This window comes from Drosophila subpulchrella, chromosome X, assembly GCF_014743375.2.
Source record: "Drosophila subpulchrella strain 33 F10 #4 breed RU33 chromosome X, RU_Dsub_v1.1 Primary Assembly, whole genome shotgun sequence".
In the NCBI taxonomy this organism is placed as follows: Eukaryota; Metazoa; Arthropoda; class Insecta; order Diptera; family Drosophilidae; genus Drosophila; species Drosophila subpulchrella.
In genome coordinates, this window is record NC_050613.1 from 16,883,393 (window position 1) to 17,027,571 (window position 144,179).

Here is a 144,179-nt window from a genome sequence, read left to right on the forward strand (position 1 = left end):
CTTTTATAAAAGATTTGTATAATACTTTTTATAATATCATAGTAACATTCATATTTTGTATCTCAGATAGGCTTATAAAATTTTACAAAATAGTCCCAAGAAGAAAAATACTGATTTTATACAAATTTATATACGTTTGAAAATGTTTTTAAACCAAACTAAATCATCGTAAGGTACATATAGGTCTGTATTCCAATCTGCCTTATTTGGGGTCTTAAAAATCTTATAAATATTCATACTATATAAACATGTATGCCTTATAAGAAAACGACTTCTTAGAAATTATTACATACTATATAAACATATATACCTTATAAGGAAATAATATATTTATTAAATAATTTACTTAAGGAATATATATTATATTTCCAATTGCATTTATACATATGTAGTTTTGTTGGTTGGATCATGTTTTAGGATCATACTGTTAAAGTAGAATTCCAATTCTGTCCCGTTCCAATTCGTTAGGATGGCAATCTTTTTGAAGTAATGAAAATTGTTAAGCCTACATCAATGCATTAGACTAGTGATCTTTTTTTTCTCTGGACCTGAGCTTGCCTGCAAATGGATTCCAGGGAAGGTCGTGCACCGCAAAAGTGCCGCCGACCGATCTCCTCCACAACCTCATCCGCACATAATCATCATCATCGACATCCACATGCAGCGAAAAAAAAAGAAAAGCAAAAAAGAAGGCACCGAGCAAGTGTAGGCGTAATTGTTTTATGTTGATCGCTTCGCTACCCAAACTTTTTTGTACACGATTGACTGGGTGACTGGATGTGATGAGATGTGACGATGTGGATATGATATGATCTATGGTGAAACTGGATCTGTTTTCGGCCGTCTTTTGTGTAACTGCACTTGAGCCATCAAGCTCATTTACCCATCGCTTCCATTTTCGTTTTTTTTTTTGTGAACGCCAAGTAAATGCAAGAACATTTTCAATTTTATGCTAATTAGCTTGAATTTGTTTCGGCTCAAAGGCTAAAACCCAATGCTGAATAATGGCCAAGGATAGAGCGCATTCAGTGGCAGACTAAACGCCTTCTTACACAGAAAAAAAGAAATCGATATCTAAATAATATAATATTTTTTATATTCTTTATATATTAAACAATGAACCTTCTCAGCAAAAGATTCAAATGAAACAAAATGATATAATATTAATTTTATTTTTACATCCTCAATAAACTTTCTTATAAAGTATCAGAATCTCAGGAACTTTAAGTTCATAACATAAATAAATAGGTAAGTAAAAATGGATCCATCATGAAACGTGTTGTATATATTACTTGGCCAAACAAGAAATAAGGGGCCACTTAGGAAATCAACAATAATAACTCTGGATGAAGATAAGCCCCAGCAACCCCTTGCTCACATCTCTTTACCCTTTTGTCTTTTCGATGACTGGTGACTGGTGAAAAACTCTGGACCACCCCAGGCCCATAAGTCGCCCATGCCCACCATCCATCTATTCGCAACCTGACCCTCCGCTCTTATCGCTGTAATTCCAGTGGCGTACATCGAATTAAATGCTTATATGAACAAAAAGGTTCTGGCTCAATCTGCAGCAATGTCAAAGACTTCTGTAAGTTGTCAGAATGCAGAAGTTACAAAAAAAAATATCGAACTTTTAATGCTCTATTTATAGAAGGTGCTTATAGCGAGTGAAGCTGTACTATACAGTGTTCTTAAGGAGTTCTACTTTATATATTATTGACCAATTACACAAGATTATATTGAAATATTTTTAAAATATTGTGTTTCCGAGTTGAGTTGTCTATATTGTTTTTATACGATTTTTAAAATAATATTGGACTGATAACAAATTATTAAAAAATTCGGAAATTGCATAATTACCAAAAACAGAAATTAATTATATAATTTATTAACCATGTTAAATACAATACCCTATCCCAAAATGTTTTTTAGTACTGTGTTTTTATAAAGATAAGATCTTACAAAAATCCCAGGAAGCCTTTTTGTAATTTATTGTCTCAAAATTATTACCTTGTACCTAAAAAATAAATATTTTTTATATTCTTTTGGCAAATATATGTATTTTTATCCGTTTTCCATGATAGTGTTAGGTTTCTTCTTTTTTGTCCGCATTTTAAACTAAAAGTAGGTTTTAAATTCCAAATTTTCCAACTTTTCTCAGTCTTAAATCCTGTTTAGAAAGTGTATTGACCATCAAATATGAATAGCAAAAATGTAATACATCAACCGTTTGGTTGGGCGGTCGCACGGAACAGAGGGTTTTGGAAAATGCCAGGACAATGAAAGGAGCAAGAAAAGGGACTTGGGTCAGGTGTGTGAGCCTTAGCGGTTAAAATCGCATTGACGTGTGTGCCAAAAGAGCGTAAAACCTCAAACACGTTGTTAAACTTTTATGCGTTACAGTTGAACCGGAAACGGAAATCTAATAGACCAAAGCATGCATAAGTGATGAAGCGAGAAAAAGTGGCCCGAAGACCCCACGAAAAGGAAAACCAAAACCCTTTTCAATGCTGCCCAAAATCTTATCAGCGGCCAAAAGTTTTGCACGTCACGTTGTTAGGGATTTTCATTTTTATTTTATTTCTTTTTTTTTCATCATTTTGGCTTGCGCCTTTTTAAGCTTGACCTCTGAGGGAGAGACAGAGACAGAGAGAGAGACGTCTTTTGGGCAAAACTTTGCCACAACCTTTGTTCACTACCCATTTCCAGCAAAAGGATGTGAAGATAGCCGGAGGTTGGAGGTTGGAGTACTTTGGAATGGGGTGGATGTTGCGTGGCATGGCCTTGATATTGTGAACACATGTTACGGGGTAGATTACCTTGTCAATCGCTTCGTTGAACGATTACTTTTCGAATGTTTGGCAACTAAAAGCCAGGCTGAAAAAAACCAACAAAAAAATAAGGTTAAGATTGCTAAAGCCATCCGGCTTTGGCAATAGATTCACGACTTCCTTCCTGTTCCAACACGAAATATAAAATAAATTGCATATCCCCAGCATATCACCACCTCGAGGATCGAATCGCATCGCAACGGATCGCTTGACCAGACCCAAAAACCCAAAAAAAACGAAGATCCAGCGATGACATTGTTTTATTTCTCATTTCACAGGCAATACAATAAAACCACCTTAGTGTGCCCGCACCGACGGTAAATGGTTTGGTTTCCCTCGGTTCGGCTGGGTTTGCCTGCCAAATCTGCATCATTGCTTCCAGTTGCACCCCGCGGTGCAAACATTGGCGCCCGAGAATCCAATTCAGGCCTTTTTCCTCGGCCCTTCCTGCCAAGGTGTAAAATCGATCCCCTACCGCAGGATTGGATAACTTTGGTCTCGAATTTATTTCAATATTATGTGAGGGAAACTGTTCAAATTGTTTCATTAATAAAATATTAATAAAATATGGTAACATCTCTGAGGATTTTGAACCTCTTGAAAGTTGTACTAAGAGTATGCTTTAATATTTTTCATAACATTTTCCTTGGCTTACATTTTACCATTGCATACTTTTTGACAGTGTTTTCAAAAGTGATTTGAAACCTCTACAGTTTCCCCACCATATAATTGGATTTTTATGATCTTGTATTTATTTTAATATTATGTAAGCAAAGCTGTTCAATTTGTTTCCGTTTTGGTTTGTAGTAAAGAGATAAAATAGTAGTAAAGTGTAAAAAAAATCTCTAAGGAGTTTAAATCTCTTTGAAATGATTCCAAAAGTATGCTTTAATATTTATCACAATAGTTTCCATACTCAAATTATATCGTTGCATACTTTTCGACAGTGATTACAGAATTCTTGGTATATTTACTATACACAAAATAGACACCATGCTAGAAACTAGTTCTGTGGAATCTCTTATGTATGCTATCGAGTTATCATGTTATATCGTTGCATACTTTTTCAGAAGTATTTTCTAATCTCTAAAGATTTCCCACGATTAAACCCATTGAAGCTCATTCAGTTAGGCGACCAGGCGGAACCAGCTTTTGGCGACGGAGGCCGAAGGACCCGGGTCATTTGACTCGCTCTTATACCATTTAAATGAATGTGACGACAGGATGCCAATGATCGTGGTCGGCCGGTGCTGCTCGGTGCCATTTATTTTCGAGCAAGTCAATTATAAATTATGATTACACTGATCACAACGTTTATGGCATGTGGATGTGACATTACATTCACATCGCGTTCGCGATCTCGATCGAAATCTTTATTCCCCTCGACCATTTGAGCCTTCGAGCCGGATTCCCAGTTAGTATTTCACTAGATATATATATGGTATATGTGTGGATGGGACATACAGGGGTGTAAAGTCCGCTTTACATAGCCCATTAAGTATCGCCGAGTTAGCCGGTCACAACATTTTCGTCGTTAATAATTTAAAACTCGGACTGTTTGGGGCTGTTGTTGGGTTTTGTGGGCTGCATTTCATTCTGGCCGTCAAGTGGCCGTAACGATTTTAGACGATTGACAGCTAAGAAGCGGGTGTCCACACACCGTCTTTTTGCCCTTTGTATCAATGCCGACAGGTCCGCAGCTGTTGTTGTTACCGCCGTTGTATCTGTCTCTGCTGCTAGCCAGTTATGTTTGTCATATTTTATGGGCCGGTTACGTCTGGCAGTGAGCTCACTGCTGCGACCCACGTCCAATGTTCAGTGTCCAGTGTCCAGTTTGCAGTTTTCAGTTTGCAGTCGGCAGTACCCATTGTCCCGGTCGAAGCCCCCGAAGATTCTCTTCCTGTGGCCACCGGCCAGCCACAAAAACCGAAGTCCGCCCCCTGGTCGAGTGATATATATGACAACGGATTTTGTTTTAGTGGCATGGGTGACAATCCCTTTAGAAACCTTAATTTATTCACGCATGTTGGCGAAATGTGCCCCTTACACGCAATTCGAGAAGAGCGGCTAGTCAATGCAAGACATCTTTCCACAAACAAGGACAGCGATGAAGTTTAAGAGAAAGACAACAATAAGGCGGTTCGTTCTCAGGGGGTCTCATTATATTTTGTTATGTACAAAACCGTCGTAAATAAAAAATTTTCACAATATTAAGATAAGTGCTATAATATTCATGTTACCTTAACTTGTAACTAGGTCCACACAGAAGGCTTTCTTTTAAAAATAATTGAAAAGTTTAGTTTTATAGATTATTTTTCTTTTATTGCCGACATGGCGGATGAGTAATATTATATAGTTATTCTTTTTTCATATATCTTTTTAATGGTTTTTATTTTATTTTTCATTTGACAATGCAAATAATTAAATGCATTCTGTAATATTGACTGATTGGTCGTGCTATGGACTCTAAAACTTTTCTTTTGGGTCACCTTTCAAAGCTTTGTGTTCCAAAAATGCCGGTTTGGGTCACCTTTTTACAAGTCATCACTAAAATGGGAAATTTTAATGAAAATTTTTAAAGAACTGCACCACAAAAATATTAAGGTATGTAACTTTGAAATAGGAACCCAGTTGGTCAAATTATGGGCCTTAGAAAATTTGTTTGGGGTCACCAAGGCTTGGAAAAGTGCTTGGAAATATATAAAAAGAAAAATGTTGAACTGTAGCTAGTTTCTTTTCTTGTTTTTAGTTAAATACTACTTATGCATTTATAGTACTAGTACCTTTATTAACGATATGTTCACTTTTAAGTCAACTCCTTATCTAACCCCTGCCGACCTCTTTGGCGAGGGTGTGTGAGGCATTCGCTTGGCCTAATTGACTGCATTATTTATGAGATGAGTCCAAGACATGGGATCCTTGAACTGGATGTCCGTCCGGAACCGGACAGTGGACAACTCGAAAAGGGGTTGACATATGGTGTGCCACTCGTAGTGCTCAATCACTGGTGGGGGTGGTCAGTGCACGAAGATTGCAGATTGGGTGTCCAGACCGAAGTCCAAGATGTGGGTGCTGGGATAACACTATTTCTTCTTTTTTTAGCATTAAATATTCAAGAAGTCAATTTACCATAACGAAATGTTTCTGCAATCCTTTGGGTCTACACTTGGAAAGAATAAGAATAGAACATTTCTATACCAAATAGATTTTGAAATGAATTTAATTTAAATGTAATATAAAAAGCCATGTATCATAGAACATTTCTATACCAAATAGATTTTGAAATGAATTTAATTTAAATGTAATATAAAAAGCCATAAATGTATTTTTAAAAATTATATTTTAGTTTGGGCTCTGAGAATTATAAGAAATTTCTTTTTTTTCTTCAAGTGTAAAAGACTGCCATTGAGAACATAGAACATATCATATATCATAACATATCACATATCATAGAACATTTCTATACCAAATAGATTTTGAAATGAATTTAATTTAAATGTAATATAAAAAGCCATAAATGTATTTTTAAAAATTATATTTTAGTTTGGGCTCTGAGAATTATAAGAAATTTCTTTTTTTCTTCAAGTGTAAAAGACTGCCATTGAGACTTGGCGATTGATTTGCGAGACATCAGACATAGTGAGGTCATTAATTAAATAAGACGATTTGTATTCTTGTTAACAACAAAATCCTTTGTCAATGGCCCAGAATATCTATACAATGTACTATAACAGGGCCGCAAGGGTCCTGAGATTCAGATTCAGATTCGGATCAAAGACACTCGCACATTTGTGATATACAGCACTCTTCGCGCCGCGTGAATCTCATCCTGGAGGGGGGAAAGGTAAAAAATAAATTACTTTAAACGGTTCCGAATAGCAAATTGCTGATTGTCATTTCAAAAGCCACACATATCAGTGTCAATGACTGGGGGACCTGGACCTGGACGCCTGGAAACCTGGCACTCTGGGACTCTGCGACTCTGGGATTGGGGATTGAGATTGGGATTGGGAGAGTTGGGACTCGGGAAGTCTGCAGATTATGGTCTTCTTGGGTCCCCGAAGATTGGGAAACCGGACGCTCTGTGTGTGTGACTGAGCGAACTTTAAATGACGAATGACCACAGCAAAACGCAGAGTGAATCGGGATCACAAGATGTGAGGCCAGAACGGCAATAATACGATCTTGGGACCAAGACGAAGATGAAGACGACGATTCGCGGGAATTGAGATTGGGATGAATTTTTATAATTGAGCTGAGCAGATTTTTTAATCCCTTTCTTTGCTCTTCTGCTAGTTTCGTTACGGGAAAGGGGCAAACGGGGTAAAGTAGAGTTCGCTTAGGGTTCCTTTATCGGGTCAAGATATGGGAAATTGGATATCATTTTAAAGGATTATTAAGTTATGATATTGTTTCTTTAAAATGATATGGTTAAATCATTGTTTTTCGATTATGCTTTGTAAAGAACTAAAGAGTTCCTAACTTACCTTGGTTCCTAACTATCCTAACTCTCCAAAACTTAGATATATTTTATGTTCTATTCCCTTTTCTTTATATCCCACTCGATCTTGGCTTGTGATGGACTAAAACTATTCCAGTGGGTACAGTAAACTACCGCCATTGTTCTGAATTATTGACATCTGGTCCCATGCCATCAATCTCGCAGAAGATTATAAGGACTTTTGGTGTTGTTGCTGCTGCTGCTGCTGCCGTTGCAGTTTGCTTCTTTTTTCGTATTTTTTATTATTATTATTTTTTTTTTTTTTTGCTTCTGAGCCAACCTTCTATCACACAGGTACACTGCATTCGTGGAGCTGTTGAGCTCCAACTTTAGCCCCGGCCAAAGGCAATTTCACCGTCTGACCATCGATCCCTTCTGTTCAAGCCGCATGCGGTGCAATATACTATGCCATACCATACCATACGATCCTATACCATACTATACCAATATGAAGAAAGAAGTTCGGTTGACGATGCTGCCAACGTCAATCGCTGGACTTCAGTTCAGTTGGAGGTTCGGATCTTGGGATGTTGGATGTTGGGGCGGTGGAGAACTGCCATCGTATCGAGAGCGTGTAGCAAAATTCGTGCCGTGACCGCCCCTTTCAATTCTGTATTATCAGATTAGCTTTTTTTTGTGTTTTTTTTTTTTTGTTTTTTTGTTCATAAGCCATTTGTTGTTGCAGTAGTTTTAGTAGTAGTAGTAGTAGTACGAGTAGTAGTTGGTGCTGCAGCCGTAATGCTATTGACCGCCAGCATTAAATTACGATTGGGAGTCGTGGCAGCCGGCCACAAGATGCCCATGATGCCGATGATGACACTGCTCGTTTACGAGAACCCTGGTCTGGTATGGGTTGGGGTCTTTGAATGTGAATTAGAGCCGGGTTAACGTTCACTCCACGACAGGTGCACTTAAAAAAGCACTGAGGCCGGCCGGGCCGCGAAAAAGTAAAGAAAGAAAATCAAATCGGTATCTCGGGAAGCGAAACTTATGACCAAGGCTGAACTAACTCCCGCGATCAATCAAAAAAAAGAAAGAGACTTGTTCATTACTATGGAGTTCAGTAGTTGGGCGAACGACCTTTGAAGAATTTTAATTTCAATTGGAACTTTAGTGAAAATCTGTTTCACTAGTACAAAAGGTCTTAATAATATTACTATATCTTGTCGGGTTTCATTTTTGTAGTTAAGATGGCGTACTTACTTATATCTTTGTAAATACTCATAATCCTTTAAAGTTAACTTGAATAAAAATACCAAACAATGTACTTATACTTTTATGTATCATTCATATCATATGATAATATGATAATATCATGACCATATGATAATATGGTTGAATCCCATATACTATATCATGACCATATAAGAATATGGTTAAATTCTATATATGTTTTGTATCATGACCATATGAGAATTTATATCATGATCATATTATAAAATGGTTAAATGTATGGTATAAGTATGGTCTTGATAATATGGTTAGATTCTTCATAACAGTATAAGTACATGGCTTGGTATTCCTTTTTTAATTGTGATAATAAGCTTAAAAATTATAATAGTATAAGTAAATCGTTTACCTCTAACTATATCTATTTTAAAACCTATACTTTTTAAGAAACATAATAGGTAGATTTTATTTCAATTTTTATTTAAACTGTCTTGTAAGTGAGTTTTTAAATAGGAATATTATTTTTGTGTAACCTAATATAAAGTATTTTTATAAAGACATTTTATAAAATGCAATGGCAATCTTTACTTAATGATATGTTGCCTAAAATGCATAATGGTAGGATATAAGGTTCTAAAAAATGATGCGTATGGAAAGGGGATTGGGCAAAGTTCGAAAAGGCCGAGGAGCATTTAAGGGAACACATTGCCGTGCCCCATGTCTGTGGGCTGTTGTTTTCTGCGTGTTTGCTTCGGGCTTAACGATAACATTGTGGCAATTTTATTTACCCACAATCTGTTGTTTTTCCTCGTGGAACTTGAGACCGGGGCGCCACCAGCCAGGAGCCAGGCACTGGGAGTCGGAGATGGAGATGGAGGTGGAATACAGTCAGTGGCACAGACACAGGGACCCAAACCAAGTCCGAGTCCGAGTTCGAGTTGGAGTCCCTAGGACGTGTACGAGTCGAGTCCTGGCAAACAGGAAGGAAGAGAGCGGATTTCAGCGGAAGGAAACACTAAAATGTTACTTTAAATAAATTGCACCACACCGGAGGCTCGGTTCGGTTGGGCTCTGCTATTTTCTAGACACCAAACGAAGGACAGGTCACTGGATACAGGGCTGCATATATGGCCATAGGGCTATATGACTACTATATGGCTGTGCCGATGGCGATGGTGTTGCTACCATAGCTGGTAGATACATTATACTGGGGTTGGCCGGGTGTGACATGGCCAACCACACATGGATACATGGATACGGATGGCACCCATATACATATTTTATATATGGTATGTGTAGCTACATATCCTATATACATATGGCCAGGCCATATAAGATACCGGGAGAGCACACACCTTACAAAAACCCGGCCTGCATGTGCAGTATCTACTGGCGCACTGCATTCATTTATTTGGACACTACGCCCTCGCAGTCGGGGCAGCAAAATTTACGAGCTTCCCTTAATCGATCTAAAATTAAACGGCTTGCTGGAAAATCAACCCTTTTGTGGCAAAAAAAAACAAAAAGCAACCAACTTCCACCTTCATGCATTATAGCTATCTGCAATCCTAATTGTTATCAACAATTTGCAATTTCTCTTCCGCAAAAACTATCCTTTTAAAGCGTTCAAGTTCATCGGATTTGTCTTTACCCATAAAATATGGCTACCTTTGTTATATGTACTTGCTTTAATAGTATACTACAACATTATTTTATATCTATCATCTAAAAAATTTATGTATATATGTATTTACACAAAAAAGAATCTTTATATATGTTTGAAAACGTAAGGAAGAAAGTCACCAAACTGCTAAGATGTATCTGTATCTTGGTTTCTTAAAATTATATATTAAACTATTATTTGATTTAAGTGTATTACTTAAATAGACTACATATATTTAGATAAATGTATTATTTAAGTAATATTCCACATGGGTTCTACTTTAAACCGAAATACCATCCCAAACTTTTAAAATTATGCCTAGAACACAACAGTTTGTAAGGAACCTGTGAAAATGTTATGTTTAAACATAATGTTAAACAAAAACCAAGTTAAAGATCTCCCTGATCATTGGTAAATTGAAAAGGGACATATTCTGGATTGTCATGGGGTGACAATATAATTAGATGACACACACATGGGTGTAATAAAGATTTCTGTTGAGTGCATCTGTATCCAAATCCTTGTTTTAGAGAATAAGATCCAATTTGACTTTTCCACCCATAATTATCATACAATCCACCGTGTTACGAGCTCCTGGAAAAATTTAAAACACCCTTTTCCCAATTAAACAAACAGAGATTTAAGAATTTTCAGATATTTTATTGCAAACATATATAGCTTAAATATGAGTTGAAGGTATTTGTCTGGTTACTGTTTCAGAACTAACTAACCGACTACATAATTACTTTAGGATTTGTTTGTAATAAAAAAAAAACAACAGAACGTATTTTTTTTATATCGATTTTGGATAATGAGGACTTTCAATGAGTGACCCTACCTAGGTTCGGCAAACGGCAATCTGTAATCAAATCTGGTTCGTTTCCTCATATAAAGCGTTTCGTCGTTGTTGACTCATTCTAATTGCATTCCCATTGCCATCGTCATATCATATACAACACACTTAATATTTCAGTTACAATAAAAAAAAAAAAAACGTTACTCACGCTGCTTAGTGGCTATTTATTTAACTTACATAATCGAGTATCACTAACAATATGTATCGTTATTTATTTATTTAGTACTTGTTATTTCTTTGCCATTTATAAATTCTCTACAACACGACGCTTGTACACAAAACATCAGTTTTCCATAAGTACAATTAAAAAAAAAGGGACTCATTAATATATATATATATATATATAAATAAATATGTATATATATATATTGTGTGTATATTTATGTATAGAAAAAAAAATGCTAGTTGATCCATCTAAATATTTTTTATTTTTAGCATTAGCCTAAGTGAAAGTATTCCTTCGTATTATGAGCGGCAGACGATCCTCGATCTTCGCGATCTCCGATCCTCGATGTGAGCATGAGCAATGCATATGCATCTGGTATAGATATATTAGATAGATTTCGATATAGATATAGATACACATATATATCCCAATCCGTATCTCGGCATATCTGAGCATGGGGGCCCTCGGCTCTTAGTGATAGAATGCCAAAGCCTTGGCATAGTACGAGGTACATGGTCATGATATGCGATCGGGACTTTGCCGCTGGCCCGCCTCCTCGGCGCCGGCCACCTCGCCGGGATGTCCTCCATCCCCCCGTACGCAGTGATCCGGTGATCTGGACTGGGATCGGGATTGGGATCTCTTCGTCAGCGATGGGGGCAGCAGCGGCAGCGGCGGCGTGATCGAGTGCTGTGAATTTGAGTCGGAGGAAGTGCGTCGGCAGAAGGGACTTAGTCCGCCCAGGCCAACGGCTGGATTCCCACCCCCACCACCAGCACCACCGGCTCCAGCGGCGGCGGCCAGCATGTGGGGCGTCAGCTGGGGGAATCGCGGCATCCTTGGCAGTCCGGCAAACATGCCGCCTCCATGGCCGAGCAGCAGGCGGGGATTGGGTGCTGGTGGCGGTGGTTGGTGTTGCGGTGCAGATCCATCGCCGCTGACCAGCGGATAGGCGAAACGATGCTGCAGTGCCTCGAAACAGAGCGGTACATTCAGTCCATGGGCATGGGCACCGGCACAGAGGCGTGCCAGGATCTCCGCCTGGATGCTGCCCACCGCCGCGGGATTCACGCCACCGGCTGAGCCAACGATGTGCGGAAAGCCACCCTTGTTGTTATTCAAATTGAGACTCATCAGTTCGAGCAGCGGATCCGTGGGCATGACGACCGGAGCATGGAGCAGCCCGTGATCATCGTCGCTGGTCGACAGCAACTTGCGATGCAAATTGAGATTCGAACTGTGACGATCGCGACTCCTTTTCGAGGGAAAGGCCGCATTGCAGCCATCGATGTTGCATTTGTGGTGCAGCTTGAGGTGGACACTCTGGTGGTGCGTTTTGAGATGAAAGTGATTTTGGAATATCTCGCCGCAGGCGGTGCACTTGAGAGGATTCTCCTTGTCGATGGGCACCTCGGGCACCTCCGTTTCGGGCTCCACTTCCGGTTCTGGTTCCACTTCCGGTTCCGGTTCGGTTTCCGTTTCCGCATCCGGTTGCAAGCCATTGCCATTGCCGCTCTCCTCGCGCCGCAAACTATTCCTATTACTTTTATTATTATTATTATTGTGATTGGCAGTCTTGTCGCTGGACTCCTCCGCCAAGGACTCATCATCGCCATCGCCGCCGCCACCCATCAGCTCCTGTTTGATGCGCACATAGCGATTCTCGTCCGCCTCGTAGTTGATCTCCTCCAGGGGCTCCAGCTTGATGGCGGCCGCTGCCCGCGAAAGGTCCAGTGTGGTGTCCACCGGTGGATCCTTTTCCCTGCCGGCTGGCCTTTCACCCCTTTCCCGCTTCAGTTCCGTTTCCCTTTCCGGCTCCTGATCCTGCTCCTGTTCCTGCTCCTGATCCTGCTCCGTCTTGATGCAGAGACCCACCGGCCTGAGATCACCGTAGGGCGTGAGGGGTGGTGATGGTATCGACTTGGTGGACTCGCCCACCTCGGTTTCTTTGGCGGATGCGGGTGCCGCCTGCGCTGGCAGACGCACCTTCTTTATGGACAAATCGGCGGCCACATCGTAGTCGATCGAATTCTCACCGGAATTCTCATCCGATTGCACCGGACATCGCACTGGATTTTGGCTCTTGCGTTTCCGTTTATTGGCCGCCATTTGGGCGAGGACATGGGCGTGGGCATGGGCATGGGCGTGGGCATGGGCGTGGCCATGGGCATGGGCGTGCGCATGGGCGTGGGCGTGCGAGTGGGCGTGGGCATAGGTGTGGCACTCCTCAAGGCCGGACTGGACGACCTTGCCCGGACTGGATTGCTCTTTGGTTTGACTCAGGCTGGAAACCGCCGACGTGGAGCGCTCGTCGCTCTCGTCGTTTTCATTATCGTTATCGTGCTCGTGCTCGTGCTCGTTATCGTGATCGTTATCGTTGTCGTGGTCCAGCGGAATGCTGTCCAGCTCATCGCCAACCACCACGATGCCATCGGGATCGTCCTCATCCTCGTCCTCGTCGCCGTCAGCCTCGTCGTCGTCATCGTCGCCGGCCATGTGGATGCCAACCTGCAATGAGCAATCGAAAATATTATTTTTAAACATGTTTATAAGGTTTTTATTTATAGTATTACTTCTATATTTTTTAAATATTCTGAAAATATTATAAATGCATTTAATTTAAGACGTGATATTCTATAAAGCATTATTCGGAAAATATCCTTTACATTCATTAGTCTTTATAATAGGTTTTAGACCTAAGAAAATGTATAAACAATTTATAATATAAAATCTACTTTTAGTTTTATATACAAAAAATAAAATAGTCTATAGTGTCTTAAAACCCAAAGACAAATGTAAGCCATATAGCCAGCAGGTCGGATGAGTAATATTTATCTGCATCTAAAATATATTGTACTTTGGAACTGATAGGGTTTTGTTATATGACCACTGAAAATATCTTATTGATCCTACCTTTACGAATAAAAAAAACCTCTATGCAATAGAGGATCTTTTATTTAGTAAGGCTACCATGTAAGTACTAAAAAAGTATAAGGTTTAATTAGGGAATTAAAATCGTATTCTGATATTATATCCGCCCTTTAAAACGATTTATCATCAAATAGAACATCATATTGTATACATTTTGATAGATGAGTTAAATGTTACATAGGATTTTATACTTCTTTTCATTAATATAAGTATATGGTTTATTTATGTAGACAAAAAAAAATTATTTTCTGATATTAAGATCATGTTATTTTGACATTATAATATCAAGAGGGAAAAGAGCATAAGGTTTAATTAGTAAAAATAGATCCTTACTGATATTATGATCTTGATATCTTATAATATCCCCATTGAAATGATTAAAAGGATTACTAAGGAAAAAGTTTTGATGTTACGATTTTGTTATTTTGACAATCATTAAAAATGGTAAAAACGTTGATTGGTAAACCCACCTCGAGGATCTCGTCGTCGTCCTCGTCCTCCGTGTGCTCGTTCTCCAGCGTCAGTTTGCGACGCTGCCCCTCGAATCGTCCGGCATCCAAGTAGGATCTCTGCAGGTAGTCCTGGCCATGCTTCATCTCCAGGGCTCCTCCGACTCCCGATCCCGCTCCCCCGCCCCCACCCGCTCCGCCACCCATCGCATGGTGCCTCAGATCTGGCGGCGGCGTCAGCAGCGGGAAGCTGCCGAAGGGCGCCAATCCCGCCATGAGACCATTGGGCGCCTGCAGCAGGAGCGGATGCGGTTGCGCACTGCGTCCATCGTGCGGCGATATTTTGCGTCGCAGGTGCGGCGAATGGAGCTTGGGATTCGGATTGGCGCTATGGCGATTCCTCGATCGCCTCGAGCTGAACATCATGCTGCATCCATCCACCGTGCACTTGTGCATCTCTCGCAGATGCACCGCCGAAAAGTGAATCTTGAGGGCGCCCTTGTCGCAGAAGGTCTTCAGGCAGACATTGCACTGCACCCGCTTCTTGCCCGTCACGGGATTGATGAACTGGGTGCCCAGATTGGCGGGCATGGAGCCCCATTGCCGCTTGCCACCAGATGAGCCTCCTCCGGATGATCCACCTCCTCCTCCACCTCCACCCCCTCCTGGGGAGTGGGCCTTCCTGCTGGCCCGCATATTGGAGGACAGGGCCAGCCGGGTCATCCTCTGCGAACTAACGCCCGAATTGGAGCAAGACCCCGAAGCGGAACCCTTGTCGCTGCCCCTCTGCTGCTTGCCCGCCGACTCCTCCACCGATCCCGAGCCAGATCCCGAACCGGAACCCGATCCCGAGCCCGAACTAGAGCCTCCTTGATGCGGATACTGTTGAGCCGGCGGCGGTGAGCGGGAATCCGGTGGCGGCGGAGGCGGTGGCGGCGGCAGGTGATAGGCCATGGCCATTGCATTGAAGAACTGGTTACTCCGGTGCAGGTGGTGCTGGTGCTGCTGCTGCTGCTGCTGACTGTGGTGATGATGGTGGCCGAATTCCGTGGGACTGGGCGGCAGAGGCAGTGGACCACCAAAGGCGCCCAGGGCCGCCGCCGAGCTGATCTTTCGAAAGTCAAAGGGTTGCATATTCTGCAGATCACTCAGGGGATTCATGGGATTATCGGTTTTTGTTCCAGATCCGGAACCACCTCCACCTCCGCCTCCACCACCTCCTCCTCCACTACTGCTATTACTATTCCTACTTGCCGCCGCCGCCGATATCTTCTGTTGCAATTGATTCTGAAAATGCAGCTGGGCATGGGCCAGCTGGGAAAAGTGGGCGCTCATCGATTGTGCCGGCGATTGTGATTGCGAGCGGGACGGCGAATGCTGGCCGCCGGCGTTGGCATTCAGGGTGAGTGGGTGGCGCAGCGGTAGCGCCAGCGGCAGGTGCGGATGTGGATGCGGATGGGCGTGCGGATGTGGATGGTGTGTCGTTAGGGGCAGCGGCGGCAGGGGCGGCGAACTGCGGCGGCTGGGGGTCATCACCATCGAAGCGGACTCGGGGTTCAGGTGCAGTTCCCCAGGTTGAAGTTGATGATGATGATGCTGCTGCTGCTGCTGGTGGTGGTGGTGGTGGGTTGGGTGGTGCTGCTGCCGCTCATGACCTTGCAGGGGGTGGCGATAGGAGGCGGCGACGGTGGTGGGCAGGTGGTACAATAAAGACGATGGACTAATCGAACCACCGGCGGCCAAACGGTGAACTTCAGAGGATGACCGACTGCTCGATTGCAGTTGAGGATGCGGATGCGGTTGCGGTTGCGGATGCGGATGAAAGTGCGGATGCTTCTCGTGGCCAATATTCATCAAGCGGCGGCTTAGGAACAACAGTTAATCTGTAGACTTCTGACGATACATTAGACTAGATGCGGCATTTAGGTTTCCAGGTGATGTGCAAAAGATTCGCTGCAAGAAAATGACAATAAAAGATATAATATTATAAGTATTTGTGGTTCTTATACCTAGTAATGAAGTTTAGTGAATAACATGGTCAACAATTGATAAATAAAAACGAAGATGAAGATTAAAGTCTTACAATGATCATCAACCTATCATTATCATAATTGCAGTATTGTGAAAAAGAACAGAATGGAATATTTGGTATATTATATTAAAGAATATGATTTGTTTTGATGATTTTTGTTTTCTATTTTAATGATGTTATCTATTGTTCCTGGTATTTATTTTATAAAAAAATAAGGAACGTACCGCATCTTAAATTCTTGTTAATATTATTTATTCTCCTACTTAAAAGGTTCCCATGGCATCGTGCCAAACTGTTACAAATTTACGCATATATTTGTACCCCTTCAGTACCTGGTATAATTTGAATTAATTTCGCTCGACTTTGTTGACCGGTGACCGGGTGTGTGTGGCATTTAAGCGATCTGGGGAGCAGTGCGTCTCGGCCACATATCTTCGCCCATCTCAAACATTGTCGAGGAGTTTCCACCGAAACCGCCTAACGAAGTGGCCCTCGGACCTCCCAGACACACATCATCCACAACCACACCATACCCATACCCATACCAAATACACTCGTGCATCCACGAGTACAGATGATTATTGAAAATAAAAATAAGAATAATGATGTGACAAATTCTGAGTGGTCACTTCACGTCTTCAGAGGAGAGTCGGCGAGCAGAAGAGAAGGGAGGTGAGGTGAAGAGGCGAAGAAGAGCAGAGGGACACTTGTAGACACACATACACTCGTTTTGTGGAGAGCCCGGCGTGACATGACAATGTGATAGTGTGTGCAGAAGACGCTCTTCGCGCTGTCGTCTACGGCCACTTCAAGTCCCCATGTCACATTCTTCTGTGCCGCACAAGAGCCAGTCAAGATCTCGCATCTTGGCTCTTCGATACAATGCGATACGATCCAATACGAGCGGTTCCGACCCGACTAGATCCGAATTCGACTCGACTTTAAATTCAATTCCAAATCCAAGTTCCGAAATCGTAATGAAAATTTAATTCAAATCGATAGGGCTCTGGATCGTGATATTCAACTCCACTTCCATCGAGATGAAGATGAAGATCGAGGCCGCGAGATCGCGATCATTACCCGTGACCTCTTGATGATCCCATGTGATGAGTGCCATTCCGCTTTAATTTACCACCTATAATATCATATATCCTAGATTTATTGCAATATGGAAAGCATTCTTATAACTAGGGAGTTAATCTTCTGGTTACTTTTCAAGTTGTTCCCAATTCTTAAACAAAAAAAAACTAGAAATAGTACTAAAAATTAGAACAATAAAAAAGAAACACCAACTAAGGGTATGACCAAAGGAAATATGATAATGATATATTTATGAAAGTGACATTTAAATGATCCTTTCTTAAAAAGTATTCTAAAATGTAGAATAAGAGAAATACCAAATAAAGTTAAGACCCAGACTATAAGACCAAAAGAATACATGCTGAATGATTAATGTACGGAAGTAGCTTCCTTATGCCGATTGTGTGTGTATCAAAAATTGCAATCATGGAAACATTCGCTCCTATTATTTTTTTCCCTCGCCAGCCTTTGGACTGTGCCATTTGGCATTGGGTGAGTTTGCATGATATATGTCATCTTGGCAAGTAATTTAAATGGTATACAAATTGTTTTTTAATTGCCACCTGTTGGGGCCGCTGTTGTAATGACATTTATTAAGATTACGTTTCTGTTCTGAGCTCGGTTCGTTCTGTTCTGTTCTGTTCTGTTCAGATCTGAATAAGGAACTGTCGTCTAGAACCGGAGATGCACGACGCGACAGTCTCGTCAACGGCAGATTTTAATTGCTTTCGGCTGATATTTAATTTTTTTCTTACTTATTTTGCCTCGTGTATTTGTGATTTGACACGTTCCGAATATCACAGATCGCAGCTCTCAGTTCTGACCAAACCAGTTTTCCCTCGGCATCATATGTGTGTGTATCTGAACCCATCTGCTCTTGGGCACTGATTGCATAAAAGTGACAGTTTGCAGCGAGTATTATTGGAGCTTTGTTGTCTGCCTATAATTAGGGTTCCATAGTCCATACCCGCTGGACCGCTTTACAAACTTTTCCGATTGCGGAATGCTTATTTGGAACAATGTTGGGAATATTTGAATTTAGCCAAAGTTTCAAATAATTGAGTGGCTTTCATGTCTGCATATCTGTAAATAAACTCAAACAATTTTCTTCACCTTTTTTTATAAATTCAGTCAGTTGGTCAAAAATCCATCCATAATTAAGTATGACCATAATCACAGATAGGCAGCTTTTAATATAACATTTTACAGATTTACACGTACTTTATAAATATACATTTTCTAAGAACTAAATTAAAAGACTGATTCCCTAAATAAATAAAATCAGTTGATCTAAAATCAAACAAGGGTAATGTGACCATATTATCAAAAAAAAGGTAACACTGGTATTTTTGCATACTTTTACATTCCTTATGAATACATATATTTTTTTTAAAACTAAATTTCAAGCTTGAAAATGATAAATAGTCAGAGCTCTTTAATTCACATTTTATGGAAACGCTTGCATGTTTTATGATTTATGTATACGCATACTCCAGGTTCAGGCGAATCCTTCACCAATATCTCAGTTCTCTAAAAAGCACTGGTCATTTATTTCATCCTTAGCCTCAATCGATGAGGCCGTTGGGCAATTTGTATCCGAAAGTTCCATCGGCAGACAGAATCAGACGAGAATCTGTCCGAGATGAGAACGAACTCCTTTTAATTTCGTATTTCACATGAAACTCATTTTCGTCTCATAACAAAATTGCCGCTAAGTTGTGAGTTGTGAGCTGTGAGCTGTGTATCCCCAATTCCCAACCGAACAAAGGAGGAGAAAAATGGCATTCCAGACACCAATCATGATTATTATTATTGGCTTTATCGCATAGAATCGGCGGCAGCCGTCATAAGGCGCATTTTCTTAACGCATTTCCAAAAGTCATAAAGCAGCATAAATCGGCGGTCATAAATGCGTGTTAAAGTCGAACAACAGCATTTTTGTGAGATGTCAACCATTAAACGCGAGAAAGCCGAGCCGATCCAAGGCGATCCAAGTCAAAGCCGATCGTTCTCACAGATCTCACACACAATAACCCACAAGATCCCATAAAAGAGCCCCGCCACCCCGTTCTCAAGTCTCGACTATTTTGTAAAAATTTATTTATGAAACACATTAAAAGTGTCAACACGGCTTGCCGCACATGAGATATGTTTGGCAAGTTGCCTCTCTGTCAAAGCCGATGTTAAAATGTTAAAGCCGAGCCGAACCAAACCAAGTCAGCCCCCTTGGTATTTTTTTTTATTTTTTATTTTTCCAGGTCTCCAGTAGTCCCGAACCATGGCACCACTTCAGTTCTGATTATGAACGCCTCTGAATCGCCCCGACTGCTGCCGAACAGGGCTTAACAAAGTGATTCCAACAGAAAACCTACTACTTCTCTGTTCTCGATTACCTCCCCCCCCCCCCCAATTTTTTTTCTTTTTCGTTAATATGCAAATCCCTTGTGGGATCGGCGGTAAAACCACAGAGGAGAGAGCGCCAACATCGAGCGGTGTTCAATGGCAGGACACGAACACGAACACGAACATGGACTCGGAATCCAAATCGAAATCGTATCGGAATCGGAATTGGACCCAAATCAGGGAAAGGGTCTGCAAATGGGACTTGGACCGGGATTGGGCGACAAATGCAGCATCCGTGCAGAGAAAATATTTTTTCCAATGAAAAATGATTATCTAATCACTTAATAATAATAATAAAATTAGTATCAACTTTATTGATGTTTTTAAAATAATTGAGAAATACTAGGTTTTACCAAACACGTTTATATTACTTAAATATGTCCTGTTATTGGTTTTGTTTTTGATCAAGCAGGGAAACTTTAAACTGCCCCGAATATCCGTGTTTCCAAAATCTATGTCATAAAAACTTACTGCAATTCAAGTTATCTAAAAAAGTTAGCTATCATGTTTATACCATTTTTACAAAAAAACACTTGTGATTTAAAAAAACCTATAAAAATAGGTAATAAATACTAATTAAGCTTTTCTTTATTTTGAATGTATAGAATTGACAGTCATATTATATTATGTCATATCTTTAAAAATATTTTCGTTTGTCTATTAAAAAATGCACTAAGTGCTAGTACTTTGACCACAGCTGTTAATATATAGTAATATATACTTCATATACTAATTATACAAAGCAGGTAACTTTTCTATTCTACTTCATACCTTTTAAAACACATCCCTTTATTATTTATAGTATAAACAAACTATTTTTAATAAAGTCAAAGAGCTTGTTTACAAGCAGGTGAGAAACTTAAGATACACTTAAAGAAAAAACCGTGTTTTTAAAAAGAAAATCAGGTCTTGGCATGAATGAAGGATAGATGTGTTATAGATCCAGTAAAATTAGTAGTACTACTACACAGATAAAAAATTTTTGTGATTCAGAAATTAATTTTTAGTTAAATTTGATTTCAAAATAAAGGGGCTATTCTTTTGTTTCTAAGTTCGGTGTATGTAATTCAATGTTAATCTCGAATGATTTGAATTTGGAAACCCCCTTTTCGCTCCGTGTAGGCTCTGGCGCTACTTGGGACCTCGGCCGACTGTCGCAGCCGATCAGACGTGATGTTTGGGTCGGGCCGCATAGCAGGGGTCCGCTCTGGATGCTCCTCGACCCGATTAAGCCTGCCAGAATGGTCGTAATCCGGGGCTTAGACTGTGTTTTAAGTGGATAGGTCGGTTAGCCCTCAAGCGCAAACACGAAGCCGCATCAACATCATCGGCTGGAAAGTGTGATGTTGGGGCTACTGGATCTATGGGTTTTTTTCGTCTGTATAGCATCTGATCTTGTGCATTTATGAAATGGGAGCGTTTGAGTGGAAGGAATCGGTGGTTTGGGAGCATCAAAGAAGTCTGTGTTATTTATGATGAAAGCGTTTCTATTGTTGACAAACATTAGACTAGTTTATAGGGACAATAAAGTTTGTCTAAGATTGTTATTTTGTAAATGGCTAATGCTTTATACATATTTTGTAATATTTTAAGTGAATTTAATTTTAAAAAATTGTTAAACACTTTTTGTTGGTATATAGTTTTTAAAACTAATTCGAACTAATTTCGAAATATGTATTTTATCCCCCGACTATTTTCTATTTTAAGAAATATAAGGAATGTTCAGACTAACTGGCAAGTCCATTGTAAATCAACTCTTCTTGCTAAATATTTTTTCCAGCAATGGAGTATTTCTTAAGCTCTCTTATCGCTTAAAAAGATCGTCCAAGGGACACTAGCGATGTGCCCGTTTTTTTCTGTTTATTTACTTATCGGTTTTTGGGGCGTCACCAAGATGATGTCCAAACTGCGGACCAGCCAACTTGGCACAGGCCATTCAAGCCATCTTCCATAGGCTTGGCCATGGCATTTTTGGCCAAAAGAGAGCCTCCACCGAATGTGCACCGAACTGATCTCGAGTAAACCACAAAAGCCATTCTTGTTTGTTGCCGGGAGCAAAATCAACGATTGATTGAAGGAAAAGGAAAGGCAGGGAGACTGAAAAACTAAGGCCACAAATTGATGATAAAAACCGACTCGGCTGAAAAACCGAGGCGGCGGCTTTGTTCATCTGCTACAAGCATCGCATTTAATGAGATTTATATCAGTTTTTAATAGCTTTGTGACTCTATTGTGCTTGGCCGTATCGAAAGAAAATCTGGAGTCATCTTGCCGGGGCGATAGATAGATAGATAGAGATATACAAATTAGTTTGCCGAGAAGACATTGTCGAAATAATGGCCTAAAAGTGACCGGTATGAGGAAGTCGATGAAAGCTAACTATATATACATCATATCATATCTAAAATACTTACGTCTTTCTGAGGCCGTGAACTGACTTCCTGAAGTGTTTTTTTTTATAGATATATTTATAAGTCTTGGCTTGGTATATGCAGAGTATATAGTTCCACGGCAGAGCTATGAAAAATAAAGAAGAAGAGGAAGGCGAAGAAAAGCGAGTTAGTTAGCTATAGTCTGTCTGGCCGATCACGATCTAACAACAAGTTTTGATGATTTGTGCCAACACCCGTCCGTCAAAATGTCAAATTCTTGGGCACACATCAACAATTCGACACATTTCACACATCGATGCCAAAAACCAAATCTCTCAGCCCCCCAAAAAGATCCATTCGGTATTGCCGCAATGCCGAAGTCAACGTTATTTGTATTTTTCAAATTGTGTTAATTTAAATCAAATGACAAAATATAATAAACGACCATAAAATTTAATCCGAGTCTTTTCTAAAAAGGTACGAAAAATGTGCCAAGTGCTGAGGCACACAAAAAAATCGTCACATTGGGGAGTCGAATAATGTAGCCACTTTTGTAATTTGTTTTGAATTTCAACTAAAAAGCTGAATATTTTTAATATAAAAGTTCTAAGAAGCAAGAATAAGCTATGAATGGATCGATGGAAATCGCAAACCAAACAAAGGTTATCTTAAAAAAATACTAAATAAAAGACTAAAAAATACCCCAAAAAACATTTTATTTTTAAAATACCAATGATTTTAAATTTTGTATTTAAATGCACCCCAAATTTCTGTGGAAGCTAAGGCTAATAAAAACTTAAACTGATCTTGTTTAAATACCATACAAAATAGATCAAACCTAACCAGAAAAGGTAGAAAATGTGTCATCACTGAGGTAGAGTGTTTGACACAAAAGCGAAAAATGAAAACCAATTAAACAAGCTAATCATTTTATTGTCATTAGCACCGGGGCAGCAACAACACTTACAAAATGAAAAGAAGAAGTCAAATTTAAACGGCTTATTAGCAGTACCATTTAGGTGTTATCGTCAGTTATGGCCATTGTGTGTTTGTAAAGAGAAACCGAGGCCTATGGGTGTGTAAAGTATGTAAATACCCTAAAAATTAAAAAAAAATTTGTTTCTCTTAAAAATGTTTCACTAGACTATCATGAGATTACATCTTTTATATAAATGATATATCAAATCATTCCAATTTCATTGACAATTTTACAGAGTATTTTGTGAACCCACATACCATCCAGAGTTTGTTTTATTTACCTATCGTGTGGGTTCAAGTCTTGGACAGTTAACAGTTTTAACCGTGCAAACATTGGGGCAACTCATTAGCGGAATTATCAGCTTCGTACACGTATTATACTTGTGACAGCGGCGCATGTCAACCAGGCAAATCAACAGGCATCAAATGTATAACGTGGAAGTCTGATAACAGCGCAGTATTACATCATCCACGTTTAAAAATAAGTACTTACTGAATTGCCTATATCAATCAGTAACATTTTACATTCCGTTCCCATCTTTTAGTTTTTAAAGCCAATTTACAATCCCTTATTTGAGGTTTATAAAGAACACGCGGGGATCCGCTGAAGTATTGATTGATTAATGAACTGGTATTTCAACTGAATATTTCATGTGTCCGGTGTGCATTTTTTCCCCTTCTTGGTGGCTTCATCCTTGACCAGAGCGCAAAAGTCCCGGTCTTGATCCTTCCGCCCAGCACGACTATTGCTGCCCCGTTGACATTGTAATTGAATCAATAATAAAATCAAAATGTACGACGATGACAATGACACTTGGATTTCGACTCCAACTTCAACTCGGATTTTTCGATTCCAATTCCGAATCGGTCTGCGTCTCCGTCTGGACACAAAATCCCCTGCCCCGTCCGTATGTCTGTCCCTGAATCCCCATGTCCGTGTTCGTTTCGCTGTCCGTGTCATCGTGTCATCATTTCAGCATTTCAGCACAAGGAACGGCAACGTCACCATCGCCGACTCTTGAGAGCCGGACCCCCATTTCGAATTCCACTGGGCATGGGGTGTAGGCATCGAACTTGGTTTACGATTCGGCCGGGTCAGATCTACTCCACATATGTGTGTGCACCGAGAAAAATATAACCCATATTTTTGTAATTAATTAATATTTAGATTTCGTATTTTTACTTATCAGCTTAATCCATTTTTAAATTGATGAAGTTCTTTTATACTATCTAAATTTTTGATTGATTTTTTTTAAGGGCTCCTTTAAAAAACTCCAAAATCTGGTATTTTACAAAACGCTTTAGGTTAAATACCAAAAAATACCAAAACGTTAAGAAAAGAATTGAAATCGTGCAAATCACTAACACTTCCTGCATTTTAAAACGTTATTTAAGGATTGTTTCCACTATCGAAGACCTCGTCAAAATTTGATTTATTTTTATAAATAATACTAGATATACTAAAATCTTATGAGAATATAGATATTGTGAAGATATTCAACACCCATTTGTCGGTCATGAAAATGTTGTCAACCGAATACTGAAAACAAAATTGAGCCCTATCTATAAAATGGTCTATCAACTCGGAACTAGAAAATGGCTAGTAATTTTGTGATATGGCTGTTGTTTCCACCGTGAACGTCAATGCCCAATCAATGACTTCGACTGGCTGTCTGACTAGCAGACTTTCCTCGCCGAGTGCATGCTTGTGTCTTTCCTTTTAGAATTTGTTATAATGTGTACGAGAGTATATACATATTTCATTTTTGAACTGTCTCCCTGACAGCCCACGAACGTTTTGAGTGACGTACAAAACGATGTCGTGTTGTCGTGCCGCGGATTCGACTTGGCGTTCGACCAGGTTGACTTTTTGTCGTTTCTCCTCCGCTTTTGGCGTATATGTTTATATGGTGTATAGTATAGTATATATGGTATATGTCTCAGTCTCATTCTCAGTCGCAGTCCCAGTCGGACGGACATGGCAATGGTGACTTTGACTTGAATGCGCCAAGCGAGCGATTTCTCGAGTGGGACGTCAAATCAGCTGAACTTTTCATTAAGGCCTTTTGAAATTCGGCATTAACCCTTTGGTGAACCGTCCCTGTCACCCTGTCTTTATAGCTGGTGTCGTTGTTGGCGTGCAAGTGATCAGGGAACCCATTAGCAGTTGATCCATCGCGAAAACTGAAGACGACGTTCGGCAAAAAAAAAGGAAACGACTTGACTTTATCAGCGACTTGACAACCCCCCTTAAATAATAATAATCCTTGCTCTGTGTCAACTGCAATATGCCTATAATGATAAGTATTTAAAAATGGATGGGCTTTCGCTTATAGCTCTTATGACATGTCATCAAAATACTGAATCTACACAGAATTGGACTTACACATTTAAAAGCTTAAAACTCATTTTCATGGCTATGTCGTATTTTAATTTAGTTTATTTCAAGCGTCTTGACTATGCACCGTGTTTCATTAAGGGTTCAGGGTTTTTTTTTTAAGTAAATTACAAAAATTTAGAAAAAATACTCAAAAATTTTCGGTATTTATTGTGAGCACGCTTTTTATGTATTTTTAGATATACCATATTTTAAACAGTGAGTACAGTTGAGCAATGTTTTGCATTCATCAATATTGGTTATGTGTGATTTAAACCACTTCTCAAAGCTTGTCAAAGGTGAAAATACTTTCCAGTTACAAAAAATGATAGTATTTTTTTTTTTAGCTTTTTTATGTCTTCTAACTCTTTTGTCAACACTGGCCCCGAGGCTCACAGGGAAAACGACGAGGACCAGGGTCTGGAAGTGGGACTGCAATTGGGGACCTGGCATTGGCCTGTGCGCATTTGGATTTTTTCTGTATTTTTTTTTTTTTTTTTGAAAGGCAGCCGTCATGGCGGTGTCAGTAGTTTTGCCGGCCGGGCGAGCGACCAGGCCTCATACTGGCAGACAGTCAGTCAGCCAGTCAGTCAAGTCAGCGATTCACAAAGGAAACACTTGAGAAGTGAACATGTTAACGGGAGAAATAGTTCGTCGCCTCCTCCAATCCAAAACCGAGGCCGCAAAGGAGCCGGTGGAGTATGGTATGGTATGGTATGTGCCATATAATACATATACATATATGAGATGGTGGTGCTTTTATAATGCTGCAGGTGAGGAAGAAGGTGCATTGTGTCGCCCGAACCCGAACTTCAAAACCCAAACCCAAACCGAAACCCAAAAACACTTGCGAGAGTCACTCGAGAGCTGTCAATCCGATGGTAGAAAAAAAACGCCTGCGAATAAGGTAAATACAAATGGGCGGCAGACGGCAAAAAACAAGCCGAAAAAGTCAAGGGTAGCGTGAAGTCGAGTGGAGTCCTCAGTTCGCAGTTCTCAGTCCCCCAATCTCCGAATCCCATTCGCAGTTCCCCAGTCTGCAGTTCGCAGTTTCGATCCGAAGCTGGATCTGGACACACTCGTAGCTGGATCGCAGCGTTATTAGCTCTCGTACCAGTTTTCATCCAGGGGCGTTCCGCTCGGAGGGCATTAAATGATTATCTGGCTCTGTCATGCCACTGAGATCGGTCTCGAAAATTATGCGAATTTCATACTTTAGGGGGCATGTTCTCCTTGTTTCTGTCTGGTCTGTCTCTTGTGTTTATGTTACTTCTCGTCTTCGCGTTAGCATTCATCTTCTGCTGTGTTCTGTGTCCTATGTCCTTTTCGTTTTTAGTTCTTCGACTTCTCCATCTGATATCGATATTATTACTGGTCGAAATGTAACCGAATCGAACTGAAACCGAGCCGATTTGATTAAGAGAGCCCAATATTCGACAGCAGGTGTAAACGAAGAACCGTCATCGATTCGTTCGTTTCGATATCCGATGGGGGGGAGAGTTCACTGTAGACCCTGTAGACACTCGGTCATTCAAAATGGCCAAGAAAAATGGTCTCAACATTTACGATTGATGAGCTTAAATCTTCTCAGCTTATCAATCGTAAATTTTAATATCGCTTTCCTTGGTCATTTTTGTATCTCAAGATTTATGGAGTCTTACTGATATCCACACTTGAAATTTTTTTTTTTTTTGAGAATGACGTTTTATTAGAAATCTAGTAAGTCTCAAAGCTATCATTTAAAAAATTTTATTATCATTTAAAGGAAAAACTCGAATTAAATTAGTAAAACAATTTTTAAACTAAAATTCTTTTTTTTTTTTTTTTTTTTTACCTTTTAAAGTTTTTTTTTTACTTTTAGGGAACCTTAACTTGAAATCATTTTAAATATATAAAATATATCTGCCAGAATAGGAGGATTTTCGCCAGTGCATTCTATAACGCTGGCCGACGGGTTCGCGTTTAATGTACGACTCTTAGATTCGGGGAACTGTTTATAGATTTGCATACAAAGATGGCTGGTTGGCTGGATGGCCAAGGCGGAAATATCCGGGCGAGGAGTGATTGGCTCCTTGGCAAACGAATGGCAGCTGAAAGGTTTCCTAGGGAGCAGCTGCTGGTCGAGGATGCATATGATCTTTGGGCCGGGGCGAGCACTTTTATCGGGCGAAAGATCGTGGCAACCAGACACTAGCGGCAGTATCAAAACGAAAAGCCCTGCAGTGTCCGGCGATAGGATGCGAAAATAAGATGGCAACAAATTGCCATATGGCCATGGCAATGGGTGTCTGTAATCGTCATATTGGGTAATATTCGATCGTAAAAGTATCACCGACCATGTTTTCCAGAATGAGAATGAACGAGGCCTCCACCGCCAAAAGGTTTGGTGGCTGAAAGCCAAGACGCCACCGCCGCCAAGAAGAACGGCAATATAATAAGAACAGGAACAGAGGGCTGTGAACCGAAAACAGCAGGAAGGTATCTCCGACCATGACCATTCCATTCCATACCATACCATTCTCCTCTCGAAACTCCAAGCTCCGAACTCCAGAGGAGACCTCATAGGGTGCCAACTGAAATGGCCAGACGACTGAAACGCAAAATCAGTCGCAATCCCAGGGCTCACCTGCCTGCCAGATCGATGCTGTGCATTTCCATTTGCATTTCCACTTCCCCCGACTCTTGAGCTCTAATCCATTCAGATCCAGCCGCATCAACCTTGTCGTCTATCTCGACACCTAGTCCAGGTAAAATATTCGTCGTTTGGGCCATTAAACTTTGATGTCGAGCTTCCTCGTTAAGAAATACCCATTATATATAAACGTTAATCAATACGGTGATAAGCTGGTTAAAAAGTGTCAGAATCAATTGGAAATTCACGGACAGTCGTGGACGTATTAATTTTAATATTAAATAATGGAAACTAGATAATGAAAATTGCCATTTTCGGTTTCCCTTTGATTTCATAATATTGTAAACATATCAAAGTTCTACGGGACATACCAAGATAAGTTAATAAAGATAATAATGTATTATCAGCACAGCAAAAAGGATTAAAAAAATCCCAAATAAAGCTAATGAACCTTAAAGACAATGTGTTCCATTTTTGAGAACACCGCTATCTTGAATTCCTCCTTTTTAGAACAAAGTATCAGTATAATACTTATGGGTCCAAGGATTCTACCCATTGGAGTCCCCAACTTCTTAACTCAACAAGCGTCGAAGAACTTGAACTCAGGTGCTCTGAAGCACGTGTGAAAGATATTAATAAGATTATATATACGTACATATTGTGTCTTGTTTTTATTTCTTTTATATGGCAATAAATTTATTGTCCTTTGTATTCCCATGGTTCATTGCCAGCTAGCAAAGATGAGAGCGAGATGCCGATGCCGATGTCCCTGTTCCAAGACTGAGTCCAAAACCAAGTGTCCATCTGCATTCCCAATTCCCATGGCCTTTACCTTTCCCGCTCCTGCTGACAGGTTGGCTTATTGAGCTTGAGACAAGATAAGTGCTTTTGTCTCCCCCCCTTTTGATGCCTGCTGATCTACGGCTCTGCACGCGGACGCGAATGTGAGCGCGGACATCCACATTCACATTCGCGTTCGCATCATACATCCACATCACACATTCACATCCACATCACACATCCACATCCACAATCGCATCCAAGGAAATGACGGGTTCAGTTCTCACTGGCACATTTTATGATGGCCCGAGATTGCCATACTTTCTAGATTTGCCTCCGTTGAGTGATTGAATTGGATGGGTTAGGCCCGACCGACTCTATATGGAGTGCATACATGCATACGATACATACCACTATGGCAGGTGTCTCGTCTAACTGTTTGATTTCGCGTTTGCCATTGTTTTTCTTGCTCGTTTTGTTTTTATAATCCCCATTTTTTTTTGGCATTATCAAGCCGCAGTCATGGACCCATCGCATCACATTGCTTCGCCATTGTGCAACGGCGGTAACTGGTTTTTTTCGTCCATCCAGCCATCCAACCATCCAGCCATCCAACCATCCGTCCATCTGTACAGCCGCCCAGGCCATCCATCCAGCCATCCATCCATCCATCGGTTCAGTCCAGCCTTCCCCTTCGCTTTATCTTTTAGCGAGAATTGCCAATCATTCGCAGCCGCAATAAAATTACATGAGTAAAATGTGTCCGCGAGCATTCGTGGTACTTGATCGTTTTTTCAAGAGTGCGGTAATCGGTTTCAATTTCATCTTTATAGTGTTATGAAACCCAGGGTTCGCGCACAGCTTTTCAGTCGCCACCTTCTCAACGGTCGACTCAACTCAACTCACCTCACCTCACCGAAAACTCGACTCAAATCGACTCGACAAAAGGAAGAGTGGTTGTGGTTCAGGTTCAGTTTTGTTCGGTTCGGTTTGGTTCGGGTTAGGTGCTCGGTGCTGGGTGCCCGGTGGGTGGACACTGGCATTGGGTGGATTGGTACCCGTCCTTTAATCGGTACCATCTCAGCACACTGTACGGAATTCGGTATCAAGTTGTGGATCGCATGGAATGCGATGGGCCGAAATTATTAAAAGATTATGGTAAACATAGGGGAATGGCTTAAGAAAATATTTTTATCAAATTTTTTGGTTGGAAATCTCAATAAAACTTGACAAGGATGTTGACCTTTAAGGTAGTGTTATGTGTACGCCTTGATTTGGATAAACTTGGATTGATAAAATATTTTTGGCCAAAATCCTAATCCTTTTCCCGCCCTAAAAAATCAGTCTTTTGGCTGGCATAATGCCATTTTTGACCAAAATCTGAATCTCGCATTTTTCACAAAAATGTTAACCCTATTTTTGGCCATAAAAATTCATTTTTTTGGCAGCCAAAATAAAAACAAAAGTCAGAACTAGGAATGTCATACCTCGTTGAGCTCGTTGTTTAATTTCCAATAAATTGGCATTCAAACCTGGAAATTTTTTATTTTTGTAATTTTTCGCAAAAATAGATGATGTACCCCCTTATGAAAAATGCGAAAATTGGTCTAAAAATAAACTTTCCCCAAAGTGATAGGGATCGTTAGCATATCTAGCAAGCTGCTCAAAACAGTCGGTCTTTTAGGTGTACGCCTTGATTTGGCTAAACTACGATTGAAAAACCGTAAACAAATTTCGCATTTTTGACAAAAATCTCAGTTTTGCATTTTTCACCAAAATTGTAACCCTATTTTTGGAATAAAAATTCAGTTTTTTGGCTGCCAAAATAAAAATAAAAGTCAGAATAAGGAATGCCATACCTCGTTGAGCTCGTTGTTTAATTTCCAATCGATTGACATTCAAACCTGAAAATTTTATATTTTTGCCATTTTTCGCAAAAATAGATGATGTAACCCCTTACAAAAAATGCGAAAATTGGTCAAAAAATAAATTTTCCTTAAAGTGATAGGGATCGTTAGCATATCTAGCAAGCTGCTCAAAACAGTCGATCTTTTGGCTGTAGGCCTTGATTTGGCTAAACTGCGATTGAAAAACCGTAAACAAATTTCGCATTTTTGACAAAAATCTGAGTTTTACATTTTTCACAAAAGTGTTAATCCTATTTTTTGCCATAAAAAATCAGTTTTTTGGCTGCCAGAATAAAAATAAAAGTCAGAATGAGGAATGTCATACCTCGTTGAGCTCGTTGTTGAATTTCCAATCGATTGACATTCAAACTTGAAAATTTTATATTTTTGCCATTTTTCGCAAAAATATATGGGGTTACACCTTACAAAAAATGAAAAAATTGGTCAAAAAATAAATTTTTTCTTAAAGTGATAGGGATCGTAAGCATATTTAGCAAGCTACTCAAAACAGTCGCTCTTTAAGCTCTACGTCTTGATTTGACTAAACTGCGATGGAAAAACCGCAAAAAGATAGAACATTTTTGTGTTAAAATTTCAATCTCGGTTTTCGCCCTAGAAAGTCAGTTTTTCTGCAAATATACGGAAAATAAAGGTCATAACGTGGATTGTTATACCTTGCCGAGCTCGTTGTTTAATTTTCTATCTTTTGGCATTCAAACCTGAAAATATTTGATTTTTGCAATTTTTCGCAAAAAATATGAAAAATTCGAAAATTGGCCAAAAAATAAATCTCCCAGAAAGTGACAGGGATAGTTAGCATAGGAAGCAAGCTATTCAAAACAGTCGGCCTTTTAGCTGTACTACTTGAAATGACTAAGCTGCGATTGAAAAACCGCTAAAACCTCTTTTTGAAATATGTGAAAATTCGTAAAAAAAAACATTTTCCGAAAAGTGATGGGTATTGTTATCGTTATCTTTAGCTAACACTAACTACGAAAGTACTAATAAGATTCACTGTATTTTTGAAGTGTACTCCACCCGCTTCTCCACATTCATTTGACCATTCTGGCCGTCCATGCCGCTGGGCTCTGCTCTATTGCTCCTCCATTTATTTAAGATGGCTGGAGCTGAAGCTGAAGCTGGAACTGGAGTTGGGAGTCTGGAGTCTGGAGTCTGGCGTAGAGAGAGCTGGGATCCCGGCCTGCGACTTGGACTTGGACTTGGAGTTGAGCCTGTAAAAAGCAATTCACTGTAATTGCTTTGTGACTTATGGCCCGGCCCAACTTGCGCGTTCATCGCTTTACCGATTGCTAGTCGGCAGGTAGCTGCCGACTCCACTCAAAGGCCCCACCTCCTCCGCCTCGAAGATTTCCACCTCCATTTCCACTTCCACATCCTCCACAGTCACCTTCTCCGCATCCACATCCACGTCCACATCCACGTCGACATCCACATCCACATCCACCTCCGCCAAACTCCTTTTCTTCTCCACCGTGTGTGTTGTCCCTATTTTTGCGGTCTTGGTCTTGGAGTTGGAGAATCTGCGTAGCCTGGCAAAAGTGGTAGTGGCGACTTGACCTTGTCATGCCATTAAATAAAATCAAACAGAAACTGAACTTGGCCCGATGTTCCCGCCAGTTTGCCAGCTTCGCCAGTGTGTCCGCCCTCTCCTTCCGGCGACCCTTTTGGTTACCAGGTAACGCCCTCTTCTCTTCTCGGGGAATCGCTAATCCCACAGTTCCATCTACTCCATCGTCGTCGTCGTCGTCGTCTTCGTCGTTTTGGTCTTGGTTTGGTCTTGGCACATAACGAGTTGCTATATTTTGATGGATTTGCCTGGTCGAGGTGTAAATATTAAACAACGTCCAGTGCGAAAACGTACAGTATCCACCGACCGATGTCAAGAATGCACCGCATGCACCTCCGCCTTCTTCTCTTCTCTGCACCTCTCTTCTGGGGGCCTCTCTTCGCTAACTGGTTACTGCGCCGCACTCTCTGCAGTTGTTAAACTTGATGACTGATGCTCATTGAATCTAATGCAAACGAAATCCGCCTCGAATCGCACTTCTCTGTGCAGAAAGTCAGCATATATTGTGCAGTTCAGTTTGAAGAATCACGTGATATTATCTTTACATTTTTATATTTTTTATATTTTTATATTTTTATATTTTATTTATTTATAAATTACTAACAACTAGTTACCAACTTTTTTCTAGCCATGGGACTTGAACTTGTAAGCCTTCAGCTTGTCGGGCTTCCTATTTCATATGTAATTCATTTGTAATCTTTGAATAGATTGGCTAAGTCTAAGGTATCTAACAGATACATATTTATAATTTAGGATAGAAATATTTGATATTTCGGATTTCACCAAAGAATACTAACTATTTAGTTGTTTAAGAACATCTTAACATGTGTTGATAAAATTAGTCACCCATTAGATTTATAAATTTGATTGGCTGATTAACATTCTCCTACCGTCTAATTTTATAAATTTGTATACTGATTGCAGAGGCTTTTTAAGTCATTTTAGTCATGCAATAAATCCTATAAAGATATACCTTCTTGATCGGCATAAAAAGCCGATGTGTCCGTTTTTTTGTACGTATGATGGCGTCGTTGGTTAAGTTTGTTTAAAAGTCTGGCCACGCCCCATTTGGATGGTCCGATCGTTCCTATGACAGCCATATATTATATATGTATAATTAAGAAATCGGCCTTTTTTCTGTCGCTGTCTCTTCTTCTCAGGCGACACTGCACAGTGGGCAAAATAAGTGATTTTGCGGAAGAAAATTCAAATTTTGTATACGTTAAGATTAGATTGAATTTTAATTAGAATGTTTTTAAGGTTTTCCCAAAATAAATGTTGTTACCGTTTTAAAACCGTTTGCAAAACTTTTTTTAACCCAATATCGAATGGCAATTAACAAATTTAACTGCAAAAAGTGGGATAATATAGTTGAGAATGGCCTTTTAATGGAAAGTAAAGAACAGGTGCTTTGTCTTACCGTTATTATGGCTCATTTAACGATCGTATAAAAATAGTAGTGGAATTTGTATCCTGATTTCGGAGCGGAATCGGGTTGAGAACCCTGGCTAATCAACATATCAGCGAGTATTGCGTATATCTCTTGTCCCACGCGGTGTGGCAATTGCCAGAAGATAATGGCGCAAAGTGCCCGCCACGGGATGAAGAATATCGGTTGGAATATTGGCAATACAAAAAAGAAAAAAGAAAAAGGGAAAGGGACTGCAAGAATAGGAATATCGGGATGCGAAAGGAAAAAAAAATATATAAAAAACCAACCGACTGCGGATCACGGGCCAAAGTTGGGATCAGCTAATACGCTTTGCTTGGACTCGGCTTGTCATTAGCTCACAGCTGCCAGCGTGAGTTCAATTACAGGCTGGGTCCAGACCTCGAAAGCTGAGTCGGACTGGACTGGTTGTGCAGGTCGGCAGGAAATCGCATGCCATTACAAATTGTCCACATCAATAAATGGAGGCGAACGAGTGGGCACAGTGGGGCAAACAGGTCTGAAGTAGGGGCCAAAAATGTATGTAGATCAAATCAACCATTACTTATAAAACGTTTTATACGTTCGCTTTAATATCTATATCTAAGGAGCTTTTGAAACGCTGTGCTTATCTTATAAAAATAATATTTTTAAGAAAGTAATCATTTATTCTTACGTAATTCAATCTAGATCCTTAGTAATTTCTGGGTCACCAGGCCGTAAGTAACGGAATGTTTATTCAGTTAAACAAAATAATTCATATCATTTTTAAAAATGTAATACCTATTTTGCCCCACTGTTCACTGTACTTGTATTATAAACCGATGTCACCAGGTTCTCACTAAGCCAGAGTTGCCACCAAAGAGCGGACAGAGTTCGCTTCACTTTGACTATAAAATAAAAAAAGATATAATGCCCCGACTATAAATATACCAGCTTTAGTTACGGTCTTAAACAACAAAACCATGCTAGTAATGTGGGTTAAACAACTAAAAACAAAATATTCTCTTTCACTGAAATTCTCCTCCTCGCGGGAGCTAAGAAAAATGAGTTAATCTATGTAAATACCAAACTTAAAAATGCAAATCCCCAAACGTAAAATATATTTTAGCTTGTCATAACAAATAATTAAAATCAATTAGGCTAATATTTCGATGAGCTGACATTTTGTTTTGTTTCTTGGGGATTATCTCGTCTTAATTTGGGGAAAGCCTATACTTAAATCCCTTTTTTGTTGGCTCTTTCTCTTTCCATTTTTTTCCCAAGTGCAGACCTTGCCCCGAGGGAGTACTTTGGGTTGAGGAAAGGTGGCTGAGTGGGGAAATAGCCGGAGCAATCGAAAATCTTTGAATGCCGCCCGCCAGCCCATGGCATTCATCAGTATGGCTCGTTAACAGCGAGTCTCCACTTTGTTCCCAAGTCACAAACTTATCTTTGATTTGCCATATGCACAGAGAGAAAACTATATGTTAATACTTTATACTTCTGGAGTAAATAAAAATAAGAAAACTTGCCAATGGAAGGCATTTCCGAGCCTTTATGGCTAATAAAATATTATAAAGTATAACTTAGGAACTATTTTACTACAAATATTATTCTGAAGTTCCCGCTTCTTTCCGCTTTAAAAAAATAAATTTTAAAATATCCATCAGATCTCCGAAAAATGTTAAATCAAATAATTTTTGAGGACGGCTGCTCCTCAGAGTATGCTATATTTTCCTACCCAAAACAAACCACGAATGGCGGCTATATTTCCATAAATATCTCGTTTAAAGAAAACTAAAAGAAGCTAGAAAGGTGACTATACCTTCATATAACTCATTCGATTTAAATAATAATATCAGGGCCAACAATATAATGTGTGTGTGAAAAATAATGCTTACTTTTACGGCATTTGCCTTCATGGAAACTGTTTGGCATGCGTGATAATTTGAATATAAAAGCATATTAAAAACGCGGTGCAACCAAGTTGAGACCATAATTTCTCAAGCTTCTCAAATGCATGATTAATTCATTGCGCGGCAGCCAGATTTTCCCAGAGAATTGTCAACTGGGGAGTTGTGGAGTTGAGAGTTGTGGAAATGGAGTTTTCAGTTGCACATGGGAGACAGTTAAAGCGGCGGCGGGACAATGATTGTTTTTCGAGAGCAATTAAACGCCGAGCACAGCCCGCCGAGGTTTACTATGTGAAAAGAAGCCATTAAGGTCGCGCATGTCACAAATTAGCCGAAATTAAAAACATTTAATCTTTCGTGCCCAGGCAAAGTGAAGACGACAGAAGATCGAGACGCAGCCGACATCAGCCGAGAAAAACCCACAAAAAGCTACAAAGCACAACAACTCAGCAGAATAGACACAAAGCAGCAGCCAGCCGACAAACAAAAGCACACCCACCGCCACATCGATAGAGCCCCATTTGTAGGACTTATAAAGAGGAAACCAGAGCACAGAAAAAACTTTTTTGTATCTTCAATATTATGGTCGATAGCAATAGGCTATAAGTTCAGGTCTAATGATAATACTTTATATTGAAAACGTAAAAGTTTGTAAATTTTTTTGTAAAACATTTTTTTTTTACCAACATTCCCACAAGTTTTAACATTTTCAATACCAACTAATACTTTTATATACATTTCTAATTATAAAATGAAAAATCATTTCTTCTGTTACGTTCTATTGAACTTTTTGTGTCTAAAACAGCAGTTTTGTAGGATACTTGTGGGTCTTGGACAACAAATTTAAAATAAAATTAAAGAACTTAGATGTGGTAAATTTCTTTTCATATTTCAATTATCGTTTGATATCAAATTGTTTAAATACAAATAAGACGACTAATTTAAACTTTTTTTTTTTTATAATTACTGCCTAAAATACCTATTCAAACCACCGCATCTGTGCTTTTTGGCCACTCACGCCACTCAGTTGCTACAAATAGATTGACTTTTACGAGGGACAGAGATAGAGGAAAGAAGCCCTGGCGAGATAAGTTAAGGCCATCGTGTAGATTCCCAAGTATTCTGTTGGATCACTGCTCAGATGGCGATATCAATGCCTGACAGACAAGCCACCTGATGGTAATTGAATTGCGAACCGCTCCCCTGCCGCTCGCCAAAAAGCAAAAAAAAAAAAACACAAAATAAATGAAAACAAAGGTGCCAGAACACGATGCAATGGATCTTAATCAGAGAAAAGCAAAGCCTTGATTTGGATGTCAATTCCATGTACGAAAACTAATCACCAAAGTCTCATTTCCGACATGAACGCGATGGCGAGAGAGGTATAATTGTTGGTTAATAAAGACACCCGGTACAAGGATAGATTAGTTGCAATGTATGTACGAGGTAGGGGGCATATTTCCGACCCTATAAAGTACCGTTGCAAGTCGTAATGGCCAGGATGGAGGGTCCTTTGTACAGTTAGAAGGGTTTATTGTACTCGTGCAGGAGTATGAAAAATGTACAAGAAACCGTTTCCTGCCCCTGTAGAGTGTATAAATTCTTGATCCAGATATGGGATCGTAAAACATAGGTTCTTTAAAAACTCATATTTAAAAGAGCTCTACATTTAAATGCTAATAATGTGACGCAGTGGCAGTCACGAATTTATAAACGCACACGTTTACTTATATAAATATTTCCTTCGTTTCAAGAAAAATCAAATTGCTCCATTGTCTGCGGGTTCCGATCACAGTGGCAGGCCAATCTCGAGGCCGTGAAAGATCTGTGAGATCTGAAAGATCTGAGATCTCTGACCAGCCAGCCAGTCGGCAAGGTCGACCATGCTTAATTATTAATACACATTAGGCTATGTAATGGCTTAATCGAAAAGCGGGAAAGGAAAATACGACAAAAATCGATTAGACCGCAAATTATGATCAAGTATTTTTTTGGTATTTTACCATAGTTTCTTTTTTTCATTTCAAAATTTAAATATTGTATATTGTTGCCAGGGGGCTTATAGTTTAGAAAAAAGTTATATATTAATATTATATTTGTTTTATTTAAAAAGGTAATAAATAGATCTCAAAATGAATAAATGTATATTTTTAGTTAAGATAGGTTTGGACTAAATGGATATAATACTGTTCCTTACTCAAATACATATATCAAAAGTTGCATCTGGTGGATAAATCAATATCTGACTGATTTCGCATCATTCTTGCATCCTGGTAATAACATAAATATTTTGCCACTTCGTCGCGTATGTTTGTATATATGATATGGTATGTTCTTTAGGGCGCCGCAATGCCATCCAACAATGCCCTTTAATCGGGCTTATTTCCGAGTTCGTTATGGTAATGAAAATTGGACAATAAGTGGCCGTACGGACGAATACAAAACTGAAAGAGAGGATATCTTGCAGCAAAACAACAAGCAAGAAGCCGAAAACAACTTGGACAGTGGAAAATTCAATTTGGTACCCAGCAGCAGCAGAAGCAAAATAAGAAAAATAAAAAAAATCTATATAGAGGTACCAAAAATAAAGCAAGAAAACACTGCAAAAGCGAGTGCAATAAATTGTTACATTCGCGGCACGACGCGCACCTGACACATAAGCTCCAAGTTGTCGTCTTCATCTGCGCCTTTTGCCGCAGACCCCAAAGAGAACTCGACCTGGAGGAGTTCAAGATATATATATGCACATATATATACCATACGCCCGACCCCAAAGAGATCCCAGATCGGAGACCCAAGAGACCCGAGAACGGAGAACGGAGCACCGAGACCCAAAGCGATTACGATCTGGCCAAAACTGTTGCCAAGTCGATCGAGCACTTCGAGCGGAAGATTGAACATCTGGTGGCTTGCTGTGAGGTAGCGGAGGTGGCGGCCTATTGGATCACAGTGGGCTGTGTTTCAGATCCCAAAAGGTGTTATATCCGATTTTTTGGTGCCATATGTTTTTTTTAAACTACGACCTGTTCCAAAACTGAGAAAACCGTTCTTGTAATATAATTATTAAATATACTATACCAACCAAAAAACTAAAAGATGTCCTTTTTGGTATTATACTTATGATAGATCTAAGAACAAATGCCTTGTGAAGAAAATTTGTGCTTTAAGGAGGTGGTCTAAAAATTTGATTATTGCCTATTAACCCTCTACAAAATTTGTCGTAAATCGCATTTAAAGCTTAATTTAAATTACTGTGGTACTTTAAAAATAAAACATTTTTTGTAGTATATTTTCTAAGTATTTTTTGGTAGTATTTAAAAAAAGTATTTTTTGTAGTATTTAAGTGTTATTTTATAGTATTTTAAAAAGTTGATAGTACGATCATAATTGAGGTATGTCAACCATTTTTTTCTATATAATATCATTTTATATGTTTTTTATTTTTCCCCCAATAAACGAATTCTGACTTATTGATCAGTTGTGTATTATATCGATTCGTAACCACTGTTCGGCGGTGGCTGCTCTGCAATTATACGCCATGGCTGGCGGGGGTGGTGGCACAAGATGGAATGGAATGGGATGAGATGAGATGGTCAACGGATTCAGCGGATTATACGAGCCGGCGCTGGGCAGCAACAATTACGATGACGAGGTCGGACTTGGAAGTGGATGTGTGGCTGTGGCTGTGGCTGTGGCCGTGGATATGGATATATGGCTATATGGATATGTGGATGTGAGAACAATGTCCCATGTCCTCCATTATTGCATCTGCACATTCGTGTGTTTTGCTGTTGCCGCTGCCGCTGCCTTTGCAATCTTATTTTATGCCACCGCGGGCATACATACATCGTGTTTTCGAAGGAGGGGAGCGCAAATCGGGCTAAATTATTACTGTCCTGGAGAGTCAAGGAGTGACTGAGATCGCCTCGCCGGATCTACGTATGTCGGCTCCACTTTCCATTTTGTGCCAATGCTAGTTGGATTTTCCACCTCATTTTTAACTTGACTTCACTTTGGCAAAATGTGCTAATTAGAAACTAAAGATCCAAAGGTACATACATATGTTAACCATCTGATCGACTGACTGAAGACATAGCGACATAGGAAAGAAACCATATAATTCCATAACAAATATGCTGGAATTATTGGTATACCAAATTACTTAACGATATACCAAATTGGAACTGTCATCAAGAACAATATACCGAATACGACACTTTGGCAGTTTTGGTCAGTATTTTGTTAGATTACAGAAAAACTCTTTTCATAATTATATAGTGGTATAATGAATTTGGCCTTTAAGGTATCAACTTAACCGAGAATGAATCTTATACTTAGCTTATTGACACTCAGTTGCACTGTAGGCAAGTGTCAGAGGGTCTTTAGCACTGTTTACCTTGCGGTTGGATCGGATCGGACTTTGGATGGGGCTTTCGGATCGGCCTTTCGGAGCTGGAGGCATCGAAGCATTGGCCTCCGTCTCAGCTCTCCACTCTCCACTCCTAACTCTCCACTCTTGACTCTCAACTGGCGCCCATTGTGGACGCCTGAGCGACAATCTTTGCCGTCAGCCAAGCATGATGATCCCAGGTGTTGGCTGCAGTTCCAGTCTGTCATTTGGTCTTTGTCTCTTAACCACCTTCCCCAGTAAGACACTCGGAAAAAATATGGATTGAAATACACGGGTTAGCTAAATGTTCTGACTATACAAAGAATCTAGCGCTACTTTGGCAAAAGGGGTTCTTTAGATATTATGTTCCTCCAAAAGCTAGGACTTGAAAGTTAATTTCTTCATTGTTAATTAGTAACACAACTTGTTTGTTTCTTTTAAATATTTTAGTTTTCTTAGTCTTTAGTACTCTTGAAGGTATTTTATTATCTTCTTGATATAGGGCCTATTTAAATGTAAGTCTCGAGGACTTTTAGTATTTATATTCTTTAAAAACACTACAAAATACCAGATATTCGTTGTGATATAAGAAAACCTAGATAATCCGTTTATAGCGATGGTGTAGCGATTATATTTATGAATTATATTACCAGAACAAGAAACAAGAACTTCAACATTCAACGGATTTCCCTACAAAAATGTAAATTTAAAAACAATGTCCTAACATTTTTACTCAATTGCGGTTGCAGTGAAAACATGCGAAATATGTGGTAGGGGATCTAGAGGTCTGGGTGTAGGGGCCGTTGTAAATAAAGCTGGAAAAGTCAACTGCCGTTCTATTGCTAATTATAAGCATGGTGTAAATTTACAATGCTTGTGTTTACAGCTCACGAACAACCGATTATATGACTATATAGTTATGGCCTCCGCTGTGACGCGCCCACATACATCTATACATAGTTATATATCTATATATCCATAACGTATACCTATATATATTTGACAAAGGTTGAGTTAAACAAGAAGACAAAAGGCAAATGTCGGAACTGTTGTCAGGTATATTCCATTCCCATTCACACTGGCATTCGAATTCACTTGCTACCGTTCTGAATCTCTTGTGTCTTCATTTGTCATTTTCGAATGGAAGAACCCCAGATATAATATATCCACATTTCACTTATTGTTCATCACTTCTGCGAATAGGAAATCAATGTTTAGGCAAAAACCTCCACCAAATACAAACGTACACGTGCTCGGAACACACAGACATAATACTATTTTATATGCGCGGAACCGACCTTGAGATTGAATAAAAAAGAGAATTAATAAAACCAAAATGACCTGTTTAATTCATGAGAAAATCCAGATGGAAGATATGGCTGGGAAAAAAGTGGGGAGTGCTCGTTGGAGGGAAAATCAAGGCTGAATGAAAGAGCTTTGAAAAGCACTAGAAAAGATGGGCGCATGAGGAAATTCACGTTCATCGCCATTTAAAGAATTTGCATTTTTTTGATTTTTAGAGTGGATAAGAGAAGGGATAATTTTTTAAATTATTCCTTTGACATAAATCACTAACCTTAATTATCTTTCTTACTGAAGGAATTTTGATAGGACCACAAATACTGTTGAGGACAGTTGTAGTTCTAGAAAAAGCTAAAAGATTGCTTGCAAATGTATCTTAAAGGGATTATAACATCCATAAAAACAAATCAAGGATCTATCATACATCAGTTTTTCCTGATAACTGTTCGAAAATGTCTTTTCCTATTAAATCACGATGACACAATGACAAATGATTTATGTAAATATAGCACAATGCAAAAGCGCATGCATTGCCATAAGAAAAATGTTTACATTATGCCATACACTGATCCTGACAATCAGGTTTACCGGCAACAAGAAATTAACAATATGCAGTCTCACTTACAAATAGGCTAATTAAATCGCACTTGATCAAAATAAAGATACTGGAAAGTTGACAGGAAACACGGAACCGGTACATATGTATGTATGTTTGTAAATATCTGTGTATGATCATAATAAAGATGAAAGTGCAAGTCGTTTGGGAGCTTAATCAGCATAGCCTTAGGCCAAGAACCACATTGAAAGAATGCTATCTATTTTAATATCGGATTCTGTACAAAATTATGGGGATATAATACATATCGTTTTAGTTTATTTATTTGAGTTATCAACATACATGTGGTATATATATTTTATTTAGCACTAATGTGTTATTTTTGAACTTGTTATTAAAAGGGCAAGACGATCCTAAGGAAAACCACATAGTAACTGATCCTATTTGTCGCCTACTTTTATTTTGCTTCGAGAAGTTAATTTGTAAGACTTAACAAAATTTAGAACCTTATAAATTTAAATATCATTTTTCTTCAGCACTACAAAATTGTTATTGATCATTATTTACTTATAGATTAACTACTAAGAACTTCCTATGAACTGACTTTATTTTTGGTTTTTGTAAATGGTTTTATTGCCATACTTTAAACATATTACGTATACGATATGTAGGCCCTCATCATAATGTTCCATCTGTTTTTTTATATAGCATCCCATTTATCTAGGTAAGAAATCGAGCAAAAGAGAGCTACCTATATTTATTCACAAACTACAGTTGTCACCCATAAATGGTTTAGAGAAATATGTTTTTTGCATAGTATCTCATAGTATATCAAGTTGAACCTCAACTTATTGTTTTAACTACTACTCAAAAGTTCCCAACGACTGTAATCTTTAACTGGAAATTGAAACATTTTCCAATAATGGTATGAAAAGACATAACTAAAAAAATAATCAAATCCAGTAGATCAGTACCAAAATTCTAAGGAATATCTTTTGTATCCTTGAGCTTAATTTGATGGTATTTCATGAGAAAAAGGTACTTAAGTTTTCCAAATAATTGACTAATTTTTGGGGGATTTCCCCGATTTTCCTTGGCTAAGCTCACCTGTATATTTTGTGTTGGTGTGCGTTGTTGTTGCTGGTGTCGGTGCGTTGTCGTTGTTGTTGTTGCTGCAGTTGTTGCAGTTGCTTTAGTGCATTGTTGTAGTTGTAGATGCTGTTTTAGTTGCTCACACACACACACAGGCACACACTAGTACACACGCACACACATGCAAGCCCACGTGCGTGTGCACGAGATTTATTTGTTGTTCTCGAAATAATCTCTCTCTTCGTTTGTTGTTACTTTTTTTTTATTAAATTTTATTTTTAGTTTTTATTTTAAATATTTTTTTATTGTATTATTAAAATACGTCTTCGTTTTCTTCCTGCTTGTTCATATTGATGGGCTAAAAATAAGTGGACATTAGACATATGAAATGAAATCCCGGCACTGAGTTTTGGTATTGGCTGTGGTTTTTGTTTAAATCGAGGGTTTTGGGTTTCTGGTTTGGGGCTATGTTCTTTGTGTGATCCTAACTTTATTTTCCTCTATAGATTGTACGTCTCTCTTTTTTTGTTTTCTTTTCGCCGTGCGAAGCAGTGCCGCCGCCGCTTTTGAGAACGGTTATAAAATCGCGCGACACCGAGCGAAAATTGGCGCTGCTTTTTGGGGACGTCGTCGCGTCGCTGCTTTTTGCGACTTGCTGCGACTTGCGACCCGATGTGTCGCCATTTTTCGCTGGCCAAAAACTTTTCATGCACTTTGCACTCTCTCGCCCTCTCGCTCTCTCGCTCGCTCGCACCCGCACGCGCCCATGCACATGCAGTCCAATCTCTCTCTCGCTATCTCGCTCGCACTCGCCGCAGACTCGCTGCGACACAAACAAACCAGCAGGCACACACACATACATGCAGAGGGATAGAGGGACACCCACACACACACACACAGAGACACCCGCGCGCACGACGACGACGACACACAATCAAAAACCCATTCGGCTACTCGCCCACGCCCCACCGCACTCTCTCGTTCTAATAAAAGAGACATCCCCCCACCCCCCTGCCATTCGTTTGCCTTTCGACCAATGACACTCGACGACAATATTAGCGAGCACACACATACACTCACGCTACGCACTCGCACACACGCAGGCAAAAAACGAGTCACAAAAAACGAAATGTCGACGTCGACGCCGACAGCGCTGCGGGCAGAGATGCTGGGGACACAAAAAAAAAGAAGAAATATGTGTATCAAAGAGAAGAGAAAAAGGAGCTGGAACTGAGTGAGTGAGTGTGTGTGTGTGTATGTAATCCAATCCAAGAAGTGGGCGTGGGTGGGTGGGCTAAAAAACGAACGCAAAACGCACGGCAAAAAGCAAGGAAGCCAATCCAAAAGACGCAGCGACAAGCGACAAAACGGCAAGCGACAAACGACAAACGACAGACGACGACGACGTCGGGCGACACTTTGCAGCGGGTGCGAAAGAGATGGCGATTGGAATGGCATGCGGAAGAAGGGGGGAGGAGGAGGTGAGGAGGAAGAGGCAGCAGAGAACCGAAGGGAAAAAAGAAGTAAATAAATAGGAGGCACACGAAGCAGGACATTCGCCGTTATCCTGGAACACCCCCTCCCCCGTCCCCCACCCCATCCACTACTTTTTTTCTTTTCTCACACCCACACAAATGTCCTGCGAGGGGCGGAGCACCAATACCAATACCAATTCACTTGAATCCTTTTTTGTTCTCTTATTTTTCGGTTTCCTTGTTTTTTTTTCTTTTCTTTTTTTTTTTTTTGCACAGTAAAAACAGTAATGGTAACAATAAAAAAAAATACAAAACTGAAAATGTATGAAACTAACGGTTTTAGCGACGGCAAAACACCGATATTTTTTTCTCTCTTCTTCTTTGCTGGCCGTTTCGTTTGCTTGAATATTATTTTTTTTTGGTTATATATTCTTTTTGGAAAACATCAACCGATATGTTTTTATATATTTTTTTGTTCGAAAACCGTTTCGAGCCGATTCGTTGCGATTCCCGATTCGATTACCGATTGCGGTGTGTGCGGTGCGATGCGATGCGGCAGCGGCAAGTCGACTTCACTGTTTGAAATCACGGAGCCGCCGCTTTTGCTGCTTTTGCCGCTTGGCGCTCCGCTCACCGAGAAAACAACAACAACAAACCAAACGAAACGAAACGAACAAAAAAAAAAGCAACTGGAAAACCAGAAAGAAAAAAAACAATAACAACAACACAACTCGGGGAGCCAAACAAAGCACGCACACACACGCAGCGGCTCTATTTACATGTGAATTCTCTGGACACTCGCACACACAGTTAAAGCACCCCATTGCACACGCACACACACACACACACTCAGACACAGCCCGACTGTCCATTCGTTTGTATTGCCAGCTCTGTCGCACTCAGGCGGAGAGACCAGCAAAGCAAGCAGTTTGAAAGCAGTGCCAGACTTAAGAGTGCACAGAGTACCAAAGAGAGCCTATTTCGATGCTCTTTCGCTCGCTAAGAGCGAGTCCTTCTGGTCGATATCGTTATTTTAGTTTTTTCCTCCCTATCATTCGGGTATAATTATCTATCAATAGAAATTATTGATGGGCACTTGGTGTTTTTCCAGGCGAAATGGTAATTTATTCAAAATATATTTTCGCTTAGAGTCCAGTATAATTGGAACAACATAGCCATAAACTAAGTGTTGTGAGTACTTAGGATCTCAATTAGGTTAGAGGTTGAAAAAGGCAGAAATGAATGTAAATGGTAATATTCATTTTTGAGTTTAAAATTTTGATGGTTTATTTTTTTTACAATATTTTTGGTAATTTTAATTTAACGGTATTTTGTTTATCAATAGGTAATACATTTTTGTAACGCATTTAAAAAAAACTTTTTCAACAAATGTTCTAAAATGTTGGCTCTTCTTTTTGTAAGTTTCTTAATAAGAGTCTTTTCCAGAACAGCTTTATAAAAAAAATGAGCAACAATAGACCTTTCCAAAAGTAAAATTATCCAATAAAATAAATGGACAAACATCAAAACTAAATTTTAAAAAAATTAAGAAATGTACACAATATTTTTTTTAAGTTTCGATACGATAAGTAAAGGGCTTTACAAAGGCAGTTTAATGTCACCTTTCTGCCACTAAAAGGAATCATTGAAAATGACTAATAAAGTTCGTACAGATTGTTAGAAAAACATTAAGTTTAGGTTTAAACAAATTGGCATTTGATTGGTCAAGTTATGGACTCTTGAAGAGCATTTTTGGGTCACCAAAAAAACGAATAATTAATGAAAATGGCTTGAAAGTTAAGTTATGATCAATTTTATAGCAGATAAGTGATAGGATTTTTGATTTATGTCACTTGAAATAGTTTTCGGATTGCATACAATAATCATCAACTTAAGATCTTCTTCTGAATTCCAAAACCATTATAAAGTTTTTTATGTAGAAACGAGGAATTTTATCTACTTTAAGTTTTCTAAATGAATTTAATTTAATTTATTGGATACTTGAATCTGTGAGCTTTTATATGTGTTAAATGATCACAATGAATTCTCAATTTCGATTATTTTATGAGTGGAATCGTTATTAATCGGTATTTTTTGCTTGCAATTTAAATGCCTGATGCCCTGTGAATATTTAAGGCCAAATTACCCAACAATGTGGGTTTATGTACGACTATGAATAGCAGAAAAGCGTTTTTATGTCCGCCTCAAAGGTTTCGCAACTGCAATCCCGAAAACCCAAGACTCTGGAGAGTTTTTCGCCCAGGGAATTGGGATGCAGAAACCAAATGTCAATTGCATACAAATGGGATAAATTTATGGCCCCATATATATGTATGGGTGTATCTATGTGGATATATAGATACATACGTATTCTTGGATTTGTAGACACATTTTGTTTATTGGATGCGAAAGTAAATACGCTGGTGTGCATGGCCATGTAGAAGTTGCACATGGATAAGCAATACATATGTATTTGTCTGTGTGGGGAGAGGGGGGATGGGGGGCAGGGAGGGGGTCAAGTCCTTAACCGAAAAGGACCTGCCCCACGTCCATAGCGCTCTCCCTTTCCCCCGCACAGGCACCCAATCCGAAGTCCGAAGAGAGCGGCGATCTCGATGCGGAGGGGGGGTTTTTCGGCTTCCACAGGACTCCGTGTGACACATGAAAATGTGTCGCCAGGACCTTCCCTCTCTCTCGCTCCCTCTCTCTCTCTGGCTCCCTCTCTCTCTCGCTTCCCTCTCCCTCTCTCTCCCTGGCCAGGTGCACCTACTCCCCGCTTTATTGGTCGAAAGCGGAATGGATGGCTGCGCATGGCAAAGAGAGAAAGTCTATCGCTCTCTCTGTCGCACAGGGGTATCTTTCGCCTTTCGCCGTCGGCTAAGCAGTGCACCACCCATCATCACCCAACACCTAACGAAAAAATACCCCTCCCCCCCATTTCGTAGGGTACTCACTGCCCAGAGGGTAGGGTATCCAAAGGGGTCCATCATAATCACCATCTATGCTAATCTCAGGTCACCAAGGTCGACGCTTACTAAATATTTTTTTTACTTATAAAAATACTTTAATACTTCTTATAAACCAACTACCAAAATTAATGTTACCCTGATATATGATACCAATTAAATTATGCAAACATATCTTGTAGGACTTAAAGAGACACCTACACAGAAAAAAACATTTGGTGAAATTTACCTATGTAATAGTTAATTTGGAACAACCCATGGAAGTATGTCAAAATACATACTATTTTTTATAGTATTTAACTATTTTTTACAAGTAGTGTACCATTTTGGTAGTTTTATCTTTCAGTTCCTTTATGGAAAGAACCCATTTTTAGCAATGAAGCACATACTTTCCTATAGAACTATATAAGCTTCAACCATTTGATACCAGCCTCTAAAGGCTGAAAAATGAACCTTAAAATAAAAAAATAACTTAAAATATTAATGTAAAAGGTTATATAAGTAAAAAAAAAAGAATTTTCCCATATAATAGCCTATTAAAGATATAGTAATTTATAAAATTTGTAATGATACCTTTGTTTTGAAACCGATAAGTTAGTTGATATATCATTTAAGAGATCCTTTCTTTCAATGAATATACATCTTATACTATGCAAAGTTGGCTCCCTTGTCTTAAATCAAATTAAAACCTATTTTTAAAGTATAAGTTACACGTCATTTTTCTGAGTGCAGGCTAAATCGCCAACTGTCGATGGGTGAGATAATCCTGGGTCCTCGGTATTGACAAGTGTGTCCAGCAAACTCAGAAATGCTCCTCCACTTTGACCAGATCCAGTGATTTCGACTGCGCGAAGGGCCGAGTTCCAAGCAAAAGCTGCGAAATTACATGTCTTGGTATCTAAACGCACATTAACCATCGCTCTTCCAGCTCCGCAGACACTTTTTGTGGGACCAGATCCACGGCGACTGGGCATTTTCCTGCCGCCTGCCCCTTCGCGTTGTGCCTACTTTTCTTATTTAATTTCGATCGATCACTTAGGGAGGACGAATAATAAAAAATAGCATGAACATGCCGCGGGCCAAAAAGCGTAGTTCTTTTCCTGCAGATAACACAGATGCACATACATATATAGCCTCATTCAAGGCAGCTCCAAAAAGTTCTTAGGCACTTGGAAAAATAGTGTAAGTTACTAGAAAAAATAATGATATCATATGCTATTAAAATGTATTAAGCAGCTCTCTTAAAATGGAAAAGTTAGATTTTTGGGGTGATGTCGGTTTTACCCCACTCTATTTTAAAATCAAAAAAATTGTAAAGCCATCAAGAATTTTAGTATAACTAGTAGTATTTAGTATCTTCTTTTTAGTAGAGAACGTTTCTAGCCACTCTTGAAATTCCCATTTGCATTGTGAAAAATCTCAGCGGAGATTACATTGGATTTGTGACGGTCATGCGTGGCATTTGAACTTGTGCAATCCAAAGCTGCCCCATATGTGGCACTCAGTACTCAACACTCAACTCCCGATACTCAATACTCGATTCGGATTCCACTGATGCCGTTCATTGGCCAGGCCTGTAGAAATCAATTAAGCCAAGTTCTCACGATCGGCAATGACTTAGTTGGGGCCCCAAGCTGGGGTTTAGCAGATGTGCACTTCGGTGTGTTAATGGAGATTTCACCTGGTGACTGGATAAGGTGGGACGTGGTGCTTTTAAGGATTGCTCTGCACCTATAATTTCCTATGATTACGTACTATACGATTCACAAATAACTCTTCTATTTACAAAAAAATGTTGTCATTATAGAAAGTATTCCCAAATTATGCTCTTTCTACAAATAATATTTCTAAGTTGTAAAAATCATTTTTAAGAAACTAAGATATCATTGGAAAGGATTTTATCACATTTTATTATTATCCTTAAGAATATATATTGCAAACTTATATATATTCAATTCACTAGTATTTCTTGTCTTAAAAAAACATTAAAAATATTATTTAGAAGTAATATTGCGGTGTTGTGCTATTATCATTATTCTAGGTATCATAGTAAACGATTTCAATACATTTTTCTATTATCTTAAAATAATAAATGGGAAAATGATATATAAGTACACCCCATGTTCTACAAGACTTTTAATACAATACAAAGTAATGGAATAATATGGCACACCATTGTAAAAACTAGATCCTGCATTATAAAAAGGTTATATTTATAGTTTTCTAGAAACTAAGATATTATTTAAAGCGATTATAACCCATTTTACTATTATCTCAAAATTATATATTGAAAAATAGAATACTATGGGTGCATACCCATATGATATCATACTTTTATTACAACACAGTTACAAGATAAGGTGACATACCCATGCAAAAGCTGCATCCTGCTTTATAAAAGGGTTCTCACAGGGTTGATATATGTTACAAGAGCGTTGCCCAACTGCTCATGAGCTTCGAGATCCCATTATACCAACTGCGGTGGGTGGTTGAGTTGGTGGAGTTATCGAGGGGCACTTGGCCAGGTGCAAGCTACTTAGGGACCAATCGATCGGCCAACTCCGAGTGCCTTTATCGGCCAGCTCATCGCGAGGGAGAGGGTTTCGTTCGGTTCAGTTCAGTTCAGTTCGGTTCGGTTGGGATCGGATAGGATCGCTTCTTGGGGGAGGATCAGGTGGGTACTGGGACTTGGACTTGCGACTGGAACTGGAACTGGAGGTTCCATGCAGCTGATGACCCGCGGCGATTCGAATTTCCGTCTGGACCAGCTTCGATTGCATCTGCGCCTGGGACCTCTGTGTGTAGTAAGCCAAATCCCAATAAACTGGGCCCGAATGATGGTACCAAAGGTATGGGATGTGTGAGGATGGCGGAGAAGAGTGTGGAAAGTGTGTGGTAATGGGCACTTTGAGTCAAGTGGCCGATGAGGATTGACTTAGGGCCAGGGCGACAAATGACAAAAATCCCGCACCTAGCTGTCATCTTTGGGACCGGGATCAGAATTAGTTTTGGAATCAAGGGTGTCGGCAGCAACAGCAGCAGCAGCAGGTTCTCAAAACTAAAAAAAAAAACCGATCTCCTGCACACATGTCTGCCCTTCACACAATGGGGGATTAGAGCGTAAAACGTTTACGAAACGGCATTCTCTGAAATTCGGCAATCTCATTGTTTTGCCAGCCTCGGTGGCGCATCCTTTTATTTTAGATGTGTGTTTCGTACCCTTAAGCTCCTTACCCTACCCATATTTTACCCATTTTACCCATCTTTTCTCAGGTCAGCGAGTCAAGTGCGCAATTCACCGAGGTGACAACGCTAAAAATCGGAACATAAATACAAATAAATCAAAAAACTGTTGACTCTACCAGGCCTACGAGTCTGCCTGGCCTGTCCCATTTGAACTCGGCTCACTCCAACCTTATAACTCCCTAACTGACTCGCTTTTCTCTTTTTATCTATTGTAATTGCATTCGAGTTGAGTTCGTATCTCTCGGCTCAATTGTGTTAAGTATGTCGGCAATTGGCAAATTTACGAGAATGTTGATTGGGAATTCTGCAGTAAACACTGAACGCACTTCCGTTTTGTACTACACTGTGAAGTTACTATATCAAGGAACTTAAAAGTTCTTGAAGGAATAAATATATTATACAATACAATAATAATATATTATACAATTATATGGTATATAAAATGCTAACACCATTTTTAGACATTCTATATAAAGATGTATCCATGATTTAAATAATAGATTAGGTATTTATGTTATTGTATCTCTTTGGTGAGTGTACTTTTTTTCTCAGTGAGTTTGAAACTTAATTACGGATAGATAACATGAAATTGCTCGATAGTAATTTAAAAAAAAAATATAGAATGCCAAGTGGGACGAATACAGTATACCCATTAATTTGCCTACCCCAAGGCGCGAGTGAAAACTTCCTTGTAAAATCAAGAAATACCTTAAAAAAATAGTCATGCTTTGAAAATACGATACACGTAAGTAGATATATCATATACATAGAGCTTACATTCCATAAATTCCGATATATTCAGACAGTTTGCATGTTCAATCGAAATAATCTAGCTCTTGTACTTCCAAAGACATCCGCTCATTCGTTGTTTCCGATCAAGAATGCAATATACCCTTATGCTTAACAAATAACGAGTGTAATTAACAGAAGATAAATTAATTGACGGCACGACCACTCTAATTGTGCTTAATGTGGAACCGATATAGTCAAGGCGATGGGCGCAATTTTGATAAGCGATTAAACGATTACCCATTAGTCGCGACTTTACGCTTTGTCCTTGGACCTCCACCGAATCGCCCGAAAGCCAACCTTCATTAGCGGTTCGGGTGTGTCACATCACATGACGCTATTGCGACGAGTTTTAACCCTCGATCGCGATCCGTGCCATATGGGCCCGTCCATGTGCATGCACTTTCCACAACCCCCATCTACTTTCCTCAATTTCTCGGTCCTTGAGGGTCAGTTGGGCTGGCCTACCAGACTTGCCCTTGCCCAACCACAACTGCTGACCGCACACAGCCAAACAGAGGTGGCCACTTTAATTACCAAAAAGAAAGCAGCCGAAAAATATCCAGATCATTGGGAATTTATAGGAAATTAGGTATTATAAGTCTAGTTTCCAGAAGAGGTATCCTAAGTTCTTAAGAAGGAACTAAGATCTTATTTTTGCAAGTATGTAGGAATCTTTATGAATTCAAAGTTTTGAAACAAATCCGACAAGTTGTTAGACTTAATTGTAAAACTGCTTTAAGTTATAAAAGAAACCCGTTTTTTTTATATTAACACTTATTAAGTCGGCGAAAAAAAAATTAGTCCACTCACCTTTTTGATAAGTCAAACATGAGGATATTTTTTGACATTATGACATTTTTAAATTATTAAAAATAGCTTTTAACATCGTAATCCAATTCTTGAGTGAGTAAAAAAAATTGCTTAAATAAAAAACTAACTTACGTGCGAAAAATAAATTTAAATGTAGTTCATGTTAAAAATATTACAAAATTTCATTCCACTAAAATAAAAATAATAAATATACATTTAGATTGTTTAAGAAACATTAATTTATATTATTTTGATACAACCTATATGATACAAGGACCAAAAAAAAGCCAAGTTGGCATCTCCGAAAGGGATCCGCAAGCCGGACTCCTAAAGCGAAGCTCAATGAATGCAATATTTGTCATGGTCATTATGAGTTATAAACGATATTTTGATCCCTAATCACTTTTCCACCGCAGGCAAACACTGGAACACAAAGACAGAAAGAGAAAGACGAGGAGAAAGGGAGAGAGGAAGAGAGGAGAGGAGACACACACGCAACACGGAGACACTCTCAAGCTGTCAACGCATTCGTTTCACGTGTTACCAAATGTCTGTGTTGGGAACCCGGTTCGGTATTCCGTATTCCGGGCTCTACAATACCAATATTCTGGGGTCCTTTATCCGAACCCTCGAGAACCCATCCTTCCAGCCTTCCTGCCGCGACAGTAGGACAGATTGTCTTTTTGTCTTTCATGTTTTTTTTTTTCTTGTTTTTCATCGTTGTTGTCGTCGCCGGCGGTGGAATTAAAGGAACAATTGTTGTAGCAAGGGCAATTATAGATTATCACCTTGATGCCATCCCGCTCACTCCCGCACATTGGGAATCGGTGAATCGGGGATTCCTTACCAACTTGGCCGACGAAAAAGAACCATAAAGATGACACCACATTGTTTTATCTTTATCGCATAATTGCGGTCAATTCTCTTTCGATCTCCGCGCCGTGTGCCTCTTGACTTGGATTTCGGCATTGGCTTTGATCATTCGCCGTGGCCACATAAGAACATTCACCCAGAGCCACGGCTCTCGATCGGATCGCCCGAGATCGCTTGGGATCGGTTGGGATTCGGCGGTCGGGGGAGGGCACTACAGCCATGGCTATATGGTATATTATGGTATATATAGTTTGGTATAGTGGTACCCCCACATTAGAACGACCGTCAGGGGCGGGGAGCCAGGCCGCAGAACACACATTTATCTTCATGTCAAAAATTAACGCTGTTGAAAATCGCCCGGACTTGAACAATACGCCTTTCTATTTCGTTTCGCTCAGAGTCCCAGAGTCACCGAGTTCGGAGTTTGGAGTTTGGAGTTTACAGTTCGTAGTCTTATTTCGCGTCTCCCGGTGTTCTCAGGCCCATAGACCATTTCCCATTTCCATTTCTACTTCCATTTCCATTTCCATTCCCTGCCCCAAGGTCTATTTTCATGAAGGGCGGAACGAGACTGGGCGGACCCATCCCGCAGTTCCAAATGGTCCACTCGCGTCACCTTTTTTGGGTACCTCATTTGACCTCCAGACTTATGGGTATTAAAGTATATTTAAAACAAAAAAAAGGGGTTACCTAATATAAGCGAAATTAATCAGGAAATTAGAAAAAGCATTAAATGACATTGTATTCCATTTTTAAAGATCCTATAATGGTTTAAGTGATGTGCAACTATCTTGAAAACCTGTGAAATGATACGATCTGAAATAAACTTTGGAAAAATACCTTAGAAAAATATAGAACGAATATAATAGATAAGAATTAGGATTTTGCAGTTATCAAAAAGGCAATGTCTTTTATTATTATAAATCCCATTATGATCATGATATCAAAATATACATATATCTTGAAAATCCCAAGTTTAACTGTCTTAGTTATTTTCCTTATATGGCATAATTCCTTTTTTATGATCTAGTTTCTTTTCTTAACTTCACATAAACCTCTTCTTTAAGCCCACATATTCCAAAGGAATGATAGCTAATTTACCAAGGTAAGAAGTAAATCGATTTTGTGTTAGTCATCCATTCGGCATGACAGTTTTCATGGTGGAGCAACTTAAGTTAATTAACGAATCAGCAGATCTGTGATGGGCCTGCAGAACCGACCGTGCTGGGAGTCAAATTCACACTCGCCATCGCCACAAACTTTCCCATTGGCCTGTTAAAAGCTGAAGTTTCAGCCAGAACTCGATTCGGAATCTAAAAACTGGGACTCTAGGACTGTGGAATCGGGAGTTGGGAGTTGGCAGTTGGCAGTTGGATGGACCCGGCCTAGAGACACACCATCGCAAATTGTTTACAATTCGAAAATTGTTTGTTGACTCTTATCGGCGAGTGCATCTTAACGAACACGCAACACCTGAGCAACCTGGCCGTGTTTTTTTTTTGTATTTGATTTTTTCTTCTTTCATTTGGCTCCATTCATCGTGCCCAAATGTCATGCGATGGCCGAGGACCCTGACCGCTAATTACAGCCTCTTGTGCGGGGAATCGTCTCACGTGATGCTGATGGGGATGGCAATGGGGCGGGGGAATCGGGATCGAATGCTATAGATCACCGATCCCGCAATAGGTGGCCCATCGACTCAACTACACCCAAAGAAAAGTCTTCAAGTGTTTTGGGTAATTACTTAAAAAAAGGAAATCATATGATACAACAAATATCATAAATCATAGAAAAGATTCTCTGAAATATTCCATAAATCAGAAAAACTGGTTGTATAAAACGTTTCATAAGTCTTAGAAAAGTTCTAAAAAAAAAGACCTAAAGCTTTTTTTCGGTGTATGGTCACACTGTTGCGAAGTTGTTGATATCGGTCACACTGTGGCTGATCCTCAGTAGTTGGCTGTGGATTTTAGCTCCAAGCCCGAGGCGACCTTATTAGAAGTCATTAAAAAAGGCCACCCACCAAAGAAAAAGCCTGCTTTCATTTGCAGTTTGACAAACTTTTCAGCTAATTGGTGCGTGTGGAATGATCATTAAAAGTGACCGTACACCAAATGGAGTTAGAAAAGCATTTGTTTTCAATTTTTTTTTAAATCATTTTGTTATCACTTGTGTTCGGAATTGTTGTCTAGAATTATGGGTTAATCAATCGGGTTTTCTGTAATGTCTTATAATAAACCCAAGAAAATATTTCAAAAGTGCTAAAGAAGTGCAACATGCAACATGTGAGAGGGATGTGACCTTAGGTATTCCATATACGGTAGATACCATGCCTTCAAATAACCCTAATGCGAGCTGCCAAGTGGATAAGTAGTTAGCCAAGAACCTCGGAGACAAAGAAACCCCCGGGTTTTCCAGACTAAATACCTCGAAGACTGAAGTCTGAAGTCTGTGCCTGTGGTGGCAATGTTCCGCTGTCATGCGAAAGCATTTCGTCTAGGTCGCTGTGCGTTGACATTCGTCGTGCCCAGTGGAACATCAGCCATCAACCATCAGGTGAACACCGCGGCCCTGTCGCATAATATGATAATATGATAATATGCAATCGCCCCAGGTAGAGACAACAAAGGGATCTGTATCTGTCCGGGACAGATACAACGGCAAAGTCGAAGGCGAAGGCGGTGGCGTTTGCGTGTCGAGCGACATCATTTGCATAACAATGCTGCAGATAGAGACGATTCAAATTTTTGGTCTCCCAGAGCAATTTTCACGACGATACTGCGATACTGTCGACTGTGACCGCGACTCCCTGCGGCACCTGTTCGTACATATTAGTAGCCAGTATTAGCACTCACACCTGTAGCCCCGGCAGACCCATCGTACACTGAGAAAATTCCATTAGGACTTAGTCAGAATTTTTCCACTTAAACTAATTCATTTATGAAACTTGGAATAAATAGAAATATTAATTTCATATTTGTATTTCGCGAAATACGGCCGTCTAAAAATAAAATACCGTAATTTTCCGTTCATCTTTCGATTTTTAATGTCGTGAACCTCTTTTATATCAATTTAAATATGTTCGTATTTAAATTTAAATATGTTTCTGCTTAAAATTATATATGTTTCGTATTTAAATTTTAATCTAAATATGTTTAATATTTAAACTACGATTTAATTTATAATTTAATTTGATTTATATTTAAACTAAAATTTAAATATGTGTTTTATATATAAACTTCAATTTAAATGTTTCATATTTAGACTTCAATTTAAATATTTTCATACTTAAATTTCACTTTAAATTAGTTCATACTTAAATTCCAATTTGAATATGTTTCAAATCAATGTGATTCCACTTACAACAACCTTTGAAAGAGTATAAAAATCAATGCCAATGAGTAAAATACAATGCTCAATAATAATATTGGAGAAGGTTTGGGGGACCTTTTCTAGGATCCTTCCTTATCATGAATTTTTTGCTTCATAGCAAAAAAAAGAGGAGCAAAATTAATAACAGCTGTTTTCGGTTCCCGATTCTTATAGAACCAGTCCCTCTTGATCTCGATATGTGGGCCGTGGGCCCTCGACGCGAATCGCCTCGACTCGGCTGCGTTGCGTCGCCAATGCGGAACGGACCGAGGGCCGAGTCGAACCCAAAGTCGGGAATCGCAATTGGAGGGCCGATCAGCGGGCCAGATTGGCCCAAACCACACGACACACCAGCCTAGCCAACCAGTTGTTAAATAATTTATGCGCCACCTTCACCATCGCCGACAACGTCACCTCCTCCACGGTGCACTGCGGGAAATGACTGATTAACTCAAGAAAAGCTGTAAAACTCAAAATCAAAGAGATAAATCTAAAAAAAATTAAGCGGACAGTATTAAAATACCACAGAAAATTAAATATTCTAAGCGTTAAAATGAAAAATGAGTTTTAGGAACTGCTTTTCCTGAAAAATCAATCGGATGAGATTATCCGTGATAAAAGCTTTTTATAACCATAATATGACAGTCCTTCGGTCAGTTCAATATCATGCAACACTACTTTGAAGTGCTCTAAAAGTATTAAAAATACAAAAATACCGAAAAATCTATGGCATTTACTGCAAATAATTTTCCCAGTGTTTTGGCGACTCTGAATGCTTTAAGACGCAACTGCGCCGCTCTATAGGGAGAATTATTTGCGTTCGCCTCCTTGCGTTTACTAATTAAGCGAGAGAAATATTCAAAACCTTTTCCATTGTTTCAGCGATTTTCAAGTTCAATTTACATAACATTCCTAACCGCCGTCGCCCCATAGCATTCAACTTTTTCATTTTAAATTAAGATCGGTTGCCCCACAGACTGCAACTTTAACTATATATATAGTTTTTTTTTTTTCATTTTTCCATTTTCCACTTTTCCAGATGCGAGTAATAACGTCGCAGCCATGAATTGATAATCGGATGGCAATGCAAGAGGGCTCAAGGGCATTGCGAAAAGGCGGGAAAGGTCACTGCTACTTGGTGGACCCATCATCAGAGGAGGGAAATGTGTCATATCAGCCCCCTAGGGTAACGATCTCACCCATGGGAACTGAGGAGATTGATCTTATACTGTCACAACATGGGAATTGGATGCTCTTAATTTTTATTAATTAAACTGATCATATACTATCAAAACTTGAGATGTACGCACTCTTAATTTTGATCAATTACAAAAAATGTGAACATTTAAATACCTTACTAAAGAAAATAACCTATAAATCTTTAGAATTTTTGTATTAATAAAAAATAAACTTAACATACGAACTTAAAAATCCTAACTGTTACCCAACATTAAAATTTCCTCATTGCCTTTGGATGATATGTGCCTTTTGTTAGGGCCCTGTTATATTTTATTTCACTTTTTTCCGAACATAGCGTGTATCCTGTTTAGCAAACAATTGGCAGATAGACAGGCTGCAGTTCAATCAAGGAAGCAACTGTCTCGATTCCCAAAAAACATGAAAGTGAAGTGAGGAGCGAGCACTGAAGACCCTGTTCTGAATAAGACCGATGAACCGGAGCGACCAGACAATGCATCGCCAGACGGCCTACTCATAAATGATAATAATTTCTGTAAATAAATATTGTGCAATCATCGCATCGCTTCGCTCCATGGCCATCATCAGGAGCAACCCCTGACCCCTAACCCCTGGTTGCCGTTATTATTATGCTGTCATAATTCCAAATAGAAATCCCAATCCTCGCCCGCGATCCCTTAATCAAGCAGAAGGAGCAGCCCCTAATGACGAGCACAATGTCGAAGACGCGAACAAGCGCCATCTGTTTTCTGGTTCCTTGGGTATGTAGGTATCGAGACCAGGATGGCATCGAATGGATGGATGGATGGTTGGATGGTTGGATGGCCCACTCGGAGACCCGAGACAGAATGGAGTTCGAGTTCGAGTACTCGGCGGATTATTTGTATTGTACCTAAGCGATTCTTCATTGTTGCCATGCCCAGTGGCCTCCCTCATTGTTTAGGCACTTACGCAATCCTGACTGAGGACATGATATGGTATGTACAAATGTGCTTCATCGATATCCGAGTAAATAGAAAATAGAAGAAAGTAAATAGTTTTCATAAGGGGAAGATGCATAGGTAAAAAGATATAATTTAAAATTTAAATTATAGACCCTCGATGGTTTACTGCAACGGCTTAAAGTATTAGAAATACAAGTTGTTCTTATATGCAGATGTATGGAATAGAATTATAAACTTAAAATACCATTACAATGGTTGATTTCATTATAAGCCAATAGATTTATAGCTAAGAATTAAAAAAAAAAATTTAATTACTAAATATTTTTTTTCACTTTCAAGTTGATAGTAACCTATTTTCATATTAAATTAACAAAGCTGAAAAACTCAAATTTTAGCAGACATTGTAGCCATTTTTATAGTTCTTTGAAGCATTTTTCGATATAAACGACCATTTAAACGACTTGAAAAATAATCAAATTTCGTTAATCTCCCTTTATAGCTCGCTCAATGCTCCTACTTCATTTGGATTATATTTTATTTCTCTGTCATTCCTTACCTAATGTGATATCGATTTGAAACATTGTATTCAACAAGAAATACAAATTCCAGAAAGAGTAAATATAGCACAATCTGGTTTCTTAAACATGATTATATTCTTTTCAAGATACATTAGCAATAAGATCTGTTCACCACATAGCTTCATAAGAAATCTAACAGTCCAATTGGTATGGTATAATGTAAACCTGTAATCTGGACAAACACATTCATTAGCCAACCACCTCGATATACATCCTTAACGATGTTCAGCGAGCTGGAAGGCCAATTACTCATGATCCAAGAAGTCGGAGATCTAAGAAGTGGAAAAGAACAGTACACTGACCAGAGATCGGTGCTTATATCCAGTATAGTAGGCTCTATATATCTGCGAGCAAGTGTGGCATGACAAAGACATCGCCGGCCATTGCTACCGACATGCCAATGATAGTGCAATGCATACAAGATCATATGTATATCTATATATATACCCATATATATATGGGTATCCCATCCCAACGTATCTAATTAAGTCGAAATTTATGCGCGTGTTCAGTGAGGACGATGAAACAAACGGCAACTGCAGAGTTAAAGACGTTAGTTTTTCTTTCTCTTCTGCTGTATTTTATTTTTATTTTTCTTCTTTTTTTTAGTTTTTTCCTCGCTTAGCTGCTGCTGTTGAAGCTTTAATTGCGACTGGGCAGAGTAATAACTGCGACTGCGAAATCGCAGTGGCCACTGCTGAGTGACAGGGGCGCCGTTGTGAGGGGGTGTTCAACAGGGAGGGGGTGCGGATATGGTGGTGGTAGGGGGCTAGGCCTTCTGCAGCCGACAACTACGTATGAAAATGGATGGGGTTGTGGCACAGGCCACGGCTCAAACTATGAAAATTGTCTAAAATGTCATGTTGAGGTTTCATGAGGTTTGTGCTTGCAGACAGGTCCTTAAAGGGGATATCCTGGTATTTTATTTATTTCAACCATTAAATAGAGCTAAGGACTCAGTAAAAAAATGAAGTGAAATCATTTTGACAACTAAACTTTCATCTATTAACATTCAAAACGTGGAATTTTATTTTATTTTTGACTTTTTCCATGAAAGTAATCGGGATCGTTAGCATAGGAAGAGTCGGTCTTTTAGCTGTACGCCTTGATTTGGCTAAACTACGATTGAAAAACCGTAAACAAATTTCACATTTTGGACAAAAATCTCAGTTTTTAAATTTTCACAAAAATGCCAACCCTATTTTTTGACATAAAAACTCAGTTTTTTGGCTGCCAAAATAAAAATAAAAGTCAGAACCAGGATTGTCATACCTCGTTGAGCTCGTTGTTTAATTTCCAATCGATTAGCGTTCAAACCTGGACATTTTTTATTTTTGCCATTTTTCGCAAAAATAGATGATGTACCCCCTTATGAAAAAGGCGAAAATTGGTCAAAAAATAAATTTTCCTCAAAGTGATAGGGATCGTTAGCATATCTAGCAAGCTGCTCATAATAGTCGGTCTTTTAGCTTTACGCCTTGATTTGGCTTAACTACGATTAAAAAACCGAAAAAATATCGCATTTTTGACAAAAATCTGAATCTCGCTTTTTCCCAAAAATTCCAACCCTATTTTTTTGACATAAAAATTCAGTTTTTTGGCTGCCCAAAAAAAAATAAAAGTCAGAACTAGGAATGTCATACCTCGTTGAGCTCGTTGTTTAATTTCCAATCGATTGACATTTAAACCTGGAAATTTTAGATTTTTGACAGTTTTCGCAAAAATAGATGATGTACCCCCTTATGAAAAATGCGAAAATGGGTCAAAAATAAATTTTCCTTAAAGTGATAGGGATCGTTATCATATCTAGCAAGATGCTCAAAACAGTCGGTCCTTTAGCTTTACGCCTTGATTTGGCTAAATTTCGATGGAAAGCTTCAAAAGAAAAGAGTATTTTTTACCTAAATCTGAATCGAACTTATTCGCTCTAATCTTCTTTCCAATTAAATTTTGGAACTATAAATTGATTAGGTTAGTTTATTCATGGATCCCCAATTGAACGAAAAGTCGAGTATCTCCATAAAATAACTGAGGGTAAACCGTTTAAGGGGTTATATATACTTGTAAAAGATAAATCTTGATAATTTAATGTAGGTTTATTTAGATATCCATGTAAATAGTGGATAGACTTTAAATTAGATTTAATTTGGACCTTTAATCTAGTTAAGGGACAGAAGATACCCAAATATTTTGGCATTTACTGAAGATAGTTAAGAATATAAACAGCCTCGGTCAATCACTTAAAATTGGCTCCTCCCTTCATTCGTTTTCCGAGTGTATCTGTGGCAAGACCAAGCGGCCAAGGCACACAATCTCTCGGCATTATAAATCCAGTTAATATATTATATTTAAACCGTTCGTTATGATCTTAGCGCGTTCGCTTTTGCAACGCCCTGATTGCTTCGCTATTAATGCAACGGCCAGCGAGCAGGTGGAGCCATTGAGTTCACAATATGGGGCTTTGGCTTTGGTTTTCATTTTAGTAGTAGTTTTGGTTTTCAGCTATATGGCCATATCTCAGGTTTCAGCCCAAGAACCGCTCGCACCTCGTATATCGGCACCGAATCGGAGTCGCACTTAGTCACGCTCAAGTGCATCGCAGCTAACAGCTCGCTGCCTTTCTGATTATAGGACGAATGTGTTTGCTTTTTGTTTTCTGCTGTTTATTTTTTGTTTTTCCAGCTGCCCCTGCCCCGACTCATATGCATCTACCCTTGCAATCGCAAGAAACTTTAATTTGAAATTAGGGAAATTCTTGTTAAATAAATATCTAAATAAATGCTGCTTTAAGTATTGTAATATATAATGTAATTTTAAAACAAAGAAATCTGTATAATAGTTAAGAATTGAATTGAATATAGAGTCTAAGGACGTTATAAAACCAACGAAAATATTTATAGGGTACCTAGTATTATTTTCCATACTAGGTGTTTTAGTATATACCAGAGCAATATATTAATGAGTTTGAGTAATAATAAAATACCAAAAGAAGCTATAATCTTGCGAGCTTAATAAAAGTACAAATCTAATGTCCTAAAAACATTAGAAGGCTTTTTCTGTGACCTCACCAGAACTTGATAATTGTTATACACTTCCTTAGGTTGGGAAGTTTTTTTGCGGACACATGATACTTGCAAGTTCGACACAAAAAAAAGGCTATAATAAAAAGATCAACAAATAGCTGGACCTCAATTCCGCACTTGTTGTTTTACTTCTGTTGGTTTTATGGACCCCCCTTTTTAGTCAGTTGTAATCCTTGTGGCCGGCGCAATCATGGCAATCATCTCACATGTTGGGCAAAGTCCGCGCGGCACTTGACTGGGACTCGAAATGGAATCGGAATCGGTACCGGAATTGCCCTAGGAAGGGCAACCCCAGCACCAGCAACAGCACCCCATCACTCCAACATCCCAGCCCAGAACAACCCAACTTCAGTCGAGGAAGCCGCAGGCAGTGCCATCGGAATTGACAATGGTAATTGAAACGCGGACGGTGAGTGCTCTCGGGAAACTCGCTTATCGTAATAAACCACTTAGGGCCCAAGTATTTCAATGTGCTGTTAGTTTGGACCCCAAGTTTTGGGCTTGAAAATCCATAGATCCAGAGTTTCGAAAGTGTGCTCTCTCTTTTTGCTTTTTAATCGCATCGGGATGAAACAAATGCGAGTATTATTATATTGGAACGGAAGTAGCCGATTCGAAATTAGAGCCCCACGCCCCACAGATGTTGTTTGCTGGACTTTTGGTTTGGGGATGGGAATGGGGATGGGGATTTTCGTGGCGGATTTCTTAAGGATGGAATGGGGCTAATGAGTCACTTGGAGTGTCGCACGTGCGTCTACTTTGGCTCTTGATTGCCGGAATACTTAAAGACCTCGACGACCTCCTGAAGCCCTCCCCATTTTTCTCTATTAGGCGAAACATTAAGTAAATGACCATTCAAGAGCTGAATTTTTAGGTGGGTTGCACTGATAAGAATGATTCCGTTGGTATTTAGTGGTATTCCAAGGCAGATTCCAATTGCATTTCAACGGAATGTCGAACACTTATCCCCTCTTCGGTTTCAATTTTTCTGGGAGCCGTTCCAAATAAATAATGTTCAATGTTACACGGGTTCGACTCTGGACATCTCGTCATCATCTCAAAAGGAAGAAGCCCCATCTCAAAGTTACTAAATATAAGGCCAATCCAAAATCAATGACGTGCGTGTAAATGAATTTATGGGGGTGGGGGTTAATTTATGAGAGTTACAAGCCTCAAAGGCATGATGAATCCTTTGCGGAACTAGGAAATTGGCTTGTAAAGCCGTTTCATATTTAAAACGTAACGTTTACTTTATAACACAATTAAAAAAATTTATAATTTATTTTTCTTTCTCGACGACCATTGAGTTCATTTTAATTTTAACACTTGACATCTCTAAACACAAATTAAATAATTGCAGTGCAATATCTGCGAGGCTTGCAGATTTAAAGTAGCTTCGTCTTATAGCTTCCCCTTCCCTCGAAGATTTGGTGTGCAGATTTTTATTGGTTTTCTTGTTAAATGAGCTACAATCCGCATTTCCCACTTTATCCTACACAGCAACTTAAATTGACTACATATTTATGATTAGACTGCAACATAAATATATATTTGTAAAGGATTTATAGTATGCACTGAAATTAATATTATCATATATCATTTACACGATCTTGGTAATGCAGTAATATTTTATAATACATAAATCTCTGTTGGATTTGATTTATCAAATTATATTTCTGCGTGTAGGTCTGCGGTGTCCCTACTTTTATAGTTGGTGCTCCCCTGCCCAAGCTCATTCAATGACATTCGCAGACATTAGCAAATCAATGGCAGAATGCACTCGCTCCCATAAACATGGAGGGTAAATTGATTTTAGGAATTTTCGCGCGTGCATTTGTTTTTCCCTTCATGCGTTAAGTGAACAACTGCGCTTAATGATCAGCCGGCGAGGAGCAACAGGAATACCATATACCATATACCATGCTATACCATACCATTTCGACTTCTGGTTGCCTGCAATTATGACTATTTGCATAGCACATTGCATTCATGGCTCAACTCGGACCAAGTCAACTCAACTTGGCGTCGAAATCATTGTCTTTGGATTTGTAACGTTCTGTTTATTTTGCACCGCACCGTGGTTGTACTTGAATGGAAAATGTGGAAAGTCTATAATTAAATATGTAGGTAGTATGCAAATGCGGGTTGAACGCCAAAAACTAACCTCGTTTTTAACTTATGGCTTTAAAAATTCAATTATTTTTTTAAACCTTTAAAAAACTATTTTGTAACCTAAAAATATGTGTTGGGAGAAATAAAAACAAATATTTATAAAGATATACTTGACTAGTATATTTTTAAAAATCCTTGAAGCTTACTTAAGCAAAAAGTACAACCATACAAGTTTCTTAGCCTAAGATTACACTTAAACTTTAGTTAGGAACTGATGACCTAGACACTATTTGTTTTTCTCAGTGTATTCTGCACTACGCTTAGTAGCTATGCAGCTGGTTCAAGCAGCCCAGCAAGGGCCTTATGGGCTGGGTTTATAAATACACATATTCACACTTTCACGTTCGAATTGAGCTAATTGAAACGTATCTTCATTAACTGCATCGGCAAAGACCTCCGGCCATCTGGCGGTATTGCCACCAGCAGCAGGCGCAGGTTATGGCCTGCATTCAACAAAAAAAAATATATAAAAAAAATCCAGTCAGTGCCATGGTCGTGGGTCGTGGTAATGCCCCCTTCGCGATTTTTCCTCCCGGCCAAGACAAACACTCGTAAGTTTACTCGCACTTGTACTTCTTATTTGTGGCAGGTTGCCAACGAGGAACGGGGCACAATGAACGAGGAACTCGAAATCTAAATGGCACTACCCAAAGTCAAATAAAAAGGTAATATATATTTTACCAATTCAAAGTATTGACCAAATTTAAATTATTTTAAGCATATCAAGTTACTAATGTAAATTTGTATGCCTCCTTAGGACTTCCAGCTAAATATTTGTTAATACAAAATTGTTATGTAGCGTGATAATATCTCAACATTAAACAGATGGGAAAATTAGTTGAGCTGAACTGATGACAGTTATTTGCGGCGAGCAACCACAACAGGGAATGATAATACGGAACTCAAGACCTTGATGTCAAGTATACCACATTCTTTGTTATTTCCTTGTATTTTTAATTAATTAATTTGGACATTGTAAATGTTAAAAAAAAGATGTTAGTATTTCCACAGATTTGGATGAGCTTTCTGCATCCTTTTCGGCAGGGTCTCAACGGCCCTTGCCCACAGGTACGAGTTTGTATTGTAGCGTTTTGTTAAATCATTTTCATGAATACCCTATGCACTATATACACTTTGGGGGGCGTGGGAGGCTGGAGAACTGAATACCCAGCCGTCGAGGTCAAATATCCGAGTGTCCGAAGCCAGAGTTCACGTTTGTTTCATGTTTGTTTTTAACGCAATGGCGACGACGGTTTTGATGTTAGGCCGCTTGTAGTCAAATTGGTTTGCCTTTGTTTGGTCCACATAATGGTCTGGGCAAGGGCAAAACAGAAAAAAAAAAACACAAAAATTCGAAATAAAAAAAAAACTCAAGCGGAGCAAAATGGAAAAGGGGAAAAAATTCACAAATTACTCTCATTTCGTTAAAAGGGCACAAAGGCTTCAGCAACGGCGGCGGCGGCGGCAGCAATAATAAAACGACATAATCATCGTCGCCGTCATCTTATCCGTGGTTAAAAAATTAATAATTTAAATTTATGGAAAAAGGAAAGAGAATGAAGCGACGAAGTCATCGCCAAAACAACTTCAAAGCTGTAGTCTATTATAAGGCAACATGACTCAAAACGGACACGACGAGGTCTGTCGGTTTCGTCGCAGATTGGATGTGTCCGTGGCACAGTGGGAGATTTGGCCAGTCTTGCTCGGTAAAAGTCTATTTTAATTGTTGTTTTCAAGGTGCGTATTTGGTAAGAAAAATCTGAAAGAAACATATATGCTTGAACGTAATATCTAAAGGGAAAAGTAAAAGCATTGATCCATAAACTTAATAGTCAGTTTGTTGGGGTCACCTTCGGCATTTTAAATTTTGCGATGTGAAAAAATTAATTTTAATCTATATTTTTGGAGAGTTAAGTGGCAAACTTTTAAAGGTATGGCTCTAGGAAATCATGATCCGATTGATCAAGTTATATGCTCTGGAAGTAAAGTTTGGGGTCACCTTTTTGAATAGTTAAGGTGAATTGAAAAATTGTCAATAGAATTTGGAGAGAACTTGCCCACAAACTAATAAAAGTATTATTCATCCAATTCGGGATCCGATGATCAAGGTATTTTCACCTGAAGTGCAGTTTTGGGTCACCATCAGTATAAGTAACGTAAAAAGAAAATTTGTATTACCAATTGTAAGAGAATTCCATGACAAACTTAAAGAGGTATGAAATTTAGAAATCGAGATCCGATTGACCAAGTTTTACAATCTAGAATCGGAGCTTAGGGTCACCTTTATACCTCTATCCCAATCCGACCACAACCACTGTGCAGTGGTACCTAATAAATAAGAGGAACACTGATTGCAAACCTCGGATGTAGCATTCCCAGGCTCCCACATTGGAACCTTCCTATTTGCGATTAGATACGACTCTTCAAGTGGGCTTTCGAGTCGTGGTCCCATGGGCTTATCAACGGGTTCGGGAAACTTAATGACAAAGTCACACGCTTTGATTTCGCATTAAAACATTCGAGAGGAACAAAAACTGGTGAAGGTGAAGGGAAAGGAAAAAAGCCAAAGGGAAAGGGGAATACAAATTAAAGAAAATGATTAATTGGTTTCGACGAATCAACGTAGGGCTACCAGCAATACCAATTTGCTCTGGTTTCATTTTGGCCATCCTTATCGGAACTCGGGTTCACATGAGCCTGTCTCCCGAATGGCCAGTTATGAAGGCTTAAGACAGCATACATAATGGGAAATTGGGGGAACCTCTAGACTAATTTTCAGAAGAACATCACAATAAATTAACAAATAAAAGTCGGCCTTCCAAATGGATTTGTCCATACGTGTGTATCCTTATGTACAATCAAATAAAGGCAAATTTTTGTTGGCCAGAGGAACCTGGAACCTGGAACCTTGTCTCCATGTCTCCATCGGTCCTCGTCCCAGTTTCAGTTTCATTTTCAGACCCTCTGTTTTTTTTTCTTTTTTGGGAACCCACTTGATTATTCCTGCAATAATACGAATGTGGCCGAGCAGAGGAAACAATCTGGCCAACATTTACTGTCGCCGACGTCTCGAGTTGGTCTCCTCCTCCTGCCAAAGCGCTGCTTTTTCAGCCTGTCGTATGCGGTATTATTCCCCGGTTTTAGGGACTCCATTAAAATAAGTGCCTAATTTCATTTATCCTCGCTGGTTCGCTGGTTGGTTGCCTGGTTGATTGACTGTCTGGCTGGCTGGCTGGCTTGCTGTCAAGTTATAAGTTACAAAAATCGCCAAAATGGATGCCTTTGACGTTAAATCCGGGCGCAAAAAAAAAAAAAGAAAACAGAAAAAAATGTGGATCGACAAAAAGAACGGGGCAACATCCGTTCCATTCCGTTCCTTTCGGTCCTTTCTTGGTCACGAAAAGATATCAAAGGGGACCAAAACTTAAGCCTGGTGCCCAGAGCCTTCGGGCTCATAGAATGAATCTTAATGAATTTCGATTCGAAATATGCAGGAGTCGGCCGGTGGGTGTTACCTTCTGGCAGTAAAGTCAAAAAGTGGCATCTTTTAGAACCCCAGACACATATCGTATATGATGTGGACACAGTTTTTAAAGCCCTCTCCTCGCCATTTACTCGTTCGCTCGTCCAATCTGTGGGCCTTTGTTGTCCTTCTTATTGTTATGGCTTGGGCTCTTTTTTTTTTTATTCTTAATTTTTTTTAAGGCTCTCCAGTCTCGTAAGCGCCGCCGCCGATCGTTCCTCACATTCACACGGATCAAACAAAGACACCAACGGACTGAGAGGACCCGAATACACGAATATATGAGCCAAGCACGCAAATTGCGACTGGGAATGGGTATGAGAATGTCTGCTAACCATGGCCGGGTCACGCCGTCTTTTTTGGCAACAAACTTTAGCAAAATCGTCCACTGCACGCACTCGGGTTACCAAAAAAAAAAAACAAAAAAAAAGCAAACAAAAAACACCGAAAAAACAATCAAATTAGAGGCAGCAACTCCGCGAACATTGTATCGGTTGGTCAGTCTATCGGAGGAAGGAAATTAAAAGGGGTTGGGAACTCGAGACTGCATCGATGGCATTTAAAGTCAAATTCATTTTTTTACGCCTTAAAAAGGGCAACCAGGGGAGAAACTAGAATGAAAATGGTTTAAACTGTCTTGGGAGAAAAGGAATGGGAATACTACGGTTAGAAAAATTAAAAAACTCGGAGGGGTAGATTGAGAACTTTTGTTTATAGAGAGAATAGCAAGGAAAAAAGATGACAAATATTATAAAAATTGTTAGAACTGTCTTGAGAAAAATTTTAAAACAAGTAGGGCCTATTTCTTAAATGGTAAATTAAATAAAACAAGTGTTTATTATAAAAAAAAATTTGGTTAATACCATAAGAGAAACTATAAATACCTGAAAATCATTTAAGATTATTATAACTAGTTCTTATTGTTTTAGTATTTATTAACACACACATTTACAATGTCAACATTTTTCCAAAAAGTTCCTAGAAAGTGATGTAATTCCTACCCCACACTTTCAAAAATACTTTGTGATATAGAAGAGGACCAGACTGTTAAAAATCTAGAGGCACGCGCGATGTTGCAAGCCTTCTTTTGTATATATCTTCAAATTAATGTGACTTGCCATATGAAGGTACAAAAATCTTTTTTCGGTCGTATGTACGAGTACAATTTGAAGTGTTAATGGCTCGTGAGTCAACGTATTCCTTGAATCAATAAACATACAAAAAACAAAAAAAGCAAAACAACAGAAAAGATTAGAACAAGAAAAAGAAATCATTTGCGTTTTATATAAACGAGCTACCGAAGCGATTTGTAACGATACATTCCGAGCAGAATGTCTACATTTGGTCGCAAGTACCGACGACTACCAAAAATATCTTTAAGTGTCTTGTATTTGTTTACTTCCAGCTAAATGTTTACCCAAGATCGAAATAAAAAATGTGTAGTAGGCATTAAAGTTTTGGACCGCTATTTTTCACGTGGCATATCCCCATCGCCACACTATGTATCTCCACTAACTCGAAGACAAGTGGAATGGGATTGGAAATGGGCGTAGAGTTGGAGGGAAGTGAGACGATTAGATAAATTTGAGGAGATTCTGGCAAACGGGCACTGAGAACAGAACTCAAAAGGAAGAACCTGGCCAGATTGGCATTTACTGCTGCCACTCGCACTCACCCGATCAATCCCTGCCTATAAACAAAGTCCAACACTCGGCTAAAAATACAAATGATGCTGCCGAAATGTACACATCTTAGCATTGGCCACTTTCAACTTTGCTCATTTTTTACATTTGCACATCTCAAGAATAGTTTTTGGAATGTGCAGTTCTTCAAAAAATCATCACGACATTGAGAAAGTGCCAACCTGAAAGATAACTTCAGATATAAAAAGGATTTTCAATCCATTTTCCCTGATTATTTGTCTAGTACATTTCCACTCATTGGTTTTGAAAGCTCATTTAAAATGTTTAAGAGATCTCTGGTGGCACCCAAATACCATTTTCGGTTGGTTATTGTTTATTTATTTCGCAACAGTCAAAACCGAAAGAGAGATGATATTCTTTGTCAGGTGATAAACTGATCAATTTGTTAATACAAGGTATCCATAGAGCCTTAAGATATTGAATCTGATTTTCATTATGTTTTTAGCATGAATTTTGGATGTTATGTATCTTTTTACCTCGTTACTCATTAGGTGAAAGGTATATTGTACTCGTAAAAACTATATTTGATCTATAAAGTATATACATTATTATCCATTAAGATCCAATGGATATGCACCACAAATTTCGTATAATTTTTAAGGAGCTTTACCAAAATGTAATATATTACGCCTGAGAGTAGGCAACACTTTCTGTAACAGTGGGTATCTTAAAGTTGAAATAGTATAATCGATCTATAAAGTATATACATTATTATCCATTGTGATCCAATAGATCTTCACTATAAGTATCCTATAATTCTTAAGGGGTTTTCACCAAAGTGTAATGTATTACTCCTGATTGTAGGCAACACTTTTTGTAACAGTGGGTATCTCAAAGTCGGGAAACCTTTATATCTTGTTTTTCCCTCAAAATCGGAACAGTATTTTTTTAAATATTCGTAGGGTGTGGGGGTGGGCTAAAGAAAAATATAAACATATTGGAATAGATAGAACTGCGTATTCTTTTGCCGGGCAGAACGAATGCGAGTACGTTCGAGTATAATAAAATTTCATCGGCAATGGCTTGAGGTGAATCCACGCCGAAGAAGGGATATGGCGGATCGTTATGTACATATTTCCAGATCTTTTTCGTTTTTTTTTCGTTGGGGCGGGGGTGGTGTTGAGACTATTAGGTAGAGACCGCTATTTGCGGCATTTGGTTTGGCCAGGGCGTTTTGTTTGCTTATTCATAATTGTTATTAGAGCACATTTTTCATCGTAATTTCTTTCACGCGAAATAGTAAAAAATAAAGACATCTAAAAAGTTTCCCCGTTGTGCGCCTTTGTTGATATTGTTTTTGTAGCTGTTTTTCTCCTGGTGCCGCTGATGATGTTTTGCCCGACTTGAGTGTGCGGCATTTGACTCCAAAGGCCTATTAGTGCGCCTTGTTCGCCTTTGTGCCTCAACGCTCCTATGATTTTATATTTTATACATGTACTATACGGTCTTTATAGCCAATCCATGCCCATGCCCATGCCCATGCCCCACCGACCTCGACCATTTATAATTTTTGCTTTTAATTCATTAATGACTTTTGTAAGTGTATCCCTCGCAATTAGTCACCCTGCCCAGTCGCACATATGCCAACAATCTCTGCGGTCCACCCGTTCACAAATATACCTACCCATATATATATATATGTATAGATTTTACATATATCCCCACCTAGTCGAATCGAACAGTCCATTCCGATACATATATATCCATGCAGCTGCCCCGTGTGCAATTGCCTCGGAACAACAAAAGACAGAAGAAGCACAATACCTAATTGTTAAGTATCAACAAAGTATAAATCTAAGATGCAAAGCAAAGCAAACCAAACCGAAAACCAAACGAAGACGATTTAATTATATGAAATCCACGCATATCCAAAATTGCCTGCCTCGGAATAAAAACAAAATAGACAAAACACATTCAATCCAAAATGTATACAAAAAGTAAGATATTACCATTAATATAGGGCAGCGCGCCGACAGAGACCAAGTGCGAATGATGTGCAACAGATGGCCCCGCCGAATTCGGAATTCTCTCGGCCCGTGTTGGCGACGTTCATGATTTCATGCACCGAAAAAAAATTTTTTTAGATGTATTTAGGTAACTTTTTTCTACACTAGAACCTCCCCAAGCGAAAATAATGATAACTATATCTCTAAAACGTAATAAATCCTTTAAAACATAACTAAAATCTCTGAAACATTGAAAAATCTCCACAATATTATGAATTTTCTAATAAATCATTAATATATTACATTGTGAAATCTCTAGAATATTATAAAATGTCTAAGATATCCTGAAACCTCTAAAACCCTTTGTTATAAGAAAGTCAGTATTTTAATACCACTGCTGTCTAAATCTCTACCTTTGCTGGTGGCAATAAAAAAAAAAGTTCAATCTGTTACTAAAGCTTAGAGGTTTAGGCTTAAAAGGGGTAAATAAAATATAATAATTTCGTTGATTCAACCTCATCACATACTTAAATAAGACATTTTAGTCCACATTTTAGTATTTATGTTAGTATTTTTGTGGTATTTCTTTTGAATCACTAAATACACTCGGTGTTGGAAGAGTACTTCAGACTAAGTGATTAAACTTGGTTTATCTACAACTATCAGTTCTTATTTTCAGTGCAGAACAGCAGAAGATGGCGTTGATCAGTGGTTTGAGAAAAGTCCGGGAGCTTTCACCGTTCGCATGCATCACTTCACCACTCCACCGCCCCAGAAAATATCCCCATTTCCCCATAGCCACATCCAGATCGCATAGTATCTGTATCTGAATGCGAATGTTTGGATCTGGATGCTGATTCTCAAACAGAAGAACGTCGGCGATGTAGAACCGAAACTACAGAGGCATCAGCAGATCAGAAGATCAGCAGGGGAGTGGAACTCGAATCGGTCGGTGAGCACTTAGACACTTGAGTTGTCCAAAGATCTATATGTGTGTATGGGATCTATAAGAAAAGGGGTGGCGCGGGGAGTTGGGCGCACGTGAGTGTGTACGAAATGGATCAGGACTGTTTCATCTTGAAATGTTCGAAGCCACAGCAGGTTGTCTTCAGGCCAGAATCGGATGCAGATATAAACATTCCCACTCCCATTCCAAAGTACATACATTTTCCAATTGCCCTTCTGTTCCCTCACCACCTATGATTTTCGGGTACACTGAGGGAAAAGTGTTGGATGTAAGATCTTCATTAAGGATATATGTAAACGTATCCTAATATACTTTATACATATTAAGCTATATCTATTTTAAGTAAAATGGCTAAGGAGGCATTAAAAAATAGTAGCCAAGACCTTTAAAAATTTAATTTTCTTGTCCTGCCCTTTGCGTAATATCTACAAATTTCCCGTGACTCTCACAAATGCGGGCCTAATCAGCTGTGAAAATGCCGGAGACGGTAACATCTTGCGGATCCCTTGAGTGCCAGACGACTGGCTTCTTTTGCCCAGACGGGGTCATAAAAAGGTGGGAAGGTTGATAAATTGAATTGATTGATCGCGCTAGAAAGCGGTATGAATAACAGCAGTAACAAGCGGTAATCACAAAATAGTTTCCACTGATTTTGAGTTATGGGAAATTTTGAATATTCCGAAACGAAATTACGTCTCAAATATCATTAACCGTGCGATGGTCATTCCAATATGCTCCCAAGCCAGTATGCTAACACTTAATCAAGTGGTCGAACGATGCACAGTGGGTAAAAACTGTCAAAACAATAATTTTAATACAATAAATAAACAAAAAACTTCCCTACATTTTAAAATTAAATAATTACTATTATATGCATATATACATATTTTCAAATTTTAACACATTTGATAAATAAGTTTTTGTTGCCTAGTTAAAAGGGCATTTTTTAAAGTTCATGAAGGTTAACATAATGTGTTAAATATATCTTGTTCTGATATATCTTTTATAGATATAATATTTTTTTTTAATATTTACATTCCAAATAAACCTCAGTGGCCCCACAGTGCAATGTAGGAAGAGACGTCTGGAAAAAAGCCGGGTTCTCCCAGAGCTGAATTTTCGAGGGCCATTAAATGTAATGACATCAAGAAAGGAAGCTAACTGCTTAAAGCTTAATAAAAAACGAATTAGTCAATACAAATCTACGTAAATACTTTGAGTACCAACTTATTAAGCCCAAAACTATTGATGTATCTTTTAAAAATAGCAACTATTTCTAAAACTAAATTAAAATGCCCCATGTCTGGTAAGATAAAAAATACTAAAGTCATTTTTTAAGGTTAATAAAAATAAAATATTATTTATAAAATAAACTACATGTTTATTTACCAACGACAGATCGAATCGAAACCCTTTAACTGTGGCCAAATTCTACCTGACAAGCCTGTTGATATATCAAGCGGACACAATCGACATTTGACAAAAAGCCTTTGCGGTCGCAGCTGAGTCTTAATCACCTTGTAATAGCCGGTAAGTGCATGACTTCCCAAATCTTTATCTCGATTTCCTACACTCCCATACCAAACTATCCCATCCCATACCAAACCATACCATCGGCGACCTGCGTTTTTATATATTTTCAACCAATTCACTGTGACTCTGGGTTTTTAATTATTTTGTCACTAGCTTATCGGCGGGGCCATCGACAAATCTTGACAAAGACATGACATGGAACAATTTGTTCCGAGCGCCGTGCGATTGTGACAAATTATTGACAACAGTATCAGCGGCTGGAGAACGAAGGCGCCACCGAGCGACCAAATCAGTTATCCAGCCATCCCATCCCATCCCATCCCATCCAATCGAATCCAATCCAACCGAGCATCCAGTCAAATAGCCACCGACCAAGCCCGATTCTTGAGGTATAAGCCATCAATCTCAATCTGATAATGATGCCGCTGAAGCGCCAGAGTGCCCGATTGTCGGGCTAAAAAGAAAACATTCAGACACACACTCTGGGCTGAAATCAAAGTCACTCACTCACACACACTCGCTGGGATCTGGGATTCGAGATCTAAGTGTTCTATAAGGAGTGATTCCCAAGTCGTCTCGTCTGGGATATCGTCTCCTAGGATGGAACCAGTGATGCCAATTTGTTGACCAACATAGGTTAGTTCTGAAGTTGCGGTTATGTGTTCTATAGGATGCAGTTCCTACTTTTAAGATGGAACCAAAGATAATAGATTACTGACTAATATAAGTAGATTTAAGGGTTTTGATTATAAATACTTTAATTTCTGTAGTACTAATATGATGATACTTTAGGTAATGGCAAAATTGAAACATGTCTTAGAGGTGTTACCCCAAAAAATAGTCAGTATCGTCGGGAAAATATCCATATTTTCAGAACTGTTTGCGACAGCTACTGCGGCAGAACACACACTATACAGGGGCGGGCGATTCTTTACATAATTATTACGTTTTCCTTTATGCGGGGAAAAAGTGCTCGTTCATACATAGAATAAATGGACGGAGTCGCAGTCGGCGACGGAGACGAAGTTCTGGGATTCCAGACACAATGCCAGTGGCCAACAGAGGTTCATGCACTACGCTCTACGCTCTACGACCAGTCCCAAAGTCCCAAAGAGTGTGCGCCAAAAGTAGAAAGTAAATGCCGATGACTATGGACTAATCTTAAAAATGACGGGAAAATGTCAGTCACTATCACAGATCAAGCGTAGAAAAAATCATTAATTTAAATTGTGACCATCTACTCGACATCGACATCGCCATCGACATAGCACAGCCATCGACCACGGCCCAGAACATCGGCAATGGCAACAACTTGGCCAACAAACCGACCAACCGACCAACCAACCAACCAACCGACCAACCAATCGACCAACCACAACTACAAAGGCCAAGAGACGGGGCCACTGAAGACCGTCGATTGCCATATTGTCGAAATCAAATTGACCGACGAGGCTGGTTTTTGGGGGCTGTGACTGAGTCTCAGTGACTGAAACTGGGACTGGCACTGGGATTTTGTCCGATACGGTGGGTCTTTTTTCGCCTCTTTTTATTTTGGAGAAAGGCGAAAGTGTGTGCGAGTGTGAATGTGATTGGCACGGAGTGGTCAGCGTGTCCCATGCTGTGTCTTAGTTATAACCAAATCCACCAAATCGATGAAAAATCATTTACGCAAGTATATTTTAGTCATATACTATCTGCTATGGCTAGAAGGCTATTGTGAAAGTTTTAACATAATAGCTTCACAAAAATCAGATGGTGAGGCTTTTTGACAGAGTTATACGGACAAAGTTATACGGACAGAATTATACACATGGGCAGATATATTTACTGATATGTATAGACTGATATACTGATGAATATTATAATAGATGTCCGTACAATAAAGAGACCAAATATTACGAACGATATACAGTCAGTTATAAGGACAAATTTAAGGACAGATATCCGGACAAGTATAAGGACAAACTAAAGGACAGATAAACGGAAAGCTATGAGGACAAATAAGGTCAAATTTAAGGATAGAGAAAATAAGATAAGTAAGGACATATTTTAGGACAGACATACGGACAGTCATAAGGACAAATCTAAGAACATATATACGGACAAACGGACAAGATTAGATATATCGACTCGCCTAGTTATGTTGGTCAAGAATAAATGATTTTAGTCTTTTTCTTGATTTCCAAAGAGTCTCCTCTGTCATAATTGCCTTGAAAATTGTTGATCCTGTTGGATTGTGTCCAAGACTTACCTCGGTCTTATAAGGCGAGTTCCCCTGCAGGGTGATCAACTGGGCTGGGGACACCCCCCGTTTTCTAGTATCATTAAGGCGAGCGTTAAAATCAGTCAGGTATACGACAACGCCGAAAACTTTGCATAGTTCGTCGGGGGAGGGGTGATGGAGTTTAGATGAGATGGTATGGGGGCACAACTTGTACAACACACAGGGCACACAAGTTCGAGAAAAGATTGCGTGGTATGGGTATGAGTTATTGTTCGTGGTGCTTCGGTAATCTGGAGGACTGTGGCGATAAAACATCAAAACAAAATTCCGAAAGAAACGATTAATCTTTTGGTCATTTTCATTTGATTGACGGATGGGAAGTAAATACAAGAATGAGATGGAAATATAAATGAAATATGCGAGATTTCAAGTGAGCCATAGTAAGACATATTGGAATGGTTTTGGATTGGATTGGATTGGATGGGGTCGGCGTAGACCGGCAAGACGAATTATACTGGAGGAGCCCAGTAACTAGCACAGATGATCAAAGGAGGTTACGCGTCTGCCTCGGCGAGAAACAAATGCATTTTGGGCGATGCTCAATAGTAGTTACCTGATCTTTGGGACAACCGCAGCCGCAGTTTCTAGGTTGATTATCGTGTGTATCGAGTGTATGCGAGTATACATGTGTGGATTCCACGTAATCCAACCCAAAGCGAACGAAACTAAAACAAATTCAAGCCAAAGAGAAAAGGAAAAGGGAACGCCTACCGCGGAAGCAGACGTTTGACTGCCCGAAACCGGCAATTATCAAAATATGTGCATTAATAATGCGTAGGGGAATGAATCAGCTGCCGCCGAGGTGATCTTAGGTGAGGTAAGATGAGGTGAGGTGACGACCCCGGGAGAGACACCGAACTATCACTCCGGATCGGGGTGGACGACGTCACCGCTATCGCCGACGGATACGCCCAATGCAGATATCCATCCGAAAGGGGACACTACAAAAAAATTGATGTTAAATGATGGTTATAGCTTTGTTTTGATTTATTGTGTCTTTAATGGGTAATTTTTTTATTTTAAATATATACCTTTAAATACTATAGGTACAAAGTAGTAATATATACTACACTAATTCTGCTAAAAAAGTAAATTAATAATAAAACCACTAAGGGAGAACATTTAAAGCTATATTAGATTAGATTCATTTTGTGGGATTTATAAAGTAGAGTATAGGAAATAAAAACTTTCTTTTTTTAAGAATGCATCCAGAACGCTTCTGGAATGCTTCTAGAATGCTTTCTTAATAGCTATTAAATAACCGATTCAAAAAAAATGTTTTTTTTTATTTTCTTTGTGAAATAACTTGAAAGTTAAAGCACAACTTGGTCCCCATTTTTCACAGTGAAGAGAGGCCCTTAGGGCCAACTATGCCTGTGTCTTTTCCTTCTTCTCCGCCTTCAAGTTCCACGGTCACGGCCATGGCCGCGAAAACGGCTGCGGAAGGCATTTCAATCTAAAGACTCTGCCCGCTGTGAATGCGCTAATTAAAAATGTCCTTCGACAGGGACTCACCGCAAGTATTCGTGGGCGTGGTCAAAGGTTGCAAAAAAAAAGTAAAAAATAATAAACGAGAACAATAAAAAATCATTTTGTTTTTGCCAAAGCCTGCGAGGGTTCCACACTGAAGCCAAATAAAAAGGGGATGCATTTCAATTTCAAAAGTTCCTTTGCAGTGTTTGCAATAGCACTCTGACATAAAAAACAACACAGTTCAATTCACTTTGCATCCGATCGAATGGAAATTGGTTTGGTTATATAGGTTTTTTTCTCTGTAGAGAAGTTGGCTTACATTTCTGTTAAGAATACTTACGTTAGGTATTAAACTAAAACTTAATTTACTTGATTGCTCAGAATTTTTAATTTGCTGAATAGAAAATGGTTTCAAATCTTACAAAATTTACTTACAACATATTTTTTCAAGTCCCAAACTTTGGTTGATTTTTAATCCTTTACGCAAGGCAGAAGAGATTTGTTGGCCAAAATTGGTTTGACTTTCAGTACGAGTAATCAAGGTCCTCAGTAATATTTTCTTTGCATACCATTGTACTCTGCTAGTTTCAATCAAATAGTTTTTGCTCCTCGAAAAACTCCATTTTCGTTCGTCATTTTCGGTCTCTGAACCCAATTTCGGACAAGATACAATACTATTAGTCATCGAGTACATAATCGAGTGCCTTCGAATCGAATGCTAAGGTCCCCTGTCAATTAAAGTTTTTACTCATTTGGAGGCAGACCACAACCCCCACTGGGGCGTCTGTTTCGCTGTGGTTAGATCATTTACTCGTCCAGTCTTCGGTCATCGACGGATGACAGCCCCCAAAATCAAACTAAAAATCCAAATCGAAATCAAAGGAAAACGAATTTAATATGAAAGCAGCGAGTCATGCGGGCCGAAGCTTCGGAGCTCTCCGTTTGATAATGTGGTAATGATGTAAATGATTAATTTCTTGAATAATTCGAAAAATCACGAAAACGTAATGAGAACAAATTATGTGGCGTCGTCTGAGGAGTCTTGTAGATGTTCTTCTGAGTGGGTCTTGTCGCTTTTCGAGAGCCTTTCCAATTTTTGTACATTGTTTTTTTTTGGTCAAAGTTGCCCAGTTCTGGTCGGTCTGTTGGGCTTATTAAGAATATAAATTTCTAGAATTACTTAAGACATTGTATTTACGGACCGTGACCGGGTATGCACCTGCCAATAATTTATACCAGTCACAATGGGTGACAAAAGTTGCGGTGGCAAGTGCAAAGTCGCCTGAGATCGAGTTTAAGGTCATTATCCATCCAAAAGACCCTGCGAAGAGAGAAGCCCCCGAGTGTCTTTCGAGGGGTTGACAACATGGGCCTTAGAGCTCCTGATTATGTATTCATGCATACGTTAATATGCCTCGCTGAAAATACCAAATACTCGTAGCGCACCCCCCCCCCCCCCCCCCCCACACCCCAAGACGACGAGCCGTATAAGTAGTGGGCTTATGTTTATGCGCCGATCCCGAGCGTGTGGTTCGAATTAAAGTCGTTGGACGCTCCCGTTGCCGTTTAGCTGGAAATGTTGCGGCGTAAAACGAATGCGCGAACTACTGCGGCATGAAATTAAATCCAACTTGGTACCGAACTATAGGAGACGACGACCAAGACGACGCTATCTTGCATATCCAAGTGGTATGCTATGCTATGGTATGGTATGGTATGGTATAGTGCAGTGCAGATCCAGCAGATATTCAACAGATGCACATGCATGTGTTGTGTCCGAGAAGCCGAAACCGAACGAAACCAAACCAAACCGTACCGAAACCGAAACAAAGAAAACTTTTCTCTCCAGTGCCGCACAGTTGTCCAACCGTGCCATCATGGTGATGGGTGATGGCGATGTGGATGTGGCTGTGGATGGCCATGTGGATGTCCATGTGTCCATGTGTCCATGTGCATAGAGAGGGCACTTGTTCACTGCCCCAGAAACGAACGGAACGCAATCGCGAACGCAAGCCAAAACGCTGGCAAACCAACGCTAAAACGCTGTAACGCTGAAACGATCCAACGATGATCGCCACATTTTCTTCATTTTTCGCTCGTCTTTCTGTATGTATTTTTTTTATTTTTTTTGTATCTTCTCGTGACCGCCCTCCACTACCACTCTCTGCCGTCTTTTCCTTATTAATGAGCATCGTGAAAAGTGCGACCAAATGTGACGTTTAAATATTCATGAATCACCAACTATATCGCACAGCCAGTTCCAGTTTCTTCACTCGGTGCCCTGGGTTTCGGTCTCCGGCGCGGGTCCAGTTTATCTACCCAACGACTTCCGTCGTCCGGACTTTAGTTTACATATTAGACCAAATTGCTGAAAGCGTTTTTGTCTCCCCGGTTTTCTCAATTAACTGCTCGACTATATTGTCTCAGATAAGCTAATGAGGCACAGGGGATTCCCAGGGGGGTTTTAGGGTTAAGGTAGGGTTCAGAAACTTTGGTATAACAAAAAAAATATTCCGAAACTTGGAGAATACTTTTTGATGAAGCCATTATCACACACAAAGAAAATCAGCGAGCAGTGACATCTTATCTTATAATTTATGAATGATTTTAAGAAAATATTATAATGATTATATTATAGTTCAGAGAAGTTCAGTAACTATGGTATAACTATAAGAATATTCCAAAACTTGGGGAGTATATTTGATCATACGCATACCAAACCAACGAATAGTGATAACTTATCTTATAATATATTACTATTATTATTATACTCAGGGAAGTTCGGAAGCGTTGGTAAGCCAACAAAATATTCAGAAGCTTGAAGAATATATTTGATCACAAGCATCTTATCTTATGATATAAGAATGCTTATAAGAAAATATTAAAACAATTATATTATAATAAAACATCTGCCCTACATCCATTAGCAAATAAAATTCCCCCATTTATCAGCAATCTAGAACGATTAAAACTTTTCAAGAGAAGAGTTAAATGTTCTAGATATTCTGCAATTGACAGATTCATTCTCGGAGCCAGGGGCTTGACATTTTGATCGCTATCGTATATGCAAAACAAACAGGCCTTTGATTGCATTGCACATTATGCACCCCGGCCATACATATATACACATGTGCGTATAAAGTCGGTATCATAATGCCCCGTGGATGTGGATGGGAATGGAGATGGGGATGGGGATGGGGATGTGAATGTGTTGCAGAGGCAGGGCTAATGACGGCGGATTCCGAAAGCGCCCAAATTAAACCATCATAATTTGAGTAATGATTGAAAACCCTAGGGTATTTTGCGCATATACTTACGTACACACACTCACTTACTTACCTTGTAGCGAATTTTTTAACCGAGTCCTCCGGTTGCCTGGTTTAATTTGCATATGTAAATGTGCTTTCTGCGTTGTCCCCACTTGCAGTGCCTTTGAAGTCGCAGTTCCTGTCCCGGTCCTCTGCTCGACTTTTTCCCTAAATGAATTTCGCAATTTGCATCGCCCAAGTGTTAAATAAGTCGTTTATTGCGCATTAAAAGACAGCCAATTTCCACTAAATTATATTTGCGCATATATATAAAAGTTAGCCAGGAGCCGGTTGGCTAACGAGATGATGATGGATCATGTGCCGCGAAAGTAAACAATATTTAGCATCGCTTAAGGAGGACAAATGACAGACCCTAGGCGCTACATCTATCCATCTGTCTGTAAGAAGTCTAGCCTTTGGGAATAAGACGGAATAGGTTGCACCTCAATTATTCTACATTTTAAGATTTTTAAGATAACATATCAGTTAAGTAATAGGGTGGTATAAGCTTTTAAACTTTAATATATTCCTAACCTTTAGCTTGACCTATAATATTTATTTGGATTGGAATATACATGTTTAATAGGGTGGAAGGGGTTGCACCTTAGTTTTAAGTATATGTTTTCTTGATCTTAAGGTTATTAAGATAAAATCTTAGCCATGTAATAGTGGGTTATAATGATAGTTATAGGTAATATTCCTAATCTTTATTTTCGAACTTTTGTATATTTAATGATAGTTAGTATAGTACATGTTTTGCTACATTTTTTTACATTACTAAGATATAATCTTAAGCAAAGAACAGAGTAATATATATTTTATGATAGTTATAGGTTACATTCTTATCATTCTGGATATAGGGGGTTGCAATGTTCCATATTCCTAGATAGTATATTAACTAAAGGACCCTAAAATCATTCAGAACTACCTTAAATCGATTTATCCTTTCCTTCCTATGTGTTAGCTTAGTTATAAAGTCGCTTGATTTTAATAAAAATCGTACTTGATTTCAAAGATCACGCCAATATCTGTTGGCCAACACCCTTTCCTTTCCTGAGGTTGCCAACTCCGATTGCGTTAACCCATTCGATTGTATTCGCCGGCATGTCGCCATCGCCATCACCATCGCCATCGCGATATTGCATCAAAGTCGCTGTAATATACTGATACTGACGTCTGTTGGCGATTTTCTGGCGATCCACTTGAGTTGCAGTGGGGCAAACTCCCCTGAGTTTGGGTTTTTTTCTTTGCCGGACACTCTGCGGTTGCTCAAGCGTTGGCTTCTGACTTTCAGACTTTCGGACTCTGTGACTATCCAACTATCTGACTATCCGACTTTGCGACTCCCAAGGCAGCAAGTTAAATATATGAGGGGGTGTGCAACGCACAATTAATGCTTTTGGGATATGTATCCAACAGATTGGACACCCACATGAGCTGACAAAATTCGGAATACTCGAAATACACACATATAGTTTTCGGGGGGATCCATTCGAATAGTTGCGAATTTTGCTGCGCGTTGCGGAATTAATCATGGCAGTGATTCAGCTCGGTTCTGTCAAACGCAAATGTCACATTGATGAATGATTATCGTAATTAAGCGGATAACGACGCCGGGGACTTAACAAGGTCTCAGGATATTGACTTCCCTGGAACGGTGACATGTGAACCCCCCGCCTTCGGCATCTTCAATCAAAGGTCACAGACTCTGGTGGCAACTCTTAAAGCTTCCAAGTCATAGTGCTACCCCCCAACTCCATCTAGACATCTCTTGTCTGAATTAATCTGGGGTTTTCCTGCATACAAATGAGAGCAGAACGGGCCGGACATTGATGTGTCTAAAGTCGGAGTACCATTTGCCCCGGTGGAATTTTGTGTTTTGTGTGCCATTTTTGGGTAACCAGCAAAGCCATCTGCAAATTAAATTGTAAATTTTCAATGCTCCTGGGACAAATTTCAATCTTTTATGTGTGTGCTACACGTCTGCGGCGAAAAAGCAGCCAGCGCGGAGGTTTCGAAATATGGCAGGCACACGATACGACAGCCCCAGTCTTCCGACTTTCGACTTTCAGTGGGTGGGATGCATCCATCGCAGCCATCCTATCCGTCGTATATGCATTGTCTCCGCAGATCTGGCCGGGGACTCACTAACGGCATCTGGCGGAGTCGCATTCCCGTCCGGATCCGAAACTATACACAAATTAGTACACGGAGAAAAACAAATCGGATATTCTCGGGTAGAATTTATATCATTTTGATACTTTTAGTAGATCTATTAACCCTCTTTTGGTACTATAACCTTTTAAATAGGTACATACCGTTTATATTAGGTTTAACTGGATATTTACATTTATCATATCTTAACTACTTATTAAAAGAAATGTCTATTGAAACCGCAGATAAATAGGATTTGATATAGAAATCTTAAAAAAATCTAAATATTTTGAAGAATAGTGCTAAGATTGAGTTGGTACTATAGATTTTCTTTTGAAGAGGGATCAAAATGTTTTAAATATTATAATTTTGAAGTTTTCGGACTTTAAAAGGCTAGTTTTCCTCATGAAAATGGTATGGGGTCTATAAGGTTTTCCTTGATTTCTACATTTTTCTTTTGATATCATTTAATATATCAATGATATAATTTGAAGAGATAGTTATTATGCCATTTTGATATTGCTATTATGGACTTAATATTTTCTATACATTAAATAGATAAATGATATCTTAATTTCTCATTAATTTCGCTCAGTGTAGACATCTGTGCACGACGCCCTGGGTGCATTAGTGGCGGCAACGGAGACGAAGACGAGCCAGGCGGATATGCTCAGAATCAGAAGCTGATGGTGGCCCTATCCCTACAGCTCCTATAGCTCCTCTACCTATCCCCTAGCCCTTTCCCCGCGGAAATATGCTCTGCATTTTGGGGATCTAATGGGCTGGGGCCGGGGTATATGTGGGGGTTATATGGGATATATATGGGGGTCTTTCGACAAATGCCATGCAACCAACGGGCGCCAATGGCAAACAGCAACAGCATCTCAGCATCAGAACATCTCGTTCAGACACACAGATGGAGGGGCATAGAAGAGTTGTAAATGTTTATGGTAGTGTCTTGACATTTGACAGTTTGTTTATTTTATTTCGTCACATTTTTGTGATGATTTGTAGGCGGTTTAGCGCCAATTACTCCACCAAACTTTTACAATGCAGACTGCGGACGGGAGTCTTTAAAAATAACATATTGGCGCCAATTACCAAATGGCCGAGCATGAATGTTCTCAAGTGTCAGCGGGTAATATTTCTACCTTTTCCAAAATTATTACTATTTTTAAAAAAAACTATAATAATCTTGATGTTTATCTGGAAAAATCTATCTTATAAAAAATAGTCTATCAACCGAAAAATAAAACAGATAATGGTACTTTATCCTCAAAGGGTGTCTAAATATTTCCAAAATATATAAACCCACTTAAAAAAATGGTATATATATTTTATTTATTTTTTAAAATAGCTGGTATATATAAACATATCTGCTTTACCTATTACTAACTCAATTTGTAATGTCTTTAGAGAGGGTAAATATATGATAAGCTAGACCTTTATTACCCCCTTGCAAAGGTAATTCAAGTTTATTGGCAGTGTAGAGAAATTGTTGACATTCAGTGAGAAACAAAAGCGTCGCTCAATTGTTGTCTTGGCCGGCCTGTCAAGCCGTCTTAATGGGAATTCCATTGGAGAAGTTGCCATTTTGCTTAATCCACCTTAATGTGGATATATATCGTGTTTGGGGTGCACTTGATCGTGTCAATTTAACTGTCAAACGCGTAGTCGTTTAACTTCTGTGACAGAAACGCGATTACTAACGTTCCATTGTCATCTGGAATCTGGAGTGGGGCCTGGCCATTCGGGCCATTCGATTCGATTCAATTCAAGACAAAAATCGTTTCGGTTGACATGGCCAAAATACCTCCACGGCATGTTCAAGGCTAATTCTGTCACCTGTCAGCACTGTCTAGAGTCGTTTTCGGGTAAAATGGTATATGGTATATGGTATAGGGGCTTATGGTATATGTTATATGGTAGATGTGTGTGGCGATTCTTTAAATTGTCACCGTTGGAAGACTTTGACGGACCCGGCCCGAACGCAATTGTCTCGACTTTTGAGTGGCAGTGTGGAATGCCGTCCGAAGTGCTCGACTCTCAGAGTTCAACAGAAAAAAGTGTGCTTTTGTTGGGTAATTTTGGTTTTCCTATACGGCCAACTACAAATAAAACTGTTGATGAGTGGGAAATCCATGAAAATAACTGAAGAGGAATTAAAACAAGAGTGGTGATGTTACAGAGCTTAAAGATCTTCATTTAATTTAAAAGATTGGAGTCTCTATAAGTTACATTGTTATAAAAAAAAGAAGATCATATCATGTCATATTATATATATCTTATTATCAGTTCCCTTATAAAATGACTTATTTAATAACCATAATAGATATAATATTATGACTTCTCTATATTTTACTTATAAAGGTAATGTATAAAAGTACTTAGAGTGTATATACTTCAGCATATATGCATAGCTACTTGCGGTCCACCCTATTCCTTAAGTCCTGAAAGTGTGCAACCCTCATACTTTCTTTCTTCTTCCTTTCTTTTTCTTTTTAAAGCCAAATGAAATTTATGATAACGATTCGACCGGCATTTATTTCAATTTAAGAACCATAAAATATCTAGTGCCCACCACTAGCTTCGAATCCGGCATACACTTTAACGATCAATCGCGTTTATTTGGCAGCTGCTCACGGAATTTAAAATGGGACGATGGTGTATTTTTTGTGAGTAATATGCGGCCGGGCAGCCTTGGCAATCTGTGGTCAGTCCGACAATCCAATAAGATAAAAAGCCACTTGGAGGAGGACCTGGTTTTGGTCCTTCGGGCCAAGGGCCAATGGCCAACTATGCAGAAACCGAGCTTAACGTTCCGTCCGAGATTACGACACCCGTGGGAGCAGCCAATAATTTCAAATCAGACACACACACCCACCCTCTACCGCACACGGACTCATAAACACGTAAGGCCACGCACATCCCCAACCCCCCATCTATATATATTTTTTTCTCCTTTCTAGATCTCATGAATCAAATGGCACACATCGGGCATCCTTGAATTGGGGACCCCTTGTTCGCATCCGGAAGGATTCTGAATTCTATATTTTATTTAGTCACGTAACGGCGCTGGGCAGCTTTTTGGAGGAGTCCTCTATAATGCATTCCGGCATGTGGGAGATTTTTCAATTGAAATTGAAACCGGTTTATCAAAAGTTTTCATTCAGCATATTTATACGTTATTCCATTTCGTGTTCACCACGTATCGCATCCATTTCAATGTATCGATTATCGTGGGGCTGGGGCTGTCCATCCTCCCACCAAAAGTCGTTAAAAACATAGGGTTTTTTTAATGCCTGTGTATGTATTGTGGGTTCCTAGATAGTATCACTGACTTCACACTCAAAAATCAATTCAAAATGGGTATTTTTCTAAAAACTATTCCAAAATCGAATGAGAAAATTTCTTAGCATAAACTAAGCTGTTTTAATAATGCAGCTTTTTTCTGATTTTAAAATGTAAATGGACTACTAAAACCCAGAACATTAAGATTCATTTTTAAATTGCTGTCATGAATTTTGCTATTCAACGTATTTATCTATTTGTAAATAAAGTTAAACCTTTTAAATTGATATTTTGAAAAATATATTTATTTTATAAGAGATCGCATATATCTTTTCGACTTATAATTTTTTTTATATTCCTATTTTTCAAGCAAATGAGGTATAAGAAGTTTAAAGCTAATTAATCTTTAATTCTTTATAAATTAAAAGAAGTTTTTAACTTTTCGGTCTTGAATTCTTTATAAATCTTACATATAATAATATTTTTATCAATCCCTTAAGCGTTTGATTATGCTTTAAATGAGCTGCCAAAGATGAAACATTTCAAAGGCAATCCTTATCCCTCGAAAAAGTCCTGTTTTTTCAAGTGAGGCTCCATCAAGATGATTCAAATGGAGCTGCAAAGCGCTTCTTGAACTTCTTCCGTCCAATGAGGTCTTTAAAATTGCGACTTGCCAAAAGCAAGTGAACTCAAGTTTGGGTTCGCATCCGTTCATTGTTGCCATACATGGCCAAAATCCACAGCCTCATCCACATCCACATCCGCATCGAGTGGGCGGTGGTCTCAGTATCCCAGTATCCAAGTATCCAAGTATCTGGAGGTAACGAGTCATATATTGTCTTGGCCCTCTTGGCCTTCTGTGGCCTTTTGCGGCTGCCTCCGTTTTGTCGTTACACCTTTTCCCCGAAGCGAAATAAAATAAAATATTTCAAATGACCACGTCTTGGCTATTTTCCGTTACATTATGGTAAAATATTGCCCTGACGTACGGTCGATAGTACCGTCTCGGTTTTGACTTGGGTTTTTGGGTTTGGTTTGGTTTGGTTTGGTTTGGGGTTTTTTCGGCTTTCGGTTTGAGTTCAAGTTCCAGTTTTTGGGATGGGGTTATCTTGAGGTCTCGTGTCCGAATGGCGACCAGTGGCATAGTATTCCTGAGCGGTAGAGCGGAGCGGTAGAGTTGCGAAGGGAAAGCGTGAAGCGTATAAAGTCATAAGGGTTTATGCATGAATTGATTGCATCAGCGTGTGTGCGGGGTGGGTGGTTGCCACTGCTTTTTGCTCGCAGTGTAATAACGAAATAAGAATTATATGCTTTTGTGTTTGGGCAATTCGCTTTAATAATCTATGAAGTGGATGGGCACTTGCCACTTTCGCCTCGAGTGCCAAGAACAACTACATTGTTCATTGTGCCTCCTGTCTTTCCATTTGCTCGAAGTTCTGTAGTTGCATTGACATCTGAGATATTTGACATAATTAAATTTTGATACCAGTCCATAACTAAGGGCATTCCGAACAGACAAGTTGGACAGATTTACTCGGGCCAGGAATGTTGTGTTCTTAGGAAAAACTTGGGGTCCTTTTGTAAGACAAATCCTGTCTCACGTACCACCGCACTACTTACTACGGCCACAACGACATTCGGCATTCCACTTGTCATTAACCTTGTTATTAAAACACTTTTGTTTATGACCATAACATCTGATGTCCGATGTCCGAAGGGCGTTTCCCGCTGACGGGGTTGGTCGGGGGACAAGTCGAACAAATAACTTACGTGCCTCTCATTTGTCTCTTTGTCATTGTCCGAGGATGTGTGGCGAAGTCCGAGGATGTTTGACCAGCACGCAAGCAGACACTGCGAGAAAAACTGTTCAAAAGTGTAGGTCCTTAGGGAAAAATAACTTCCCAAAATAATACAAATTGAGAACGGAAAAAATGTCAGGTTTAAACGTTCTTAATTTAAGAATTTGTCATCTCAATTATTCGACAAGGAATGTTCTTAAATTTAAGACGAAAGTACTCTCAATATTCCTTTTCGAGATGAAGAAATTTGAAAACAGAGATGAAAGTAATCTTGATTTTGTTTTTCGAGACACTCTTGACTCACTTTTGAAATCGAAAGAATGTTTTTTTAATCTGAGTGAAGGAGATTTCCATTCTTTCTTATTCAAGATGATCTGATAGTAGCTAAGTGACTGAAAAACCCAATAAAGCAGCAAAAAACCCTAATAAATATAAATATAAGATTCATTTTAGTCAATCTTTTAAGTTAATTAAAAATATCTAATAAAATATTTTTAGTTTGATAAGCATTTTTACTATCGTTTTTTTTTTATAACAAACATAACTAGATAGTATTTTTCGGAGTGCACAGGAGGTAGGGGTAATGTTTACAAGCTCTAGTGCGGGACAAGACAACACCTTGCCCCACTCCAGGAACTGGGTCCTGAGTTACTGGGTTCCCGGGTTCCCCGAGTTTCTGGGTCCTTGGGACAGGACGTGTGGCCGGCTTCCGTCACTCGGCGACCATTTGTTTTCCGGTGATCATCGCAATGTAAGCGAAATGAGTTCAATTTGTTAGTGCTGCAGACACACACGTACTAAACACACTAATTTGCGGCATCGCTTCTGGACATATCAGCAATTTGTTTCCAGCAGCTGTCCCAAAACTCTTCAGGACTGTAACTTTAGTCCTGTTTATGCTTCAGTTTCTGTTCCTGTTCCGGCCCGTCCTTTCCTTTTCAAACTTGATCCGCTGACCGTTGACCATATTTCTTTCACTCGGCACCCGCCAAGCAAATCGACAAAACCAATAAAACAAAACAATTTTGCGGCGAAAATGCGAGAGGTTTTTCTGGTCTGGGTTAGGTGTTTTTGTTTTTCCTGAGGGTCTGGAGGTTATTGCCGGTGCTTGGGGTTATTAAATGAGTACACAACGTACTTTTTAACCATCAGAGAGGCCGGTTTATGTGGAATGTGAGCCCGCTGGACTTCCAATTTGTGGCTGTCTACTCATTATGGCCAAATGATGATTTACCCAGCCGGTCCATCCATCCGTCCATTTATCCATTTGTCCATTTGTCCAGCATCCAATGAAAGGGTCGTGCTCCAAATAAAAGGAATATTGTCTCCTTTGTCGCCCGGCTTACGAACAATGCTCCGAATGGTGAAGTCTTTGGCTACGACTTGAAATCTGACCCGCTCACGACCAAGTCCCAAAACCCGATTCCGAATCCAAGCCCAGGAGCTTGGGACAGCAAATGAGATGAAGTCGGCCTTAAAGCGTTTCATGAACACCCCAGCCACGCGAATCGACAACTGAGATCTCGATAGGAGGCGATCGTGCAACCAAACTGGGGGATACCCTCTAAGATCATAGTTTTCGAGATCTCATTACAGTGGAAACTTGAAGATGAAAAGTACATAGAATAATACACGAAACTTATATGATATGAATATAATAATATATTTTAATATAATATAATATATGAAACTAATAGATATTATAGGGTTCCAAGTATTTTTATAGAGATAGAAATGAATTTATATGCAAATGCTTTTAGGAACCTCTTATATCATTACTAAAACATTATTATAGAATATTTGTTATGCAGCTATTACAAGAAAAGGTAGTCTATGTTTCCACTCCACACAAAATACTCATCAAAGTAATATCCGCAAATGTAGCAGTACCAATCTCATCTGCGAAATGCAACAGTTGTGCACCAGAAGTCACCTGAAAGGTGGTCCCATTTGTTAGCGTCTTGCGCTGGGATAATGGACAGCCATATAATGGAACCGAGCAGGTCCCGCCACCAAGTGTAATACGATGCCTTTTGGCTGACTTTCGATCAGGACAATGACAAATCAGATATGTAAGTGGGTCTTCACGAATCGGATCAGTGACAATTCCCTGGGAACGAAGTGTTCAGTTCGGAATGGGAGCCAACTTGCTAAACTTGGACTGTCTGCTGCCATTCTCTCGCCACCAAAATAGAAAATAATAAGGAAAAATTATTTTTATCAAAAAAAAGGTTGCTTAATCCAGCAGCTGGAACATATATTGACTTATAGTTAAAAGTGCAACTATGAATATTGTGAAAAATTAAATAAACTAAATAGAAATGAGAATAATATAAATATTATTAAATATAAAAATATTACAATAATTATATAAACAACTAAAAATCATATTATAAAGTATCAAGATATTGACTAAACATTAGTTTAATTATTTAAAAAAAATGTAATGCAAAATTAGCAATATTCATTATCAATATATAAAAATAAAAATTGTATTTAAAGAAAATTTGAGCAACCAAAAGTGAGCCCATTATTTTTTTAAGTTTATAAATCATTGAAATTCTCACTGTGTATAAATTATAATTTGTGTGTCGGCCTTTAATAATTCCAACACACGAAATTGCGTAGAAACTCATTAGCGGAGCTGAAAAAAGGGCTCAAAATCATCAGACGACGGTGGCTCAGCTCCATCTCCAGCCTCGAAATTGAATTCGTGTACGTTGGGCTTTAGTTGTTTATGCAGAAAGGCTGCGATATTATTTATGAACCCGATGGGAAAAGGGGCGAATGTGTCGCAATGCCCGCCCACCGAGGTTGGGGTGAAGGGTGCCAGTAAACTGGGAACTTTGGTAACTGGGAACCAGGGAAACCCCCCGCTTTTCCGGCTTTTCCTTGGCCCACAAGTGGGAATACTGCGAATACCCCGAGCTCGGCTGCAATAAACGAAAGTGTTTTCCGATATAAGGAGCGCTTTTAGCCTATAATGTGGTAATCGCTCGCGTAAAAGGCGACAAATCATTTAAGCCCGGCCCAACCCTTCAAACTGGGCAGTGAAAGTGAAAGTGAAAATGGATGTAGATGTGGATGCGGATGAGGATGCTGATGGTGATGCTGGTCCGAGGATATAAGCAGCTCACCGTCACAAGGGTGACAACATCAACATGAAAAAGGGGTAAGGACTCCACCCTCGGGATCTGGATGTGGAGGTGGATACGGATGTGGAAAATATATAGGTACATGTATGAGTCAACCCTTTGAGCCTGCCCCGTAGCTGCTAATTTCGATGCCACTCCCGAGTGAAGAGTGACTGGATGTTGCGAGTCCTTTGAAATTGGGCATCATCTCTGTTAGCATGGCACTCGTTTAATACACTGAGAAAAATAACAGCTCTAATGATATTTATTTAGTTAAATTCCTTAAAATACCAAAAACTATCTTAAATCTAAGGTCATAACATTTTCACATAAGTTGGCAAAACATTTATAAAACAATTCTTGAAAAAAATGGATTATTTAACCTTAATATTTTAAAATAACTATTTATTTGTTTGAAATATATATTTTAAAATATTTTTCTTATTTCGGAATTTAAAAATGTTTTGAAGGATCTCTAAAAAATTGCATCTATCGAATTTCCATAAAGCGAAATAATATTTTTAATGTTCTAATTGGCATATCAGCTTAAGAAATCTAAAATACTTTCTGTATTAAATAATGATATGACATATTTATTTAACAAATCTTAAGTAAACTTTTTTTCCCAGTGCTGCCCGACCGGAGCACCCCAATTGTGATTTCTGCTAAGGGCCAATTCGATTGGGCCATGAATCTTTTCCGCCCGGTGGCCGTGCCAAAACATAAAAGCGGAATTTGTTTTTTATGACATCTTTATTCGGGCTAAATAAATACAAAGAATGCCGGGGGGACATTTGTCGAACCCGATTGACCCTCAACCCATTCACCCACTCAAGCACCCGCTCCCCCAAAAAGTTCCCCCACCACATTGATTAGCAAGCCGTTCATGATAAATATACCATTATGCAGTTATCGTAATTGTGGGCTACAAATATCCAATCCATTACCGCATTGGGCTCGCTTAATGATTCCAGTGAATATAATATATGTGCCTACATATCGGGTCATCGAGCCCCACAACTAAATTATTCGCAACTTGGCTCCCTTAAGAACTCAACTCAAACCGTTCCTTACTGCCTTAAAGTAGGAAATACTCGTACGGGTTGGCATTTACATATGTTTACCGGTGTTAAGTGGAATATAAACGTATAGTTAATGTCTTAGTCAGAACCAATAATCACACATAATATAACACTGTTGGTAATGTTTAGGAAATGGGTTAAAATCTTTAAATTGGAATAATAGTACATGCTATTTCTATACCGGTTACTCGTATAAGAAAAGTTTATATTGTGTTCGGCGGATCACCAGCCGATTCGATAAAAAATTAAAATGGTCAGAGTTATAATTTTATCTTGCGGTTTTTTAATCATAGCTTAGCCTAGTCAGGGCGCACAGCTAAAAGACCGACTGTTTTGAGCAGCTTGCATGATATGCTAACGATCCCTAGGAAAATTTATTTTTTGACCAATTTTCGCATTTTTCATAAGGGGGTACATCATCTATTTTTGCGAAAAATGGCAAAAATAAAAAATTTCCAGGTTTGAATGCTAATCGATTGGAAATTAAACAACGAGCTCAACAAGGTATGACATTCCTAGTTCTGACTTTTATTTTTTTTTTTGGCATAAAAAAAACTGAATACTTATGTCAAAAAAATTGGGTTACATTTATGTGAAAAAATCGAGATTCAGATTTTTGTCAAAAATGCGATATTTTTTTCGGTTTTTTAATCGTAGTTAAGCCAAATCAAGGCGTAAAGCTAAAAGACCTACTGTTTTGAGCAGCTTGCTAGATATGCTAACGATCCTTATCACTTTGAGGAAAATTTTTTTTTTACCAATTTTCGCATATTTTGTAAGGGGTTTGCGAAAAATTGCAAAAATAAAAAATTTCCAGGGTTGAATGCCATTCGATTGGAAATTAAACAACGAGCTTTTTTAATTAATTAAATATGTTTTGATTTGATTTAAGTTTGTATCAATATTTCTTTTGCTTTCTTATCGCACTTCTAAATAATACATTTTTCTTGAACTTCGATAAATATAAATGTGTACGTACCATGTTTTTGTCATCTTTTGTAATTTATATTATCCTCTATCGCAGGTATCGCCGCTTCAGGTATAAAATAAAGAAGCTTTGCCAGACCATTGGAACCTTTAATAGATACTTTATAAAAAGTTCCAATAGCCTCGCAGTGCTTCGCTGATCACAGAAGAATGGAAGATTTGTAAGATTTATCGCGTTAAATGCTTTACATTTTCAAGATGAATTGGACATTCAAGTTACAAAAATTTACCAAATTTCGTTTTATAAATTGAGACTTCTAGATCATTTGAAAGTGTTTTTGGCAAATTGACGAACGTTTTCTATATTGAATGAGAAGGTTTCTGAATATAAATCCAAAGGCTTGACGTTTTATAATCTGCCTACTGTGTTTTTAAAAAAATATCGATGATAACTAGATAATAATAATACCATTTACTTAAATATATTTAAAAGCTTAAAAATATATTTAAGTCTTTCGCAATGTTGAAATTGCAAATTATATTTTCACTGTCATTCTTAATGGCTTAGATAAAATGTTCTGTTTATTCTCTTTATTATCGTATATAGTTGCCAACTCATGGTGACCTTAGAACATATGTCACCTTTGGGCAACGGAAAAGGGTTTCAAATAAATGGATACCCCCATACGAATAAAAACATCCATGGTTCCGATGGAATCTGCATGTGAAAATCAGCGGGCTTATGAGTTTTCAATTAATCAACTCCTGAATTTCATTCGGTTAAGCCGGTAGAAGAAGCGATGACATATCTGACAGGAAGAAAGATTGTCCAAAGTACAAACGCTGCGATGGCGTTTCATTTCGACAATTTCATTAATGGTAATTTGCATGTTCAACAAAGGTTGTGAAATAAATAGCGACAAGAAATCAGGAACAGGCGTAAGAGCCATGTAAATGGTATCTGCCGCCCTCTGGTAATTGTTCCTGGTATCGCCCCCTCCGGGAATCAGATGGGTTGGTCCTGGGACACGCCCGTAAATGTCGTCGAGGAGGTTTTTAGCCGGGGTTTGCCAACTGCGAGCTGTGAGTTTCCCCATTTGCCGGGCTCTAAGGTCCCTGGTCCCAAGTCCCATGTGAGCAGTGAAGTTTTTTAATCAAGCCTCCTGTCAAGTGTTTGCAAAACAAATATCGCGCTTATCCATCAATCAAAACACGCAATATGGCAGCGTGACTTTACTTTCCACAACTAAGGCAACACATCTACGGGCAGGCAACTCCGGGCAGCAAAGGCAAGTGGTTCCCTGGCTCTCTGGTTCTGGCACTTGCCCTCCACCTCCAGATCCGACGACCAAGTGCTAAACCAAATGGAACGGAGCGGAACAATAAAGCGACACTGTCAAACATTTGCATACACGACACCAGCAACAGCAACAGCAACACCAGGCACACCAGCAACATCAGCAACAGGAACATCGGGATGTAACGAGGGGAATATCGCACAGATATACACACAGATAAAAAAGATATCGAAAATTATTTGATAAGCAATGGTTTAATTGATATTTGTAATAATGTTAAATTGATACTGAAAAATGCAACGAGGGAAAAATCGCACATTTATAGACACTCAGACTTAAATAAAAAAAACAAATTCAATTTTTTATACGTTTTCTCTCTCTCTTAAAAACATTCTTAAAAATTAAAAATGATAGAAAAAGGTAAGATATTTTTAAAATATATTTTTTCACGTTGTCACAGTGATATTTTAAAAATATATTTTTTCACCTTGTCACAGTGTTACCCCCAAATTAATACAGAACTTTATATAAACGACTATCATTTACCATATTTTTTTCTATCGGTGTAGTATAGTACGAGTACATTACCTCCCTTCGGAATCGAGAGACTCTCACGCAGATTTTGCCCTGCAATGATGCCACGGAACAAAAAAAAGCAGAAAAAAGCGGCACACACTCTCGCTGACAAAGGTAATAATACTGGGAATACAGGGGGGACCAGAGGACCTGGTATTGGGGTATTGGGATTGGCAACTGATTGAATAATTTAATTTAGTTCTCATAAATTTATGATGCCCGGCTGATTGAGTTTTTCAGGTGCCACAGTTGGGTGGGGCTGGCGGTAGCAATTATGATTTTATCACATTGCGAGATCTTATATTTATTATCTAAATTGTATCTTTCTTCGTACTGTCAGGGAAATGGGGGTGAGGAAAAGTCATTTTACGAGTATGCTGGGGAACATATTGTATTATTAATAAATATCTCATATTTATAATCAAAGTTGTAAGGTTTTTTTTTGCCAGGGAAATGAGGAAAGGGAAAATAATTTGAGGGAGTTTAAAAAATACGAAAAAATAAATAGATTATAATAAGAATTTTAAAAAAATGGTATAGCCTTAAATATTTAAATTTAGAAATAATATAAATAAATTATAGTTATTTAGCTTTGTTCTAATTTAAAACAAAGAAACTAAATTGATACTAAATTGGGATAAAAAATATAGATAATAATACATAATATTTTGATACTCTTATTAAAAATCTTGATAAATTTCCAAGTGGCTTATAGAATTGTATACAATTTTGAGTTGCTGCAAAAGAAATTCCTACACTGAGTTATCACGACAACATAATGTACTACACCGGGTCTCACTTGTTATTAAAATCGGAAAAGGCGCCTCATCTACATCCACATCCCCATCACCATCCCCATTTCCATTCCCTTTGCCCCGTTCAACAAAGTGAAAATTTATTAAACTTCTAAATAGTGTTGACAAAGATGTACGAGAGTATGACAGGCATGACAAATAGTTTACCACTCCCCGTGCCGAAAAAGCACACCCGTAGCACCCGTAACACCCGGAATACCCCGGAATCCCCCAGAATTCCGTGCCCATACTCACACTGTCGCTTTGACAGCAGCAATTTAAAGTGATGCCCCGATGCCAGAGTTCCCATTTTTCGTCGGTGGGTACGGGGTGCGGGGTCCCTGGGTTTTTGTTTTCTGGGGTGTGCCGCCGAATGGCACGGCTGGTGTGACAAAGTGGCGTGAGATTTTGGGCCAAGTGGGCGGGACGAAAGACCCGGGGAGGCGCCACCGACCACCCACCGACTACCCAGCGTCCTCTGCGGCAGCCTCAATTTGAGCCTCATTAAATGAAAATGAGTTAATGCAATTTAAGACTCTCGACATCTGTACGTATCCGTATCCGTATTCGTATCCGTATCCCAATCGCAATCGGCATTCGCATCTGTAACTGTAACTGCCTTGTATATATATTTACATATATATTTTTGAGCCTTCCGGGGTGGCTGCGGTTGTGTGGACCCTGGGCCCATGTTGTTGTGGTCACTTTTCCACATTGTTTTCCATCTGCCAATATGTATCCCCGTATCTATAGCCGCATCCGTATCGGTATCTGTATTTGTATCTGTATCCTTTTACCAACACATTTTTACATTGGCATTTAAATTTTTGTTCATTTTTTTCTGGCTGCTTGGGGAACTGCTGTTTAATGGGCTTCCAGTAAAAGTCCCCCCATCCTAAAGAACCACCCACTGGCACCAACACCATCCGCATCCCCCAGAAAATATTACTTTCCGGCAGCATCCGTTCATCTTTCTGACTTTGGGTTAGAGTTAGGGTTAGGGGTGGATGGACCCAGTCAATCTCGCATCATTCTTCACAACGTTTAAGAATCAATTTCCAACACAATACAACCGACAAGTATCAACAGCACAAGGGAAACCCTGCCCCTTTCCAGAATAGAAACAAAAAAAAAGAAACACTTGGTTCATTTTCTGCCGCAAAGGGGTTTCCGGTTAGCAAATGCAAATGCCATTGTATCAATTTGCAAAGCGTCGTTCTTGACAGAGAGTCCTCAAATGTGTCTTAAATCGGGTCAGAATCTTGCAGATTGAGGGGGAAATTTGGCCTTACTTTTGGTCTCTTGAGCACCAAAACTTTTGGGATAGATTTATCTTAAGAGTATAGAAGAATTGATAAGATATACAAATAAGACTTCTGAAATATCTCGAATTATATGTATATTATATCAATATTTATGTATATTAATAATAATATTTACTTGTAAAGGTATGGTACTGGTATGGATATTAAGTGTTTTTGAGTTAATATGTTTATGTTTCCATAAAGATAATAATTTTTTTTATCCCCACTAAGCTATTGCCATTGAATTTTGAAACATATAGGTATATTCTTTGTATACATTTGCATTATATCAGTAGAACTTCAAGAATAATTGAAGTTAATCAAAGCAAAATGCAATTTTTAGACGTTTCATTGAAATCTTTATAAGGAAATAGGATCGCATATGATTTTGCACTGAAACCAGAGATTGTGGAAATATTTGGCAAGGGGAAACTCGCACTTTGCCACACAATTGGATGCACCGATTGCGTTACACAATTGCATTCTGAATGCAAACCGTCAGAATTTTAGCTTTGGGGTCCCGAGACGTATCCAAAAATACATCCCGTTCGTGACTAAAAACTTAATTATACCGGGGCCCGTCGATTCTACGCCCATGTGTCCAAAGAGTCACGGTCTGGAGTAGCCGATTCGCTGGAATAATGTCCAGTAATGTCTGGGCTCAATAATAATCGGATCGGCCCGCATTGCCGGACCACCAAGGAGCATTGGAATCCAATTCCCCTAGACGGATCGAATCTTTTGGGGTTGGGTTTTGGTGGGGATGTTTGTATTTAGTCCAGGGGTCATAAAGTCTAAGGAAACCGCACGCAGTTCGGATTGACCAGTTTATGTATTTATTCAGCCGCTCGACGGGAACTTCGCAATTGGTGGTCCCGGCCCCCAAAGCATCCCAGAAATCCCAGATATGTGGTGTATTTTTAAAGTTCGAGTACATCATAGTCTCAAAACTCACACACACACATGTCGCATCGCGGGCGAACAGTCACACATTTCATATCCGATGTGAATATATATGTAAACTACAACGTCGACGACGACGACTGCTGGTGACTAATGGAAAAATTCATATTAAATTGATAATATTGACAGAGAAAAGCCAAGCGAAAGCATTAACAAACGCGCACAGTGCTCCGTGAAATCATAAATCTATGAGTTATTAACGCAAACAAATTGAAAGCCTCGTTGGGTGTCAATTTTGGTGGGTGATTCACGACGACATGGCGACACTTTGGTAAAAGCCGTCTGTCACCACCGAAATCGCTGAAAAGCATTTGACAACTAATTTCTCGAGGTGTCGACACCTTGCAGAAACGTTTTCCTAACCTCCCCCAACCTCCCCCAAAAAAAAGAAAAGCCCCCGAACTATCCCTAAAAACCACCCATTCTCATTCTCCATCTGACATCGTCTCGCACTCGCACTAACTAAACGCACCGCAATCTAATTGTTGTAGGCAGCATCCACGGTTCTTTAATTGAACACATCAACACCAGCTAAAAATACGATAGATGTATATGCTCCGAGTAATCGATGATGGCTGGAGTGGAGTGGGTGGTGTTCTGTAGTTTGGTGGCATCGATTGGGCTGGGGATTGGGGGATGGGATGGGGAACTTGCAACATCTTCGCCGGAGGCTCCATCTCTTGGGCCCCGCACTTCAACACTGAACAAAACAAGTGATCAAAAAAGTTAAATTTAAATGTCCAGGGTTCAAAATCTCTTTTAAAAAAAAAATTCCAAAAATTATGATCCTTTTATTTTAGAATCGATCCTTTTTGGTTGAACTCTGATCTATACTATGAATACATTACTTCTCAATTTTAACTCACCGAGTTCAACTCCATACTAAAAAAATTTTTTTTTTTATCTTCCTTTTAAAAAAACTCTTTTTTTCTGATATTTATTAATCGATTTCGTTTGCTTGAATTTTGAGCCATACTGTAAAACTATTACTTCTCAACTTTAACTTAAACTTAAAATTTTTTTTTTAATTTCTTGTTTGCCTCTATATTAAATATATTAGTATTAATAATTGTATATAAAACTCTTTTGTTAAATAAGAAAAATTAAATTAAAAAAATAGGTTTGTTATTTTTTTTTTTTTATCTTTTGAAATCAGAATTAAAACTTCATTTTTGGAAAAAAAAATTGAAAATGAAATATGATCTATTTGTAGCCCTTAAAAGATTAGATTTTTTTCAAATAAAAATAGTATAGCACACTTTTTTTTCAGTGTATATTGAGAACGCTGGTGCAGGAAAATGTGGTGTGCAAGGAAATGTATGACAACGGAGGCATGAGGAGGATTTGGATTTGGATGTGGATGTGGATTTGTAGTTGGCTGTGGAGTTGGATTTGGATTTGGAGATGGGGTTGTGGATGGGGCTGGAGGATCCCTGATCCGGCCGTGCGTTGTGGTGAACGCAGTGCAATAAACTGTTATTTGATGGGAGTTTGGAGTCGTTGCAGTCCAGATGGTCGAAACTTTGTGCAATTTACTTATAGTCCACTGGCTGGCCCGTTTATCTTGCGATCCCGCACTGGAAAAATTAGAAAAGAGCTGGCATTTATTTATTTGGCACGTGACAAGTGTACAATATACTTTATTTTCGAGTTGAAAATTCCCTATTTTAGCTATACTTTACAATCAAATGTCGATTTTCTACGAGTCATTGTCCTTTCCTTTCTTTATGACTGCACGGGCACATGATCTGTGTTTAGTTGCCCATCGTTTGTTGTCACTTTTTTCATTTTTAAATGACAGCAAACGTAAACTTTTGTCGCTGGCGATGTAAACAAGCAGCCCAATATAAGAAAACAAATATCCGTATCTAAAAGTCACATTGTTGACTTTGTTGTTATTGTCGATGTCGTCGATGTGCTAAAACTGGAGTTGTGCTGCACTGAAAGAAATTTGTCATGGGTTCTAATGAATTTTAATAAAAATAAATTATAGATTTGTTTGTTAGGAAATGCTAGAACTGGAGTTGTATTAATAATATAATAACAATAAATCAATTATAATAATAGTTTTTAAAGAGGTATGTTCTTTGGGTATACATTTCTATTAATATCAACAAAAATTAGTTACTTCTCGAAACGTTATAGTTATGAAAGTATAATCTTGGGTAGGCTGCAATCGGAATCAGAATCGCAATCGCAATCCTATGCCCCGCTTCGGTAATCGATGCATAATAAATGGCATCACTGTCCCATCTGAGAGATCATTATCACCATAAAACTACCACTAAACGTCACTTTTTTTAAGATCAAAGTGTTGTTTGCGCGATTTAAGTATGCGCGCACGCATCTTCAATTAAAGGCATCGGGCCTGAATCTTTTTAGTTGGACCCGAAGTTGGAAATTAATCTGCGGCTGCGCTTTGCTGCATCGTAATTCCCCCAGAAAAAAGAAGAGGGGGGGGTCTCTGAAGAAACGGACCACCGAACCCGCACAGATTCTTCTGCTTTGGCTCTTCAGATCGGATCAGCTTGGCTAAGCTCCCACCGACGACAAATTAATTTGGCAGAGAAACTGCTGAAACCGAAACCGAACCGAAACCGAAACCGAAACTGAATCTGAATCTCAATTTGGAAAACAAAAAAGTATCTGAGGACCGCAACTGCACTGGTTGTTGTATCCCCCGTATGTGTTATCTAAATATTGTCATTGTCACAAATTTTTAAAAAGTTACGCTAATGGATTACACGATTTTCGCATTATCGCTTTGTTACCGCGCCGATCGCAATCGCATGCGATCTGAGTTGGTTCCACAGAGTCTTCGGAGCTTCGGATTCGGCACTGTGGAAGGCACTCTATAGAGAGTGCCCACCGTATAGCAGCAGAGCATCATCATCATCATCATCGGTAGCTGCATCTCAGCATGGCATTGTATGTAAAACTACTGCCGCAGGACAAGGACCGCCAGCACTTTGCGATATTTCTCTGCGCGGATGCGCGGATACGTGCCGAAAGCGAGATTAAGGGGGCCAACTTCAGTAACTTGAGTTAACTTGGCCAACTTGGCTTTGGGATTACAAGCAGGAAACGCTGCCGACTCGTTTCGGCTTTTAAAAAGTGCCCATGAGCATTATGCCAGACACTTTGTCTTTGACAGCCGGGCAGCCAGCTCTTGGCTTCGAAGATCCCCGATCCCCGATCCCCAAGCCCCGATCCCAATCCAGGGATCCCAGTTCTCAGTTCCCAGTCCCCAGTTGGAGGTGCGAATCCAGTCCTCTGTTATCAGCGGCAAAAACGAGGCTAAAAAGAAAACACAGCACGTTCCATTGTCGCTCCGCGTCGAGTCGAGTCGATCTAATCTGCAAATTGCGGCCTCTTTATCGGCTCAGTTGGGATTGGGATTGGGAATGGGAATGGGAATGGGATTGGGATTGGGACTGGGACTGGGATAGTTGGGTTTGGTTTTCGGATACGATACACGATCGTAAACTAGCGATGCCGATGCCCCCAATAGAACAGACACCATGTGTCATACAGTCTGCATAGTGGTCTCTGGAACTCAGTCACAAGTCTTAGCCTTCCCATTTTTCAAGCAAGGATGTTATTAGAACTTATTATAATGGTATTAAAATATCCTACTGACTTAGCATCATCTTTAAAACCATATATTAAGTTGAATATCATATTATAAATATTTTACATTATAATAATAATATTATATTATACATATTTCGATTAGCCTTGATAAAATATATTCAATAATACTTACTTTAAAGCTGTCATTAATATTATTAATTATTTGTAAGGATTAAAATCCTTATATGACAATATACCCATAGTTTTAAAATTGATAATTAAAAAAAATTGTGATTAAAATACTTTACTTGGTGTTAGGAAGAATATTATTAATCAAAGTAACTGAATTAATGGCCATATGACATCAGCTTTAATTATAAAAAGATACTGGATTTATATTAAGAAGTCAGGGAAGTCTTTAGGAAATCTGTTGTTAAATTCATAAAATGTTGTTGAACTGCAGATACTGCAGAAATTTCTCAAGGTAGCTATGAATCTTTTAAATAAATCCTTTCGAAATTTAAGCAAGTGTCATAAGGCCATAACCACATTATCGTAACTTTGTTGCTTATAACATTAGGAACCTAACATTTTTATGACTGTAGAGGGAAGTAATATACCTATATTATTCGGAATTCTTGATCATAAATTCAATATATTAATTTCACTTTAACCCTAAAAGCCTTTATACCCTTAAAAGGTAATATTTTTCCCTGTTCCAAGTAGCTTACTTTCTGCAGAGAATAGTTTGCATCACAAAAACGAAATAGATGGCTAATTTTTATGGGAATTCGAGTGGCAAATGCTGCTCAGGATGCCGCCATATGGACCGATCTGTCCAATATTGCCGTTTTATGCTAATGAAGTGCTCTAAGTATCCACGAAGGGGTTACGAAAACCTGGGGGTTGGCGGAGTGCGACTACTCCTTTGACTCGCCGATGCCTTTCCTGCTGCTAATCGGTTAAAAGCCAATTGAAAGCCACTGACATGAATCAATTGCTGGGTGGGGGAAACTGTTTAGGATGATTAAATTTGTGATAGAATTGATTTCGGTGAGGCTGGTTTTCTTTGTCGTCTGGTTATCTGCATGCAACCCAGGCCAAGTGCCACGCCCCCTTTCCGGGTGTAGCATTCAAAGATGAATAAACCCAGGGCCTACTCCACTTGAATGTTACAAAAAGTAAAAAAACAGAAGGGAAGATAGAAAGCCAGGAAATAAAAAAGGGAAAACATTCGCATAAAAAGCAAATACAACACGGGGTAAAAACACCAGTAATCACGTGTGTACATAGAGCGAAGGACAAGGATTGGGAAATGGGAGGGGATATGGATGGGTTTTGCAGGCCCCAGGATTTCCGGGGGTTACGGGCAATGGGTAATGGGTAATAGGGTGGTTAACGCCACATATACAAATAGGCATAAGGTCGTCGTTGTACATTTGTTTCTTTTTTGTGGTCAAATACTTTTGCATGTGTAAATGTTAATTCATTGATTTTTATAATGTGAATCCATCCATGGATCAGCATAATGCCTTCTGCTATGTGCCCTATCCCATACCCATGCCCAAAACCCATTCCCATAATTTTTGAGTGGCCGGTGGCTGTGCAAACAGTCGAAACAAGCCGCCCAACAGGCAAACAAACAAATAAACCCACTGGTTTGGGTATGCTTTTTTTTCAGAGGAGGGGGGTTAAGGACAAGAAGCATTTGGCTTTGATGTTCCTTACTTACTTACGTTTCATCACCAAAGTCGTTGTCAATAAAAGCAAGTTAATGGGTAAACACACGGATTCGGATTCGCAGGATTCACAGGATTCGGAGGATTCGGAGGATTCGAAGGATTCGGGGTCGCCAACGGTTGGACCTTAAATGGAAATGGGGATAAGCTGCAGGAGTCGACCTCCGCTGGAGTTCAGAGCCGCAAAACTAAAAAACCAAACTTCTGCCAAGAGAAACATTGTTGATGCGGTCGACAGTCAAATATTTGTGGCTTAAGCATTTTCCTTTGTACCGTCAGCTAATTTTCCTAAGCGGATGCCCGCGTTTTCCCACTCCCCCCTCCTTTTAGACCACGATTATTTCACAACTCGCAACTCCTCTTCAAATTTCCCCCTATATTTGCAGATCAAATGAATTTTATCAGCTTAGTGGCAATCCAGACAGTCGCTAGACGGTAGATTTTGTTGTCCAAGGAAAATGCTAAAAAAAAATATGATTGATTTTAGTTTATCCTTTCTCGAAGTTGTGACCGATTAAACAGTTGAATTTTAAGAAGGTGTCTTTAAGATGTATCGATGTTTATAATTCTTAAGCTTTGGCAACACCCGTTTATAGATCACGATTAACTAAGTAGTACCCATATTTTGCGGAGGATCAGTATACAGCGAATATGGCTTGATATATAAATCCCAAATCAAAAACCGAAATTCGGAAATATTTTTTAGGCTTAAACTATGTATTCTTACCTTTAAATAAAAAGTTTCTAGATTCCTACATGTACACAAACATATTTTTAAAATTTATTTTACAGCTAATACTTGATGTTTGTAATATTATCTCGGGATTGCCCATGTTTTAGGACCATGCCAAGCATATATCATATTATATCAAGCTGGATTCAAGGCATCCTCCTCCGCATTTCGTTACTCTTGAGGTCGCGTATGCGGTAGTTCGTTAGCCACTCCCACACACCGTTTTCACCACCCACTTTCGGTCCATTTCATTGCGGCTTCCGGCAGTTCAGTTCCAGGTAAGCCGAATACCAGGCGACCTTACCAACCTTACCAACCTCGGCAACCAACTTTGCCAACCCACCGACCACACTCACACTCACCTGGCCGGCAAGCTTAATGAAGCTTGTGTAATTGATTTTATGTTTGTTAAAAACGGCAGAAAAAGAAGCAACGCGCTTGCACTCGGTTTGCTTCGAAATTCATGGCATTCAATTTGAATTGAATCGCTCAAAAACAACATACATCCCAGTATACACACACACAGGGGCTGGGCAAAACAAAAAAAAAGCAAAACTTATTTTTTACTGGACTCTGGTCAAGCGAGAAGGCCCGCAGCGGTCAAAGTGCATGAAGTACCGGCCAACAGATGCAAAAATGAAAAACACAACTTAGGCCCATTCGTCTGGCGAGTGGTGGTGGAGAGGTACAGGTCCCACACCCTATGCCAACCAGACGCCCCCCCTTCACTCGGATCCAACTCGTTGATGGCCTCTCATTGAAAGCGTTATGAGCAGAAAAAAGCATTTGATACGGCCGATAGACCAACGAGATGGTTTTCGAATCCTAATCAATGTATTATGTGTAGCCCCACTCACAGCAATTGATTCAAGTTGTAAGAGCAACAAAAAAAACTACTTTGTTAAATATTTTTAAGTATTAAAAAGGAATACAAATGTTTCACATAGGAAATGAGATGAGATAAGATGAGATATAGCACTATACACTTTATGTGAGAGCTTATTAGCGATTAAGGCCTTATGACACTTTCTAGCTTTTTTCAACTAACTGACTGGATATTTTTTTAAAGGCATGGTCACCTTTAAATTACTTTATGACTTCATAAATTTGTTTATGTTTGGAGAAGAGATGAGATATATAACTATACAACACTTGATATGAGAGCTTACTACCGATTAAGGCCTTATGACACTTTCTAGCTTTTTTCAACTAACTGACTGGATATTTTTTTAAAGGCATGGTCACCTTTAAATTACTTTATAACTTCATAAATTTGTTTATGTTTGGAGAAGAGATGAGATATATAACTATACAACACTTTATATGAGAGCTTACTACCGATTAAGGCCTTATGACACTTACTAGTTTTTTTTCAACTAACTGGCTGAATATTTTTTTAAGGGCTTGGTCACCTTTAAATTACTTTATGAACTCATAAATTTAATCATATTTGGGCTACTATGACTTTTAAACACAACTCCTATCAAACTCACCTACCTATGTATAAAGATATAAGGCAAAACCTCTTTAAAAAAATAAATCCCTTTAAATTCTAAATTAAATTACGAACTTATCAAAATACATTATATAATGAATATATACTTGTATTCCTGATCGTTTCTGATACTTAAAATACCGTGGGGAACACTTAATTTACTAAGTACTTTAAAGTATTCAAAAAATAATTCAAATCTTTAAAATATGAGATGAGAAGAAATATATTAGGGACTTTAAGCGCGATGCTTACCATTACTAAACTCTTTAAACTAACTTATTAACAAATTGAAACTAAAATTCGAATCCTTTAGGTATGGAATAGGTTAAAAAACTTATAAGTATGCAATGTATGGTATATAGGCATCAAAAGTCGAACCATGTGCCGTAAATGTTTTCCGATACTTTAAATACAAGTTTGTTTAATGAAATGCCATGAGAGAACCCCATCCCATTTTGGCCTGCCAGCATGTGGCCTCTGAAGCACTGGAGAACTGAAACGGATGCCCGGACAGAAGTGACATTGATGTTGGGTGGAATTAGGATCTATTACAGCATTAGCCCCATACCCCCCAAAAAAATGTGCCGCAGCTGACTGCAGCCCTTTTTCGATCGATCCCGGATGGATATTTGGATTCGGTTTGGTTCGGTTTCGGTATCGGTTTTGGGTATCGGTTTCTGGCAAAGCCAATTAGCACTTACCCACTAGTTTTTCGGGCAGGAATCAAAGGCACCGGGCTCTACTGTATTGAGCATTTGAGTTTCTGTTGTTGATACAACAAACACAGAGATCCTTTAGCGACACATCCACAAACCAAAGCGATGCCCAGAGATCACAGATCCATAGATCTACAGATCACATTATCATTATCAGTCGAGCCCGATCCTAACACATTGCTTCTGCTTCTTCTTCGTGTTGGCCGCCGAATGTGTTAATTGCACTTGGCAGTGTTTTTCCTGAAAAGTGATCCTTTTGGCCCTCGGCCATTTGTCCCTCGACCAGATACATACTATATGTATCCAGATAAAACGGCCTTTGCCGACACCCTAAACCTTAGACCTTGAGGTCTCCTCGTGTCTTGGCAAACACAAACAGTAATCCAGAAGAAAGGAGGAAAAAATCAGAAGACTCCGACACACAATATTGGGTCGTAGGTCGTGGGTCGTGGGTCGTCGGGTCGTTTTGTCGCACTATTGTAAACTGAAATTCGGTAGCATGTTTTCACAACATGTCGCCCAATTTACCCTTTCACGGTTTTTCTATTTATCTTTTAGTATTTTGTATTTTCTTGTTGTTGTTCTTTTCCCGGGTTCGGTTGTGCGTGTGGAAATCGAAATGGAATTAGTGATAGAGATTGAGATTGAGATGGAAATGGAAATGCACGACTGATAAATGCATTATGTTTACCATCTCATTTGTTTAGATCCCATGACAAATATTCCTTAATGAAACGGTGTCACACAAAGGCAGAATGATTTTATTATAATATAAGCGGTAATTCATACAACACCATTTCTGAATTCTCCTTTAAAAGCTTTAAAATAAATATAATAATACTATAATATGGTATTTAGGGTATCCAATGCAATATTCATAGGTTTAGCTAAAGAGCAAACCTATAACCATTTATTTTGGAAGTTCATAAAATAGGTTTATTAAACTTTAACTATAAATCTTTAAAAGCCAACACTTTGGGACTTGCAATTTTTATACCTATCATCTTAACTTATCTATCATAATATAAATTCACATTTTAGTTATGAAAAGTATATATTTTGGTTTAAAATCATTAGATATTAAATATTTTAGTGATATGTAGTAAGGATCCCCATATCAATTTTGGTTAGGCAGGCTGTCTGAACCACGGGGGACATTCTATTTCGACCCCGGCTGTTTGTTGAGCCCCTCACACTTTTATCCATCGCCGTTTTGAGATGTGCGTTGTTTGAAGTGAAGTTTGGCTACCGACGGCTTTATCTTCGGTAGCTGTTCTGAGTATCGGTTCCGGAAAGATCAGAGGCTCAGCAGTTGCACAAGTCCTAACTAGTATTTGTGCATTGTGTTTTTATGGGCCTGCTAATTAGGATCCGAGCTGACAGCGCCCGAATTCGATATTGGGAAGATGAGGGAACTCGGTACGACTCGAGATGCCTCCAATCCAATTTGATGGTTTCTCTGCCCAGTTCCCTGTTTCCAGTGTCCCGCTCCCAGTTCCCAACTGCCGATTCTTGTTATCTTGTGGCTGGTAGATCATCTCACCTTCCCTCACAAAACACACATCGTATTTAACCATCCGATGATGCGTATGACAGGCGAACCGCCCTTCCCCATCGAGGGGGATGAATAATACACATGGAGAATGGATAATGGATAGTGGATAATGGAGAAAGGATAATGCATAATGGGAAAGAAAAATGCCTAATGTCTTGATAAAAGTCCTTGATGTCAATTATGACAAGGTGGAAATATAGGACGTAACTCGAGTTACCAAACGGGTTTGCGCATAGAACGGAAGATGCAATTGTGTGGTCTCTTTAAGACCTCTTACATGAGCTCCGTTCTTATCTGAGTTTTGGTATATTTAAGGTTTATATTATTAACTTTTTAAGCTGATATTTTTAGGGAGATCAATAATATTTAACAACGTAACAGACTTGGATAATAACTTAAAATCTTAAGGTTAATTAAAAGCTTTGTTACGGTTAATAAAGATATAAGACAGATATTAAGATATTATTCATATATAAGATAAAGATATATATTAAGCCAGAGAAATAAGGGATGGGAGATACACTGGGAACATATTTTGCAACTCATTTGGCAGTTATTAAATAATAATTCCTTATATGAAGGAATACCATTTTTTATAACATAAAATATGTGTATATATATTTTTATATAATCTTTTATACCATTTCCACATAGGAAACAGAAAATTATTAAAAATATATATATCTTATTATTAAAAAAGTAATCATATCGCATATATTTTTTTTGTTTAGAGGTTTTATTCTCTGATAGTATAATAATATGTCATAATTTATGATATTTGTATATTATCGCTTATACATTTTTTACATATCAGATAGATACAGGAAATGATAATCATATATCATATGATTGTTTGGATGTTTTAGTCTCAGTGCACTTTCGCCGGGGTGGACCAGTGGACGCCTGGACCACTGGGCACTGTTTTGGTGGGGTCTGTTATTGTTTTTGATGTTGCTCCCGCTCCTTGAGGATGCACACAATGCGAACGGCTGCCGTTGATGATGCCGCTGTGGCAGAGGAGATGAGGAGGATTGTGTGTGGTAGCTGCAATTTGCGCAATGTAATTTAATTAATGACAAAAAAAAAGAAGGGGGCAAAATGAAAAAGAACGGAGAAATATGCAAATCGCTTTCCACACAATATGCATGTGTATCGTACGCACAAAAGGAGGTGGCTCGTGGAGGAGCTGGGGATCTGGGGAACTGGGGAACTGGGGATCCATTGGCCAGCACCAACACCTCGGCAGCCTCAGCTGGCCAGAGTTTCAGAACTCCCGAGATCCTGGGGATGGGGCTCCATCGGCTGCTCGTGGCGGTGGCGCTGTTGTTGATTATGTTGTTGACAACGGGCGTTACGCATTTTACGTGACTGACTGTGTGTATGTAAGTGCTGGTGTGTTGCCTGGATATTACGTAAATATTTATATAATGCAGCAGGTAGAATATATACCCATATACCCACTCGTATACAGCACATTCATCCGTGCAAATGCACACAGGCCCGCGGGTATTATGCGCCCGTTGCCGGCGTGCTTAAATTGTTGTTCGCAAAATATTTGCATTTCGAGCTGGCAACGCAAATAGCCATTTAAGTAATTACTGCACTTAATTTTTAATATTGATTTTTCAAATTTATTAAAACTTAATCAATTGTTTAACCAGATAATGTTCGTGTGTGTTCAAACAATACCCAAACCTCGTTTCCCCACGACCATTAAAATTTCGAGCTGGATGTTGCTCCACGACAGGTGTCAAAATCGCCATTGGGCTACAAACTCCAACTTGTGTTTACCAACTGGGCGGTATTCTGCCATTAAGGCCCCCAATAATATGCCGAATTAAGGCAAGATTGTGAGCGGGAAATATCAATAATCAACATAATATTATACCATCTGCAAGGTACTTTTGAATCGATATTATCATGGATTCTTGAATATTAAAGAGATTTTTGCAACATGTCTATTAAAAATTATTTATTTAAAATTTATAAATACTTAAAAAAAAATATATAAAATTAAGTCAAAAATAAAACCCTAATATAACATGTGGAATTCAATGTTTTACAATTTTGAAATTATCATTTGATTATATAATATTAAGCCAGCTATTTGCAACACTTAACTCTAAATCTTGCATTATATTTAACACATACAGAGCTTTAACATTGTATAATAAGACATAGAGAGCTCAAAAAAGGATTTATATTTATATATTGATAAATTAACCTGATCATATGTTCAAAATATATCGAATTCTTTATTTATATAAAAATTTTCAGACATTTTAATATCAAAGCTTTAACACCTGTCCTTTTTTTTAGAAATAAGGTTTCTGCCTGTCAGATATTTTCTATATTAAATCTTGCATCATATTTTTAACATAATACCCTAAATATTTTATTTGTATATATACCAGATCATACTTCTATAAAATCTTTGCAAATAGGTACAAAATAATAATAAAGTTCCCCATTTATATATATTCTTCAGACATTTAAATACTATAGCTTTTACATCTTTCCTTCTTTTTAGAACTAGGGCTTCTGTCGATAAAGTTCAGTAAGTGAGGAACCTTCAGGGTGGTATCACTGAACCCAGTTCTCAATTCCCGAGGGTCTAGACTGTTTAGTTAACCAGTGGTATGGTAAGCCCATGTGACAACATGGAATAGTTGTTCGCAGTCGATTGGAATACTGCCTCCGGCCATCTGAACTTCGTGTTCTCATGCGAATGTGTACATGTGGACAACCCATCATGTTTCCCTGAAATGTAAATTAAAATGTCGAATTTATTGCCCAAGTACCGAAGTACTGAGGCCGTTCCTAGTGGTTCTTGTTCATGTTCTTGTTTCTGGTCGAACAGAACTCACTTGGCAAGATTGTGTGTAAGTAAGAACTAACGAGATTCAATCAGTGGCCACTTAAGCAGCGGTTTCTTGTCATTAAAATTAAGTATATTTACTTACTCGGAATCAAAGTTAAACCTGACTGCTGTCGTCTGCTGCTGATCGCGTGATTGTTGTTATTTCCCTGGGCCAGTGTTATGTACAATTACCGAAATCGAAACAAATTTTATGGTTCTGCTAGGCAGTAATTCCCCAACAAAACGATCTATTTACCGATTACCTTCTGCATTTGAAATCCCAACAGAAGCAAATCGAATTGAGGCGACATGAATGAAGAGTCCCCAAATAAGTAGTGCTGGAATATAAAATATAATGACCATTTTAATGGAGAACCAGGGGGGCTTTTTATCAGATCAGGCTCGTTAAAACCAAAAGTAGACGAAACTAAGGTGACACTCTTTTCCCAAATTAATTCCTAGAAAACTGAAGGCTGCCCGATAAGTTTGTAATGTTTTCTTTCTGCCCTCGGGCAAATAACGTATTTAGTTGTGGCGATAAAGAAGAGTTCTTTATAAGCTCACAAAATCCTTAAATATGCAAATTTGGTAAAAATCCAAAATAGTTGATGATTATAAGTAGATTAAATTTCTTTCTTTGTCTTAAATAAGTTTTAGTTATGATTGAAAAGAAAAAAACAACAATGAAAGGTTTGTTGGTAAAGTACTTACAGCTTTTACACAGGTAAAAAAAAATAGTAACCAAATTATTGTAAAAATGTTATTTTATATTTAAAATAACTACAAAGTCAATAAATTTCAAGGAAGTGAGGTAGAAAGTACTAGAAAGTATTAGTCATATTTACATTAGGCATTTTATAGTTTTATTATGCCTATAAGAAAAGGAACTTCAAATTAAAATCCCACTTTTAAGTCCTTAAAATAACTATTTATATTTTGCAGTAAAACTTAATATAATTTAAAAATTAATTGCATAAAAATCCGAAACAAGTATATTTTAATTGAATATTAAGTAAATTGACTCACTACTTTTGCAGTGGAATCCAGTTATACATCTTAAAGGTGGTTCAAAAGAATGGCTGTATTTGCTTCAATCAGCTTTAAGAACTCATCGTTCTGTGGATAATGAACTGTCAAATCGCGAATTACAACCGTATTAGGGGGCTACTTATGTTTCCAATCCGTTAACCGCCCCCAAAGGATTGTGCTACCCAACCCTCTTTACATTTTGATGGGCAAAAGTCGCTTGTGTCACTCGGTTGTCATATGGATACGAATGTCTCACGTGACGAGCATTGGACAGTGCGATTTTGGACCACGCTGGCAGCACTTTTTCGATTCGCATTCGCGCTGCCAGTGTGGCCAACGTCGAGCATGAGCCAGTTGATCCTATTTCAAACGTCAAGTTACTCAACTCGACGGCTCGACTCCAACTACTTGACTGTCACATCTCAATAACCCTCGAGTGGTTTTCAATTGTCTCCAGAAATAAAACGCATTTGCATCCCCTACACACACGCGAGTCTATCCCAATCCCATTTTAAATGTTAATTTTTAACGCATTGTGAATTTTTCTAATATTTCATAAGGCCAAAAATGAATGCGAAACGATGAACGAATATTAAATGCTCTTACTTATTGATTGGCCATTTGTTAGTAAAAATCTTATATGATTTTTAAAAAGTTTTAAAGATCCTAAACACTGATAACCCAAAAGGGTTGCCATATTTCTGAATATTTTATTTCTTTGGCAAGATTTGGTTAGCACCCATTCCGTAAAAAAGTGAAAGAGTATTCCAAAGGTTGACTGGCTTGATGGGCGAACCTTTTTGTTTCCGTTCTGCCTCTCCATAACTCGGGGTACTTGAAAAAAGTTACACACCCAACCCCCCTTCTGGCAACACCAACTCCAAAGGCTGTCTCGTGACATCATCCAATTGAAAAACTTAAAAGTAAATAGATCCCAAGAGATGAGGCCGCACCATTCCATTCCTTTCCAATTGCCATTGCGTTTCGTTGTCTTTGCCCGACTGTTCTGTTTGTCTCAAGTGACATCGTTGCCAAGGATCATCTCATAATGTGGCAAGCGTTTAGCTCCAGCCACCCCTGCATCATCACTCCATCAGAATGGGATTTGGAATGGCATTTGGAATGGGTACGGGTATGGGTATGGGTATTGGGATTGGCTTAGCTGAAAACTCAGGGATCTAAATTTCGGTGTTCTGGGCTCTCAGTTCTCAGCTCTGCGTTCTGAACGCCGAGCACGGAACTCTCGACTCATATCATATCCTTCGCTTTTCAAACCACTTGACATTTTCACAGTCTCGCATCCATGTCAATTTTGCGGTTTCGGTTTCATACACCCATGTGGATGCGAGTGTGTGCACAGCTCCATTCCCCACATGAATGCGGAATTTGTAGCTTGGATTTTGTGGGCACACGGAAAGAAACGATTTCTTGAACTTTATGCATAAGATGTGCACAATAATAAGTGATATATTTAAATATTTATATATATTTAAATTCCAGGACGATTTAATAACTTTGTATTATATCTGCTGATTTACAACGTCTTTCAATGGGCACCATTAATAAAAATATTTTTATAGGTGTTGTTCTTTCCGCATTTGTTAAGAAAATCTTTCATTATAATCCAGATTTTGTATATAACTTTAAGAGAAATCGTTACTTTGGGCTAATCAGTAAATTCCTTACCTATATATATGAAGGTTAGGTTAGGTTAGGTTAACATATATATGAAACTCTTGCTAAAATTTGAAGAATCAATCAATGCGTATCCTAATATAATGAACCCTAAGCTTTTATGTTTTTACCACATATTCTTACTGATATGTATATTTGGACTAAGAACTCATTAAATCTAAAGTAACCCCAAATGATTTGTATATATTTTTGTTGACATGAACCTATAGAGATTATAGTTTTAACCCAAGTAGAGAATTTTAACAACCTGTTGTGGATACTGATCAAGAGTATATATACTTTATGGATAACATTTTTGCCCATCTAGAATGTACCATTACTATGGTACCATGCCTAATTAGTCTCTTTAAAGTAAGCCGTGTCCGAGGTGATTGAAAGAAAAAGAGAATTTCAGAGGAGGGAAGAGAAGAGCGCGGTGTTAATATCGTTGCGTGTTTTATAGAATCGTAAATATGTGCGAGAGGCGCACGAGATTGCGAGGTTCGTACTCCCGTCTACTTAGGGTCTTTCTATTTGGCCACTTATACTATAAGTCTGTGTATCTGTGGCTGTATCTCTATCTGTAGCTGTATCTGTATCTGAATATATATCTTTGACTGTTTCTGTGGCTGTGTGCGTGCGCCTGAGTGTGTAATCCGTCCATAAGTGGCCTCAAATGCCTATCCATAATGATGATGATGATGTGGTTGCCGCTGCGACCAATAGTTGGTCATTCATCACGACGATCCGCGGGGGGAGTGCGATATGTACGATATGTACGATATGTACGAGTATTCGGGCATAGGAGGAGTATTATACGGTATGCCATAGTGTAGTATAGTATAGTTGCGGAGCCGAAAACAATTTATGCCGCATGTCACGCCTTCCCCAGAGTCCGTCGGTATCTCGATATCTTTTTGTATCTTTGTATCTCCGTATCTCGGTGCCAATGCGCGCAAGCGGGAGGGAGAGACACTTTCGAGGGCGTTTCCCATTATAGATCTCATCAGACCAATATTATACACATTTGAATCTGGATCCGATGAGACAAACACATACATATGCCTTTTTCGCAGGGGAGAAAGGCTTGCGTGTTGCCACCCCTAAGTTTATTTCAATTCTCAGTACTCATTATGGTAATGATTTTATTCCACTATAAAAAACCAGAAAAGTAGTAAAATTCCACATGACAGATCCTAAACAATTGTCTACAAAATGGCCTATAAAATAGGTGGTCTACATATTGCATATAGTATTTCTTATATAAAATACAAAGGAACTCTGCAGTTGAAGGTCCGCTTATTATTTCAGTATCTTTAAGATATATTCTATATAAATATCAGAAGAACATTAAGAATACTATGTTCTTAGGAACGTTTTTCTTTCTATAGCATATTAAAATATACCTATTCCACCTAAATATTTAGATCAATCCGATGAATCATATTATTTCCCCATAAAGTACTTACTTTATTTCCTTTGTACCTGATCCATTGGAACATGAAAAATACGCATCCGCCCCGAGAACCAATAAAAAAGCATCTTTGATTACATGTTTCTTCAATTTTGCCGTTGTTTATTTGTTAATAAAAACTTAAAATCTTGTTGTAATACAGTACACAATCATCGGGAGGAATTTTCGATTGCGAGAGCAATAACATTTCGTTCTATCAACCATTTTTGATGGATTTATGTTTGGGGGGGGGGGGGTTTCTTTTTAACACACGGGATATGTTTCAATAGAATTCGCTTGCTGTGTTAGTACATCCAAGTTATACAATACATAGTTTTTATTGGCTACGAAAAAAATTGTCTTAAAACTATTTAATATATGCATTCATAATATATATTTCGTTATAAATATCAAATACTTCGTTGTACACCGATCGATCGAGGGGGCAGGGAAACCGAATCCGTTCCTTGAAACCCCGCTTCTGCACTGCCCAGCCCGCTTTTCTCAGATGACAGACTATGTGGATCTCGCAATCCTATACGCACACATTCGCACACTCATTCATACATTCACATTTACTCATCAAACACTCACTGAGGAACGGATTGAATACTATACACTTAGATGTCGCACTACGGTATACATTATACATTATACATAGGGTTCAAAAAAAATTCCATATAACACATGTACGAGCAGAAAAAGCTTAGTTTCGGAGCAATTCCAGTTTCTTTTTTTTCTTTCAGTTTGGAGGGGCGGGCGTAGGCGGCAGGTGGGCGTGGCAGGGTCGTGCCTGAGGAGGAGTGCCAGCCATTTAATGGTCCAGCTTTGGCACGGCCCCACCACCACCTACTCCTCCCAACCAGCACCCCAACATCCAATGTATTCCTCTTAAGATACAAAAAAAAAAAAGAAAGAAAAACAAATTTGACTAAGGAAATCATCTAGAAATCGCTGCAGCGATGGAATCTCTAGAATTTGCCATCCAGAGATTAGACGGAAATCGGCGCATTCGTGGCCGCCGGCGACTGTTGCTGCGGCTGCTGTTGGTGGTGCTGATGGTGACCCAGATGATGGTTGAGCGCCTGCTCCTGGTGGTGGTTCAAGTGGTGGTGACTGAGGGTCAGGTGGTGGTGCAGCTGCTCCTGCTGGTGGTGGTGCTGCTGTAGCTGCTGCTGCTGGTGGTGGTGGTGTTGGCTGTACTGCTGGTGCTGCGTCTTCAGCAGCATGGAGCGGTACACCTCGGACAGGAGGCTCCACATGGGCGGCGAGTCCTTGGCCAGATCGACGGGTGAACCGGCCGGCAGGAAGGCGGTGGGTGGTGGCGCCTGGCTGGAGGCAGCCGCGGCGGCTGCGGCGGCAAACATCTGGGTCTGCAGGAGACGCAAGTGGTGCCGCTCATCCAGGTCCAAAACGGGCAGCGGCAGCATTGGCCGCCGGCTGGACAAGTAGGCATTGTCACTCTCCAGATCCAGTTCCATTTTGATGCTCGTCTGGGGGAGATTTATGCTGGAATTGGGGGAGGAGGAGGACCTGGCAGCGGCGGCAGCGGTGGAGGAGGCGGCGGCGTTTGTGGTGGATCCAGCGGAACTGGAGGCGTTGCTGTCGTGGCGCTTCCGCTTGCCCAACAGCTGGTCCATGGAGAAGGCATCACTGGGAGAGCGCTTCTCGCGCTCCAGCTCCTGTTCCTGCTCCCTTTCCTCCTCCAGATCCTGTTCCTCCTCTCGTTCCCTGTCCTGCTCCTTTTCCACTGATTCCTGATCCTGCTCGGACTTGCGTCGCTTGTGCAGGCTAAAGTCCAAAGGCTGATCAGCCCGCTCTTCATCGGCGGCAGTGGTGCTACTACTGCTGGCCAGGCTTAGGCTGCAGTGCATCTCCTCATCCTGATCCTCGATTTGCTCATGCTCATGCTCGTTGTCCTCCTCATGATCCTCGCTAGAGGCCGCCGGACTGGAGCTATTTGCCTGCATGTCCACATACACAAAGTCGCCCTCATCCTCCGGATCGGCCTCCTGCTCATTGTCCACCGAACCGGAGTCCGTATCCTGGCAGCCCGACGAGGAGGAGGAGGAGAGCAGGCCCAGGCCATGCAAGCCCGCTGCCTGTCCGCCAAACATCACATACGGATGATGGCCATGATGCGGCGGTGGTGGTGGCAGGAGTCCAGGAAAGGCCACCGGAAGTCGTCCGGCGACGGCGGCCGCTGCGGCAGCTGTGCTCGGCGAGAAGACCGGAAACTGCTGGGCCGTCCGGCCATCGTGCGGCGAGATCTTGCGCCGGATGTGCGGCGAATGGAGCTTGGGATTCGGATTGGCGCTATGGCGATTCCTCGAACGCCTCGAGCTGAACACCATGTTGCAACCCTCCACGGTGCACTTGTGCATCTCGCGCAGATGCACCGCCGAAAAGTGAATCTTGAGGGCGCCCTTGTCGCAGAAGGTCTTGAAGCATATGGAGCACTGCACCCGCTTCTTGCCCGTCGCCGGATTGATGAACTGGCCGGCCAGGTTGATGGGCGGTGAGCCCCAGCGACGTGGCTTCAGGGAGGATCCCGAGCCAGAGCCCGATCCCCCCGATCCGGAGCCACTGGATCCGCCGGGTGAGCTGGCTGGCGAGGAGGCGGCATGCGGCTGCTGGCTGGGATGCGATTGCCCCACATGGGAGTGCACATGCTGGTGGGGATGTGGGGCATGGCCCAGCAGATAAGCCGGTGACATGAACGGATTCATTATGTGCTCCATGTCGTCGTCTGTGGTGGATCTGAGTTGCTATGGTGCGATGATGTGATGGTGGTTCTGAAAAACAGAAGCAGAAACAGAAACGAATCGTTAGAAGTGTCAATCAGGGTGTGTCAATCAGGAAGTCACTGAATCGGTCAGTCCTAATCGAAAACTATTGCTAAACAAGTGCCAGGGTGGCTGGACCGACTGGGCAAATCCGATTGCGCAACTATTCGGAATCAACCTTATCGCAGGGAGTCAGCAGGGCAAACTTGGGAACTTGGGCTGTGGACATTGACTCCCGGTCATGGGGCATCCCGCATCCACATCCCCTGTTCAATGCGCAATTAGAGTGCGAAAAGTCAAGGCGGTCAAATAGAATTCAGGGGAGAAAGTTTATTCGGGGGCTCAATTAATCAGTGGCATTACAACGATTACTATGTCATTGCTTAAAGAACCGTTTCCTTATCGATATATAAAAAAAAAAACCTTTAAAGATGGAAAGTATACACTAAAAAGGTCTTTAAGAAGGGATTCCTTACTATATTTTTGACTAAGAATGAAGTACATATAAAAAAGTTCTTTGAAATGATATTTTCCGATACACCTAACTAAAGAGATTGTGCATATGACAGCAAACACCAAGCAGTCTGATTGAAAAGAGCTCTAAACCAATATCTCAAGTGTATTACCCAATTCCCGAATCGAAGTGAAAGCCCCCAAGGAGCTTAGCCAACTTTGTGCAAATCCAGCCAGCTTTATTGCCAATACACAGACAATACACATGCGATATATGGAAATCAGTCAGCCGTATATCGGTGACACAAAAGTCGGCAGATCTTTCAAGTCAGCGATAAAACAGTAGAACACCTTTAAATCAACCTTATACGTTAGTATATAAAAATACTATTTTCTAAGGCAGATTTACAATTAGTTATATGGTTAAAAGAAGCACTATGATTATATTTACAAACAAGAGAAATGTATGTTAGATTTATAAATCTATTTCCCATATCATTCTTGTAATTTGACTTGAAATAATATGACCAATCATCATATAATAAATTTTCTTGTAATCCCCCAAGTTCGCCTTAGGCAAGACCGACTGTACAGTGCACACACATCAGTACTGCCGTGTAAGTGCACATTGCCTCATTTACTTGAGCGAAATCTTTTACAGCTTTTTCGGTTCTACTGGCCATTAAAATCGCCTCTGACAACGACGACGGCGACGACAACATGCGGCGATCAGTGTCGGACTTCGACTTTGGATCCGATCAGTCGGAGTTAAGGCCAGCTTTGGAGCTCAACCCAGAGCAAAAGCAAAAGAGCTAGATTTTTATTGTGGGCTCCGTTCGCTACCGTAATTGTGAGCAGTCGACTTGATGTATAAAAACTAAAAATAAAAAAAAATTGTAAAAAAAAAAACCAAACCCAGGGGCGTCACAAGCTGGGGACAATTGCGGTGAGATGCGGATGACGACGATGGTGATGATCGTGTGTGCGATGTCGTGGCTGGCTATCTGGATTCGATCTCAAAAGTCCAACACACATTCGCATTCGCATTCGCTTTTGCTTTTGCCCAATGCCGAGCTTAACTGAAAACCGAAAACTGAAAACCACATACGGCGACCATGGCTCACAGATACAGAATACAGATGCAGAAAGCCAGGAGATGGTCGCTTTTTATGGGGCTCATTAGTAACGATGACAACAATAGCATTAAAATGAGTGTATGTACACGGGGAAAAAAAGAAAAACAAAAAAGAACTAAGAAAAAGACATTGTCAAGTACTGGGAATCCATCACATACTGACTAGGTGTCGAGAATGGACTTCACCCAAACAAGTTCTCAGAACTTTATTTCCAATGAGATCTTAAATAAGTCAATGGGATTATATATTATATATTCTGGATCACTATTTTAATGGTACCAATAATATTATAATAACAGGGAACCTCTTTACTCAGCCGCTTTATAAGCTTTTCGTGGGTAGTAGTAAAACGCGTATCTCAAAAACAAGTATCTCTCAGAACTTTATTTCCAATGAGATCTTAAATAAGTCAATGGGATTATATATTATATATTCTGGATCACTATTTTAATGGTATCAATAATATTATAATAACAGGGAACCTCTTTACTCAGCCGCTTTATGAGCTTTTCGTGGGTAGTAGTAAAACGCGTATCTCAACAAGTATCCCTCTTTTCTCGCAGTGCTTTCGGTCGACAGATCGAGGTGAGTATGCATGTACATGGGTAATTATTTTTGTCAAACGCTTAAAATGTCTTAAGCCACCGAGGGTGAAAGGGGGGATGCGGGGGGAGGGGCTTAAAGGGGGGGAAAACCAATCACAACTTTTGATGGCTCTCGGACGAAACGTTTTTTTGATTATCGGCAGTGGTGGCAGTGGCAGCAAAATGTTGAAAGTCCCCAAGAAAAGACAAGACGAGGCAAGACAAGACAAGAGAAGACAAGACCGAAGAATTCAGAGAGTAGTTGGGGATTTGGGGAGTTGGGAGCTGTGAGTTAAGAGCTGTGAGACGAGATGGATGATGGAAGATGCCGAGATGTGAGCAATCCAGCGGCTATAATTGCTGTTGTAGTTGCTGTTAATAGTAGTACATTATAATAAGCAGCAGTTCGTGGGCAGGGTAACCGAGGGGTACCTATGGGGTCCGATGGCCCGAAGATGACAACCCCGATGGCCGGACTTCAACAAAAAAGAAAAAAAAAGCAGAGCTCGAAAGCCGCAGACAAAAATCTTAATTACAACTTTGACATTTGGCGTTTCCCCGAAGACCCAACATTTTTTTATATTGTTTTTTTTTTTTGGGCAGCCTAACGCAGAAAATAGAAAAAGTCAGTTTGACACTAGTTCAATTTTAAACAAAGACGGCCAGCTAATCAAAAATGGTATAAGACACTGGGGTATTTTGAATTCCGAATAGGAAGTAAGTTGTCATAACCATATAAAATATAATGTAGCTCTTAAAGGAACTATGTATCAATAAGTATCCTATTCTATTTTAAGATCCTGTCTAAGATTTTAAAGAAAATAACCCATGGATCTTGAAAAATCTCTGTAAAATCTAAGTGCAAAGTGCCGACGGCAAATCACAATCTTCTTAGCCATACATACCTTTTGCTTTTGCTACTTTGGCAGCAAGTTGCCTATGTTTATTGCAGTGTATTTTGGTTTGTTGCTGTTGTTGTGTTAATTGCTGTTCACTTTGTCACAGGTTTGCCATTTAAAAAAATGTTTGGGGTGTCGTTTCCAAAAAGTTATTAAATTCAGATGGTTGAATTCACTGTTTGACTGGTATTTCTATTTGTTTCTCTTGTTGTTTTCATGCCGACGTGCATTTATTTTTGTTTCATTTCGCTCGATATTAAAAAAGTTGGTCGTTCACTGGGCGCACATGCACATACAAACACAGGCGTATGGCATATGCACATGCTATTTTGCGGTACAATCGAATCGAGCCAAAAACACACACACACACACACGCACGCATACACGCGCGGCAGGCAGCGAGAAGTGGACGCGCGGATATGCGGATGCGAATTCGAATGCGGATGCGGAGTTGCGAAGATGCGAAGATGCGAAGATGCGGATGTGCGGAGAGCAGGGACTGGAGAGATCCACTTCTTCGAATGTTGTGGGTGACACTGATTGTCGATTTGTCGTTTCACCGACGAAATTGTGCGGCGACTGCGACGCCGGCAGCGACGCGGGCTGCGAGCGGCGAACGACAAATGCGGCGACACATAGATACACACACGCACACGGGGCGGTGGTGGGTGACAACTTCGCTCTCGCTCTCTCACTCGCTCTCGCACTCGCCCGCTCTCTGTCGCTCTCTCTATCTCTCCCGGCCCCCGGGCACCTGGAACAAAAAGAGTGTGAGAGAGCGCGCGCTATTGGAATTGGCCTTCGCTTCGTCACATTGTCGTCGATGGGTCATTAGGCGCTCTCTGCGCGGGAGCGAGCGAGAGGTGCGACCGCCTTGCAGGCCATCGCATTCGCTCGGTCGGCAAAGCAGTGCTCGGTCAAGAGCAGCCACCGCCGCTCTTACTCTCTCAATTCGGCTCTCCAGCGAAGAGTGTGCGAGCAGTGCGCCTATTGCCGGCCCGCTCGCACACTGTCGTCTGAGTGGACGAGAAACCGTTTCGTTGGGTTGACACATGCGACATGTGTGTGTGTCTCTGTGTGTGTGTGTGTGTGTGGTCAGTGCGGCTCACACAGGCACACGCACTGCCGCCAGCCAAAGAGAACGCAGCTCTCGCTCTCCACCGCTTGTGGGTATGGGTGCGCGTTGCTTTGGTGTGAGTGGCAGTACGGGGCCTGCTCGGGTGTGACAGAGATGGCAATGGCACAGTACAGTGTACGTAATTTGTCGCTGCTGCGACGTCACTTTTTGTCTTGGCCTCTCTACTCCTCTCCTCTCGCCGCTGCGCCTCTCTTCTCGGTGGCTAAAGGTTCTTTTTAAATTTTTGTCATTTGATGTCTTGTCCACTCGGTGTGTCTGCGTGTGTGTGTGTGTGTGTGTGTGTGTCTGTGTGTGTGTGGTGTGGTGTACATGCCCTGTGTCCGTCCTTGTCACTCGCACACGAATGGCCGCAGCGAGCGGCTCTCTTTGTTTTGCGATTGCGCCGTATCTGTGCATCGGTCTGTGTGTGTGTGTGGGTGTTAGTGTCGCTGAGTATCTGTGTGGGTGTGTGTATGGGTGACACTTTGGCAATGGGGGCGATTCGCTTCGATTTTTTTTCCCTGTCGCCACAGCAGCACCAATGGAATTCGAGCACTGGTGACAAAGAAGCGTCGCTGCCGCTTCCTCTCTCCTCCCCTCCCCCTCCCCTTCGCCCCTCTCCCACGTGGCCTATGTAAATCCCATATAAGTATCTGTGTGTGTATATAAATATCTGTGTGTGAGTGTATCTATGTACATCTCCTTGTCGTTTCATTGTCCTTTTCATTGCCGAATTAAAATTATTCTCACCCACACACACATTATGTATTTGCCAGACGTTGGAATGTCCCACATAAAGATACAAACGCACACACACACACAGCCACATGGCTATCCACATTTTCGCATCAATATATCCACACACAATTGTCCAAAAGAAGTTCTTAAAGCGAAACAAAAGCTTTGTACAATTTATATTCGCCCAAAAAGCACGAGAAAAGAGCAGTAAGGACCACCAGATAATGTTGCATACCTAAAAGGCGTTAGCATCCTTCTTAAATTTCACGAAAATGGTCAGTTTTGGGAGTAACTTAGTTGCAGGGAAGATAAAATGTTCAGTTTAGCACAATTCACAATTTGTTGCGACTATTCAGGGCTTTAAAGGAAAAACTATTTGATTTAGTTATTGATAAATATTTAATAGTATAGCTTATAAAGACTTGCCTTAAACTTATAAAACCCTAACTACATGGTTTTCAAACAATAATTGTTTATTTTAATTATTGTAAGCTAATCAATAGTATTATTAAAAAGGAATACTTTAATCTTTTAAAAATCTATCTACATAGTTCGAATTAAAAACGTTTTTTGGTTTTCATTTTTCTTTAATACAGTTTGTTTAAGCAATACATTGGCTATATTTGTTTTAAATTATTTTTGCACTATTTGCAATGATTCTTGACTAAAATACATTTAAATTACAATTAAAGTTTCAATTTTGGGCATTCATAATTGAAACTGCGCTATGCCAATATTTTTCTCAAGTTTTTAGTCCAAATTCCATTGATATAACATTGTTTTGATTAAAATATATGTATATATCCTTCAAGATTTATTAAGTTGTGGTGTTCATAATAAAGATGGTTTATTTTTAGCAACTTCTATGAAATACAACTATATCCCTTATTTGGTGTAGACCTTAAAAATAAAGTAAAATCATATAAATAAAAACTGAAATTTGGATAGGAATTTCTTATAGATTATTCCGCCAAAGGTCTTTAGGAAAATATAAACTTTATTCGGGTAAAATGGAAAACGACAGTAGTGCCCCAAAACGATAAAACAATAATTATTTTTGATATACTATATTGTTAACCTCAGTTCGAAAATATTATCTTAAATACCATTGTAAGAAACAAACATGTTTGAATCCTTGATTGAGAACTGTACTCCGTAACACCTGCAAATTGTGTAAGACTAAAGACTTCTTCAAAAAAGTGTCATCAAGTGAATTGATTTCAGAATAATATCTGATTGTATCAAAGCGTGGAGTGTCTTTACAATCGATTCCCCAGTGCCGAGTGTCACTTTTCAAATCGGCGCCGCCAAGTGGCTTTTGTGAATTGATTGATGTGCGTTCGGAGGTGAAAAGTCAATCCTCAGTTCTCAGTTCTTAATCGGTTTTTCATTTTTTTCTCTGCGACGAATGCGAATGGAAATGTCTTCTATGGGGTCATCGCGATGTCGAATGTCGAATGTCGCCCCCTGTTGTTGGCCAGTGCTAGTCAACACTTTCGTTTTTCCTTTCTCTTCTATTGTATAGCGAAATGCTTTCATTAATCAAAAATCGAAAGAAAAATACCAAAGCGCTCGTTTCTTTCGCTGCGATTCGATTCATCTCGCCCCCTGCCAGATTTTATAAATAATTGCTATCTTATTATGTCGATTGTCGTTGCTGTCGCCGCCGCTCGGTTGGAATCAAATCGGAGTTTTGAGAGTCTTAGGGCATCGGGTCCAGAGACAGGGTCCGTCGAGAGAATCGGAGCCCATAGAATCGGAATCTTTATCAACACGACACGGCACCCTTTGTGCACGAACCGAATTCGAAACGTAATCGAGGTCCGAGAGCCGAGACGAAATCGATCAATCATTTTTCACACTTTGTCGTCCAGGTTCTCAGTCCCCATCCTCAATCCAATTCCCATTCCCATTACCATTCCCATCCGAATGCGAACCATCAAGTGGAGGCCCTGTGGATTACAAAGATCCAGCGACTATATGCGATATATGATTGTATATATCATCTCTCTTTCGCTCTGTACTTGACTTCAGGTCAATAAATCGTTTCACATTTTTTTTTTTGTTTCGGCCCTCTTTTCACTGATTTCTTTAAATACGATTTACGCTGACACAAATGATATTAAAAATCCATTAATAACTTGCGACCCTGCATCGATTTCGATTTGTATTTTCAGTCCAAAACCGAATACGTATCCGTACGATACTCTCCAGCCAAAATATCAACCTGAATCTGAGCCCAAAAAAAACGGCCAAAAGGCAAAGGCCATGGGAAGTTCTCCCATCTTCAGTTCAAACAAAAGGCGTCACAACATCTCACATTTAATTACATTTTCTTCTTTTCCAGATCAGTTTGGTTCCACGCCCCCAAGCCCCTCTTGAGCCAAAGGACAGCTCATTAGTTTCAGCCGATTTATCCCACCAAACTCAAGCAACTGTTCGTCGGTTACAGTAGATCTGGGATCTTCAGCTTCAAATGGTCGTTTGTGGCAAGAAGGATTTTCGAAACGAATCAACCTCGCACAGTTTAATATAATTATGCTTGGTATCCGATAGAACCCGGGACATTATAAATAGTGCTTGTAATAATATAGCCACTGATGCAAGAGTTGTGGGTTCGGTTTGAATGGCTATGGGGTGTAATTAATGTCTTAGGAGAGCTCTCATTTTGTAATAGCATCTGAAAAATCTTTGTATAAGCTTTTAGGAACTTCTTAAATTTAAACAGAATTTAAAGATATGAATATCTATTACCAAGAGTGGTTTGTATAAGGTGTTACTAGTTCTTAAATAAAAAAATAATAGGAAATATACTTTGGTTAAAATTAAGTATATTATGTCATATGTGGTCAATAAATATTATATGAGTGAACTTATTAGAAGCCCGCTTATACCTACCTTAAGGATATATATGTTATCAAAACAAGATTGATAGAAAGTGGTCTAAATTTAATATCTTTTGAATGTATTATGCTTTATTCTGATAAATCACATATGAATACCTTATATTACATATATTATTATTAAAACATAAACATCATAACAGTTTATTGAGTTATAATAGATATATAGCCCTAAAAACAAAGGGTCTCGATAAATCACTAACAAAAATGATCTATTCTTATATAATGGTTCATGCTGATCACCCCTTTAATGTTTATAGGAAGAATTATTATTCTAGTTTACTTATGAGATACCCGTCCATACAAAGTGTCCTACCTTAATGTAATTTATGTTATCAAAACAAGATAATATCTTGGTTTTTATTTTAATGATACAAAGTGGTCTAAATTAAATATCTTTTGAATATATTGTACTGAGTTCTGATAAATCACTCATAATAATTTATTGAGTTATAAAGGATATGTAGCTTTAAAAACGCAATCTTTTGATAAATCACTGCCAAAATGGTCAGTTCTTTTGTGAGGTATATTTCCTGACCTTATGAATTACCTTATCCTTGCTGGGTACATTCAGACAGTCCGATTCATTAATGTTTATACCTACATACACATATTCCAGTGAGGTGAGGTGGTGCAATTATCGCACGGCTCTTCGACAATTCCTCAATGAATGCGTGAAATCCGCGCGGGATGGTCGGCACATGAGACATAATAATGGTAAATCGGTGGCGGTGGCTCTCCTCGGGCCCTTGGATATTGCACAATTGCAAATTCAGGTAGACTGGGTAACTGGGAACTGGGAACTGAGCACAGGGATTCGAGGACTGGTAACTGGGCACATGGTAAGTGGGAACTGTGATACGGGGAACTCATAAAGGACACGGGTCGGTCGGGTTAGTAGTTTCCATTGTGAATACTCCCTTGCCGACGTGGCGGTTGCCATGAATATGGTACATTATGTGCCCAATAATTAAGTGAAAGGGTTACAATGCCTTCATGAGAACTCCGCTAACCGGGTGATAAAACTGAGTTTGCCGGGCTGAAAGGGTTTCGTTTCGTTTCGTTTTCGCTTCCAACATGTCCGCAATTCACAAATTCCATAATGGCCGATCATAAAAAATCCTGCCGAACATTTCAGGTATGGTATTTTGTTTGTCCAGGATGCAGGACAATCAGGAAGGACCCTGGTTCAATGGCAGTGCCGCCAGCGATGGGAAGGTCGATTGCCAAGCTCGGAAATAAATAAATAAATAAAGTGTTCGTCTCCGGTCACCCACGAGTCCATAATGAGCTGACATAATTAATGCGGACATAAAAATATCATACCATGTCCCTAAACGAAGTAGAATGGGTTTGTCTCTTGAGATCCTTTAGGGTTTTATCATAATACTTTTTTCGGATTTTACTTTTTTAATCAAACATGAATATATTCAAGTGTTGTTTGGTCATTTAATTCATTGGTTACGTAACTGTAGAACATTTATATTGAATAGATAAACTGCTATCAACAAAGTTACATTCACGTGATGTGTGTCCTTTGTTATTGCAATAGTTAATGAAATATCAAAAATCCAATACTTATACTTTTGTAACAATTATTTAACAAATGTTCTCCAATATGTTGTTTATAATTCCCAACTGGTTCTAGCGACCTGTGCACTGTTTTTAATATAAATAAATTGGAGTTATATAAAAATCAATTAATTTTCTTAAATTTCAAGTCAACTTTTTAATCATTTGTAGAAATTATTGGCTAATACTAAACGTATTATCTTTTGTATTTGTTTTTTAAGGAACTAAGCACAGAAGCTGTGAAAACCCGTTTGTTGTAGAAATACAACGCTTATTGTTTGTTTAAAGAACTTGAAATTTATTTTAAATACCAAAATTCCTAATTTCTAAACATATTAAATAAATCCCAAAAGGCTACCAATATGGTTAATATGTACATATTCCATCTATCTGACCAAACGGATTGAGCAAACAATGCCCAGCAATTACGCCATAATTACACAAGATACTCCAGTACAATGAAAACGGCAACAAAGGAGGTTCCTCGGGTAAATATTCTACGATTTTTGGCATTCCTTTGTGCAGTTCGAGATACAGGATCGAATCTCATCTGTTGTTTGACTCGGTGGAATATTATGATTTCCCATATTTCTGCAGATGTTTGACGGAGATTATCCGTTGATAAAAATGGCTGCTCGATCGTATTTCCGCTGTTACACAATGCATCCATGTTCATACAATGGGCAATGGGATTAGGAATCGATCCTGGCCCACCCACATTTGAGGGAATCTTCTAGGCCTGCTGGTTGATCTAAGCTGGAAGGTGACCCCGAGTCATCGATATCTCTTGTCGGAACCCGCTTTATTATGGAATTACTGCTGTACTCTTCGTAATTGATTAATATTATTTGCTGGCGAAAGAGACTATATTAAGTTTCAAAGCTAAATACCTATGTATATTTTAACCATGAGCCCCGGTCCATCTTATACCCGTCACTCGTAGAAAAAAATTGTTAAAATTTAATTTAATTTAATTAATATTTTTATCCAAAAAAATAAGTATTTTGACTGCTGTAATGCAACAAAGGTCATTTCCAATCGATTGGCATTCAAAGCTGGAAATTTTCCATGTTTGCCATTTTTCTGAAAAAAAGCTATGTAACTTCTTACAAAATATGCGAGAATTGGTCAAAAAATACATTTTCCCTAAAATGATAGGGATCGTTAGCATATCTAGCAAGCTGCTCAAAACAGTCGGTCTTTTAGCTGTACGTCTTGATTTGGCTAAACTACGATTAAAAAACCGTATAAAAATTTCGCATTTTTGACAAAAATCCCAGTTTTGTATTTATCACAAAAATTTTAACCCTATTTTTTGCCACAAAAATTCAGTTTTTTGGCTGCCAAAATAAAAATAAAAGTCAGAATGAGGAATGTCATACCTCGTTGAGCTCGTTGTTTTATTTCCAATCGATTGACATTCAAACCAGAAAATTTTATATTTTTGCCATTTTTCGCAAAAATAGATGATGTAACCCCTTATAAAAAATGCAAAAATTGGTCAAAAAATAAATTTTCCTTAAAGTGATAGGGATCGTTAGCATATCTAGCAAGCTGCTCAAATAAGTCGGCCTTTTAGCTTTACGCCTTGATTTTTTGATTAAAAAACCGAAAAAAATATCGAATATTTGACAAAACTCTGAATTTCGCATTTTTCACAAAAATTTAACCCGATTTTTTTGACATAAAAATTGAGTTTTTTTGATGCCAAAAAAAAAAAAAAGTCAGAACTAGGAATGTCATACCTCGTTGAGCTTGTTGTTTAATTTCCAATCGATTAGCAGTCAAGCCTGGAATTTTTTTATTTTTGCCATTACTCGCAAAAATAGATGATGTACCCCCTTATGAAAAATGCGAAAATTGGTCAAAAAATAAATTTTCCTTAAAGTGATAGAGATCGTTAGCATATCTAGCAAGCTGCTCAAAACAGTCGGTCTTTTAGCTGTACGCCTTGATTTGGCCAAACTACGATTGAAAAACCGGAAAGAAAAGTCGCATTTTTGACTAAAATCTGAATATCGTATTCTTGACCAAAATCTGAACCCTATTTTTTGACCTAAAAATTCTGTTTTTTGGCTGCCACAAAAAATATATAATTCAGAATGAGGAATGCCATACCTCGTTGAGCTCGTTGTTTGATTTCCAATCGATTGGCATTCTAACCTGAAAATTTTTTATTTGTGCCAATTTTCGCAAAAATAGATGAAAATTGGTCAAGAAATAAATTTCCCGGAAAGTGATGGGAATCGTTAGCATAAGAGGTAAGCTGCTCAAAGCAGTCACTCTTTTAACACTACGCTTTGATTTGACTAAACTACGATGGAAAAACCGCAAAACAATAGAGTTTTTTGAGTTATATTTCAATCCCGTTTTTTTCACCCAAGAATGTCAGTTTTTTTGCAAATATGTATAATGAAAATAAAGGTCAGTACGTGGAATGTCATACCTTGCCGAGCTCGTTGCTTTATTTCCTATCCATTGGCATTTAAACCTGAAAATATTTGATTTTTGCCATTTTTTGCAAAATAGATGATGTAACCCCTTACAAAAAATGCGAAAATTGGTAAAAAAAAAAAAATTCCCGGAAAGGGATGGGGATCGTTAGCATTGGAAGCAAGCTGCTCAAAACAGTCGGTCATTTAGCTGTACGACTTGATTCCACTAAATTACAATTAAAAAACTAAAAAAAAAGGGAATTTTTGACTAATATTTTTATCTAATTTTTTCGCCCTAAAAAGTCAATAAAAAATAATTCAAATAAAGGACAGAACGAGGAATGTCACCATGTTGAGCAGACATTGAGAAATCGGTTTTTACTTTCACAAACCAGTCAAAGTTGCCATTTTGAATTAATATTTTCGTCACTGAAATTGAGCCTTTTGAAAAATCTCAACAGCTTGAATCCTTTCGGGGTATATTTTATACTTTATATCAGGACCCCGTTCCGAGGCATGAGTTTTACACAATTTAAACGCACACAAATGCCGACAAGCCACACCCATACTCAGTAAATATCCATGAGAGACCTCACATCGAGCAATAATTATGCATTTTTGGGGTAGGTTTTCGGCAGATTTTCTAAACCATCAATGCGAGTGTGTGTGTGTGTGTTTGAGGATATGTTTAGTAATTGCTCGTAGGTCGGTACAAACTATTAAAGGACATTAGAGGTTTCACCCTCGCGGGCACATCAATGTATTATGTATGTACGACACACACAGTGATTCGAGAACAAGTTTCCAGGCCCTAATGATGGAAACCAGATGAGATACCATTTCCATTTCCATTTCCATTTCCATAACCATCATGCCATATACCATATACCTTATGCCATCGATGGGAACAGCCACCCCAGCTTGGAGTTTGGAGTACGGGATATATGGGCTATGGGTTATGGGTTATGGGCCATGGACTATGGACTATGGACTATGAGATCTGGGATCTGCTGGGGACGCTCGGTCCACTCTACTATCTGGGGATTATTTGTGTGGTTTACAGTTTTTAATTATGCACCGCGACATGCGGATGCAGTGGTATTATATAATGGGCCGAGAGGAGCGACCAGACCGCAAGTTGGGCGAAAATTCAAGGGAGTGAACTGAAGTGGTGGCACACAAATGGAATGCATCATCCAAATCACTCCCTGTTTTCTGCCCAGTCACAGGACTCTCCATTGTGTTCCATGTCCTGGGAGTGGGCGAGTGGAAAAATGCGAATGTAAAACACAAGGGGCCGCAATGGGTTGCGCAAAAGGCAGCTCACTTCAAAAACGAGTGGTTCCAGTAGTGGATTCTCGAATTTGCACGAAACAAAATATATCATAATGTAATACATCTGGCTGCTTTCACATTCACTACATTTTTAAAGCTAAAAGAAATGTATTTCTTACTGAAAGTATGATTTTAAATTAGCAGAAACAAAATTAACAAAATGTACAATCCATTGGCATTCAAGCTTGGAAAGGTTTTATTTTGACCAATTATTCAGATAAAGTGGTCTACGCTCTTAAGAAAAACAAAAAAATGGTCAGCATATGTATTTTTTCAATAGCTTTATTTTAAGGACTATTTTGTTCAAGTTCCAACGAACAAAAAAACCAACAACATTCTTTAAAAAATACTAAAATATGCATTTTATTTAAAAAACCCTAAAAGCGAACTAAAATAAATCATTTCCCCAGCAGATTTTCCATATAGACTTATTCATTTTATGCTTACCGACCATGATTTTTTCTTCAAATGCTTAGCTATCAAGAAAAGTATAATAAAGGCGTTATATTCCAAAGAAACCAAGAATATTGATATCAAAACCATGCCCTTAACCATTTGTTAACACAATGACTTAATTTGGGCAGCCAAGTATATGCATACTAACCGCAGTATTTAAGTTTCTTGGCACCCAATTCCTCGAGATAAACCCACTGACTTGTTGACAGCCCATCTTGTTTTCAGTTCGCAGTTACCATTTAGCCAATCTTCCATCTTCAATCTTCCATCTACCATCTTCAACCTTGAAGCAGATGCATAATAGAAGGGGCTTATTAGCTTTTACTACTCGAAGATGGGCGAAATGGCCCGGGGTTAGAGGAGGCGTAATGAAATTAGATTGCGTTCAGAGATGTGGATTGTTGTTGGGATTGGTTGGGTTGGAATGGGGTCTCTTAGATGGTTATAAGTCGGAAGTGGAACTCCTGGCACACGACAATTTCACCTAGATGGGGACAAGGCTAATTTAAATGGGCGAACAGACGGTTGGCTTTCCCGGGGTTTTCCGCTCACTTCCGTTTCGCTCAGCTTTTCCTCGGTCGACAGGAAAAATTATAACAATTTTGTAACCGAACTCGGGGAAATTTCCTTTTGGGAATTCATAAGCAAAATAATCAGAAGGGGGGGACCTTTGGATTCTGAGACAGAGAGGACACAAAAAGGGTTGCCTCCGTTCTATTATGTTATTCCACCGCCTGTATCTAATTTGGCCATATTATGAATTTAACCCTTTCGTGTTTGCTGGATATTTAAACAACTGTTTGCACAAAAGTTTAGCCTAGAAGGTCGTCGCTGGCGGCAGTTGTAACGGTAACGCAGCAGCTTCCTCATAATTTCGCCCCCCAACCCCCCAGAAATTGATTCTCCGTAATGCGTAGAGACAACCCCAACCTCATCCGTATCCGCAGCCCCATTCCCCATCCTGAAACTCATCCTCACCATCATCCTGGCGCTTAGACCACCACCCCATTTCACTGTCTGGTGATTCAACTTTTGCTTCTGTCTGCCAGAAAGTGAACTTTGCTCTGGCGCTACTTCTGCTGCATTGAAAGATAAAACATCTCACGGATGTATTTGCCATATAGATAGATATATATCTATCTTGTATATAAAAAATGCATATATTTATATACTCATCACACATTTTAAAGATTTCTAAAGCCTCTAGCCTTTAAAAATGTTAACTATTGTTTTAAAACACTTTTTATTTCATTACTGCGAGCCTACATATTTTAAATACCTTGTATTAAAGCAATAGTTTTTGTTATTTATTTTAAGGTGGTGTAATTTTTTAAGGAAGATTTTTATAAAACACAAATGTGAAACCGAACCATTTATGAACTCTTAAGCATCTTAAACTGACTATTAAATAAACAACAGTTTTTATTTAGAAATATAGAAATATTTTAGAATTGTACAAGTTTTAAAGCAACTTTTTTCTTAGTTGGAAAAATTAGATTTATATTTTAAGGATGATTTTTGTAAGGGACAAATTTGAATGATTTATAAACAAGATAAAACTATTTTTTATTTTATTAATTAATAAAAAATTAAAAATTAAACAACATATACAAGGCATTTAGAAATTTTATAAATTTGTTTACAAATTTTTCATTGTCTGACTAAAGCTTAAGTTTTCTTTTAGTTCTAAACGCAACTAGTTATTAAAACATTTTATTTTTTTAGACTAACCTGGCTCTCTCTATTTTTGGGCTCTATAAATTGAAATTCTTTTTGGCTTATCGAGAGTTGGTTAATTTAAAATGTTTGTGGTTGAGTGCGTGTGTGGTCGAATATCGCCGAAAATGATATAGATATTTATTTTGTTTCGCTGTATTAATGGGCTGCGACTGCGACCCATTACCGTGGGGTATTCGAGCGGTGTTTTCATTTACTTGCCCTGTGTTTTTGTGCCGAACTCCTCGCAGATCCTTTGTTCTTGGCTCGGCAGCTCCTTTGCAGGATGTTCTCTGGATTCGGGATTCTCGATTCTGAATTGAGGACTGGGGACTCTTGATTCTGGCTTGTGGATGTGTCGCTGTTGCTCCTTTGGCAGTTCGCGACTTGCGACTGCTAATGATGCCTTTTCCAGCAATTTAATTGTTAAACAATGAAAACGCTTTTGATTACAAGAAAAACAACTGGCTCTCGGGCTTTACCATTTGGATTTTGGGTTGTGGGGTTCCTGGGTTCCGGACTCCTTTGTTTTCCTTCGGTTTGCCCATTCCATAAATGGGCGAAAGGATATTGTCTTTGCCTCCCGCGGCAATTTTACTCCGCTAAAGGGAGCAGACTGCAGGATGCGGTACGTTAGCTGGATGGACCCACGGACGGAAGGATGTTTATTAATTTTTACCTGAGGTTATCTATTTGTCGCGCTATGTTTTTCCTTTAGCCTTCCTTTTTTGGGGTTGAAACTGGTTAGCTGGGTAGCTGGGAAACCGGGAAACTGGAAAACGCCTAAAAGGGGCGAGCCAAAAAAAAAAATTATAATAAAATTATAAAATGGGAGCGTTGCTGCCCCGCAATTTTCATGCTCATTAAATAATTTCTACTCATGAAAGTTCTTCCTTACCGAAAACCCCCTCCCCCTCTCCCGCCCACCTCCACCCCTGACTTTTCAGGACCAGAATCAGAAGTATCATAGAAGCATCTCTGAATGGAGCCGGCCCGGCAGAAAGGTGGGCGTTAAAAAGTTTTTATTGAAAGTTGTAATTTAAATTTATTAGGTTTCACATTTTAATTAATGCGCACTTCTTCGTCGCTGCCCCGTTGCCGCGTTATGGCCAGGAAAAAGTAAAAAAATTATGCAAAATATGGTTGGGGCAGATCTGAAATGAGCTTGTTTCGAAGGACAAATTGGGCTTCTCTAAGGAAAATTACTAAAGCTATGAGATACTCGAATACGATTTGCAAAAATTATAATATATAGGTGGTCATTATAAAAGTATTTCTTTTCATATTTAATTAATAATCTTATATATTTTACGTAACAGAGATAAACTTTTGACTATAATCGTAAAATGTTTCTTAAGTCAAATCAAAATCTACAACACTTCTCGAAACTAAAAATAAATAAACAATAGGTGACTACTATGGGTGTTTTCATGATTTTCTTATAGGTTTTATTTAAATTAAAGTTTTAATAATTGGCAATTTATAAGTTTTTGAGGGTTCTAAATTAAACGACTATTATATTCGAATTAATTATATATTAGAATTAATATATATTATAAATAAATTTTAATTCAACTCCCTATCCATTCCATTTTATTTAGAATCTTAATTTTAATCCAGAAAGCTTTCTTTCCAAAACATGATTTTATTATTATATTATACGTACGTTTTTTCTTTTGCTCCTAAGAAGTTTATTATCTATATTATTTGAATTATAAAAAATATATGACATTCTAAGAATACTGCTTAAGAATACTTGACCTTATTTAAGCCTTAAAAAATAGTTTTAAAATATTTGTGAGTGCTTAAAATAACCACATTTTTAATTTTTTTGAAGATTAAAAATTGCCGTATCAAAATTAGTTATAAAATATTTGTGAGTGTTTAAAATAACCACTTTCTTAATTCTTTTGATGATAAAAAATTGGTGAATCAATTGTAAAATCAAGAAAAGTAAATCTTTAATTGTACAATAACGCCAATGAACTTGCTAATCTAATAAAATCAGATAAGCTCGGCTGCTTAGAGTCGCGAACAGTCCAACAAGTATTTATTAATACAAATTAAGATGTTATCGACTTAAATTGAATTGTTTTGGGTGCGGGGAAGGGTATGGAGCTATGGCCCCCCAAAAAAATGAGCCGCTTAATTTACTCGCAAGGAAAAAAGGGCAGCAGCAAAAAGCAGACGCCCATGTAACCGAGAAAGGGGGTTCTTGTGGGGGGGATACGGATCCAATTCCAATTCCCAATGCCAAACAAAGCAGGGCACAAAACACAGAGCGGAGCGAATTATAATGCGAACACAAAAGTTCACAAATTAGCAAATTTAAGATTCTCCGAGGGGGGAAAAAGCCAAACAAACAAGACCAAATAAAGCGCAAACGGACTGGATTCTCCAGGATTGCAAGGACCAAGGAGTTCGCTCACAAATACAAATGTTTTCTCGTGTGGAACAGACATTAAAAAAAAAGAAAATAAATAAAAAACGAAAAAAAACAAGGAAGAACGCTATAGTCGAGTACCTCGACTATCAGATACCCGTTACTCAGCTAAAAAGACCAAAGGTAAATGGAGATATGCAAGCAGCAAAGCGAGATTTAAGTGCGCCACCTACCGGCGGAAGACAGATTTAAGCATTGTGGGCGTTAAAGTGGGCGTGGCAAATTTTTTTTTGGGTCAATCGATAGGTATTGACGAGACCAATACATTTCAGTTAAAATTTTTACTCTAGCATCAAAACTGTAGAAGCCACAGTTTTGGGCGGTTTGTGGGCGTTAGAGTGGGCGTGGCACTCTACTGAAACAAACTTGCGCTGCGTAAGAAGCTCAGGAATCTGCTCGCCAAATCTCAATAACCTAGCTCTCATAGTTTCCAAGATCTCAGCGTTCATCCGGACAGACAGACGGACAGACGGACAGACGGACAGACGGACAGACGGACAGACGGACAGACGGACAGACGGACAGACGGACATGGCTAGATCGACTCGGCTAGTGATCCTGATCAAGAATATATATACTTTATGGGGTCGGAAACGCTTCCTTCTGCCTGTTACATACTTTCCGACGAATCTAGTATACCCTTTTACTCTACGAGTAACGGGTATAAAAACCAACCAAAACACCAGTGAGAATTGAGCCGCCGACGACGTCTTTGTCCTTGTCATTTTGGCTGTCATTGTGGGGGAAATTCTGGGGTTCTGGGGTTCTGGGGGATTCCAAGTGCCTCAAAAGGCAAGCGGAAAAATAAAAAGGCCATTGAAAGCACAAAAATCCGGGGGGAGTGATGGTGGTGAACAAAAAAAAAAATGGGGCAGGCAGCAATAATAAACAATTGTGCGATGGAAATCCGCGATTGTAATCCGCAATTTTTACGGCTTTTGGATGGGCCCCAGATGCCGAAGGGGGCCAAGCTTCTCAAAGTCCATGTTCCGCATACCCCGTGGTCCGGATTCCCGTCATTTCCGTCACCAGGCGGCGGCTATCGCCCAACACCATCTTTATTCATTTCGGAAAACAATCGCATCGCAATCTGTTAACAACGAGCGGTGGCAACAAAAGTAACAGCAAATAATACCGCAGAATATAAAAGAACTCAACAGAGCAGTTGACTGACTAAATGACTGCCAAAGGACGAGGATTTGGGAGGCACGGAGGCACAGGCCATCCCGTTGTCCTGCTGCGAAAAGGACAAAGCACCTGTGCCACAAAAGCAACAAAGGGCCCGATGATCTGGCCAAGGAAATCTCCATTTCCGACCTCGATGAACCAAAAAGCCTCCGCCCATGAGGAATACGTGTGTTTGGGTGTATATCCTGGTGTGTGTGCAATTAACCCCTTTCGAAGGATTCCAGCGACATCCCGAAAACCAATCGGAAATCGGGCTGCGAGAGCAGGGTTAGAAATTTCAGATAGCCCCTATATGTTCCCTATATCTATACTAGATGTTCCAAACAGAAAATAAAATGAAACGATGGTATATGATAATGATATGATATAATGATATGATAAATATCAAGTTAAGATCATCCTAAATAGCAGTATTATAAAGTATATAAATTCTTGAGCAGTATCAATGACCGCGTCAATTTAGTATCTTATCTTTGAAGCTGTTATCACAACTATATCATAAGGCTGTCTTATCTGAAAATAAGCTTACAACAGGCACCAAACAACATAAAACATGTTGAATAGTTAATATCATTTAAATAATCTATTTACAATTATCCACGTCATTGGTAAGTTTGAATAAATATGAATTTACCCATTGAGCACTTATAATTCCCAACTAGTTCTAGCCGAAACTCATGACCTAGGTACTAAAGCAGCTGATGAATTAGTTGACCTGAAGTTGTTTCGACCTAACACACAATGTAGTTATTAAATAATTAAACAAACTATCTAAAATTAGCTAAGATATCAAATTGGTCAGCTAACATTAGATTGAACTCAGTTGAATTTAATTGTTCATTCATTGTCTATACTGATTACAATTTTATAGCCCAATTGAAATTAGTTTTTACTCTGTAATACAAATGTTTCGTTTGGCAGTCACCTAAAACTCACCCGCCACAATTGGTGGTATAATTACCTTTTTAATAAAACGTTAAACATTGTAAAACATAAAATCAATACAGATATTCCCACCGATAGGCCTAAAATGATACACTAAAATAAAGATAACATTTTCACCTGCCTACCCGCATTACGTTCCTCTGGCAAATACGCATTTGTTAAGCTTATATATACATTTGAGCCGACATCTGTGTATATCCGAGCTGTTAACAGTCCGCAAAAAATGGGCTTTTGACACGAGAACATCCATTATAAGCGGTACTTAATTGTGTTGTTCCCCCAGTCAGCCAGTTTGCGGCACTAGAAAAAAGTGTGTGGACCACTGGGGGCCACATGTGTACGTATAACGTATATGTGCGTACATCCGAAGCGTGTCCTGTCACACTCTCGCACAATGTCCTTTGGCCCCCGGAACCCCCCTCCCCCGACCCAGGCTAATGGCAATAACAATTCATTGAAAACCTACAAAGGCCGCGGGGAATATGCTGCTGAAAGTGCGGAAGTCAGTCTTTAATTTTGCAGTTAGGTATTGCATTGTTTATAGATAGGGTAAACAAAACGATTATTAAGACTTAAAAACTATTATTTAACAAGAATTTTGAATAATTTTAAAATCTACATAAATACAAATATAAAATAAGTATTTTCTAGCATAAAAACAACCTATTTACATTTAATATATGGTTCCTATAATTATAATAATATCTATTTGTGATATGAGTAAATTTTTAGATCCTATATTTTATTTTCTTCTATTCTTTAAAAACATATAAATACCTTAAAAAGGTAATTATATAATTAATAAATATAAAAGTTACAATAAATATATAAATATCATATCGTTCCAATCAAAAAGTTTTTTATCAGAAGACACCGGATCAAAAATAGATAGCAAAGGCATTTATTAATTAAAGGCATTTATTAATATTTTTTTATCAGGTACTTAAAAAATAATAATAATAGTTACAAATTTAATAACTTTCAAAATGGAATATATAGCCAAAAAATCATTCATACCCATCCAATTTAAGTATGTTATATCAGAATAACCTGAAGAGGCTGATCTGAAGAGCTTTCTGTTTCCATTCAGGCGTTCTCCAGACTCCAATTCATTCAGCACCAGAACCAAAATGGTTTACAGACTGTACTAAAGGACTTTTTTAATTGATGGAGGATTCGTTTCCTGGCCATTTTCGGGCTGTTCACGACAGATGACGTCGAGTTGAGTGGCCATGCGAATTTAACCCCCGCAAGGAGCGTATCCCATATCCCATGTCCCAGGGATCACGAGATGGGAATCAGTTTGGAAAATGTTTCACATAAGTGCCTTTTGTACATAAGGACTCTTAGTGATCGGCATGCTTGTTGAACAGAGGAAAGAAACAAATCTCCCTGCTCATCATCATCATCATCATCATAATCATAATCATAATCACAAATCTCCCTGCTCATCATCATCATCATCATCATAATCATAATCATAATCATCCCGGTCTTGCAGCATCCTCAACATTTATTTTTTAGCTCAAGCTAATGTTTATTTAAGCGGTGTGGGGTGCGTTTTTTTTTTATTTTTGGCGGCATCGAGTTTGGCAATGGCCGATTTCTATATTATTTCTATATAATGCCGACGATGGCAGTGACAGCGCGGCAGGATGACAGCTAGGGCGATGAGGATCCTCGAGAGATTATAAAACTGTTCGTTTTCACCCTTGCTCTGATTTCGAGTGGCCCGTGTCCTCGTTCTCGTTCTCGTTCTCATTCTCGCAGCTCTTTAAACACAAAATGTCTCCCATGAAGGATGTTTCCTCATTTTGTATAGCCCTTTCCCCCGATTTTATGCCTCCTCAACCACCCGATGTTCTGTTGATTCAATTCACATAAGTCCCTGCACTCGTACATATATTTAATTGCATTCCCTTCTTGAAAAAAGGGCTCGTCCTCGTTGGCAGGCAGAACGACATAACGCGATTAAAGCGGTATATACCATATAGAGATGGAACCGAACTGAACTGCACATAACACCCCCATTCTTTCCTATATAAGATGTTTGATTTGATTTATACATTTATGGACACGCAACTAAATCGAATCAACTGGGTCTATACAAAATGTACCTATGCTATATCGTACATAAAATATCTTCCTAATCTAGATCATAATGTATTAGATATTTAGATAAGATACTAATCTATTTTTTAGGCTTTCAGATATAACATTTATATTAAGACTAAAAGGTTTTCTTGTATATTATAACTTTAAATAGCTAATAATCCTATCCCTAGATTTTCCTTGTTGATTCCAATACTCACGGTATTAAAAATACCGTATCAGATCGTTTATACGTACCTTTAAGGTTATGTACGATTTTATTTTTGAATTCATTGAGGCTACTCTCGAATCGCCACTCGTTCCCAGTTGTTCTGTAGGTCTCTGCCAAAGGGGATGGGAGGGCAAAGAAAAGGCAGCCCTGAGTCAACTACGGATTAATTAAATACCCATATACGAAAATGTTTGGCCGTGTGGTCCGGGCATTTGGATTGGAACTCCATGAATGGCATGGTGGAACCTGGTTCTGAAAAGTGCCCTGAACATAGAGCATAGAACATAAGCTGACCGGGCCAGTGCGAATGCCATTGTTTTTTAAAGCTCAATGCACATCAGTCCATCGTCCTGCACAATGGCCGACACACCCAAACAACCGAACACGCAGACCGAGTCCCAAAGTCCTGGGAGTCCTGAAGTCCCGGAGTCCTGCTCTTTCTAAGGAGATATGGACACACATACAGCCCCCACTCGCCAGCAAATGCACATGAATTCCAATTATGTGTATGATTTGCAGTGTTTGCTAATATTTGCATTCCCTGTTTACCTTTGGATGCAATTTTGTCAGCTTCTTTCAGGGGCTTTTCGAGTGGTTGGGGTCCATTTTCCATGGAAATTGCTTTTAAAGTATGAATACAATCGAATCAGAGGTTGAAAATTATGTTTTTCGATGCAACAGGGTTTAATTATGTAGAAGAATAAATCAATTATTGAAATATTTTATTTTTTAATGTAATATTACCTTATTTCCCATATTGTTAAAAATTATATAATAACAATGGTATGTATTTTGAGTGATTAGATATGTTAAAGAAACAATGAACTATTGAAATATTTTATTTTTTAATCTGAAAATCAAATATATTATTCAATTGTATATACAAAATGCTGACAATACTAGTTCACTGAACCCAGAATCCATGTATTTTAGATTCCATTTAAGCATTATAAAAAAGACGAAACCAAATGCGACCCATCTTAATGCACGGCTTACATTCTTTAACCACCGAAAAGGAAGTCTTGATTTTTTCTGGAGATTTTTTGGATCCCCCGACTTTGATAATAATTTGATATGCGACCACAAAAACTGGGGCGCATGACGATGGTCAATGTTAATTGCGGATCATCAGCTCGACGATGGTTTTTCGGGGCGATCCTAACTATAATAACCTCTTGGGTCGGTCCGAAGACAAAGACTAGTTGTAGAAGAACATGGAACATCCCGTCTGGGCTCGGCGTGACCTGCAATTAACCGCCTCGGATGCTCTACAACTCTTCAAAATGACACGAGTCCCATTGTCGTCGCTCCATTTTAATGGAGCTTTCGGTTCGGTTCGGTACTGCAGGCCTTAATTGATCTGGTTCCTACTTATTGATAATGACAGTTCAGATGGGCCTAAATCTGTTGGCCCCTCGCTCCAGATTTTAATTCAATTAACTCACAGCACTGCTTATGTGAAAACTCTAGAAATCTGCGCTGGTTTTTCATCTATTGCTGACTAATAATTTATCAAAATGTATTGATTTTTATGGAGTATTTCAGAATTCCTGCACTGATAAAAAATGTAGTAAACTTAAGTATTTTTCTCTGTGACTTTCATTTATTCCTCGATTTATTATTTTAAGCATAGAAATATTAAAAACAACAATTACACTTAAATTTAAACATAATACTTTTTTTTTCAATAGAGTAAAATGATTAAAGTTCCTGAAGAAGACTAACATCGTAGCTAATATTTTCTACCTTAATTCAAATTGTTAATATGATATTTTTAATTCCAAATGAACCATATTTATTTCTACTGTTCCTTTTATAAGTAGTGTGTAAGCTGAGTAATCAAAAAGTATTTTACACTTTCATGAGTATTATTAAAATAGGCATTTGTTTTGGTATCTCTTAAGATTAGAATTTGTTTTGTTTTATATGGTTGTTTTAAATACCAAATAATATATTTTAGGGAGCTGATTTCTAGATCTATTCCGGTCTTTGTAGCAACAATTTGGCAACGATTTCCCTAGATTTTCCCATACACTTCGCGGCGGACTTGGGATCGTGATTAATTCGAGAACGGCGATAAGGTGGGCAGAGGCTGGGGCTGGGGTTTCTCCGGTTGCCGGGCAATGCTTTTTACCTAATGCCTGATGGCCTGATGGCCAGGTGGCACCCATCTCCAGCCTGCCGCTGCCCATTGATGTGAACCTTAATTATAACGCCATCGAGCTGCGTCATCATTTACAAAACGCCACCAACCACATGCCCGAATCAGGGCAGCCATTATTATTATTATTATTATTCTGATTATTGCCATGGACGGGGCTGTTTAAGTACATAAGTAAGCCGGGGAAATTTCCATACCAAACGCCATATAGACTTGCTCTTATGTGCGACCCGAGGGTTTGATTTCGGCAGTACCGGGTACCGGTATAGATATAAATATAAATATTTCGCCCCCATTCCCATTCCCAAACCGAGAAATTGGGTTCAAATCAAATTTCAACCATCCGAAAAAGGGTTGAGATGCGTTTCAAAGGGAAACTAGACAGGGATCGCATAATAAGTACAGTAATAACTTTTTGATATATTATTAATTGATGGGACATTATTTAAGTTCACACTAAAAATGTTAAGTAATCACAAATCACAGAAATTTTATTTTCAAAAATCTAAATTTCCCTCACTAAGATGGAAAATTCTCAAAATACTTAAGGGGTTTCATGTTTTCATATATCATATCATATCTCTTTTATCTACAGGTTAAGTATTATTTTTAAAAATTGTAAACTCCACATTTTTTAATAGAAAGTTCTCAAAAGACTCAAGGGTTTTTATATCTTATGTTGTTTTGATCTTTAGGTCAAGTAATAATAGTATAATTTTTTATAGAAAGATCTCAAATGACTCATGTAACATATCATATCATATTTTTTTGATCTTCAGGTCAAATCTAGTTTTTAGAATTCTATATTTCTATCACTAAGTAAAACATTTTTTTATAAAAAGTTCTTTGATCTTCTTGTCATGTCTTATTTGATATATCTTTATTTCTATCAAGGTTTTCATGTAATATATCATTTTATATCTTTGTGGATTTCAAGGTGTATATGATATTTTTTAGCTTCTTGGTACTCTTTGAAACTTACAGTTTATTGGATTTGCAATTGTAAAAGTCTTTACAAACAGAGAACGGTTTTACATTCAAGTCATATTCACATTTGGAGTTACCACCCATTGTACCTGGCTTGTAATCTCAGTGTTTTCCTAAATTAAGACAATTATAATTTCCATAAGTTCGGCAAGCGAAGAGAGCAAAACAATGCCCAGATCGGAAGGCACGTCGGATTAACCTGAAGAAGTTGAGATGAGGGAATATGCT

General features: G+C 39.0%; 2 protein-coding genes across 5 annotated transcripts; both read right to left on the reverse strand.

Moving 5' to 3' along the window:
- Nucleotides 1–10,804: 10,804 nt before the first annotated feature.
- LOC119556836 lies at nt 10,805–94,317 on the reverse strand. 4 transcript variants are annotated; one of them, XM_037869302.1, is made up of 5 exons: nt 45,191–45,420; nt 43,396–43,738; nt 22,497–22,599; nt 14,589–16,520; nt 10,805–13,695 (listed from the first exon to the last, which is right to left on the reverse strand). In XM_037869302.1, the coding sequence occupies exons 4-5, from the start codon at nt 16,419–16,421 to the stop codon at nt 11,704–11,706; spliced, it is 3,825 nt and encodes a 1,274-aa protein (XP_037725230.1). In that variant the 5' UTR covers nt 16,422–16,520; nt 22,497–22,599; nt 43,396–43,738; nt 45,191–45,420; the 3' UTR covers nt 10,805–11,703. The 4 variants fall into 4 exon arrangements, with proteins under 4 accessions (XP_037725230.1, XP_037725232.1, XP_037725231.1 ...); XM_037869304.1 differs by having other exon boundaries at nt 45,379–45,402; XM_037869303.1 differs by lacking the exon at nt 22,497–22,599.
- Nucleotides 94,318–116,031: 21,714 nt separating this feature from the next.
- LOC119557656 (protein disconnected) lies at nt 116,032–122,156 on the reverse strand. The gene is made up of 2 exons (XM_037870510.1): nt 121,639–122,156; nt 116,032–118,569 (listed from the first exon to the last, which is right to left on the reverse strand). The coding sequence occupies exon 2, from the start codon at nt 118,513–118,515 to the stop codon at nt 116,767–116,769; it is 1,749 nt and encodes a 582-aa protein (XP_037726438.1). The 5' UTR covers nt 118,516–118,569; nt 121,639–122,156; the 3' UTR covers nt 116,032–116,766.
- Nucleotides 122,157–144,179: the final 22,023 nt, after the last annotated feature.

What these genes read in the sequence shown, in the direction of transcription:
- LOC119556836 (XM_037869305.1), bottom strand. Translation starts at nt 16,421, where the DNA reads ATGAATATTGGCCACGAGAAGCATCCGCACTTTCATCCGCATCCGCAA. An exon ending in ACGACGACGAGATCCTCGAG is followed by an intron (nt 13,696 to 14,588) that starts GTGGGTTTACCA and finishes TGCTCATTGCAG; the next exon opens with GTTGGCATCCACATGGCCGG.
- LOC119557656 (XM_037870510.1), bottom strand. Translation starts at nt 118,515, where the DNA reads ATGGAGCACATAATGAATCCGTTCATGTCACCGGCTTATCTGCTGGGC.